This window comes from Ctenocephalides felis, unplaced genomic scaffold (genome assembly GCF_003426905.1).
Source record: "Ctenocephalides felis isolate EL2017-DRISC unplaced genomic scaffold, ASM342690v1 CF-g0.4_SCAFFOLD_00845, whole genome shotgun sequence".
In the NCBI taxonomy this organism is placed as follows: Eukaryota; Metazoa; Arthropoda; class Insecta; order Siphonaptera; family Pulicidae; genus Ctenocephalides; species Ctenocephalides felis.
The window spans coordinates 49,623,495-49,767,673 of record NW_020536999.1 but is presented as its reverse complement, the minus strand read 5'-3'; the positions used below and the strand labels follow the sequence as shown (position 1 = coordinate 49,767,673).

General features: G+C 28.8%; 16 protein-coding genes and 1 pseudogene across 17 annotated transcripts; 5 read left to right on the top strand and 12 right to left on the bottom strand.

Moving 5' to 3' along the window:
• Positions 1 to 23,205: 23,205 nt before the first annotated feature.
• On the bottom strand, positions 23,206 to 24,554 carry LOC113363383 (ATP synthase subunit delta, mitochondrial-like). Its single transcript, XM_026605881.1, has 6 exons — positions 24,477 to 24,554; positions 24,190 to 24,314; positions 24,031 to 24,121; positions 23,638 to 23,744; positions 23,454 to 23,558; positions 23,206 to 23,388 (listed from the first exon to the last, which is right to left on the bottom strand). Exons 2-6 carry the CDS (start codon positions 24,304 to 24,306, stop codon positions 23,326 to 23,328), a joined length of 483 nt encoding a protein of 160 aa, XP_026461666.1. The 5' UTR covers positions 24,307 to 24,314; positions 24,477 to 24,554; the 3' UTR covers positions 23,206 to 23,325.
• Positions 24,555 to 25,691: 1,137 nt separating this feature from the next.
• LOC113385003 (myosin-14-like) lies at positions 25,692 to 35,761 on the bottom strand. Its single transcript, XM_026622803.1, has 15 exons — positions 35,690 to 35,761; positions 35,063 to 35,289; positions 34,306 to 34,897; positions 34,002 to 34,146; positions 33,715 to 33,932; positions 33,406 to 33,606; positions 33,195 to 33,333; positions 31,528 to 31,677; positions 31,038 to 31,161; positions 29,177 to 29,528; positions 28,992 to 29,081; positions 28,739 to 28,873; positions 28,420 to 28,595; positions 28,164 to 28,345; positions 25,692 to 26,435 (listed from the first exon to the last, which is right to left on the bottom strand). The coding sequence occupies exons 2-15, from the start codon at positions 35,253 to 35,255 to the stop codon at positions 25,692 to 25,694; spliced, it is 3,441 nt and encodes a 1,146-aa protein (XP_026478588.1). The 5' UTR covers positions 35,256 to 35,289; positions 35,690 to 35,761.
• Positions 35,762 to 37,873: 2,112 nt separating this feature from the next.
• LOC113375063 lies at positions 37,874 to 56,105 on the top strand. Its single transcript, XM_026615018.1, has 7 exons — positions 37,874 to 38,010; positions 41,394 to 41,588; positions 43,152 to 43,314; positions 46,657 to 46,709; positions 53,550 to 53,729; positions 55,471 to 55,633; positions 55,839 to 56,105. Exons 1-7 carry the CDS (start codon positions 37,923 to 37,925, stop codon positions 55,894 to 55,896), a joined length of 900 nt encoding a protein of 299 aa, XP_026470803.1. The 5' UTR covers positions 37,874 to 37,922; the 3' UTR covers positions 55,897 to 56,105.
• Positions 56,106 to 56,347: 242 nt separating this feature from the next.
• On the bottom strand, positions 56,348 to 60,952 carry LOC113363276 (NKAP family protein CG6066-like). Of its 2 annotated transcripts, none has more exons than XM_026605765.1 (6): positions 60,912 to 60,952; positions 59,344 to 59,845; positions 59,135 to 59,258; positions 58,569 to 58,756; positions 58,225 to 58,501; positions 56,348 to 56,594 (listed from the first exon to the last, which is right to left on the bottom strand). In XM_026605765.1, the coding sequence occupies exons 2-6, from the start codon at positions 59,789 to 59,791 to the stop codon at positions 56,420 to 56,422; spliced, it is 1,212 nt and encodes a 403-aa protein (XP_026461550.1). In that variant the 5' UTR covers positions 59,792 to 59,845; positions 60,912 to 60,952; the 3' UTR covers positions 56,348 to 56,419. The 2 variants fall into 2 exon arrangements, with proteins under 2 accessions (XP_026461550.1, XP_026461549.1); XM_026605764.1 differs by lacking the exon at positions 60,912 to 60,952 and adding an exon at positions 60,630 to 60,875.
• A 7,370-nt stretch (positions 60,953 to 68,322) lies between these two features.
• On the bottom strand, positions 68,323 to 74,279 carry LOC113363224 (ribosome-releasing factor 2, mitochondrial-like). Its single transcript, XM_026605708.1, has 14 exons — positions 74,042 to 74,279; positions 73,795 to 73,957; positions 73,632 to 73,735; positions 73,280 to 73,468; positions 72,946 to 73,190; positions 71,679 to 71,800; positions 70,546 to 70,774; positions 70,293 to 70,384; positions 69,580 to 69,767; positions 69,279 to 69,495; positions 69,092 to 69,209; positions 68,932 to 69,027; positions 68,693 to 68,839; positions 68,323 to 68,515 (listed from the first exon to the last, which is right to left on the bottom strand). Exons 1-14 carry the CDS (start codon positions 74,178 to 74,180, stop codon positions 68,354 to 68,356), a joined length of 2,211 nt encoding a protein of 736 aa, XP_026461493.1. The 5' UTR covers positions 74,181 to 74,279; the 3' UTR covers positions 68,323 to 68,353.
• A 575-nt stretch (positions 74,280 to 74,854) lies between these two features.
• Positions 74,855 to 82,388, bottom strand: LOC113384994 (NF-X1-type zinc finger protein NFXL1-like). The gene is made up of 12 exons (XM_026622793.1): positions 81,969 to 82,388; positions 81,690 to 81,829; positions 81,442 to 81,615; positions 81,237 to 81,381; positions 80,883 to 81,145; positions 80,557 to 80,787; positions 80,314 to 80,445; positions 79,572 to 79,783; positions 79,261 to 79,453; positions 75,673 to 75,879; positions 75,370 to 75,603; positions 74,855 to 75,277 (listed from the first exon to the last, which is right to left on the bottom strand). The coding sequence occupies exons 1-12, from the start codon at positions 82,156 to 82,158 to the stop codon at positions 74,855 to 74,857; spliced, it is 2,544 nt and encodes an 847-aa protein (XP_026478578.1). The 5' UTR covers positions 82,159 to 82,388.
• Positions 82,389 to 83,477: 1,089 nt separating this feature from the next.
• On the bottom strand, positions 83,478 to 87,111 carry LOC113363406. The gene is made up of 8 exons (XM_026605906.1): positions 86,928 to 87,111; positions 86,762 to 86,856; positions 85,560 to 85,730; positions 85,304 to 85,486; positions 84,349 to 85,076; positions 83,992 to 84,203; positions 83,689 to 83,905; positions 83,478 to 83,623 (listed from the first exon to the last, which is right to left on the bottom strand). The coding sequence occupies exons 1-8, from the start codon at positions 86,965 to 86,967 to the stop codon at positions 83,563 to 83,565; spliced, it is 1,707 nt and encodes a 568-aa protein (XP_026461691.1). The 5' UTR covers positions 86,968 to 87,111; the 3' UTR covers positions 83,478 to 83,562.
• A 126-nt stretch (positions 87,112 to 87,237) lies between these two features.
• Positions 87,238 to 89,809, top strand: LOC113363405 (RNA exonuclease 5-like). The gene is made up of 2 exons (XM_026605905.1): positions 87,238 to 87,376; positions 87,766 to 89,809. The coding sequence occupies exon 2, from the start codon at positions 87,785 to 87,787 to the stop codon at positions 89,708 to 89,710; it is 1,926 nt and encodes a 641-aa protein (XP_026461690.1). The 5' UTR covers positions 87,238 to 87,376; positions 87,766 to 87,784; the 3' UTR covers positions 89,711 to 89,809.
• A 511-nt stretch (positions 89,810 to 90,320) lies between these two features.
• On the top strand, positions 90,321 to 91,822 carry LOC113384987 (peptide chain release factor 1-like, mitochondrial). The gene is made up of 5 exons (XM_026622780.1): positions 90,321 to 90,671; positions 90,740 to 90,919; positions 91,002 to 91,208; positions 91,273 to 91,527; positions 91,598 to 91,822. The coding sequence occupies exons 1-5, from the start codon at positions 90,321 to 90,323 to the stop codon at positions 91,820 to 91,822; spliced, it is 1,218 nt and encodes a 405-aa protein (XP_026478565.1).
• Positions 91,823 to 92,200: 378 nt separating this feature from the next.
• Positions 92,201 to 94,384, bottom strand: LOC113364298 (protein lethal(2)essential for life-like). The gene is made up of 3 exons (XM_026606786.1): positions 94,310 to 94,384; positions 92,773 to 93,009; positions 92,201 to 92,647 (listed from the first exon to the last, which is right to left on the bottom strand). Exons 2-3 carry the CDS (start codon positions 92,995 to 92,997, stop codon positions 92,336 to 92,338), a joined length of 537 nt encoding a protein of 178 aa, XP_026462571.1. The 5' UTR covers positions 92,998 to 93,009; positions 94,310 to 94,384; the 3' UTR covers positions 92,201 to 92,335.
• Positions 94,385 to 97,974: 3,590 nt separating this feature from the next.
• LOC113364292 (protein lethal(2)essential for life-like) lies at positions 97,975 to 98,947 on the bottom strand. The gene is made up of 3 exons (XM_026606780.1): positions 98,794 to 98,947; positions 98,357 to 98,597; positions 97,975 to 98,284 (listed from the first exon to the last, which is right to left on the bottom strand). The coding sequence occupies exons 2-3, from the start codon at positions 98,579 to 98,581 to the stop codon at positions 97,985 to 97,987; spliced, it is 525 nt and encodes a 174-aa protein (XP_026462565.1). The 5' UTR covers positions 98,582 to 98,597; positions 98,794 to 98,947; the 3' UTR covers positions 97,975 to 97,984.
• A 3,044-nt stretch (positions 98,948 to 101,991) lies between these two features.
• LOC113364293 (protein lethal(2)essential for life-like) lies at positions 101,992 to 102,753 on the top strand. Its single transcript, XM_026606781.1, has 2 exons — positions 101,992 to 102,261; positions 102,334 to 102,753. The coding sequence occupies exons 1-2, from the start codon at positions 102,037 to 102,039 to the stop codon at positions 102,625 to 102,627; spliced, it is 519 nt and encodes a 172-aa protein (XP_026462566.1). The 5' UTR covers positions 101,992 to 102,036; the 3' UTR covers positions 102,628 to 102,753.
• Positions 102,754 to 105,105: 2,352 nt separating this feature from the next.
• LOC113364294 (protein lethal(2)essential for life-like) lies at positions 105,106 to 106,061 on the bottom strand. Its single transcript, XM_026606782.1, has 3 exons — positions 105,938 to 106,061; positions 105,487 to 105,704; positions 105,106 to 105,406 (listed from the first exon to the last, which is right to left on the bottom strand). The coding sequence occupies exons 2-3, from the start codon at positions 105,679 to 105,681 to the stop codon at positions 105,110 to 105,112; spliced, it is 492 nt and encodes a 163-aa protein (XP_026462567.1). The 5' UTR covers positions 105,682 to 105,704; positions 105,938 to 106,061; the 3' UTR covers positions 105,106 to 105,109.
• A 9,819-nt stretch (positions 106,062 to 115,880) lies between these two features.
• On the top strand, positions 115,881 to 117,112 carry LOC113384978. The gene is made up of 3 exons (XM_026622769.1): positions 115,881 to 115,994; positions 116,050 to 116,318; positions 116,929 to 117,112. Exons 1-3 carry the CDS (start codon positions 115,881 to 115,883, stop codon positions 117,110 to 117,112), a joined length of 567 nt encoding a protein of 188 aa, XP_026478554.1.
• Positions 117,113 to 119,092: 1,980 nt separating this feature from the next.
• Positions 119,093 to 135,459, bottom strand: LOC113384972 (voltage-dependent calcium channel subunit alpha-2/delta-3-like). Its single transcript, XM_026622756.1, has 29 exons — positions 135,269 to 135,459; positions 133,320 to 133,401; positions 133,128 to 133,232; positions 132,792 to 133,071; positions 132,594 to 132,725; positions 130,359 to 130,618; positions 130,162 to 130,298; positions 129,900 to 130,075; positions 129,445 to 129,581; positions 129,001 to 129,141; positions 127,873 to 127,953; positions 127,639 to 127,695; positions 126,792 to 126,872; positions 126,378 to 126,452; positions 126,205 to 126,309; positions 125,927 to 125,998; positions 125,657 to 125,859; positions 125,442 to 125,584; positions 124,515 to 124,602; positions 123,820 to 123,888; positions 122,501 to 122,605; positions 122,312 to 122,427; positions 122,098 to 122,244; positions 121,773 to 122,011; positions 121,533 to 121,641; positions 121,186 to 121,253; positions 121,042 to 121,118; positions 120,661 to 120,865; positions 119,093 to 119,330 (listed from the first exon to the last, which is right to left on the bottom strand). Exons 1-29 carry the CDS (start codon positions 135,373 to 135,375, stop codon positions 119,226 to 119,228), a joined length of 3,702 nt encoding a protein of 1,233 aa, XP_026478541.1. The 5' UTR covers positions 135,376 to 135,459; the 3' UTR covers positions 119,093 to 119,225.
• Positions 135,460 to 138,026: 2,567 nt separating this feature from the next.
• LOC113384961 lies at positions 138,027 to 140,496 on the bottom strand (annotated as a pseudogene).
• An 848-nt stretch (positions 140,497 to 141,344) lies between these two features.
• LOC113364288 (chymotrypsin-1-like) lies at positions 141,345 to 143,145 on the bottom strand. Its single transcript, XM_026606778.1, has 4 exons — positions 143,078 to 143,145; positions 142,801 to 142,960; positions 141,688 to 142,075; positions 141,345 to 141,570 (listed from the first exon to the last, which is right to left on the bottom strand). Exons 1-4 carry the CDS (start codon positions 143,127 to 143,129, stop codon positions 141,418 to 141,420), a joined length of 753 nt encoding a protein of 250 aa, XP_026462563.1. The 5' UTR covers positions 143,130 to 143,145; the 3' UTR covers positions 141,345 to 141,417.
• Between the last annotated feature and the right edge of the window lie 1,034 nt (positions 143,146 to 144,179).

Here is a 144,179-nt window from a genome sequence, read left to right as displayed (position 1 = left end):
TGATTATCATGGATTTATTAGAAATCACAATAATAACGTAAACACTAATGACACAGGTCCACAAAAAAAGTTGTCTGTATTGGGTGTGTAGCCTATGTTTTCTAATGAAGTTTTACAGCTGAACACAAAATCAAAATTGGGGGCCAATTTTTTTTTAATTACAAAATCTCCGATCTAGTAACGCTTCTCCATTATAACTGAAATATTATAAGTTCTGTCGTTTTCTGACCCTTTTTATCTTAAATGATTATTGAGTTTCAATTAAATAATAATAATGTAATTTGTTTTCTTTTAATTCAGCAGTAATTTCCAACATATATTAACTTCTCATTGCCTTTGGGTAATCTGCAAACATAATTGCACTTGAATATCTGAAAATATGTTTGCAAGTCACTCTGCTGTAATCTTATAACTTATTTTGGCTCAAGGAGTTATCTTATCCTTAGATAATTAAATAATAATTTTTTTCGTATATTTTTCAGAAATAAATGCTTCCTCTTTAATGGGTATTTCCGCTTTAAATATTCACCCAGCGATATAATAGGTGCTGGTTTAATATAAAAACATTTTTTTCATGTTACTGCCTAAATTTGTTAGTTTGAATTTTTTAAGAAGCCTATTTTGTAGAAGAAATATTTAACCAGGATTCAGGTTTTTGACCCATTATCACAAGGTCTTGAAAAGATTCTTATCGAATATTTCAGTATTTGATTAATTCAAAAATATTTGATTGCTATTGATGAGGGGCTGGCTATATTGGTAAAGGCAGGCCCAGAAGATTCAAGGATATGGGACAAAAAATGGTAATTCAGTTTTTGAGTCCGATTTGACTGATTCAAAAAACATTTTGCTTGTATTGACAAATGAAGAATTGATATGATTTTTGAGAATGCAGGTCTACCGGTTTGGGAAATCCAAAAAAGTTAGTAATGATCATTAGGTATATGCATATCGAATTATCAGATATTTTATAGAGATTTGTAAAATAAGCACAATATATGCATGGCTTGTTATATATTCGTACCAAGATTTATAATATTTAAAGTTCTCTTATATAGTTCAAACAAATGTCCTCGACACTTTCGACAGTACCAATCAATAGATTTGAATGGATTTCAACATATTCAAAAAAATAAATAAAAATTTTCAAAAAATCTATTGTTTAACAAAATTTTTGAAACAATACAAAGCTTCTACAGTATGGATATTTTCAGCAAGCTTTTATAAAGCACGATGCCATGCACCACTAGTAACTTCCCGAAGGAGAAGTTTATGTTTTCATCAAAAAATCCGATTCGCTAATTTTATGTTTTCTCGACGTTTCAAGCCATTCTAAATCGAATGAGACCAAATTTGAAAAAGTGTATATGTGTGTGTGTGCGTGTATGTGAACAGATTTTTTGCCGTAAATTGACGTTTTCTCAAAAACGGTTCGACCGATTTCAAAAATTTAAAAGCAATTCGATGTATCTCGATGAGGACTAGCGTTTCTGAGTTTTGTGCGTCGATCGTCAAAGCCGTTTCTTTATAAATAACAGAAAAGTGAAAAAAATTTCGTACACGTTTTAGCCCGCAATTCTGAATCGATTCTGAAAATTCAAAAACCGTTCGAAAGAACCGTTTGGTTGAGAATCGGGCTGATTAGTTTTTGGTACAGATCGGCCGGGCCGTTTTCTTGTAATAGAGTTTTTTTTAAAAAAAAATCGACGATTTTTATGATTTTTTTTCTGGCGGTAGATATCATAGTCTTCTAGATCATACCAAAATATTACCGCCCTACGACAACTCGTTTAACTTTGAAAATTCATCAAAGTTTACAAAAATTGGTATCGTTTTTTTGGCATTTGTCAAAATTAGACCTTTCATCGACGTTTGCTCAAAAACGCCTGAACCGATTTCAGAAATTTAAAAGCCATTCGATGTATTTCAACGAGCACTATAGTTTGTCAGTTTTGTGAGACGATCTGCCGAGCCGTTTCTTTGTAATTTAAGAAAAAAGTGTTAAACTTTTGGTCCACATTTAAGCTCAAACTACCGAATCGATTTTGAAAAATCAAGAACTGTTCGAAAGATATTAGCTGGGAATGATACTGATTAGTTTTAGATGAAAATCTACCGAGCCAGTTTCTTGTAATTAACTGTTGAAAAAAAAATTTGAGTCGATTTTTATGAAACTTTTTTTGGCGATATATATCATGGTCTTATAGAACTTACTGAAATATTACGGCCTTACGACAAGTAGTTTAATTTTAAAAATTCATCAAAGTTTGAGAAAATGAGTAGTTTTTTTGACGTTTGTTAAAATTAAAATTAGATGATTTACTTGGTATAACGATAGATTACTTGGTTAAACCCTAAAGTCCTATGAAAATTGGTTCAATTATAAAAATTATTGATTTGTGAAAATTTGCTTTTAGAAAACACTCCGAGTTAACGTGTTCGTTCGTTTTCAATTATGTGTATTAAATCAACTCGGAATACTTCTAATCACTCATAAATTAATTTACTTTTTATTGATTAAGTCGATTATTCACACATATCGCGAAGTTCATGTAACTTGCCTCAAGGCTAAATACCAATACCAACTAGTTTTAAATATATTTTAACTTAGAAATGAATTCCAAAAGCGATTTGAAACAGTTACTGATGTTAATAATCTTTTAATATTTCTTCAATCAATAGCTCTTACAATAGACAAAACTTGAATTGAAATAGACACATAATTGATAAAGCGATATTTGGTATTAAAGTTACTTATGAAAAAAAATATAAAAAATCACTCAGTAATTCTGCTATAAAAACTTAAATTCATTTAAAAAATGCTGGAATATGGTCACCTTACATTTACACAATATTTATACGTAACAGGTAACATTTATAAGAGCACGCGATAAAATTAAGAATTCTCCGACCGAATCATTACGAAGTGTTTTGAGACGCATTGTCTTCTCGATTAGCTAATAACTGTGTCACAAAATCGAACTCATCAGGTATCCGACAAGGTCTATTGAATAACAAATGGATATTTTTTCGAGATTTAAATATTTTATTAAGAAACAGAGCAAAAGATGATATAAGAATGAACCTTGGCAAAGTTTCCCATAGCTTGTGAAAGATATTCAGACGCATCTTTCTCATAAATATGTAATGAATGAGGTCCCGTCCATCCTAACTGACCTTTCCTTATCCTAGATCGAAAGTTGTCAATAACACTGTACTTTATCAGAGTGGGGATTCTTTTTCGAAATTAAACATATATAAAGAAGATGGATTCATTGACCATTTATCAGTTATCTAATTTTAGAGTATTTTAACATACATTCAGTGTTAGTGATATTTTATCAACCTAACTTCACAATGAAGGTAATAAATTTACTTGCCTAAAAAATAAAAAAAACTACTTATAATTAGCTTATTATTTGTGTGCTACGATAATTAAGTTTTATAAAAATATGATATTTATAATCAACTCTAAAAAAAATTCAAAAATTTAAGGTGGTGCGTTACTTAAGTAATAACTGTTTTGAATGAGAACACTTAGAGTTTTATTTTTTTATCATACTTAACGTTGTGTGTTACATCTTTTCCACAATAATAATAAATTTTAATAAAAATACAGTTTTGATAATCAACTCGAAAAATGTATGATAATCAGCTTTATAATCAAAGTTTTTTAATCAGCTCTAAATATAAGAAAGTGCGAAAAACAATTCTTAATCGTTAAGAACAATAACACATTTTTGATCATGGATTACTTGGCTATATTTGTGTGATATATTTTCAATTATAAATATTAATTTCATTAAAAAGTATAGTACTTATAATATCTATAAATGTTCTAAGATAGTGCGAAACAACTAATAATTGTTAAAAATAAGAACAGTTTAGATTTTATTATTTTATCATAAATTGCTTAGCTTTATTTCTGTGCTTAATTTTCGATCACAATAATTAATTTTAATTTAAAAAAATACAGTATTAGCACATATAATCAGCTCTAAAAATGTATTTAAATATTTAAGGTAGTGCGAAATAATTGTTATTTATTTATTACGGTTAATTTTATATAGTGTATGAATAAGAACACTTTGGAACTTTTTTTATCATGAATTACTTCAAGTAATTTGTGTTTTGATAACGATAGTTAATTTAAATTAAAAATGCAGTGTTTTTAATTAGCTTTGAAACATATTAACAGGTTTATGATAGTGCTAAATGACTAATAATTGTTATGAATGAGAACTATTTGGATAAAAATACAATTTTTATAATTAGCTCTAAGTATATGTATGGTAGTCAGAAACAAATAATTATTAATAGAACCCTTTGGTTACTATTTCTATCTTAGATTACTTTGCTTTATTTCTGAGTTATATTTTCAATAACGGTAATTAATTTTGATAAAAAATTAATACTTAAATTCAGCTTTACAGATGCATACAAGAGCTAAGATAGTGCGAAACAACTAATATAAGCTTCATGAACAAAAATCTTTGGTCTCTATTTTTTCATAGTTAAAAATTTATCAGTTAAAGTATATTTCAGTTAAAATTTAATTTTTGGCTTATTTAATTGTTATAGGTATTCGTGTTCTTATTCGCTATCATTGCTGCAGTCAGCGCCGGTTATCTTGGCGGTAAGTAATAATTTTAAATGACCAAATATGTGCATTTAATAGGCTCATAATAATAACAAAAATAATAATATTTTAAATTGTTACATTATAACAATGTAAATTTAGTTTTCTGCACAAATTTATCAACATAAACGCAGAAAGTTATCTTTTCAATAATGCCAAATGCATCACATTTATCAATGCAATTTGATTAGGCAACCAAATAAAAGGTGGTGCAATTAAAATAAACTGAATATTGCGTTTTAAATGTGATTTGAGGCTTTAACTAATATTAGTCCAAGACTTTTTTCAATATATTATATTATAGAATTACTTATTTACTTTACTTAAAAAATAATAGATGTAAACTTGCTAAATAAATCGGTCATTTTCAAAGTTACTGCAGAACATCTGCAGAGTGGACTATACTACCATCATAAGCAGTTTTTTTTAACAATATAGAGAAATATTTTATAATTGCTATTTAATCGATTTAAAAGTATTGCAGATAATATGAAAGACTAAAATAAATGTCTGCTAAACTATAACGCATGTGGATTATATTTGACTATATTATTAGGCTCATTTGGAGAATACCCATTTGCTCTTTTTTTATTAAATAATACTGTATAATATAATAGTTAATTTTCTACAAACTTGTCTTATTAGCCTTATTAATCGATTGAACATTTTATATTCGATCTAAAACTTTGAAATATGTATAATATTTACAACTAGAAAGGATAATTGATTTGTCTTCTGATATGCATTTGTGAAAACTAACAATTATTAAATATGACTCCAATAGATATATTTTACATGGGCATATTAAAAAAACGATGTAAAAATAAATAAACAAATTTTATCATTCCTGCAAAATTTTATCTTTTTGTAGAATTTTCATTGCATTTGTTATTTTAAACCTTTTTAATTTAAAACGTTCTAATGTTATAACATTATATAGACTTTAAATTTTGAACAAATTTTAGAATTTTTAATATTCTGTGCAAATTAAACCATTTGCTAAAATATCAGTAGTAACATCAATAACTAAAATAGTTACAAGTGGTATATCTGAATAATAGAAATATTTAAGTGCAGATTTGTAAATAACGTTGATTTTCTTAAAGGCTATGGAGGATATTACGGAGGTGGACACTACGGTGGAGGACACGTTGTGAGATATGTAAGCCATGGTGGTTTCGGACATGGATACCACGGACACTACCATCATGTTGGTAAGTTATCGTGAAAATGAGAATAATCATAAAAATACTTTAGCAATATCTCGAATATCTATTACCAATATCTCATTTATATTTGATTATTAAACTTTTGATTCTTGCACAGTATTTTGCACAATTGTCTATTCAATTACGCCCGATTAAATTCTCTACTGTTCTAAATAGCTAAACGAAAATTAAATTTTTTTTTTTCAAAAATATTTTATATTTAAATTAATTAACTTTGTCCCATTTTCTACAGCCCCCGTCCATGTACACCGTGTAGTCCACCATCACGTTCCAACCGTCAGAGTATACAAATCTTATGGATACAAAAGTAAGTATTGCGCAAAGATTATTTATTGCTATTATCCATATATAATAAATCATTATTTCTAATAAATAAATCTTCAATTTACAGGCTTATGGGGCTGAGCCAACTTTATGTTAAATCATAAACCTATGCCGATAGTTTCTCAACCATACTTTAAATAAATTATTTAAGAATCCAGCTATTGTATATACAAGTTTCCTACTTTTTATTTAGAAGAATTATATAAATAAACAGTATAAAAGAAAAAATGTATTTTATTTAATATGAAGTATGATATTTAATTTGGCTTTCAGTAATTATACTGTCTAAAGTTTAGACTCTCTAAACTAAATAAGCTATTTGACAACACATGTATCAAACAACTATCGTACTATGTTGAGTAAAATTCCCAGTCAACAATTTTAGAAATATGTTTTTGTACTATTTTTCTAAAATTTGTCATCTGTCATTCTTCTCAAGTTGGTTCTTTTTACCTCAAACACAGCTTTTAAAGAGATTATATAAAATATTGTTGAATCTAACTTAAAAACACAACGATGCATCTTACAAAACAATTTATTATGAATTTAAAATTTAGAGAATTATATCAGATATCAGAAATTAAATACAAGAGTTCAAAACCAAAAAAAACTACAACGAAAAAGTGGCTTCTGGTATGAATATTGATTCATTTAATTTATCTCCTGATAATGACGCCGTAAAAATTAAGATGATGGCTGGTTACACTCTTTTGCCTTCTACTTTAAAATTTTATCACTAAAAAATGCTATAATTTGCTTGTTTTTGAGAAAATAATGGTGGGCCGTTTTACCCGCGCACCTTTGAGCTCTATATACTACATGTTCAAATATTATATTTAGTTTTATAAACATCAATAAAAACTTGCTGAGAATCCAGGTGTTTGATAGTATTAAGAGTAAAATACATTTAATTGTGGCTTTTGAAATAATCGTTATAAAATAATAACTATAAAAGAACATTACTCTATTTCCATTATTAAAACAGCTAATAAGTTAGATATGCTAATTGGTAATCAATGATTCGATTATCTTTTTATCATCTCCCTATAAATCATGAAACAAGGACATCAAGCCTGTACGTTTTCACCTCGACTCACCAACTCAACAAGAGTCGTCTTCTCATAAATAAAACGATTTAAAAAAATCTTCAATCGCTAATAATCATTTATATTGAAGTATGTTCCCAACTTGTTTAATGCATATATTCGAGAAAATTTATTACTATTTCAGTTAATGAATAGATAAATGACAAACGTTATCTTGAGTTTTACGCAATAAACATATAAAAAATTAAAACCAGATGTAAGTGGCATTTCGCCTCGAAGCAAGTTGCACGAACTTCCACATATGTGCAAATAATAGCAATAATTTTATATTTAGAATCACCAAAATTGAGATTTAGACAATTGTTATAATAAATTTGAAATTTTGGCGCGGCCTACTATTCCAAATTTTTTAAAAAAAATCATGATTAAACCAATTTTCGTAGGCCTATAATATTTCAAGATGTTCCTTAATACCATGAACTATATAAAATGGTATCACTGTATATAAAGTTCCATCAAAATCGTCAAAAAAAGTTTCAACAAAAAATGACCCACTCGATCTTTACAGAAAATTATTGAGCACGATTTCTTTCAAATAATATTTGAATATGTTCAAAATCGGTTCAGGATTATTGGCAAAAACGTGGATAAAATATTTAGCACTTATCTGATAATTCTAAAGAAACGGTTCAGTGGATCGTCTCGAAAAACTAAATGTATGTAAACTCGAAAACCTTATCCAATTTACATACACACGCATATACTTTTATTAATTTTAGTGTAGAAAATTGGATTTTCTGGTGAAGACATAAACTTTATATTTGGAAAGTTAAACAAATGAATTATTTATATTGCATTGAACGCAAACAATAACATTATTTCAATTTAAAACATCATAAGACTAGTGGTGCATGGCATCGTGACTTAAGACAAATTGCTAAAACTACCCGTTCCGAAATTTTAAAATTTAAAAAAATCGTTAAACTTTATTGAAAATATTAAAAAAATAGATTTTTGGGAATTTTGAAATTTGTGAAAAACACAAAAACATACAAGTAGTTTTTTTAATATTTTAAAATTTTGAACTTTTTTCAAAGCAATTGCACTGCGTAATTGTTTCAGAGATAAAGTATCGAATTGGGTTATAGCGCCGTGTCGCAGTGGTACGGATAAATATTGGTACGGAACCCATAGAAATGTAAAAAAAGTTGTACTTATCATTAGAATCTCTATAAATTACTTGATAATTTAACGTGCATATGTCTAATGATCATTTTTGACCGATGATTAGTTTTTTCCATTGAATTTCTGAAACCGCTAGGCCTGCCTTTCAAAATTTAATCAGTTCTTGATTTGTCACTACAAGTAAAATGTTTTTTTAATTATTGAAATCGAACCATCCGTTTTCTTAAAAATTAAATTACCATTTTTGGCACTTCTTGCCTCGTGTATCCGAAATCGCTGGACCTGCCTTTGCCAAAAACTAACAATGTTGAATATAATAATTTTATATTCAACTAAACAATAGGTAGAGCTACCCCCATGTAATATTGATTTACATGGGTATTGATACACCCACGTAAAATTGTTATACCCCATTGCCAAATTTTTAATTACTCTACAAGAAATCTGTCAGACATCAAACAACCACACCGGTGTTGTATTTTATAAAATTTTAATTAAAACTTTCAGTCAGACATTAATTACTTTGTCATAAAAGCCTCGCGAAATCACTTAAGAGAGAAAGAAAAATGAATTGTTTTCGATCTGCAATAATTCATATGTTCAATAACTAAGAGCTGCAATAAATGAAGGCATTAAAAATGAATCGGACCCTATTATCTGGCGCTGAGTTCTGGAATTTAATACGCAATGCCAAAACAACTCCAATTAACCGAAATGACTTCACTTCATCGAATTAAACAACAAACTCGGATGCATTCACGATAAGAATCCGCATATGAACGTTTACTTTCTACAGGCACTGAGGTTGACGATAAGTCACAATGACGCGGCCACGCAACGTTTTCGACGGTTCATTCGACCCGCATGACAAGCGTTACAGGTTAAAAACACGATAGTAAAAAGTCATATATTGGAAATCTAATAAATAACACGAACGATAATATTATCATTACATTTAGCACAGTAAGTGCGCTAATTTAATTTTATCAAACATCTTTTTCCAAACGTCATAAAAAACCCAAATCTATGCGTTGTATACCTTATAATAAGATTATAATATATACCCCAATGCCCAATCAATGGATTGGCACCCAATTTAGACAAGTACTACTAAAAAAAATTACTGATTTAATAATTTTACTGAAATAGGTGCAAATATATATAAAAGAAGAGAAAGAAATCGCTTTCCAAATTTTATGACAAACAATCCAGATTGACTGAAGACGTCGAAAAATATTTAAAAAAACTAGTTGGTATTGGTATTTAGCCTTAAGGCAAGTTACATGAACTTCCCGATATGTTTGAATAATCGACTTAATCAATAATAAACAAATTAATTTATGAGTGATTAGAAGTATTCCGAGAGAATTTAATACACATAATTGAAAACGAACAAACACGGAGTATTTTCTAAAAGCAAATTTTCACAAATCAACAATTTTTATAATTGAACCAATTTTCGTAGGACGTTAATTGTTTAATATGTTCATTAAGACCAAGTAATCTATCGTTATACCAAGTAAATCATCTAATTTTAATTTTATCTTTCGAACAGTTTTTGATTTTTTTAAATCGATTCGGTAGTATGAGCTTAAATGTGGACGAAAAGTTCACCACTTTTTTCCAAATTACAAAGAAACGGTTGATCGTCTCACAAAACTGACAATCTATAGTGCTCATTGAGATACATCGAATGGCTTTTAAATTTCTGAAATCGGTTCAGGCGTTTTTGAGCAAACGTCGATGAAAGGTCTAATTTTGACAAATGCCAAAAAACGATACCAATTTTTGCAAACTTTGACAAATTTTCAAAACTAAACGAGTTGTCGTAGGGCGGTAATATTTTAGTATGATCTAGAAGACTATGGTATCTACCGTCAAAAAAAAATCAAAAAAATCGTCGATTTTTTTTTTAATTTTATTACAAGAAAATGGCCTGGCCGATCTCTACCAAAAACAAATCAGCACGATTCCCAACCAATATCTTTCGAACGGTTTTTGAATTTTCAAAATCGATTCAGAATTGCGGGCTAAAACGTAGACGAAAATTTTTTCACTTTTCTGCGATTTATAAAGAAACGGCTTGGCCGATCGTCGCACAAAACTGACAAATAGTAGTCCTCATCGAGATACATCGAATGGCTTTTAAATTATTGAAAATCGGTCCAGCCGTTTTTGAGAAAACGTCGATTTACGGCAAAAAATCTGTTCACACACACACACATACTTTTTCCAAATTTGGTCTCATTCGATCCAGAATGGCTTGAAACGTCTTGAAAACATAAAATTAGCAAATCGGATTTTTTGATGAAAACATAAACTTCTCCTTCGGGAAGTTAATAAACTTCATATCAATGGTTTTAATTGTTTCAATAATTTTCGAAACAATTTAAATGTACGTTTCTTAGATTAAAAGATATTGTTTCGATTCTGTTAAAATTAGCTAATTAAGGGTACCGGGATAAGAAAAAACTTGAATAGATGGGTGGGAATATACTTTAAGAATACATGAACAAATTGTAAATCATTATTTGAATTTATTCCTAGTCAATATTGTTTTCTTAATGTATCTTGATAGCACTCTCTTCTTATTGTTTTTGTATAAACATATCGCAGAATAAAGTTAAATAAGAAAAAAAAACAGATTTGAATCTAATTCGTGCCTTGCAAGTTTAAGAGTTTTGAACTTTGTATTGTTCAGAATTATATAAAATTTCCTGTTGATATTAACTTTAGGGACGAAATTTGGGCTCGCCCGTAGGTAAGCGGTTAAGAGCGACGGGACTTGTTTCAGGGGTCCCGGGTTCGATACCCACTTCGAGCAGCCTGTTGTCAGGCAACACTGACAACGATTTTCACTTGGAAATATAGCAATATGTTTCCAAGTAAAAATAGCCCTCATCCGGCATTGTAGCACCATACTTGCCCTATTATAGAAATTGTAATAAAAATTTATCATACAGAGATGTGACAACTGTTTGGGTTGCCATCTGTAATAAAACAAACGTAGTTTGTAGGATATTAATCACAACAGCTCATAGAACCCATAAGTTCTGATCGCTGTTCAAATAAAATTATTAAAAAAGAGGTACGAAATTTTATAAAACTGGATATGGTATCAATATAAAGAATGTCTTATTAAAAAAATAATCTTAAATAAAATTTTAACGAAGTAAGCTTAAAACGCTGGTCGTTTAATCCTGTTCTTAGCTCATGATATGGTGCAAGACGGCCGGCAGTTTCTGATGGCTTACCATAACAGAACTCGTCCTGTCAGATGAACAAGAATAAGAATAATTCACGGACTTAATAAACTTTGGCTTGCACAATCATAATATCCACCTTCGAAATGAAAATAAGTGTCGAGCGAGTTAAAAAAGAGATGATAAGCGTGCGTCATTCAACAATGAGAATGACGTCCTAGGAGGTAGGGCCAAAACGATCAAAGATACAGGTGCTCGAAACATTTAAAAAAAAATATGAGAAAAAAATTAATATATACATTTTTATATAAAAAATTCAATATAGTCAAGATTTTCCTAAGATTCGAGAGTTTAAATACTAGATTTTGCCATAGAAGAATACATTCTTCCGCTCTTTAAAACGTAACGAAAAACATTGAATTTTCAATCGTTTTGATAAAAGTCTATTATGATTTTTCATAAATGTTATTATATTTTCATAATATTTAATACCCAGACAAATACTTAATTATTTTTTTCCACTATATATGTAGCATTATTTATAGTTGAAACAAATGCTACTTTCTTTTATCTGATGCTAAATACCTAAATTTAATTATTGATAATGCGAAACACATTACCAATGTGTGAAAGTTAAGCATTAAATTTTTTTTTCTTACCTCACATCCTACAAGCTGTTGAGCTGAAACTAATTAATCCAATGGTTAATCCATCCATATTTGATGATTTATCTAATAGAACTGACTTTTTATTGGTGCGATGTTGACAATTGCAAAAGCCGCCTCGAGGATTATCCAAACCCACTTGCCAAAGAACTATGCCACAACACTACCAGGGTAAGATAAAAAAACTCATGTTAATATGATATATCAATTATCAAAATATCTGATAATGGTCAGATAATTTTGTATTTTTAAAGTAATTTTTCCTAATAGTTTTACTTGTCCACTTCAGGACAGGTATAAAAATTACTATATAATAAATAAAAAAATGTTTGAATCCTAATATTGAAACTTATAATCATAGATTATTAACTTTTCGTAGGGCGAATTATAGTAATCGCAATGAAAATTTTTATATATCTTTACGTTTGAAAACCTTCTGAACATTTTGGCATACCTTAGAAAAAATGGATTTATGTGTGTGTGTATGTGTGTGCGTGTATGTGTGTGCGTTCGGATGCAAATTTTCGTTGGCGATTTCGGGAACACGGATGAAGCTATTTTAATAATTCAAAAAACATTCGATTTGTATTGATAAGGAGACGTGCTGATTAGTTTTTTGGCGAAGGCAGGTCTAGCCGTTTCGTGGATATGAGGCAAAAAGTGCTAAAACGGTAACTCAGTTTTGAAGAGAACGGAGCTCCGATTTTAATAATCAAAAAAACATTTTACTTGTATTAACAAGATGAAGAACTGATCAAATTTTCATGAAGGCAGGTCTAGCGGTTTCGGAGATATAGTATAAAAAGTAAAAAAATGCCATCTGGCGGTCAAAAATGATCATTAGACATATGCACAATAAATTATCAGGTATTTTATAGAGATTTTAACAATAAGTATAAATTGTGTTTACATTCCTATGGGTTCCGTACCAATGTTTATCCGTTAGACGGCGACGCGGCGCTTACGCGCTTTGACATTTCGTCTCTGTGCAGTTAATGCAGTACGATTGTTTTAAAAAAAGTTCAGAATTTCCAAGATATGTCAAAATAAATTTTTCTTCAAAAAGTCTTCTTTTTTCAAAAAAAGTAAATTTTTGTCAAAAATTTATAGTTTCTCAAAAATTTAATTTTTTCAGAGTAAATTTTTTTCAAAAATGTTAATCTTTTTAAAAAAAAATAATTTTTGGTACGGGAAGTACCAGCAATTTGCCTTAAAGCACGATGCCATGTGCCCTACTAGTTTCATCTATTGTTAAACTCTTCGCAATACTTGTTAGCAATAAACCCTGATTTGAATGAAGTAATAAGGTAACTATCCTTTGCCTAGTATGATGACATTTGCAATGTAATATACATTAGTTTTAAGTGTGTCCTATGGCCTCGTGATAAATAAATTCTAGTCGCAGTAATGTATCAAATTAGGTACACATATATATTTTTTGAACAATTATTAATCATTAACTTGTTTCCTGCACATCACAAATAGTATGGTCATATGCGTTACAAAGAACGAACAGTAAATAATGTTGAGAATTGTAATCTACGCACGAATGAGATCTATTTCGAAATATAAGGAACAAATTGCATTGAAATTATGTTTTCAAAGTGAATACGACTAGTAAATATTATTATCTGAATAGACTTTATAATATTAGAATATATGTAATATTGCAAATCTGTTTATCGCAAAGTCTCATCATTAATGAAGACATTAAAAATAAAGATTTAAAATAAACAACTCCAGAATCGATCTTGAGTTATTTAAATTTGACAATATCATTGCATGATGATAACAAGAAATAACTAGTGGTATATGGTATCGTGCCTTAAGGCAAATTTCTAGAACTTTCCGTACCGTAACAAAATGATCGAAGAATATTAAATATTTTTAAATAGATTATTATAAATACTGTAACATTTTCTAAAATTTATAAGAATCATGTAAACTGAATAAAGTAAATTATTTATTTAAAGTATATAAGTGAGCTTCAGAACTTTAGCCAGAGTTAAAATTAAAATAAAAAAAATTCAGAAATGAAAAAAAAATTCCAAAAATTATTGTTTTGTCAATACAAGCAGAATGTTTTTTGGTATCATTCAAATCGGATACTCCGTTCTCTCAAAAACTCTATTTTCTGCACTCTTTTCTCCGTATCTCTGTAACGGCTGGGCTTGCCTTCGCCAAAATCTAATCAGCACATCTCCCTATCAATAAGAATAGATTGCTTTTTGAATTTTTCAAATCGTTCCATCCATACGCCCGAAAGAGTCGTCAAAAAATGTCTCCACACATACACATACACACACACATCCATTTGTTCTGAGGTATGCCAAAATGTTCAGAAACCCTTGAATTTTCATTTTTGATTTTTGTACCATTACCATAACTTAATAAAAGTTAATAATAGAAGTTAATAATTTAAGTAGTAAATACTATTTTCTTTTATGATCTGTTGTTTTATTAGAAAAAAAAGTACAGAAGAATAAGAAATCTTTCTCCTCAACTATCTCCTTTAACAACGTTGCAGTTTAGAAAGCAACCCTATTGTTGACCTATCTATGTATATTTGATATATTTTTATTATTGGAATGTCTTTAACACCGATGATTAATTTCTAATTTGATGCAGCAATCACGGAAAAAGGCTATTTTTACTAAAACATATTTTGATCTATATCATCTAGTAAAATATGATAAAGGTACTGCTTGACGTCAAGCTGGTGAATGTAGTTATCGATCCAGAAATCTTAAAGTTGCAAGTACAAAGCTCTTACCAGTGAGACACGAAAAACACTGAAATCATTGTGTTGCCATAATAATCTTCTTTTCACCCATTTTTAATGAGTTTGATATGTCCATCTCTATAATAAATATAAAATTGAATACCAAACACATTACTAGTAATTTATAATTACACTTTTTCAAAAATATGTAATATTACGAATTATTTAAAAAAGTTGAAATTAATACTGTGAATGATATTTGTATTAGTATTGGTTGTCTTACTATTGGTTTTCTGGCTGCCAGAAGATCTCTGAAGAGTTTTAACAACACATTTTGTTCATCTCTCTTCTCTCAATTTTATAGTCCACTTTTTACTTCTCGAAATTTTGCATCCATGATTCTGTGTCATGTCCTTCGGATTTCAATTCATGGCATCTATTCTTAACTTTTGTCATCTGCACCCTTTTTCATTTTAAACCTTTCAGCCCTTCTAGTCCTTTCAGCGCAGATAACATTATGCAGAAGACATATATTTTCCAGTATGGGTCAGTATGGTATCTATTTTCTTTTTATTTTCACGATCATATCCAGTGCAGTATTTTCCTTTGTCACTCTTTGCAAGCACATATTCATTTGTAATCTTGTAAATTTTCAATACATCTCAAGTCCATATCTCTTATCCGTCCAGAATCAGACTTCAATTCTTGAAGGTAGATAGGAGGACACTTTGTCTACGCATTTGACAAGTTCTCTCTATTGTATTATTTCCTAATATGCTGTCGGTAATAGAATCATTTGACAAAATGTACATTGTTTTCAGCGCAATAATTGAGTTAGATGCGGTTAATTCACAGACGTTAACACTTCATTATTTTCTGTAATCCTCGGACTTCTGCATATTATCACAAGACAAGGGTGTGTCAAGGACAAACATGTCAACATTTATTTAAAAATTAGCGCATGGCCCAAGTAATATGAAATGATTGTAAATATTAGATCTAAACTACTATATGAAATGTCTGTAGTAAATGCGTCGTTCAAAAATTCCAATGAAATTAACGCCTTTGTGTCTATTTTTTATTGTAGTGCATGTAGTCATTGCATTATATTCTATTCGTGACACCGTTTCCATAACAAACTTTTATAGCATCAAGAGACAATGAATTAAAAATTTGAAATATAACTGACATGTTTACATTTATTTTCAACTCATTAAAATAACTGTTCGCTATAATAATTATTTTCTTAAGCAACAGAAACAGGGAACTTTGATTTACTCACAAAGTATATACTGCAAGACGTACAAATTTAAAAGTATGATATGTAATTCTTGTATTAAAAATTCAATTTATTGCCAATTCGTTTTTAAAATTCTATCAGAAGATGTTATAAGACATACAACTAATAGAAATTTATTTACATCAAATACATCGTCTCATGGTGATTTAGTGAAAGATGCATTTTTCTTTGTATTTGAATAGAATAGATTAGAACTTAATAGTACAATATGTTGTTTTGATGATATTTCTTAACTACGCAGATTTTTCAGATGGAAATCCAACGGTTAGCTTATCTCTATTTGATGAAATTTTATGTAATGCCTCGGGCAGTCTGGTGTCATGCAGTGGTTTTTGCTAGGAAATGTGGATAGAAATACGTTCGCAAGTGAAAATGGCCCTTACCCGGTATTGCTTCCAATAAAAAATAGAGATAAAACAACTATTTCAAATAGTTAAATCCAATCAACTTAACAGCTTATAGGACTCTTAGGTTCATAAATTCTGATCGTGTTCAGCAAATACTGCTAAAAAAAGTTGTGAATCAGAAAACAGTATACCTGATTCAATATAAATATCGATGATACCATCAAATTTACTTTCGTGTCGAGACTTAAACAATTATGATAACCTCATGGCAGTAACATATCAAGGTTAGAAACCACCAACAATTCTCAATCCTTTTTATTATATTTTATTAAATATGTTTTTATTTATTATTTTGATTAAAATATCCTCAATAAATTCAAAACTAGTGGCGTATGGCATCGTGCCTAAAGCCAAATTGCTGGAACTTCCTGTACCGTAACGAAATGTTCGAGGAATACTGAATATTTTCAAATAGATTATTATAAATATTGTAACATTGTCTAATATTTATAAGAATTATATAAACTGAATTGCAAAGTTGAAATTATTTGTAAAGTATATTAGAACTTTAGTCAGAATTAAAAATAAAATCTGAATTATTTTCAGCATAAAAAATAAATGAAAAAAAAAATGAAAAGCAATTGAAACAAATTTTTTTTTTCCAAAATCAATTATTTTGTTAAAACAAGCAGAAAGTTCTTTGAATTATTTAAATCAGACTTTTAGTACTCTCAAAAACTGCCTTTTTTGCACTATTAGCTCTGTATCTTTAAAATGGCTGGGCCTGCCTTTACCAAAAACTAATAACCACTTCTCCCAATCATTACTAATTGAATGTACTTTAGATCATTCAAGTCAGATGCTCCGTTCTGTCAAAAACTCGATTTCTATTTTCTGCTCTCATTGCTTTTTATCTCCGCAACGGTTGGGCCTGCCTTTGCCAAAAATTAATCAGCACATCTCCCTATCAACAGGAATCGATTGTTTTCTGAACCATTCAAATCGGTTGATCCGTGCGCCCGAAAACGTGGACGAAAAATTATATCCATGCATACATGAACACACACACACATCCATTTTTTCTGAGGTATGCCAAAATGTTCAGAAACCTTCAAAACGTTGAGAAATGCAAAAATTTTCAATTTCGATTTTTGGACGATACAATAACTTACCCTACGGCAAGTTAAAAAGACGATTTTCTTATCTATATTTGATAGATCACAATCTTTTTATTTCTAATTCAAATATAAACTAATGGTGGATGGCATCGTGCCTTAAGGCAAATTGCCGGAACATCCCACACCTTAATCAAATATTCGATTATTATTATTATTATTATTATTATTATTAAGAAAGGTTATTGTAATAGTTGATATCTAAATATATGATGAAATAATCATCTATTGATCAATTATTTTTCAAGTGATTAGTAAAATTAACAGCTCAAAATATATAAGAAGCTAGCATATATTGCTAATCTTCAATTAAAATAACCGAAAATGTAAAATTTAACTTTTTATTGAAAGTGAAATATAGTTCTTGTAAATGCTTTTCAAGAATATTTAATATGTCCTTATTCCAAGTGAAGTTAATAAAGTAACCTTAATTCATAAACTTTTTAATATTTTTTGAATGGAATGAATGGTATGATTACACAAATTCATTTATGCAACTTGACCAAAAGCTCGTTCAAAAGCATTCTCCGTGTACATACATAAATTTAATTAGCTGCGTTATATTTCATAACAAAAATCATATCATAAATTTGAAACATTACTTAGATTTGTGACACAAATCACTTTATAAATCCATTTTCAAGATTCAATTATACATATCTAACACTTACAAAATAATATCATGTTTTGCAACTTTTACGCATTATACAGTTTGTTATCAACCATATCTTTAACGTTAACAATAAACATAATTTAAACAATGCAATATTTCCAACTCGGACTTGATATAATAATATTGCATATGATCATTGAAATCCTGGTAATTTAAGCTCAAAAGCAAAAAGCATTTTACGTAATTTGTAAAAGTGCTCCAGATGCCGGATGCCCCTCACCCTTGACATATTATTACTTTTTTATTGGTTTTGTTCAATTTAAACTTGTTTTAAGAAATATAAATTGTAGACATCGTTACATGACCGAGGCATCTCATAATGTGCCCCCTTCCAGACCGATATTGTTTACTTAAAACGTATATAAGCCGCGAATAATCAATTGTTGATATAGTGCAAAATTTACCATAGTGGAGAAATCGTTTTTAACAAAAATTCAAAATGAAGGTAGGAATTTTATATGATTTATATGATTGTTTTTATTGAGTCGTTATAAGTGTATATCAAACCGTGCGATTCGTGATTTTAAACGATTAAAAATGACTATTCTTTTTTGTCTGTGAAATTATAATAGTGCATATTCCCAATTTGGACCGAATTCTTGCACATCCACATGCTCTGGATTTGGATAAAACAAAATAAAATACATTTCATATGAAATTTAGTAAAATGCTAATTGTGCAAAGCAATAAATAAACTAGGTGTATGTGGTATTTTGCCTTGAGGCAAGTTGAATAAACTTTCCGATACATGTGAATAATTTACTTTATCAGTAACAATCAGTAACAAATTTAGCAACCTTTTAAATTGTAACGATAAACTGTTAATTTTGAAAATAAAGCTTTCACTTTTCATTTGTATTAAATAAAGTTTTCACTTCACTATAATCAATGAAATTTAATTTATTTAACACTTTACATTCTACTTCATCTTTTAAAAATGTATTTTGATCAACGTTGATCAGTATCAAACACATAGAAGTCATAGAACGCAATGTACACTGTCCAAGCTTAAATGATTTTTTTAATTAAATTAATTTTCGCTTGCCTATTATATTTTAGGATGTTCCTTTAGTTAGACAATAAACTCTATCATCACAAAATGTTTCATCAAAATCGTCAAAAAATTCGAGAACTGATTGCAAGAAACTGCCCAGGTGATCTTTTTAATCAGCAACTATTTCCAAAACATATCAATTTTAAATTTTCAAAATCGTTTCAGGATTTTTTGTAAAGACGTTGATTAAAAATTGTACACTTTTCTGATGACTCTAAAAGAACTAATTCTGAATTCAAATTGGTTCAGCCGTTTTAGAAAAAACGACGACGTAAGGTCAAATATTGGCAAATACAAATATTTTTTCAAATTTCAAAATTGGTGTGAAACGATTCAACGACTTGAAATGTCGATTGTTAATCTTAAAATTAACAAATATAGTGGAAATATAATAATTTCCTTCGTGAAGTTAAAAACAAACTGCTGACCGAAACCTCCAATAATCCGACACCCTGACGACTGAAGCACTTGACTAATTTTTTGAAAATTTCCAAACTTATATTAAAAATTATGACTTTTTCCGAACTTTGCAGTAATCCGGTACCCTCTTTTCTTTTTAATAGTATGTACCACATTATTAAGATTTACTCCTCCTAAAAAGCATACATATATGCTTTCCCTATTTATAGATTTATATAGTCAATAGATCTACATTACGTCCTTTCTGCATAGATGTAATAATTATTTTGTAAATAAAAAGAATTGCTCCGAACCAAAACTCAGATTTCAAATAATATTAATTCAATTATCAACATTCCCAGGTGATCATCTGTTTGCTGGGTTTGATTGCTTTGGCGAGTGCTGGATATATAAGCAACGGCTGGTACGGCGGTAGTGGTTATGGAGGTATATTGACATTAAAATATATACATAATATAGCAAGTATGATAAATCATTTAATTTTTCATAATATATTCTCTAAATATTAATCTTTCTTTTTCGATTCAGGATATGGCGGATATGGTAGTTATGGTGGATACGGTGGATATGGGGGATATGGAAGTGGATATGGCGGCTATGGAGGCTGGAGTTCCGGTAATTCAAATAAATAATTATATTTTTTTGGGCAAAAACTTAATGACAATTGGTTACTAATATTAATTATTATATATACAGGACCAGTAATTAGGTACAGCAGTTACCCAAGTTATGGTGGATATGGTTATTATGGAAAAGGATATGGTTACAGAAATGGTGGTAAGTTAAAAACTTGTAAGGTACTTTACTTTGTAGAAAGTCAACTAACTTATATATATATATATATATATATATATATATATATATAGATATACCTTTTTCTTGATTGCATTCGAAAACTGCGGGCGCAAGCCTTAGGGGGCACCAACACTAGATTCGTATATAAAATTTATAATATAGTTTTTTTTTCAATACCTTTCAAGAAATATATAATTTCTTTGCATCTTCTACAAATCTTTGGACAACTTTTAAAACACATTTAACTTTAGAACAACAATCTCCTACACTAAGGGAATGTAAAGATGAATACATACAATTCGGCCCTTACGATATAAATTAGGAGAAGTTTACGATGCAATTTTAGATATTTTAAATAATAAAAAAATAAACTAGTGGGATGCATGGCATCGTGCCTTAAGGCAAATTGCTGAAACTTCCCGTACCGTAATTAAAATTCTTAGTACGGAACTCAAAAAGATTTACACAAAACGTGTACACATTATTAAAATCTCTATAAAATATCTGATAATTTGATGCACATACGTCCAATAAACATTTTTGACCGCCAAATGACATTTTTTACCTTATTTTTATTGAGAGTCCACAACCGCTGGACCTGCCTTCCCAAAATTTAATCAGTCAATACAAGTAAAATGCTTTTTGAATTATTAAAATCATGCGTTCTCTTAAAAACTGAGTTACCGTTTTTGACACTTCTTGCCCTGTATCTTCGGAACGGCTAGACCTGCCTTCGATAAAAACTAATCAGCACGTCTCCTTATCAATACGAATCGAATGTTTTTTGAATTATTCAAATAGGTTGATCGGTGTTCCCAAAATCGTCGACTAAAATATGTATATACGCATACGCATACATACATTTTTCCTAAGGTATGCCAAAATGTTCAAAAACCTTTGAAACGTAAGAATGTATAAAAAATTTCATTTTTTATTTTTTGCGATTACTATAACTTCTTACTCTACGAGAAGTTAATTAAAATAATGAAAAACTAGTGTTATGTTTAATAATGAAAGGCTAGATTTTTTTTATTCTCCTGACGTGATTTGCTGAATAGTATAAATCGCATAAAATTTCCAAAATAAATAAGTAAAATGTTTCAAAACCCTAATATTAATATTACACATATTACACATAAGTGATTGAACATTTAAAAATATCCTTGCAAGCAATAATGAACATACTCAAATTTTGGATGAAAGTTTGGATTGAAAATATGAACTTAAAAATAGTTTGGCAGCGGGATTGTAGGCAACCTGCGAATTGCATTGGTCTTCTAAATAAATTTAAAATCAATGTGCTTTAAGATTATTATAATTTTCATCTGTACTGGTAAAACAGTTAAAATAATAGGGCGCTAGAAAAAAAATGGCTGGCGGGCGCTGTGAACCCCAGGACCGGTTCTATACCGATTGTTTTTTAATAAAATGAAATTGTGAGACATAACATAAAGAATGAGAGTTATTTTGGAATAGTTCTTTGAGTCAATTTTCAAATAAAACATTAATTTCCTTAATATTCCAAAAATAATTGTAATATTGTTGAATTAAATTAACTTTTCGCTACATGCGTGAACAAGACTATACACTTCAAATTTTCAACGAATAAGGTCTTATATATTAATAATCATTTAAAAAACATACACTACTGATTATTCATCATTGATCTACATAAATATTAAGACAATCTGAACATGCAACAAAACAATATTCAGAATTTTAGTAGAAATGATGGCAAAATTTGTTCGTCGTACGAAAGATTAAATAAATGTAAAATAACATACCCAATTTTAGTTGTCATCCAATGTCACTGATTAATTATACTTTATAGCACAGAAATTAATAAATTATATCTGACAAATTTACAAACAACATTTCCAAAACAGATTAAAAGAGAAAAATAAAAATAAATCTGACATTTGCAACTGAACTGACTGTCAAGCAGTTCAACTGAAGAAATAAATGGTTCAACTTCGTGGTGGTGTGGTAACCATTACATGTTGTACAACTGCAAAATAAATAAAAATTATTTTGGCGCATAATTTAAAAAAAAAATAGTTTTTGACACCAAATTTACGCCAATATAAAATTGAAAAAATCAAATTGTTCGAAATATTTAATTTAAAAACAATGTATGTCTTAAATAAAATGATAAATTTATAATTATGAATAATTTTATCTATAAATATGTCAGTATATATTAAAAAAAATTAAATTATTCATATAAATATCTTACAAATTTATAGGTTGGTGGTAATTAGAAGTAGCACAAAAGCATTTGTCATGTAGCAGACCTCATCCGCAACACATACTCAATACTTCATAAGACAATACTCCTTTAGTATCTTCATTTAAATATCTGTATTGTACCAAATTTCATGAAATAAATGTATGTTAAATTTACTTCAATTTATTAAAACGCCTTATACATATAAGATTTTATTTTTCTAATATCTGACTTATTTTTTGTTATTTTATCAAGCACAAGATGATACATGGCAGTTCTTATTACTTTCTTCAATTAGATTCAATTAATCGTGTATTAATTTTAATGAACTGCAGCATTCAAAGCCTCTGCTACTTCAACAGCAATTGCAGCCTCTGCTTTGGCCTAAAAATGAAACAATAGATTGAATATTAACGAAGCAGATTATATTAAGCATATTTATTACTTACTTGATCTCCACTAGCTTGTGCGAGCTGGCTTTGGGATGTGGTAAGTAATTCCCTGATGGATGATGGGTCTAAGTCTTCAACTGGATGAGCTTCTTCTGCTAAAACCTGAGAAGAATAATAAAATATGTATGTTTTTATGTATATTGCATTATTACACAGTTGATCTTGGTTCTGATTTGTGTACCTGAACAGTAGAGTCTTCATTAATTGTTACGGTACCACTTGAAACAAATATTTTCTTTGTGTTACCATCTTTTTCGTAAACAGTTACAACACCAGGTTTGAGAACAGCTAAAAATAATATTGTTTTAAATTATTAACTGAACTAAAGTAGTAAATGAGACTGACTGAGTGAGATAATAAATTACATGAAAAAAAAAATCAACTAAAAAATAAGCTCAGCAAAATATATTACTATGTGTGTTAAAGATGTTTGGATTGGAATTACTATGTAGAGAAAGAATATAACTTGTCCAAACCAAAACAATTATTGTGAATATGTGAACAAAAACTTCACATGTTTATTGGATTTAATTATACTGAAATAATCTTTAACAAAGATAAAAATTTAATTTACCCAAGGTAGGTACGTGTTTAGCTAAGATACCAAAAGCACCACTGAAAGATGGAACATCCACCTGCTTTACATCTACTGAGTCATAGAATACCTACAATTACAAATTTATTCATTATCACATAAAGATAAATATTTCAATTTTCCATCAATGAAGTTTACCTTATTGGCAGCAGCAAATGTCAAAGATAATTCATCAGAATAATTTCTTCTTTGGAATGCAGTTAATACATTCTTGTTAGCTGCCAAAAGTCTCAAGGTACGTCCTGCGAGTGCCATTGCTATATCTTAAAAAAAGTAATTAATATAAATGTTAAATTTTAGGGTTATTTTAGGTTACGTAAGATAGTGATATAATAAATAATAAATGAAGTTAAATGTATTAATATATAAATTTGAATAAATAATTAGAAATTTCATTTAGAATAATTAATTTAAAAAATACTTACAGTGATTTACTATATGAATTTAAATAAATCCAGCTATAACACAATTTCCAAAGAAGCAGATGTCAGTGTCAGTGTATCTTAATCTCGGAGTGTCAGTCTCAACTTCAACTGTCAAATACTAAAATGTCAAATGCAAGGTTGCAACAGAGAAAAATCAAAATACAGTATGCCAAATATAAAAAACACAGTAGCGCACTCAGCACATTATTATTATTTTTAATTAAATCTTTTGAAAAGCAGTTTTAGCATTATACACAATATATAATTACTAAACGATAATAAGCACTAGTCATATTATCATATATAATGGTAAATGAGTATATTTATTTAAATCTTCATTATGTTTAGTCATTAATCATGATAAACTTAAAATAAGACTGGTTAACAAAAGGACCTAGATAAAAACAATTTATATCATAACATGTTTTATTTATAATAGAATTCATCATTGGCACAAATGATACTTTTACATATAATAATATTACTGTAAGCTTCCCAATTTGATATAAAATTTTTGTTGTTTAATAATTAGTTCAAACAAAGGTATAAATGACTGGGAGAAGATATTTATTATTAAACATATTGAATTACATATATAAAAATTTCGCAATTTAAAGTAAAACTTTAATAACAATATTAATAAAAAATATTTTCTAAGAATCTAAAATATGAAAATATTAACAAATATTATGATATATAAAACATATAAGTCTTCACCACACATTGGTATATACATTCACAGAAAGCACATTTAATATTTGATCAATACCAAAAATATGGATTTAAAAGATATTTTTTGCTTGTTTTGTGCATGCGCGGCTTATGATCGTTTATTTTGTAATAAAGACATCAAAAGCCAATCTATGATGATCTAAAAGAAACACTAGTCAAAAAACATTCTATAAGATCAATATCTATACACTCTTATGTAAATTCGAGCCTCTTGTTCTATTTATCATCAAATGAAAACATATATTTTTGCGAATATGAATTTTTAACTGATTTCATAGAATATATTGCACTAAAATTATTAATTAAATTTAAGTAAACAATGCAACTGTAAGATTATGCGGATCATCGCATGCCGAATTCTTAGTCTACATTAATCTTGGAAATGCAATAAAGGAATCAGACAGCGACCATACGTATATAAATTTATCTTTTTATTTATACAAGTGAATAAAATGCCAATTAGATGATTTTGCGACATCAATATTAAAATTGCAAACGAAACTTTGAAGTTATCCCAGGTTCGCGAGTTAAAGAACCGCTTCTACGAGGCGGCGATTGCTTGAGCGTGCCGGAACGCGAAGACGAGGGCGGCAGTGACGAAGCAGAGTGATCGCTTATAGTAGAACCAGAATCCCGAGGAGTCTTGCATCTATAAGGTTCAGTTTGTCCACCATTGCCGCCTACACAAAACCTTTGCAGCCCCCGGCGCAAACGAGGAGTTTCCTGAGGAGGAGGAGTGGTAGATGCATCAGGCAGACGTCCATACAAACATCGTCTGGGGGGTGATGCAAGCGAGCGCTGCTGCCTGTGTTCTGTTTGGTTATTTTGCTCTTTGTCCCCGAATCTTCCGTACTCTCCTGTCCGCCTCGGTGGTGTTTGTTGCTGCTGCCTGGTTATTCTAGGCGGACGCGGCAAAGAACTGGGCGGCAAACTGCCAGACCTCGAACGATCACAATTCTCTATCGAATTTTCAGAGCTGGTCTCATCTGCGGTCATCCGTTGTTGTTGCGAACTCCTCCCTTGTTTTTCAAGTAGCATTATCTCTTCTGGCCTTTCACTGTCGTACCTCGCTGCCTCATAAGCGGCTATCAGCGTCGTAGACCCGTACCGCCCCGAATCTGAAACCGAGCCAGTAGTTCTCACGACAGGTAATAATGGTTTGGATATTTTTCCCTTTCTCGGCGTAGTGCTTGAATTAGAGAATCCTGGAAAACAGCAAAGGCCCCGCTGAAATGAAAGAAACAAAGCCCTTTTGTTCTTTGTGCGATGTGTACTTTAAAACGCGCAAGCTATGTTGTTTAACGCACTTGGTGAAAAAAAATCACAAAGGACCGTGCTTCAAATCATTTTATTAAACACACAGAGAAGTAAAAATATTTCTAATTCTACAAAAAAGGTTACTAAAACCAAAAGTGATTGATTATTCAGAATATTTAGAAATGTGAAGCAAAAAAACAAGTTCTTATATTAATGAAAAAATCCAAATATTGTATTTTATTTATTAATACATATTTGGATAATAAAGCATTTATGTAATAAATCAACCAGTTTCATTTTATTATATTTATATAAAAGAATTTAATCAATTTAGTAAAATTAAAACAGATCAATTAGGCACTCAAATTTATGTTTAGGGTTTATTTTGGATTAGATTGTTTTCACACATTTATATTAATATAGGATACTTAAGAACATATTTAAGCAAAAAGCAACAATCTTAAAAAAAAACATTTTTTATTCAACAATGAATGCACATGCCATTTAGAAATAACATTCTCAATTTCAATTATGTCATTTATTGACTGTAATATATAATACAAACAAAAATGTATTAAAAACATAAACAAAAGCAAATCAAGTAAAAAATGATTTAATACAAATTTAGTATTGAAACAATCAGGCATAAATAATAAAATATGTGATTAAATAAAATTAACAACTTTATATAAATATAAAGCAAAATATTATATATTTCGACTGTTTGGTTTCTAGTTTATTTTTCATAATGGCGGTAAATAGTACATATATCTATCACAAATAATTTAATAAACCCAAAAAAAATATTAACTTATATACATAAAATATTTACAATTTACTTTCACGCATCTGCAATTATATTTCTAAATAGTAAATTATAATTGCGCCAATCAAAATTTTTGTATTATATTTGTGATAAATAAAAAAAAAATCACATAAAGTAATATATAGAGGACATAATTCATTGTACTAAAGCCATATTTCCCACGATTACATTATAAAAATATAGCACAAATTATTGATTATTAAAACTAAATTTTATAACATATTATACTATATTTATTTTTTATAGAACTAACCAAAATCTTTATATTATAGCTTACAAAAATATAACTCTGTTTTGAAAGGCATAATACTCAACACTAGAATTATTTAAATTTTCTGTTATCATGAGCATTATGCTCTTTCGTATTCAAATCACTGAGATTAGTATTTGTGTCACATCATAAAACATCAAGAACTATCAAAGTTCTTAAATAGGAGCTTTGAAAAATTATTCTATGTATATGCATATATAAATGAATATGTACATAAATATATATTAATGCAAAAAATATACAAATGAAATCTATTGACGTCATCAAAAGCAACTGTTATGGAGTATGTAGCAACAGTTTACAGCAAAAACTTTCAGCATTGGGAGTTCAAATAAATATACACTAATATAACACAAAGTCATGTTTTAGCCTTTTTAACATAATTCAAAATTAAGAAAGTTCAATACCAATTATGCAGAAAAATTATTTGCTGCCTCAATACAAATGCATTAATACAAAAGTAAAAATTTATGAGTTAATAGATTAAATAAACTAAAAAATATAACCAAACTGATGTCAAACCCATTCACAATTTGTGTTTTTTATTAATCAATCAATATCAATAAAAAGTTTCAGAATTTTCACGCATGCTATTTCCTACCTTGCTTAGTAGTTGATTATCTAATTCTTTAAGCTGATCATCTAGACTTCTTCTAGATGCATCATATGTTGAATATCCACCCAGATTTGCGTGATGATAGGGTGATGGCACTCTGTATGAGTCTGATGAATATGAATTTGTAGAACCATAATTTGAAGAATGTGTTGTCAAAACACTGGATACTGCAATAAAAACAGAATGTTAATTAAATGAAAAAAAAGTAAACCCTATTATTATTGTTCTGTTCAACATTTACCAATTTCGTCGTTATGTAAACTAGCGTGCGGAGTATGGTGAGGTGATAAGTAGTTGGCCTTATCTTGTTCATAGGAAGTCATATGCTGTACTAAATTTGGTCCGGCTTGCACGTGTTTTTGCAATACTCGTATCATTGCATCTCTTTCAGCTAACTTTGATTCTAAATCTTTTGTCCTGAACATAAAAATGTAAATAAATATATAATCATATATATTATTAACACAAAAAATACCAATGAAGTGTTAGTAAACCTTTGTAAATGATTTGTTAATGATTTCTATGTTTGCCAATTTTACATATTGTTTAAAAATACTGACCTGGTTTCCAAATCATGCACCCTTTTCTGAGCTGCATGTACTTGATCCATTTGTTTTATATTTTCACTTCTTGCCTCTGCAATAATTTTTTCAGTTTCTTGGGATGTTTTTTCTAAAGCTGCTATTTTAGCATCCCTGCATAGGTCAATAATAATTAGATAATTGTTCCAAATAAATAATAATATGATCTTTAAAAATGCCATCTCTAAAACTGAATGAATATTTTTCAAAGTGTAGTGTATAGAAAACTCACTTAGGTATACTTGCAGCATCAATAGCACTTTGCCTCAAAGCACTCTCTTCCAAATAACGCTGTTCCCATTTTGAACACTCAGCTTCCAACCTAAAACATAAATTAATTCATTTTAACACATTTATAACACTATTTAGACATTGTGTAATTCAATAACGATCTATCAAATACTACTATATCTATACCTCATAATTTTCTCATCACGTTCCCTTATTTGTCGTTTTAATTCATGTTCTCCTGCTGCCGTAGCACCATCTTTACGTAGTTCACTTTCTAACTGCGATCTAAGTTTTCGTTCAGTCTGCTCTCTTCTATCGCTTGCTAACTGAAGGCTTGATAATGCCCTTTGCAATTGGGCAACTCTATCAACATACATCTGTTTCTTCCTGCATTCTTCTTCTAGTCTTACAACATTGCCTTGCGCATTTGTCAATGCTGTATCTAAGATATCAATGTGGGTTCTTTGTTCCTGCAAAGTGGCACGTTGGGCAGCTAACTCAATTTCTTGCCGCTCTTTGGCAGCAACCAATTCTTTATCTGGAATAAAACAAATTTAGAACATCCATTAGCAAAACCTGAAAGTACTTTTAAAAATTAGTTGTAAGTAGAATTTTCCTGAAGGCAAATTGCATGTTCATTGTGTGAACTTAATCAACAAGATTTGAGATTCAGCTATTTGGGTAAAATGTTCAACTGTTATTTCGAAAATAAAACTTTCGCTTTCAACCAATAGCATTTCCAATTGATGTCTTCTAAACATACTTATAATATATTTAGTTTATGAAATTTAATTAATTTGTTTAACACATTTTATTTATTCCAATTTGGGTTCTAAAAACGTGTTTTTAACTTCCCGTAGGGTAAGTTATTGTAATGGGCCGAAAATCGGAACTGAAAGTTTTTACATTTCTCGACGTTTTGAAGGTTTCTGAACATTTTGGCATACTTCAGAAAAAATGGATGAGTGTGTGTGTGTATGTATGTATGGATACAAATTTTCGCCCACGTTTTCGGGCGCACGGATCAACCGATTTGAATGGTTTAAAAAACATTCAATTCCTATTGATAAGGAGATGTCCTGATTAGTTTTTGGCAAAGGCAGGTCCAGCAGTTACGGAGATAAGGAGCAAGGAGTGCAGAAAATAGAAATCGAGTTTTTGAGAGAACGGAGCATCCGATTTGAATGACCTAAAAAACATTCAATTAGTAAAGATTGGGAGAAGGGGTTATTAGTTTTTTGCAAAGGCAGGCCCAGCCATTTCGGAGATACAGAGCTACATGTACAAAAAAAGGCAGTTTTTGAGAGAACTAAGCGTCCGATTCAATTGATTCAAAGAACTTTCTGCTTGTCTTAACATAATAATTGATTTTGGAAAAAAAAATTGTTTCATTTTTTTTTGTTTTTTAATTTTTTGTATATCGAAAATAATTCAGATTTTATTTTTAATTCTGACTATAGTTCTAATATACTTTAAACAAATAATTTCAACTCTGCAATTCAGTTTATATAATTCTTATAAATATTAGACAATGTTACAAGATTTATAATAATCTATTTGAAAACATTCAATATTTCTCGAACATTTCGTTACGGTACGGGAAGTTCCAGCAATTTGCCTTAAGGCACGATGCCACCCACCCCACTAGTTTTTTTTTAATTTAGAACTTATTATACATACGCTCGCCATAGATTCTAACTAGAATCGCTTAAGCCCCGCGCAATTCTAAACTTGGATCAATTTTTGCGTAGGCCTATAACAATTCACTATGTTATTTTAGACTAAGAAATCTGCAACACACGCAACCAACGCTGATCCTGATCGAGTTACATTGAATGGCTTTTAAATTTTTGAAATCATTCCAGCTGTTTTTCAGCAAAGTCGACGAAATATCGAAAATCAATTCACACACACTCACATACTCTTTTTCCAAATTTAGTCTTATTTGATTCAGAATGACTTGTAACGCCGAGGTACATAAAATTAGCATATCAGATTTCGCAATAACAAACTTCTCCTTCAGGGAGTTATAATCAGTAAAACTTACTTTGTGTAATCAATTGAGCTATAAGAACTTCCCGTTGATTTATTTCATTTCTCAATGGTTGCGTTTGCATTGAAGAAGCTCCAGAATCACTTGGTGTTAAAAGTTGAGCAGTCAAAAGTTCCACCTAAAAACATAATTTAACTGTCTCATAAAGGAGAAAATATAAAGTAAGTAAGCAACATTGTAAGTGCAAGTGTAGAAGATAAGTGTAGTTTAGTTTATAATACCGATAATTGTAAAATTAGAGTATAAATTCAAGTAAATTATGTAAATAGCTTGTAACAAAACTTGTAAACAGAAGGCTACTTAAATTTATATTAAAAAAAGTGCAGGATAAAAATAATTTCTTAACAATATCTTACAATAGTGTCCTTCCATATAGTGAAAGTCCTGTATGCTTATTAGAAATATCATAATTAATTTCATATAATTCTATAAATGTATCTACAACATTATTAAATATTTAAAATAATTGATACATGTTATTTACTTGATCTCTTAATGCTCGATTTAATTCATTGAGCCTCCTGCAATCTCCTTGCAATCTTGTCCTTGCTGCTCTTTCAAGTCGTTCTCTCCTCTCACACGACTGAACTAATTCTTCATGAGCTTGATGAATATTCAGCACTTCTTGCTCAAGCTTTAAAATAACATGCATATTTAGAATGTTTGATAATAATAAATATGGGCTGTTTACAATAACATTGAAATATTTATGATTTGTTTATAACTATTAAATATTCTGATACAATAAATATCACAATCATGAGTCATTTGAGAACCAGTTGGAAGTATTAGGTAGAAAGTGAGAGAAGTAACAAGTTATAATTCAAGCTTGCAATTTGCTTTTAATTTTATTAATATAAATATATATTTATTAATATATTAATTGATTAATTAACTTCGCAAAGCTTATGTTTTCGCAAGAAAATCCGATGTTTACTCGACGTTTCAAGTGGTTCTGAATCGATAGTGTGTTTTAGTGTTTGTGTATGTGAGCCGATTTTTGATCTTTTGTCTACGGTTACTCAAAAACGGCTGAACCGATTTTAAAAATTTAAGAGCCATTCGATGGAATTCGGTAAGGACTAGCATCGATTAGTTTTGCGCGACGATCGGCCACGGCATTTCTTTGTAATTAGCAGAGAAGTATAAAATTTTTCGTCCACGTTTTTGCCCACAGTCTTGAATCGATTTTAAAAATTCAAAAAATATATGATAATTTGATGTTCCATTTGATTTGATGATCCAATAAACACTTTTGAACGCAAAATGACATTTTTTTTAACTTATTTTATTTTTATTAACCGCTGGACCTGCCTTCCCAAAAATTTAATCAGTTCTTCATCTTGTCAATACAAGTAAAATGTTTTTCGAATTATTAAAATCGGACGCTGCGTTCTCTTAAAAACTAAGTTACCATTTTAGGCACTTTTTGTCCCGTATCTTTGGAACGGCTAGACCTGCCTTCGCCAAAAACTAATCAGCACGTCTCCTTATCAATACGAATCGAATGTTTTTTTTTTTAATTATTCAAATCGGTTGATCGGTATTCCCGAAATCGTCGACGATAATTTGTATCCGCACACACACACACATATATAAACACACATGCACACACACATACATCATTTTTTTCTAATTGTAAGGTATGTCAAAATGTTCAAAAACTTTTGAAACGTAAAGATTTATAAAAAAAATTTTAGATAATTATAAAAGATTTTAGATTACTATAAAGTTTGGAAATTTACTGTGCGTTTAAGCGATTCTAATCAGAATCTATGTAAGAAATATATGCACATTCTGTGTTTCATAGGTATTACTGATCACAGTTGACATCTATACTTATTTAAAATACATTTTTAGAACCCAAAATGAATAAAATAAAATGTAGTAAATAAAATAATAATTTAATTTGTACTATTACAGATATTATAAGCAAAGGCATCAATTGGAAATTGCATTGATTAACTTTTAGTAAAACCGAGATCTTTATTTTTGAAATAAATAGTTTAACACTTTACCTAAATAATTGAATCTCATTTCTAATTGAGTTGATTATATTTACATATCAGTAAATTAAAGCAACTTGCCTTAGGCCAAAATGCTACTTACATAGTAGTTTAAAAATAATTTACTAATTGAATTATATATTACCTTTTGACTTTTAGCCACCTTTTGATAGCAAGATGTTAATTCTGCTTTTAATTGTGAGTTCTCATTAAGTAGTGCTTCAATAGCTTCAATGTCGCATTCTTCCACCTCACAACCTTTTGTTTTTGGCCTACTTTCCAGACTAAGTCAATATTTACAAATAAATATTTACATATGAAATTTGATAATAAAAAGTATTAGAATGTGTATTTACTTGTTATCAAAATCATTTTTGTCTTCCAATTTTGATAATTCAGGCTGTGATCTTGATAAAGAAACTTTTTCAAGAATATTTGTTGACTTGAATTTAGAATTTGTAGGTGATTCTTCCCTCCATCGTGGATATTCTGGTGGACGCATTGAATCTCCATATTCCGAGGTAAGTGTTTTTTCCATACCAAAACCACTGTCCATTCTACAATAGAAAATTTGACTTATGAATTTAAAAAAAAATAGCATGATTTAATACTGAAAGTGTGAATAGTTATATTCAGTGTATGATTAGACTAAAATATTTTCATACCGAACTCGTTCATCCATAAGATCATTTCTATCACCACAATCTGTAAATTGGTCATCAGATAGTTTTCTAGATCGGAGACTATCACTGTTTTCAGAAACACCACTGTCACGTGTATGGCTATTTGACCGAGAGTTAGTAGTTGGGGTTTTCACTTCTTTTGCCAAATGCTTCAAAACATGAGATTGATTTAAATAGTCATCTGGGATATCAGTAATTTCCTATGGTAGAATTACAAAAATTATATAGTTATAATAAAGATCAAAACGAAATTGATCATTTATACATACTTGCATGCCTTGTTCATCATAACCCCTTGTTTCAAAACTATGTCTATTTGGCATGGTCGGATGTTCACTATTATGAGAATATACTATTTTTGAGTTATTAATTTTATTATAAGGCGGTGCTTCTGCATTGTGATGATTTGGCAGTCTAAATTTAAAAAAAGTGGATTAATTAATTAATTTGTTATGTAATATTTACTGAATATCAGTATTATACAAAAGATGTGAAAATTCACTCTAAGCATTTCACTCAAAGTCAATATTGTTTTTTAAAAAAAATTAGTACATATCTATAAATCATTTATACCTTGTATTCCAGCCTTCATCCTGATTGTGAATAATCAAAGTATTATATGAAGAAGCTGATACATCAACAGAACTACGATTTGAACCAACACTTTCTTTTAACGAATTCCTATTAGATATGGAATCATTTTTCAAACTATTCCTATTAGAGCACACTATTTCTGATATAGAATTCCTGTTTTCTATTGAATTCCTGTTTTGCAAATCTTTTCTATTCAATGAATTTGTTTGTTCTTTGGTATTTCTCGAATTCTGATTATTGTCAATGATTCTTGGCATTGTAGTCTCTTTTATTTTCGATATATTTGAATCATGTTTTATTCGTACTGGTAAATTACTTTCCATTTTTCTACTCATATCAAATGGTCTCGGTATGTTGGATTCCAATTTTCTTTGTACATTTTGATTTGGTGATTTCAATCGATTAATCACTGGGCTTTGAGTGGGACTTGGCGATGGGTTTTGCAAGGTCTCTTGACCTTGTGGTTCAACACGTGCAGTGTGACGGATAACATATCGCTCTTCATGTGATAAATTCTCATTGGATGTGGACACATCAGTCTCACTTCCAGATAAGCTTTGTGGAAAACCACCTGGAGTAAAAGAAATGATAGAAATTTGAGTATAAAATAAATAAACATATTTAAAATTTTAGTATATATAAAAAGTTTAACAATGCCTTAATTTAATATAGATAATAGAAAAAATACCTAATGACTTTGAAGTTATAAAAATATTTAATTTTTTTTTTAATTTACCTTGAGCTTTTGTTGTCCTCTGTGCATTTTGTTGTGTATTCATAAACCTGCCAGGTTGTTTAATGGACCCCATGATTTCTAAATTATTTTCTCGTGACACTAATTTTGATAAGTTCACTTTATGGCAAATATAAATAGTCAAAATTAATATCAATAAAAAAATAATAAAACCCAATATATTTGGATTATTCATACATATTCATGCTCCTAGTCCATTATGAAAACATCTGTAATTACAAATAAGAAATACTGATTTAATGGATGTTTTATATCGCATTCCATCTTCATTTGGTAACATAAACATTCCTGAGTTCATTGGTGTGAAAGTGAAACAAATAGGCATACACATGAGAAACAAAATGGGCTATTTTTAATACACAATTATAATTATTAATTAAGATGATCGATAACAAAACACAACATATTTTGCACAACTAAACTTAATAGGAACAATTTAATCTATGTTATAATAAAAATAAAGTTGCTTTAGGTCTGATTTTTTCTTTACATGCCTTTCATAAACACAGTATGTTAAGTGTTAGGGTGAATTATAATTCATCCAAATTATGTCAGCAAATACTTTATTCTTATTATAATCGAATAGTAATCATACAAATCGAAACTTACAATGGGTGGGAACACAATTTATTAATTAATCGACCACAAATCGTTTTCATCTGCCCATTGGAAATAGTTGTAATACTTAAATACCTCACTGGCGTCGCTGCAGTCGCGTTCCTTCAGAGTACTATTCAAATAGTAAGGGAGCTATCCGAGACAATCTGAGCTATCATATAAATTATCATAACAAAGTTTTTTTTAAATAGTAAATATATTTGTTAAGTTATATGCTTACATTGATAAGTATTTTTAGTATTATTACTGCTATTTTGCTCGCACACATAACACGCGACCCATTCAAATTTTTTTATAGAGCTGTATCAATAATTTCGTAAAAAGTATATAGATAAATTATGCTTTTACAATAAAATGTACAAATATTAGTGATAAAAAAATCGAAAATAAAAAGTTTTATATATATTTTTACGTTTCAACATTTTCTGAACCTTATTTTTTATCACTATTATTATATTACTTATATTTTTATTTGGAATACCTCAGAAAAAATAGATGTATGTGTGTGTGTGTTCGGATACAAATTTTTGTCGACGATTTCGTTAACACGGATCAACCGATTTGAATATTTTAAAGAGCATTCGCCTAGGCCCTTGTCGCCCTAGATCCCATCTGATCAGGCGATCTTTTTAGTAGGCAAAATTTTACATCATATTTTCTATACAATTCTTACATATATATTACATCACATATATACTACCTCTTCTTATATCCTAATCTTCCATTCAATTTTCTTATTTCAATTCTATTCAATTTTCTTGTATCTTCTTGTCTTCCTTCTTGTATCTCAATATGTTCTTCTGATCTTCTAAACTTCTTTTTTCCTTCTTACTTCTAATACAATTTTTTCTCGTAGCCTACAAATTAACAATTCTTAATCAACTTTAATTACAAATGAAATTATTATAACATTCTGATATTTTACATTTTTCCATTACATTTGCAATATGTTCTACTAAACTTCTTTTTTCCTTCTTACCTCTAATACAATTTTTTCACGTATTCTACAAATTAACAATTATTAATCTACTTTAATTACAAATGAAATTACTGTACATTCTGATATTTTACATTTTTCCATTACATTTGGAAGCGCCCGGAGTCGAACCAACGATCTTCGGCATGTGAGTCGGACATGCTACCTCTGAGCTACGTCCGCGTACTTTAAAATGTTTTTATGTTATTATGTTTATTCGACGTTTCAAGCCATTCTGAAACGAATGAGACCAAATTTTAAAAAATTATGTGTGTGTGAGCCGATTATTTGACTTTTCGTCGACGTTGTCTCAAAAACGGATGGACCGATTTTAAAAGTTTAGAAGCCATTCTATCTACCGTTTCTTCGAAATTAGCAGAAGAGCGAAATTATTTTAGTCCACAAACTTAGGCCATAACTTTGTTTTTTGTTAAAATTTTTTTTCGCAAAGCAAAGTTAACAATGTTTGTACTTATTATTAAAATTTCTATAAAGTATTTGGTAATTTGATGTGCATATGTCCAATAATCATTTCTCACCACCAAATGGCATATTTTATAACTTATTCTGGATCTTCAAAACCGGTGAACCTGCCTTCCCAAAAATTTCCATTTCTGGCACCCTTTGCCCCGTATCTTCAAAACGGCTGGACCTGCCTTTTTCAAAAATTAATCAGCACGTCTCCCTCAGTAGGAATCGAATACTTCTTGAATCATGCAAATCGGTTTATCCATAGATAAGTAAACATAGGTTTATCCGTGTTCTCAAAATCGTGGACGAAAATTAGTATTCGCCCTAATTAATACATACATCCAAACACACGCACATACAAACATTTATTTTTCGTAAAGCATAAATGTTTAGAAAACGTAAAGTTATGTAAAAAAATAATTTTCGATTTTTTCGATTACTATAACTTATCCCACCCAAAGTTAAAAATGAAAACAATAAAACGAGTGAAAACGATAAAAGGCAAAAGAGAAACTTTTTGAGAAACGGTATTTCCAGCTCTCTTCTTAACTCACAGGCGCACAATTTAAAACCCGTTTCAAGCGGTAAACTATTATTATCTTTGAAGATTCATTGAAGGTCAGTTCATTTGGTCCTATATTTTGACATTTGTTTTTTAAACACATGATATGGTAAACATACGTCAAACCCTATGGTTTACGTAATCCTTATTAGTTAAATTTCACCAATCTTTAAGTCTGCAAAGTGCACTTGTGTCTAAATTTTTGTTGTGTCACGATGTTTCTGAAAAGTTGTTTTAGGTTATACATGACCAAAGTTAATATCAAACAAATATGTGCTAGTAGAAATCAAATTGTAAATAATCGTAAGTTAATAAATTGATACATACATGGGTTGTAATATTGACAGGTCATGTTGTCTATTTAGTTCAAATTTTAATAATTTAATACAGCACATTTTCGAAGTAATGCAAAAATTGCATGTTTATGAAGTCATTTAATTTGATACAATTAGCAATATTGTAATTAGTAGATTTATCGAATTCATTTTAATTATTACTATTATTATATTAAGCTCTATATTTGTGCCCGTGCTGTGCTGGCATTATTCAAGGTACATTGAACACCAGGGCTCTGTAACTCTTGGTAATTTTTCATGGATCAATAGCAAAAAACTTCCTAATTTCCTCAGAACCAGTATTCAAATGAATAATTAATTTACAGCGAGTGTGTGTATTCAGATAAATTCATTATATATAAGATATAGATATCAAATATTAAATCAGTTGGATTATAACATTTAGGGGACCATGAAACTTCATGAAGTGCATTTATTGTAAATCCCTAAAAGAGTTATAATTATTTATATAGAGCCCATGAGACTTTATAAAGTGCAATTGTTGTAAATCCCTAAAATTATTGATCTCTAATAGTCCAGTCATTTAAGCTTAAATTAGGTAAGAATCTCGGAATTCGAGATACCCAGCTGTAAGTCTGTAAATACTTGTATTTTGCACCCTAAAAGTTGTCTTAAAACTACATATGATAGGGTGTACACAACATATGTAGGTTTTGAGACAGCTTTTAGGGTGCAAAAACAAGTATTTACAGACTTACAGCTGGATATCTCAAATTCTGAGGTGAACTTATTATAATGACTGAACTATAAGGTTCATGAGACTTTATTAAGTGCATTTATTGTAAATCCCTAAAGGAGTTGAAATTATTGATCTAGGGTCCATGTGACTTTATAAAGTGCAATTATTGTAAATCCCTGATAGAGTTGAAATTATTGATCTAGGGTCCATGAGACTTTATAAAGTGCAATTATTGTAAATCCCTGATAGAGAGGAATTATTAATCTATTATTGATCAATTATTGTCAATTCCTAAAAGAGTTAAAATTATTGATCTAGGGTCCATGAGATTTCATAAAGTGCAATTATTGTAAATCCCTGATAGAGTTGAAATTATTGATCTAGGGTCCATGAGATTTCATAAAGTGCAATTATTGTCAATTCCTAAAAGAGTTAAAATTATTGATCTAGGATCCATGAGACTTTATAAAGTGCAATTATTGTAAATCCCTAAAAGAGTTCAATTTATTCGCCTAGAGTGTATGAGACTATAAAGTGCAATTATTGTAAATTCCTAAAAGGGTTGAAATTATTGATCTAGAGTCCATGAGACTTTATAAAGTGCAATGATTGTAATTCCCTAAAAGCAGTTGAAATTATTGATCTAGGGTCCATGAGACTTTATAAAGTGTAATTACTATAAATCCCTATAAGAGTTCATCTAGGGTCCATGAGACTTTATAAAGTGCAATTATTGTAAATCTCTGAAAGAGTTGAAATTATTGATCTAGAGTCCATGAGACTATAAAGTGCAATGATTGTAAATCCCTAAATGTGTTGAAATTATTGATCCAGGGTTCATGAGATTTTATAAAGTGCAATTACTGTAAATCTCTAAAAGAATTAAAATTATTGATCTAGGGTCCATAAAACTTTATAAAGTGCAATTATTGTAAATCCTGAATGAGTTGAAATTATTGATCTATGGTCCATGAGACTTTATAAAATGCAATTATGGTAAATCTTTACAAAAGTTAAAATTGTTGATCTAGGGTCCATGAGACTTTATAAAGTAATTATTGTAAATCCCTGATAGAGTTGAAATTATTGATCTAGGGTCCATGAAACTTTATAAAATGCAATTATGGTAAATCTTTAAAAAAGTTTAGAATTGTTGATCTAGGGTCTCTCAGACTTTATAAAGTGCAATTATTGTATATTCCTAAAAGAGTTGAAATTATCGATCTAGGATCCATGAGACTTTATGAAGCGCAATTATTGTAAATCCCTACAAGAGATAAAATTATTATGGTCTAGGGTCCATAAGACTTTATAAAGTGTAATTACTGTAAATCTCTAAAAGAGTTCAAATTATTCATCTAGGGTCCATGAGTCTTTATAAAGTCCAATTATTGTAAGTTTCTAATAGAGTTAAAATTATTGATGTAGGGTCCATGAGACTTTATGAAGTGCAATTATTGAAAATCTTTAAAAAAAATTAAAATTGATCTAGGGTTCATGAGACTTTATAAAGCGCAATTATTGTAAATCCCTACAAGAGATAAAATTATTATGGTGTGGGGTCCATGAGACTTTATAAAGTGTAATTACTGTAAATCCATAAAACAGTTGAAATTATTGATCTAGGGTCCATGGGACTTCATAAAATTCAAATATGGTAAATCTTTAAAAAAGTTAAAATTGTTGATCTCGGGTCCGTGAGACTTTATAAAGTGCAATTATTGTAAATCCCTGATAGAGTTGAATATATTGATCTAGGGTCCATGAGATTTCATAAAATGCAATTATTGAAAATTCCTAAAAGTGTTAAAATTATTGATTTACAGCACATTTATTGTAATTATTGTAAATCCATAAAATAATTAAAATTAGATCCAAGTTCTGAAAATCTAAATTAACCCTTTCTCTGGCGGCATCCAAGTGGAAATTTGCTTATATAAATTCTTACTCTTCAATCATTATTGTATTTTCAAGTAATTGTTACCTACATTATGTATATCTTTAAATTATTGCAAAATATTTAACTGTCTGAAATACAAGTTGATGTTTTTTCCAGAAAATCGGATTTGCTAATTTTATATTTATTATGGACCCTTCAATTCCTTCAAAATCTTATGACTCCAAATTTGGAAAAAAGTATGTGAGCCAAAATTAGACATAGCTTCATCGGCTTTTTATCAAAAACAGTTGCACCGATTTCGAAAATCTAAACGTCTTTTGATAAAGCTCGACTTGGGGCAACTACAACTACCCTACAACTAGTTTCAATTTATCAGAAGCAGAATATTTTTGCTTTTTTCTCCGACTGTGACAAGGCCGGTACATCAACATTCGTTCATCGATATCTGACCTATAAATATTAAATGAACCTTTAAATAGAATTGTCAATAATTAGAATAAATACCATTCATTAATATTAAATACTCTTCTTTTATCTATGATTAAATAATCAAACAAAGTAAGTTTGTATAATCATTCTTGTGTTCGTCAGTAGTCCAAGCAATATCTGATCTTGCGTACTTGTTATCGAAATTAAGAACCATTTATCGGTGATATATTAAACGAATCATTTGATAAAAGGAATTAATTACGATTAGAATATTGATTATTCTAATCAAAAATAAAAGTATATTTGTTAAAATATATTGCAGTCACCGTCATATCAAAAAGCGGAAGTTTATTTTCGAGATCAGTACACGTATCCTCAATAATGTCCGTCGATAGAATAGCAACTTATGAAGAAGTGAAGTCTTTGACAGAGAAACCAACTGTTTTGCTAATCGATGTGCGAGAGCCGGATGAACTAAAACAATTTGGCAAGATTCCTACCAGTATCAATATTCCGTGTAAGTATAATAAATTATAGAGTATTATTAGAAGATATATATATATATATATATATATATATATCCCAGTCAGTGCTGGATTTACAGTAGGGGCAGTCGGGGCTAGGGGCTCAGGGCGGCAAATTTTCAGGGCAAAATTTGGAAATTAAGGAAAAAATTATATATATACATAGAACAAATATGTAATGCGTGATAAATTTTCTGCAATAAAATAGATTTTAGTTTTACAAAAATGAGATATAAAAATGGGGCGGAATTTTTGTCAGTGCTCCAGGGCGCCAAATTTCTGAATCCGGCCCTGTTATCTTCATTTTTTAGTAATTAGAAATTATATATACTATATAATCATATTTTAGTTATTAGAAATTATATTATCTAGTCGCGAAACGTCCTTAAAATTAAGATTATTTAATATATAAATGCAACAAGAGTACTATATACAGGGTGCCCAAGATTTGACATCAAGCCGAAATGGGGTGATAGTATTGACTATAGATAAATAAGCATAATTGACCTTAACTGTCCTGAAAAAATATGAAAAAAATATCTCACGTTATTTGGAAATTATTGAGTGCAACCTAGAGCTTTGGTAAAATTTATGATCATTTTTTTTGGTTATAGTGGTTAACTTTTATTAATTTTTATCATTTAAACTTTGGAACCGTAACTGTGAATAACATTAGGACCGCAGAAAAAAAATACCACAACTGCTCTAAATTTTCAAGAAATAAATTTTTAAAATCGGTTGACTTTGAGAAGCCGCCCTCGAAGATCATCCAATCTTTTTCACCACTTCGAAGATCAGCCCAACTGTTTCGAATAGTGAATTTAATGACAAGTTTTCAAGTATTCAAACAAAATCCAAAGTTAGGTAATTTGAAACAGTAATTATTCTTATTTTTCGAACCTTGATTTGGAATTATTTATTGTTTTTTGTATTTGTATTTTTTTAATTATTTATAAGTATCGCACTGAAGGTGAGCCAAATCAAGACTCGTAACGTATATTAGATTATCAAAATTTTTGAATTACCTAACATAAGCTTTTATTTAATTGAATGAGTGCCGAAAAAACTTTTTATTGAAAAGAATTTTATTATTTGAACATATAATTATATATTTGTGTAATTAAATAAGTTTTTTGTGTAATCGTGAGAATATATTTCTATTTTGCCTACTTTATTTAAAAACTAAACTTTTATAATTACTGAAAACTCTAAAAAAGGAGACAGTTAACGCAAATTTGGTTTATTTATGATTATTATATTATTTGATGAAATTTACTATTCTGGTCGATGAAGATTTGCAAAAATTGACCACCCTCATGGATTATTTATACTAATTCATTTTAATATTTTATTGTCTTATATGAAATTGAAATATATTAATTTATTATTATATACAAAATCAAAATTTCATGTTTCAATGTTTATATTAAAATGTTTATATTAAATTATTTAATGGTTATAATGTTTTAATTTGGATTTGTTTTATTAAGTTTTAGTTTATTTATGTAAACTTTATTTATAAATAATTAAGTTTATATATTATTTATTTATTTCAGTGAGTACAGTAAGCGATGTTTTACAAAACATGCCAAAAGAAGAATTTCAAGAAAAATTCGGCAGACCAAAACCAGAACCTGATACAGAAATCATCTTTCATTGTAAACTAGGCGGAAGATCGGCTAAAGCTCTGGATCAAGCTCTTCAGCTAGGTTACAAAAAGTAAGTTTATATACTTAATTTAAATTCATAAACATATATTTGAGAAATTCAAAACATATTTTATGTTTATATAATGGATTTCTAAATGAAAACATATAACAAGCTGCTATTAATTAATAATCTCAAGCTGGTGGATTGGCATGTTTTTCGACAGGCAACCACTTTTGTCCTCCCAAAAGCTTGTTATAGTAAATTTAAATTTAAGTTTCTGTTATCTGCCGATTTTTATATTACCAGTAGTTATTCAATTATCTGAATAAACTAAATGTTAGATGTTTGTTACTTCGTTAATAAATAAACTTTTCGGGTCCAAAAACTCAAAGTAAAATCAACCCTTTACCCTCGAATTAAATTCGGAGATAGGTATCATACTCGGAAATAATTTCTATCGATAGAGCTGCAGGAATACATAAAACGGAAGTTTTGGATGTATAAACAAGATTTAGCAATTGTTTCGTGAACTTTAAATATATTTTAATTTATACTTATCTAGTAATATGTTTATATATAAAAGTTATGTTTTATAATTACTGTGGGCTGTATGAACGCATGTATGCTATGGTGGCCAAGAGCAGGCATATGAGAGCAAAGGGTTAAATCTTACAACGTGGTAACATTACTTATTTGTTACAAATTGCTTAAGTTTCTCAAATTTTTTCTGGGATTCAAGCTTCTTAACAGCACATCTATTTGTTTTTAGTATAACAAAAGCATAACTTCAGAATGTATGGTTTTAAGATCTTGAAGAACTCTATAAACATACTCATTTTATTTTTTTATTTCTAAAAATAATAATCTGAATTTATTATAGAATAGTATAGTCAGAAATTTTATGGGATGCCTCAATCAATTATACCAGGTCTTCATAGTTATCTGTATCAAATTTTGAAAATATTCAAAATTAACATTGTGATCACATTTATCCCTCGGTTCTTTATTAAAAGACGTAATCATTTACTATGCGGTTGGAAAGGGCAAAAAAAAAATTATATTATTTTTTCATAATGTTTTTCCATTCCCATTCTGATCATTTCACAATACTAAATTTATGATAAACAAACCGTAGTAAAATCATTCCGAATAACCTTGACCGCATCTAATTCAATTTTAGATCGAAATTACTATCGTTTAGTACTTTATTACCTATTTTTATATAAAAATATCATTCAACCTTCATAATGAATGCCTCTTATGCACGCATATGTGTATTTCCATTAATTTATTTTGCTTGTTTTCTTCACATGGGTGCATCCAATAATTGTGATAATAATCTGAGCAAATGAATCCGATTGTATTGCATCGTGATCCTCATTAGCAAGAACGTTATTGATAACTCTTGGTGCATTTTAATTTGTTGACATAAAGCATTATATGCGATTTATATTATATAATTATGCATGAATTTGTAATTAATACTGCGTGATTCCGCAATAAAAAATTATATAAGTCATTCGCAATATTTATCTAAAACAAACCATGGATTAAAGTTCATTGATTTAAATATGAATCACACCAAATAAAATAACACGCAAATACACACATACACACACACACTTATATATATATATATATATATATATATATAATTATAATAAATGGTAGTCTGCCCGAAGGCAGGTCCATGGTGTGAGAGCTGCCACAAATAAATGATTCCCTTACCCTTCGTCTATCATTCCTATTCCTATCACATTTTTCATATTTTTACCTTTTCGAACTTGTCTTCATGCTTCTTGATCCTGTACTTCGGCTTTTAGTTCCCTGCATTTTCTCTTGTCGTGTAAGTCGTAAATCGTCTGCATTCTTCTTTCTTTCACTCCTTCTATATTTTATCCTCGATGACGTCGTGCAGGAGGCACTCTTTTTGCAGAAGGGGTCCGACCCACTTTTCATTTCCTCTCAGGATTGTGCTCAGTAGAGTCCTTTCTTCGCCTACTCTTCTCAGGACTTCTTCATTTGTTATTTTGTCTGTCCACTTTATCTTCTCCATTCGCCTCCAGTACCACATTTCAAAACTCTCTAGATAGTTCTTGTCGGCCTTTCTTAGAGTCCACGCCTCCGATTCGTACAGAGCTATGGTCCATACGTAGCACTTTATTAGTCTCTTTCGCAAGTCTAGACTCAGTTTGCTCGTCAGTAGCGTTCTCTTCTTCGTGAACGCCGCCTTGGTGCTTGCGATCCATGTCCTGATCTCTCTCGGGCAGTATCCGTTTCTGGTCAGGATGCTTCTTGGTATATATATATATATATATATATATATATATATATATATAAATAAGTCGGGTCTTCCTTCCTGGCGATATAACTCCAGAACGCACGAGCCGATTTCGACAATTTTGAATTCGTTGCAAAAGGTCTCGGGCTCCGCGAGGTTCATAGCTAAGAAAATTAGTGCATGGCATCGTGCCTTAATGCAAATTGCTGGAACTTCACAGACCGTAATTCAAAATTCGAGTAATGGCATTAGTGAGAATTATCAGAATTATGCTTAGTTAAGTCAACGAGCAATTCTTGCTGCAAAGAATAATAATGTACACGCACTGAATTTCACCATTCAATCAAAAATTGCTGGCGATTTGGTGACATACCAATGATTCCGACTGGTCTTCCGTTTGACTTCAAACGATTGCAATTTCCAGTCCGCCTTGCGTTCGCAATGACAATTAACAAGTCGCAAGGCCAATCGCTTAGAGTTTGCGGGATAAATTTCAAATAGATTATTTAGAAAATCATTGTTTTTCACATGGGCAGTTATACGTGGACTATTCACGAGTCGGGAAACCATCCGCTTTGTTTGTGTTAACGTCAGACCAAAAAACAAAAAATGTGGTTTGCCAAAGAGCACTTCAATGAAACAGATAATTTGCGGATTCACTTTCATTTACTTAGAAAAGTTCAACTAAAAAACACTTCATTTTTGTGGTCGTGTAATTCATTACTGTTGTGTAATAAAATCAAAATTTTTCTTTTCAAATATAACACAAAATTTATTTATCTGTGTGTGTGTTTATAAATGTTTCATTTTTTAATATAAAGCAATTAAATTTTAATTCATGATCTATTTTAACTCATAGGTAATTATACATGCATAATTACCCCAAATGCATAAATACCCTTAAGGGTACTACTATAATAAGGGCCAACTAGTTCAATGATGTTACATTAATTCCATCATCATTTTTGTAGTAAACAATATTAGACAATAAATCATATAAATTCCTGGCATAATAAAATAATTTGGAAACATTGTGTATAATAAATACATAAATGCTGAAATAGATACATAAATATAAATAGTTATTCGTAAATAGATGTACTATTAAAGTCGAATTATTTTTTATATAGCGCCAGGAACTACAAAGGAAGCTTTGAAGACTGGTCCAAAAGGAATGCCGGAGGTAATACTCAATAAATAGAAAAGAATCTGCAAAATTTATGAATTTTTTCGGAAACTATTATGAAAAAGTTGTGTGAAGGGTTGCACATAATTTAGTATAAATACAAGGCGTGTTCAAACAGTAAGAAAAATTTTCAAGTTCAGTACGATCCAAGAACAAATTTTGTGTTTGTGCTTTGTTTTTAGCAAATGTAAAGGGCAGAATACTTTTACCCTTTTGGTAGAAGTATCTTGTTTGGATCGTCTGATTTCTATTATTATGAATTATTGGTTCCGATGTCAAAGCCATATACCTCATCGTCACAGATTGAGCAAATCTGTGAGATTAAAATCATTCAAACGCTTTTGGGGGACTTTTACGCGATGAAATTCCGAATCAGAATTTAGAGCTTTAATGCCTAAAAAATTAAAAAAATACGTGCTACGAACTATTTTTTAACGTATCAACAATTTATCTTAAGGCAATATAAAAAAAAAGTTTATAAGTGGCGTTCAGCTTAAGGTTCTTCGTCCTTATCTTTTCGACCGTCTTGGAAAAGGTTGCTTCTCAGAGCAGATTCATTACGGATCCATTTATTTTTGAATGTTTTTTTTTATCTTTTTCGAAATCACTACTATTATTATTTTTGTCTTTTTACCCAGTTAATTGTTACAGATCTTTATTAGAAAAACTAGCTGCTGTTTCAAAAACTATATTTTCAACATCTTCCACATTTCCTTATTTTTTCAACAATTTTACTCATATTTGAAAGCTTCATATATTTATTTCGATATCAACTTAATATTTTTAATTTGTCCAAAAGAAACTGTATGATATATGTATTTCAAACTGTAGGAATATGATTAAATAAAAACAAAGTTTGATAAAATCAAATTGCACGCAAAACTTCAGAACCTTACTTTTTGAATACGCTTTGTAAAATAATTTTATTATGGGAATTTGTATTTTTTTATGGAATAATAAACTTTTTGTGAAAAGAAGTTAATAATTTGTGTAGTTAGTTAGATGCACTATAAACTTTTGACGATTCCAAAACTGCAGTATATTATTAACCACATAATAAAATGAAATTTTATATTCAAAAATTTATATCTGATCTGTTTCACTCATATAAATGCGATTGATTTTGCGATTAGCTATGTTGTAATACATATATGATTATGATTATAATAATAACAATTATAATTAATTGGTTCTCGGCTCGAAGGCAGGACCATGTTGTGAGAGAATCACAATGAATTTAAAAATAAAATTTAATACTATATCTAATGAAAAGAATTTGTTTTAGAATATTATCTGCCGAAAATAATTTTGAATTAAATTATTGGAAAATAATAGCGAAATGCGATAGTTTTTTTCAAATCTACTTACGAGAATATTTCTATTTTTTGCATACTAAGATATGTTAAAAAATAAAAATCCCACACAAATACAGATACATACTGATTAAAATGCAGAAGTCAAATTAAATATATCAATATTTTCAAAGTCATTTGTATGATGAGTCATATTCATCAGCATAAATTAGCATCATTGTTGACATGTTCTTGTAGAAAATTGCAACCTTGAATAGGTCACAAGGTACGATAGAAATCTTTCCCAATGTTTATTGTTACTGTAACAACTTTGTAATTAGCAAAGATTTGAATAATAAAACTATTGCTAATTTTCTGTTTGATCTTTCTGTTTTTTTATATAAAAAAATTCTTATAAAATAATAAAATTTTAATAAATATTAAAATTAGATCATTCTCATTTTTAATATTATTACTGTTCTTATTTAAATTGAATTGTTTGTTAGTTGAGAAATAAATCGTAGGAGCCATTGTTTGAAGGGGCACGAATTTTAGGTCATTTTTAAATCAGAAAGGCAATTAATTTTATACTATCATTTTTTTAGAATTTCTTTATCAACGCTACAAGAGTACAGAAAAAAATGAAACAAAAACATTTAATAATTTTAAAAATTATCAGTGGCTAAAGTGAGAGGTTCCAAAAAGATGACATGTGACCATGCCCACTTTTGCAACTGTTCTAGTAATAAATGAAAAATAAATTTTTGACAAAATGGTGACTGTTTGAAAAAAAACTGATCAACTTTCTACCACTTTTTTGTTTGTTTTCTTGATTTTTTTTAAATAGTAAAATTAAAATTAGGAGATGTGGCTAGTATATGCCTGAGAAGTCTATAAAAAAGAATTATAATTCTTCAAAAGTTTCAAGTAAAACGGTTCAGTAGAATTCGAGAAATCGTGGGTATCATATTGAAGAAGATAGTTTTACGTTTAAAGTTTCGCAAAAGGAAAGAAACAATAGAGGATTGTCATGGTCAAACAGATGTATCTCCGAAAATAATTTGAATTTTTAAAAATCCTTTAGTACAAATATTATTAGTGAAACTTTTAAAATAAGAAACAAAAGAAAAATATATTTTTTTGAATTTCTATACTAGAATACCCCCTTTTGTTGAAATTGTTTAAATAAATAATGCAAAATGTAATATATTATATATAAATATGCGTATTTACATATATATTTTTCTATATATTGATCCCAATTCCATTTTTACACCTTTTTTATCTCACAAAATGAATGTTTTATTAATTAAATACTGATGTTCTTTTTTGACATGTTTTGTGATTGTGACTATTATACTTCGGAATATTTGTGTGATTCAAAATTATATTTATAATGTTAATACTTTTGATCATACCAGCATAAATATATAAATAATTCTCAATTCCATACGAGATCATAAATACAGCGTGCAATCCAAAACATAATATATATTATATCGTATAATAAATTTTGAATTAATAGTCAAGACCATAACGAAACTTCAAATTTATCGTACATCGTTTAATAAAACAACTTCCATTAGACAAAAGTATGCTGTTAATATCCGAAGATATCGCAAAAACCTGTTTCTGACCATAAATTATTTCATGTAGTTTTTTATGATCTAAAAACAATATATTCTGAGCAGCAAAACATGTATAAAAACTAATGATTCTCAATATAGCAAAAAAAAGTAATTTTGATTGCGCTATTATACATTGAGAATTTAAGCAAAAAGTTGATAGAGGAAATATGATTTATATTTATTTTCTTAAATCAATATAACTATTGTTATCAATTTTATTCGATATCGAATACACCGAATTAGTGTGTAACTTGTTAAATGTTGAAGATCTCATAAAAATTATGTGATAATTTTTTTAGAGAAAATTTGTGAACGTTCAAATAAAATACTTCATTGCTATTGGTTATTTATACAAACCGAAATATAAATAGCACTTTAAAATATCTCTGAAATAGTTCGATATATATTTTATAAAATTGTAGTATATGTATATATATATATCTTATATATAAAATACTTCTGTAACAATGTAAGTTTCATTTTTTCTCCTAAACTATAATTCGGATTTTCATGAATCTTCCTGAAGTTTGTTCGGGAAATTTTCTAGAATGTTTTGATTCATAGAAATATAGTTAGATTGTAGAAATAAATGAAAAAAATTACAAAAAACCGCTTATCATTGTTTGACCTTTAAAATATTTAAGGCATGGTTTGACATTAAAAACAAATGACAACTGTCATTTGCCAAACATTTCTATTCACTTATAGGCTAAGGCAATAATAAAATATAATAAATTCATGATTATAAATAAGGAAAATGTAATGTATACATTATTATTGCCGAAAAGCAGCTGAGATGTGCCAAAAATTAAATTAATATAAGATGCAAATAATATAACATGCGTTTGACAGCCTGCGCATGCGTCTGACGCGCACGGCGAATCATTTTGTTTGCGCACTTTGCGAACAGATTCGCCGTACGAATTCGTGCAATGGGGCGAGCCATAAGTGATTGCGCTCAAAAATATTTAATTTGCAGTCGTTTTTCCTTGCTATACTAAGTTACAATACAAAAAAAATTACTTATTCAAAAAATTATTTAGAAGTTTCATTGTGTCAAAAATTCAAATGGTTGGCATTTTGTACGGAATATTTACTCAATGGAGCGCTTTGGGTCTTAACTTTTTTTTACTGTTTTCCAATTCGTTTGGAATTTTGGAATTAGGCTCATCTTACTCTCAAGTTCAAAAGTGAAAACAATTTAGACTCCTTTGCACTACCCGGGGGGATGCCATTTCTTTTCAGTGGTGTAATAACACTGGGTGTGGATAAAAGAACTAATTATAAGAGAAAAATGTTTAATAATGTTTTTCAAAAAAGCAAATACTTTTCAAGTTACTGGCTACTGAAAATTTGTTTCTTTTTTGCGTTTTTCATCGTTTTTTGCTAATATCTTCAAAAATATACATTTTAACGAAAATTATGTAATGAACAAAATTATATCAATAAAAATCCTAATAAATCGCTATTTTACAGTGTTCTAGGAACAATATTAAGTTAATTATCAAAATGGGTTTTTATAGTTCTCCAAATAAGCTTTAAAAGAAGTGCTTCTGCGTGTAAAATGAGTGAGCTATCATGCAATTAAAAGACGCATACAATGTTTTTTTTCATTTAAATCAAATAGTTTATGAGTGCCATTTCCACCAAAATTAAAAATAATCGTTTTCCATCTAGAATTAACTTGGTTTGAGAGATCTTGATGGATTCTAGAAAATACCATAACATTAGTACAAACGATTTTCAACAAACTCATGATTTCATAAAAAAATCCATTTAAAAAAAAAATCTCATTATAATATCTCTGAAAGAATACGTATAAAAGTATATATATGAAAATTCAAGGTATTTTTCAGACTAATTATTGCTTTTTATTATTTTTTTGTTACACAAATATTGATAGAGTTCTAATTGTTTAAAGAGTGCGCGGCTGTCCAACCGGAGTGTCTTTCGAGCCCTTCAACCCTTCGCCGTTTCAAAATAAGAGAAGTTACGGTAAAATTTATGATAGAGAAAGTTGTAGCTCAATTAATCACCTTTAAAATAGTATATTACAAGTTATGATAAAATCAGAATTAAAAGAGTTATAATCCAATTAATGCGGGGGGTGGTGACGCAATGCAAATTGTTTGCACTTCTGAACTTTAGATTAAGATTAGCTGGGCATACGCTTTTTTCATCTCCATTTACTGCAATAAGTTTGTTGATAGTAGGTTGAATAGAGCACATGTGAACAAAATTTGACAAATTAATTCACTTCAAATATGAACTTGAGTAATAATGTATATTGAATTATTAGTGTGAAAAATGCAATTTAGATATTAAAATACTAAAAGCCAGTTAAAATATGGTTCGAAATTGTAAAAATTGTAGGCAACATTATTTAAGCAATTATTTTGGGTAGGAAAATCCAAGGTGATATTGTACCTTGACCGCATGCTATATATTAATTCTTTCTGAATTTGTTATACTTTTTAAAAGATTTCAATTTTCAACATGCGTATCTATGCTATGACAATAAATACATGGTGATAAATTTGGAAAATCAATGTTTTAGCCGTGAATAAACAAAAAATCATTCATTTAAACATCCACATCTACAGGTATGTCTAAAAATATTGTAGTATTAAAAATAGTACCCTTAAATTCAATAAAATAAATTGAGCTATTGGAAATAAATTTGTTCTATAAATCGCAGTGTATAATTTTTAATATATAATTTTATTGAACATATTTTAATATTTGTTAAAGGGATAATTAAAGTGTTAACTGTGAGAATTGAGAATAATCATTTTATTTGAAACAGTACTGCATTTAACATCACTCATATATTGGTGTAAATAGTAACTCGAAAAACAATAATGAATATTTTTAACTGAACGGTATAAATATTAGTATAGGATATTAAAAAACGTAGAGGTGGGTACAGGACAACGTCTGTCGGGTCATCTAGTATATATATATATATATATATTATGAGTATGATAATAATTTCGGCAAATAAAAAAAATCAAAAATTTAAATTCTAGAGAAAGTGATTTTTTGTCAAAACATATCACATGTAACAGTTCATTTGTCATCTATTTCGCACATGTCATCAGTATTTTTCAAATTTTAAGTAAAAAAAAATGCAACAGTCAAAAAGCTGTTGTATTAACGTTTATAATTAATTTCCAAATTTTTATAAATTATGCGTCAAGGTATGACTAAAAATCACAAAAAATCGTAACTTAGACGTAACATAATTATATCGTAACTCGAACGTAACAATAGGCCAATAGACCAGTGGTCGGAAAGCCGGGGTAAATTACCCCAAATGGGGAAAAATGGAATTTTTGGGAATAAAATTTAGTATTTTTAATCGATGTTTACTGCATTTGCAAAGTTGTCCTTATGAGGGTAATAAATATCCGCCATGAGCATAATATCAACTAGTACAAGAATAATTTGGGGGTAAAAATAATAATGATTTGTAAAAGTTCCCCGACCGCTGCATTAAACGTATATCGTCGGTTTTTTATCAGGACTAAAACTAACAATATTCCATTGATTTGAGACATTCATTTTATAAAAATTTCGTGAAAATTCTTTAATCGTTAAATAATTTTATGACATATATAAAATCGATCTTAATATATTTTATCTAATAAATTTTTAAATACATTTTACGGGCATTTTTTTTGTCAAATTGCTATTGTCAAAATTTGTTTCAGAAAAGATTTGAACCTACTATAAATTGTTTTCGCAATCAATCCGTGCCTGCGTTTGATACGCTTGAGTATATAAACCACACCGGCGACTCCGGAGTGCTCAGTATTTTTCTGACAACAGACTTTAAAATAACATTTAAACTGTCCGATTCAATTATTTGATAAAAATGAAGACAATTATAGTTTTCGCACTAATTACCATTGCAGCTTGCAAAGGGCAATCTACTTGCCCTAACTTTAACGATACACAACATGACACTGGCAGAATCGCTACTTATGAAGAAATAGTTGATTTGCCACAGAAACCAGAAGTTTTACTTATTGATGTTCGTCAACCGGAGGAATTGGAGCAGGAAGGAAAAATTCCGACGGCTATAAACATTCCATGTGAGTATTAAATATTCTGTTTAAAATCTGCCAAAATGGATTTTCAAAGTTCGTTTTTATCCATGTTTTTTATGAATAATAATAAGTCCCTAGCATATCATAGAGTGGTTCAAATTAGGGAATGCAACACTGATATACCGCCCGAATTTTCGGCGGTTTTGATACTGGTATTTATCTTAAAAAATACCGGTATTTGGATATTTTTACATAAAGCGCTATTTGATACATATTACACTCGAGCTTAAATTTCTCATCTTTAAATTCCATAATCGCATAAACAGATGCAGCTTTAAGTAGTTCTATAGTATAAACAAATGTCATAATATTATCTCAACTCGTCATTAAACTGAATATTTAATGCTTATCAAAGGGCTTCATATCATTTTAAAATAAATGGAATCGGACTGATAGATAATCATGTTGTAATAATTATCTTATATAAAAATGTAACGGTTTTTTTTTAAAGTGATATTTGCGCCAAAATATTTTAAATCATAAATACCACTGCCTTTTTCCTCACTTCGTACATATTAATCATATTAATTACTAAATATTTTTGCTTTTTATTACAATTGTAAAATATTATTTTACATAAAACGTATCGCAGTTTGAAAATAATGTAGGGCCAATTTATTATTTCAAATAAGTATACTCCATAATTAGAGTATATTATTATTTATCTTGATAAAGTTTCGGAAATTAGTATAAAATAAATTTTATAAATTAGTATATCGGTATTGCATTTCCTAGTTCAAACCATCGCCAACACGCTCTTAATATGAAAAGAATCGATACCTACAATAACATATAATTAATAATTATATATACATTTATTATATATATATATATATATATATATATATATATATTATTTTCTGACGCTTTGGGCTCTTCATTTCAATTTTAATAAGTTACTTGATTCGCTTAGGTTTTTCGTCATACAAGGCTATTTATTTACAAATTAAAAATGTACTACAATTTTGTACCAATTATTTCATAATTTTATAATAACGCCATTTATATATCATTTTGTTATTATAGTATTCATTCACTAGTTCGTTTAACTTTAGCTGGATGAGATGAGACAACTCGAAACGAGTATATAAATAATTGCCTTTTTTTTTCAATTTTTTACATATTGACGCTATGGAGAGATTTTCCATAAATTTTCATTCTTTTATTTCACAATTGTGGTTTTAAACTCTTGTAATAATATTTCCATTTATTTAAGTTTGATAATTAAGTGTATTTAATTAAAATTCAATACTTTTTGATTCAGCTATGATTTTATCAGACTTAATTTAAATTGGAGCTAATTTGCTCCACTTTATATATGGAAGTAATTTAAACAGAACTATAATAAACCCGTCATTTCATTATGAGTTAAAAATACAATTGTTTTAAAGATGCAATTAAAAGTTGTTTTATTAATAAAACAAATATACAATCGTTTGATAAAATTTATATAAAAAATCACTTGAAAAACGCTGTATAATTTCTCGGTGGTGTTAAAAATTACGGTTATCAGTATTTTACATAAAATACTGATGCAATAATATATAAAGAAGAACGAAGTAATTATTGAATTTAAATTAATACATAAAGTTTGCTCGCTTTGAAAACAAATTCTGATTTAAGAACGGGATGAGTATTGTGGCGTTATAAGTTTACTTGTAATTGGTTATACAATTCTTAGAGATTATATGATTTTCTTTTTATAAATTTGATTATTTTGTTTCAGTACGTGAATTGGAAAATGCTCTCAAGAACATGTCTCCTGAAGAATTCAAAACCAAATTCGGAAGAGATAAACCAACATTCGATACTGAAATCATTTTTAGTTGCCGTTCCGGAAAACGAGCAAAGGAAGCTATGGAAACAGCATTGGGATTGTGTTACAAGAAGTAAGAAGATATTCTTTTTATACATAACATTAATTTCACAGATTTATTAAAAACTAAATTCGGAATAGATTTCTTATTAAATCTCATCATATGTTCATGATTTGAAATAAACAAAAAAAAATATCATAATTATAATCATGACAAAATAACTGAAACTCATTCTGTTTTAAGAAAAAAATTAATTCAAATTACTGTAAACTTTCAGATCAAGATACTACGAAGGTAGCTTTTTAGAATGGAGCAGCAAGCAGAAGAAACAGTGAAATTGCAGGGTTAATCAAATATTTTATATGATACACATATTATTTACAGATATGATCAAACTAAGTATTACTTGCGTGTGTTATATTAGCATATTAATATTTTCTTATGAAATGTTCTTAAGATGATTTTAAATATTGTTAAATAAAATTTGTATACTTTTTAGATATGCACCAAATAAATTAAAATAAAAATCTTTACATTCCTAAAATAATCGCCTGATTCATTCATATGCTTGATTAAAATTGAGCTTTCACAGAATAATAGATTTACATAATAGATTTGGAATGGTAAAACTAATGCAAATGAACTAAACATTATTTATTGAGTTGCTTCAAAACTTATATACATTAGATTATAAATTAATAGCATTACATGATATCGCGTAATAATTAATCGCATAATAAAAATAATATATCAAATTCATTTTAAAATACAAATTGTGATTGTGGTCACATAGCCAAAGACGTCATAAATTATTCAAGATATTCAGTCTTATTTAACAAATTATATACTTAACTGATACTATTGTTTCTGTTTTTCGGATAACTTTGAATTAATTATCTCTTTAAACTGTCCTAAGATCCTATGCTCACGTTTTTGTCTTTCTTCTTTACTGAACATAGCAAGAGCACGTTTTTCATCCGCGGAATAAATTTGATTTTCTTTACGGATACGTACAGCTTCCATACGACGATGCCTGAAAACAAAGTTTTAAGTGATATTGTGGCTTCTTTTCTTCTATAATAACGTTAGTTCTAAAATATGTTCGTTGAAAAAAAAAGAACAAACAAAAAAATCCTTATAATAATTTAACAATATCACAATAAAGCCCCGACCATGCTACCTGTTAGAAATGCTCTTTATGTGAAATACACTCATATGAGTAATAATAAATCTCACAAAACTTAAGTCAATACATTCTTGAATATTCCCATAACAGTTGTAGGTATATATAGGCAACCCCCCGCATAACACGGTTAAAGAATTGAGACCATCCCTCTCATAACAAGTACTTTAGCTGCATGGGTTCGCTATAACACGATTTGAGAATTGAGCAAAACCCTAATAAAATAAAATATATAGTAAAACCTATTAAATTTAAAATTCATATAATCTAAAATTAGAAAAGTCTCCATACAATAGCTCTATAAATTTGATAAACTAGTGCAAAATATAAGTAGTTTGATTTTTGAAAAACAATTCTAGGCTTATCTGAACAACATATTTCACATTTTTTAAACAAAGATTCTTTAAATAAAATGAGCATAAAAGTTTAATAACTATAACTTGGCATGTGTCAAATATAAAAATATCATCTTGCTTAAAGCAAATAATCGCAAATATAATTTTTTTTTGCAAAAAATAATGCACGGATCTGGAGGTAGTACAGAAAACTGTTCAGAGGATGAAAAAAAATTAATAAATATACCAATATTTATTATAAAGTCATGATATGTGGCATGTTTTTTTGTATTCTTGGAACGTAACCCCTCTTTTTTACTAGTTCTTTGTCCCATATAACACGGATTTGCATAAAACACTACTTCTTTGTAACATAACTACCGTGTAATACGAAGGTGATTATTATACAATTTCAAACACAATTATATCAAATCAGCTATTTAAATGAAATGTTCAAATATAATATATTAATTGATTCATACAATCTCATGTTTAAATGAATTTACATTACTATTTAATCCTTCATGCATTTTCTAAAATGCATATCACATTTGACAAAAAAACTACCTTTGTGTGAACATAAAGATAACGAAACAGTCTAAGTACTGTACTTAGACAGTAAAAAAAATTAGGCATAAAGGCATAAATTTTATGCATTTAAAAAAGGGCATGACTGGAGGATTATTGTGGTCAACAGCTTATCTCCAAAAATAATTTAATTTTTAAACAAACTTTTATACACTTATTCTTGACTAGTTGATCTTCAAAAAATAAAAAAAAACAAAATCAATTTTTAAAAAACTCTAGACCAGAATGGCTTCTTCATTTAGTTTCAAAAATTAAACATGTTATAATCACACTAATGAGAATACTCTTATGCAATTTTAAACATAATTAGAGCCTTCCAAGAATACATTGTAATTTAGATAATTAATTACATATGTATGTATTGATTTTATTTTGTAGAGAACGCCCAAGATAATCATTTTTACTAGTTTTTTAACATCAATTTTCATTGTTTTTATAAATTTATTCTATCAATTGTTATGTTTTAAGCACCAATAAAAATAAGACGCAAAAGAAAAAAGCCTATCTCAACCCATGTTGCCCAATATTGTGCTTCAACAAAGATTCCATGAACTAACCTGCTTCCACTCATAACATAACCGACGCTTTCATACTGCGCGATTTCATCAGACGTGAGACCAATTTCACCACGTCTAGGTATACGTTTTCCCTCAGCAACAAATGCAGCCATAGCAGCTCCTTCACCAGGTAACAATGCATGTCCAAAGTCCTTATGACTAAGACCAGCACTTTGTTTTTGCACTGGACCGATACATGATTTCTCATCATCTGAATCAGAGCTTTCCGAAGATGATGAAGAGGATGAGGATACCACATTTTTGAGACTTTTCGTATCTATGGAAAAAAGGCAAGTATTAATTGATTCCTTTTTTGTAGCTAACATTAATTTTAAAATTTATACCTTTATTCTTTTTGTCTGAATCTTCTGTTTTCTTATTCTTGAGTTTTTCTTTCTTCAATTTTTTCTTTAATTTTTTCAATTTCTTCTCTTTCTTCTCCTTTTTCCTTTTCTTTTTATCCTTATCTTTCTTACGTTTTTTCTTTGTAGAGTTTTCTGACTTAATCTTGTTTTTCCCATCTTCATCAGAACTATAAAAAGAATTCAATTGCAGGAATGTTTAAAGGCAATGCAGTTTTATCTCTCACCTTCATAAAAATTATAAAAAAAAAATTGATGTAAGTAATATGTAAAGTCATATAAAAAACAGTTTTTTTCACTGTTTCAGTAGTTTTGTTATTTCATATCTACTAAATTAATCTTTAACATTTGTATTGTAACATTTAGTGAGATCTGTTTATCTGTTTGTTCCACAAATTTTTAAATATATATAAAAAAAAACAATCTCAACATGGTGAATTTTTTTTTTTCAATTTATGTTAATTCCATTTTATTTTATTCTCAACATTTAGAAAATCTATAGAATAAATTTTGATTTATACTATTGCTACTTTGCTAAAATATCGAACCTTTCTCTTGCTGGAGATTTTCCCCAGAGAGCTGCTACACCCATAACACCTATATTTTCCCTTTCAATACGCCGAGCTTCCATGAATTTTTCAAATTGGTTTTGGTGTTTGTATGATGAAGAATCTACCATATATAAAAAACATAAGGTTGTTTTAATTATTTAAAACTCTATTTACAATTTATATTTATATATACAAATATGACCCACCATGCTTCCTATGACTTCTATGATCCTTTTGATACATGTCATGGGGCCATCTCTCATTATCTTCATTTAATCGAGTAGAATTTTTTGCATGACTATCATAAGAATCTCGATTGCCATTTACTGAGTTCTTGTGCTTAGAGGCAACTGATATTTCATTTATTCTTTCTCTCTGAAACCTGCTTTTTGATGTGGATCTACTTCTTTGCTTTCTTTCCCTATGTCTTCTTTCAGAACTATCTCGCAATTTGTCTTTTCTGTCCCTACTTGAATGATCATTTTTTGAATCTTTTCTTCTTCTATCATATCTCTCTGAAGATCGATCTCTTACATATCTATTTTTGTTTTGATCTCTAGATCTATCAAAAGATTTTTGCAATCTTGTTGGACTGCGTGATCGAGATCTATTTCTAATTTTGGATCTTGACCTGGATCTACTTTTCGATCTCATTTTGTAGGATTAAATTATTGGAAACTTAACCTAGGTGTTGCTGTATCTTTGAACCTGTTGAATATTTTTTTAAAAAGTATAAGATTATATAAAATAATAATTATAGATTCTTTTAAATAAATAAAAGTTATACAAAATATATGAACATGATTTCTTTCCATAAATTGCTTAAATGTAAATAACAATTGAAAATCAAATGACAAGCATTATAAATTATGATATTTCTTTTATTGTTTGTGTTAAGTATACTAATAAGAGATGTCAAAAATATTAACACCCCCCTGGAAGATGAAACAGATATGAATGTCTCGATAACCAATTATGAGGTATCACAATTATTATAGATGTACTAAAAAAAATATTTAAAATAAAATTATAACATGAATGTGCTAATCTTACTATTTATATAAATTTAAAATTGTTGAACATTATATAGCAAATGGAAAAAAATACGGATATTAAATCAGAAAAAAATGATGAATTCTCGACAACATCAAATTCAATAGCTAATGGTGGATATAAATTAAGAAAAGCAAAAGATAATGAAACAACAGATGTTATACGCCTAGGTAACACAAAAAAGAGAATGTACTTGGTATAAGGCTTTTATGATTAATTTCAATTTTTACAGCATATTTGATTCCGTTGTGTATAATCAAATTTGTGATGGTAATGTTAACTCATACAAAACCATAACTTATATTATGTATATTATGAAAATGTAAACTCAGCAAAATGACAAAGTAGTTCTAAATTATCTTTAATTATTAAATAGTAAATCTATTTCTATCAATAGGTATTTGGTTGAATGGCGTATGCAGGTGCGATAAACACTTACGTTCTACCAAAAAGAAGAAAGTCCCCATCAGAGACATTAAGCCTAAATTATTAGAAATAATAAACAAAGCCCTTCAAGCTCACGCAAACAATAAAATGAACCAAGAATTAGAAACAGATCAGCAAACATATTATTACAATGGGGATGTTTGTGTATGTGCTTGCTCCATAGCTGGGCGTATAACAAAATCGTTTTGGATGTATTGTTTTACAATAATGTTTTATTATTTTATTGTATAGAATAAATCATTTTAAGCAATTAATAAAGTATTAACTGACGTACCCATAACCTCAACTGTTTGACGTTTTTGAACATGTTCAGCATAGATAATCAAGTATAATAGATCGCTATGTCTGGCGATTTGACGTTACCTCGATTGAAATACAAATTTTTAAAAATAGATGGCAGCACATGTAAAATATTTAAATTAACCCCTGGTATTACTTCTAAATTTGTACGTATCGTATACAGCCCAAAAAACATGAATTATTTTTAATATTGGAAATAAGAATAAATTATAGGAAATACAAAATATATATTTTCAAATATATTACATATGTTTAAAGAACAATTAAAATTATGTTTATATTAACAATTATAATTACAACTATGGAATGTTTGAAAATATAATTATTATACATATTTATAAGTATCTTAATAATATCTCAAAAACTAAAGATCTAAGTGGAGAAAACCACAGAGGTATTTAACTAACTAACCAGAAATAACTGACTAATATTAATATCTCAAGGACTAATATTATTATATTAAAAACTTAAAAACTAAGAAGAAACTAAAAGCACAGAAGCACACGATGAAATATCAAACTTATTGTTAGAAGGAATGACAAATAATACAAAAATTTAGAAGGTTAAAAAAAACAGATAATTTGTTAAAAAGTACAAATACTTCACAAGCAAACAAGTCCTAAAGACATAAAATATATATTGATATCAAAATTGAGAGAAATCCAAATTCCTAGAATTAAAACTCATTTACGAGACATTGTTCTTTATTAATTCTGCATGTAATAGTTATTTTGCTACCTAATGAATTAATAGTAAAGTTGCATTTAACAAAACCTTTGAATAGTTTCTGTATCGGTGTTTTATAACATTACATTTAATCATGTTTCATTATGAAATCATTATCATTGAAATTACCATAAAATATCAACAAAATGTTTTATGCACATACAATTGTTCATGAATTGAAAGATAAAAGCAATATTTTTGACTCACAAGGTCAGTAACAAATATATTTTGAATTTAAACATTATATTGGGATGTTGCTCAAGTTTTATTTGAAGATTATTATAACACAAAATATTATGTATGGTATAGACTCGCTTTATAAGTGTTTACATTTGCTAATATAATAGATAATATCTTATTAAATATAACAATGAACTTATGTTCATGAACATTTAAACCAATACTAAATAACTGTTTTGCAACATCAACAATATGAGATTCAATCCAATCATATAACAATTCCGAAGATAATGGTATTTCATCAAACATCAAAACACAGAATTTGCTACTAATACTTTTTAAGAGAAATAGCTGAACCTAATGTTTTAAATAGACACTCATTAATACCGCTAGACTATTGTATCTCTGAATGCAACTTTCTCAATGTTTGAGGACATGGCAAAAAATTTGTCTTCAAAAATAGAACGCCTTTGGAGATTATTTGTATGACTTAATTTTTAAATTATTGCATTGTTAATGAATCCTTCTTGTCATTACATCTTGCATTCCTTAGTTGTCAAAAGTGCTCCTAGGCTTTGTTCGTAAGTATATTTTGCAGCAATTTGCAGGTACCCCCAATACACCTATTCAATATAATAACATGTTGAAATATCATATTTGATTATATATAATTAGTGTTGCAATTATTATAAAAAAATAACTTTCCGGGAACTGGTATTGGAATAGCTGAATATTTTAACTTGCACTTGGCACTTTTTTGGGTACTATAAAAACACTTTGCCATATTAAATTTCACTTAAATGTTCACTTAAACACAATTAATTCATTAGAAACAATTTTAGGTTATTCGTACGATTCGTACAGGGATCAAATGCTTGACAGCGCTTGACAGCCTCGCGTGTCAAATTGCACGAAGCTGAACGATTTGTACTTGAAATTGGCACACATGAGCCATCTGTTTTTAAAAATTGACACTACTCAAGACCAAAACAGTGCAACGCGCATTTGTTCGAAGATAACTCCCCATGATGTTCAGTATCAAGATACAAGGAAGCCAACGTAACAAAGTAAAATTTCACAAAACCAGTGGCGGTTTTTTTAAATATGTTTTGAAATTTTTGTCATACAATTTGTAAAAAAATATATCACACAATAAAATACACTACTGCATAAATTATTTTTAATTAATTACATTGAATACAATTATTTAATAATGTAAGAAAATGTTGAACATTTACAAAGAACAGATATATGTAAATATTATATACTAACGCATCGGTTTACTAAATAGAGCTTGCATTTTGAAAATTCAACTAGTGGTGTATGGCATCGTGCCTTAAGACAAATTGCTGGAACTTTCCGTACCGTAACGAAATGTTCGAGGAATATTAAATGTTTTCACATAGAAGTATCTACGTCATATCTACGTTGAGCCCGGTCAAAGGCTACATTTTTACGTAACATTTACGTTTTATTAACGTAACCAACAAATACATAACGGCGTTTCCTCTGTGCTACGATATTATAACTTAATTGAACGTTTGTGGTTTACTGGGACTCTAACATTGTTAATATATATGTATATAAGAATTATATAATCTGAATAGCAAAGTTAAAATTATTTATTTCAAGTAAGCTTTAAAACTTCAGCCATAATCAAAATTAAAATCTGAATTATTTTCGATACACAAACATTTTTATGAAAAAAAAAATTAATACAATTTTTTTCTTCCAAAAGCAATTGTTTTGTGAACACAAGATTTTTTTTGAATCATTCAAATCGGATGCTTAGTTCTCTCAAAAACTGCCATTTTTGTGTATTTAGTCTGTACATCTCTGTATCTTCGGAATGCCTGGACCTGCCTCTCCCAAAACCTAATCAATGTTTTTCGCACCATTCAAATCAGATAATCCGTTCTCTCGAAAACTCGAATTCCATTTTCTGCACTCTTTTCTTCGTATCTCCGTAATGGCTGAACCTGCCTCTGTCAAAAACTAATCAGCACATCTCCCTATCAATAGAAATACAATCATAATCAAATGTTTTTTGAACCATTTCAATCGGTTGATCCATGCGCCCGAAAACGTGAACGAAAAAATGCGGACACAAAACACTCACATCCATTTTTTCTGAGGTATGCCAAAATGTTCAGAAAATTTCAAAACGTAAAAATATGCAAAAAAATTTATTTTTTATTTTTGCCCATTAAATACTTTACGGGAAGCTAATTAAGCCGATATAAATAACTGAACTATAATTAGATGAAAAATAAATCTTTTTTATGGATAGTAAAACATATTTGTAAATATGATAATTTTTCGCAATCATTTGTCAATTATGTTCAAGCATATCTATGTTTTAAAACAAGTGCACATCAATTTTTTTGCTTTATAAAAATTCAATAATATTTTTAACTAATGATTTATATAATATTTTAATATCAGTATTAATATTTTAGTTTTAACGCTTATGAGCCAAAATGAAGAGCATATTGCTAATATTTATATTATTTTTTACATTGCATTGTGTTATGGGAATGAATTTAATGAAATTGGAAAAAAGATTGGCAAGTGATGCTGAAACATCTAATTTGTTCGAATCGGATGATCAAAATCTCGAACATGGTAATTTATTTTTTATTAGTTTAAACAAATTAACATATCCATACACTTATTAATTAATAACACGTTTTTGGGGCTTCCTTTTTTTTAATAATATAGTGTATTATGGCACGTATAACATTTTTAATTTCCCGAAGAGTAACTTCGCAAATGTAAATTTTTATACATCTTTATAATTTTTTATATATCTTTTAAAACGTATACATTTCAAATGTTTCTGAATATTTTGGCAAACATTAGAAGAAATGGATGTGTGTGTGCGTGTGTATGTGTGTTTTTGCGTATACAAATTTTCGTCGACGATTTCGGGAACACCGATCAACCGATTTGAATAATTCAAGAAACATTCGATTCGCATTGATAATGAGACGTGCTTATTAGTTTTTGCGAAAGCGGGTCTAGCCGTTCCGAAGAGAACGGAGCGTCCGATTTTAATAATTCATAAGACATTTTACTTGTGTTGACAAGATTAAAAACTGATTAATTTTTTGGGATGGCAGGTCCAGCTGTTATGGACTCTCAAAAAAATGTCATTTGGCGGTCAAAAATGTTTATCACACCAAATTATCAGATATTTTATAGAGATTTTAATAATGTGTACACATTTTGTGTAATTTTTTTTTGGGTTTCGTACCAAGATTTTTAATTACGGTACGTGAAGTTTCAGCAATTTGCCTTAAGGCACGATGCCATGCACCCCACTAGTTAAAATATAATTATTTCTCATTAATTATAGGAGGTTCAAAATCAGTACCTTTAGTATGGAATCCTTCAGTTGGCACAATGCAGGATGAAAAGCGTGAATTAAAACAACTTGAACAGTTCAATGCGGAAATGGAAGCAGATTTAAAAAAAGGCAACGAAGCTGCATCGAGTCCGTTGGGTGATGGTCTGATTGCAAGTAAGAAATAATCATATATACAAATATAATGATGAATTATTTTCTTCAAAAAATATAATGTCCAAATTTCAAATAATTTTATTATGTTTTTCTGTAATAAACGACTTTTTTGTCTAGTTTACGTTTTGTACTTTAACATGCGGTGACTTTGTGTATATAACGTATTATTTTGACAATTAATTTTCATACATAGTCAAGATATTTATTGTCTGTAGCTGTAGCCACATCTATGGTTCCGAAAGAAATAAATGTTCTGCCTTTCTTAGTCGATGAAGGCGATGCGCGCTTTCAAAAGCAGGTGGATGAACGAATTCAATCGAAAATTGCCGCTATAAAAGATGAGAGTAAGAGAAATTCTGTAGATGATGATAACTCTCAAATTGCGGCAATTACAAATGAAAGCCGGTATAATCATGATGACACTGCAGTTGTTGAACAAAATAATGATTGTGAGTGTGGTGATGAGATTAAGCATGATGCTAAATCTAAAGGTAAATCTTTTAAGAACACACAATTTACTTTTCAGAGATGAAATTGACTATTACTTTAGCAACTAAATAAATGCGGCTTTTCCTCTTATTTGGTTTAATTGATCATTTGGGTTTGCTGACGTAGTCCAAATGTAAAATACGTTCATTGAAAGATGGAAAATCAAGCCGAAAACTTTTATCATATTTTGCTTTTTTATTTCTGCAAAGGCAAAATGCGATATTTTGGCCACTCGGCAAAAATTATTAGTGCTTGATTAGGATGTTTTGCCACATCCAACATATCCTTTTCCTTATCTATGCAACACATAGTTCTGACTAGGGTTCCAATACCGTATTAAAATCTAAATACCGGTATTCAATATTTGAAATTTGTAATACCGGGATTCCGGTATTAATACCGGTATTATCAATGAAAAATTTACTAGTCATATTTTTATTTACCGCAGTTGTTATATTGACATATTAATTATTAAATAATGACATATTATTATTGTTCTAAAATGAGTACATATTAATTATTTTATTACGTAAGAGTAGATAGACACCAAAAAACGTGCAATAAGTAAACAATTATATATCAATTTCTATGTTACATTTTATATATAATAGGCTCGTATAGAATTATACATTTAAGGAAAAAAACAAATTTAATTAATAACTTATATTTTATCTATTAATATATCCTTTTAAAAAAGATAAACAATCAATTGTTTAATCTTTAAGCGAGGAGCCAATTTTAGTACAAATATAACAAGCCGAAAACCTTTTCCTCAGTGCACAACTGTCGTAAAGAAATAATACAAGTATATTATTAGTCGATATGAATTAGTGCTTGCAATTGTTAGAATAGTGTATTTAGGTTATAATAAAATTATCATTTGATATCAACACATCACAAAGACTTATAGCAAATTATTGTATTTTTTGATTGTCTAACAAATAAATAAAATAATTCTACATGATCGATTTACAAGAATCTGCAACGTACGCATAAGAAAGAGGTCATCCACCACTAAGATTTGATTATCAAACTATTTATCGCTCGATGATTTGACTTGTAAATTTTCTCTATATTGTATATCTTCCTATCAATCATTCGTATTTATTTATTATTTCATTATAACGTGTCGATTGTATATTTTGTTTAAAAATCATTAATAACGAATTAGATATGAGGACAATGCACGTGGACAACTAATAATTTTTATAAATTGGTTCCATTCATTAGGTCGTATATAATATATATCTGAAAGTTTCAGAAATAATAATCAATCATCAATTTTATAAAATATATATTTATAATATAATATATTTATTTTAGGTGATGATCAGAATCAAGGCGATATTAGTGATAAAGGTGAAGAAGAAAATCCTGAAAGTAATGAAAACGAAAAAGTAAATGGTGAAAACAAAAAGGAAGTTGCATCCGATGGCGGATCGACCAAATGCCATAAAAATTCTCATAAATCTAAAAAATCATCAAATCCGAAAGCTGATCACAAATTTGAAGCTGGTAGAATAGAAGAGAATGAAGATTTAGGGAAAGATTCTAGTACAACTTCGGAAATTGATGAAAAACATAAAAATCAATTAAAAGATGGTGATAAGGAAACAGGTTTCTACAATCATCATTTATTAAAATCTATGAGCATATGCAAATAATTAAATATTTTATATAAAAATAATGTCTATTACAGAATTAGATGAAGAAAGTAAAGCAAAATTGGATTCCGACAATGTCAAGGATATAGAAGCTGCTAAGAACAATGATCAACAAGAAGAAAATGTACGTGAAGATAGAGTAGAAAAAGCTATTGCTACTGACGCAAAAACCGTAGGTGATGAAAATGAAGAAAAACCAGCACAAGAAGGTATATCTTAATATTTAATTATTTCATTTCATGATTATAATTTGTCTATACTTTTGTGTCTTGTAAAAATACTTAATACAATTAATAACTAATAATATCAAATTAAATATGATTTATATTATTTAATCCAGGTCAGCCAGAAGATGAAAGTGATGACATAGATTTGGGACTTCTAGATATAGTTCAGACCATTCATGCATTGAGAAAACGAGATGCACTTTATGATAAATTTTTTGGTGCATCAAATGTACGTGGTAAAAGAAGTTCGATCGCTGATATGAATACACGACGTGAAAATTATATCAAAGATTTAGAGGATTCATTTCCGAATCCAAATACTGGAAGCGATTCTCTTGAACCACATGTCCGTGTTAAGAGACTGCATTTACCCAAACCAAACCTTAATACCAAAGTATGATAATTTATTTTATCATGCATTGAAATGGAATACATTCATATTGTTCAGCAAAAAATCGATTTACGAATTTACAAATTACGACAAATTGTTATGTTAAATAAAAAGGTTTAATAATTTACATTATAAATATACATATATTCTACATAATTTATTTGTATAATTAAAATAATTGGCCCTAAATTTACCTATTGTAAGTGAATTATAATTTCACAAACCATTTGCTTTTCTTATAGCAATCTCTTGATCTCTGGGATTCATTGGGCTGTATCCATGCGGTTGCATTGTGAAAAACGCTTGGCCAGAACTCATTGTTCTCAAAATTTTAGCATATCCTAGCATCTCACTTAATGGCACAATAGCATCTAAACTCTATAAAATAAATAGACAGAATCACCAAAATTTAAAAAAAAAGTCTTTGTTTTAATGGTACTTTAAGGATAGATTTAAAAGAGTTCACGCACTGCTGTGATAAATTACTATATTATTCAGAATTACAATAATAAATAATGAAAGTAAAAAAAAAGGGGTAAAAAAATTACTACATACCTTTTGTTGACCTCTATTGACGACATTGCGTATTGTGGCCCTCCTATTAGATAAATCAGCCATAACTGAAGAAAGTTTTTCCTCAGGTAATGTTATTTCTACAAACATAAGTGGCTCTAAAAGTTCACACCCACCTTGATTCAATAGCTATAATTAATGCAAATTTATATAAACTGTTTTGGACTTTGTACATTTTAAAATATTAAGAAACTATACATATTCAACAAATTATTATTTACCTTTTGTACACATTGCGATGCAGCTGCTATGACAAAAGTATCAGTTGTGCCCCTTGCAATTTCTAACCCATGTAAAATTATTGCGGTTTCAACAACCTATTACAAAAATATGTTTAAGTAAAAGGACATATTGTCATGATTACAAATTATTCGCTCATACTTTTGAATTCAGCAGTGGTCCTCTCATCAAAGAGCTTTCAGCGCCTCGTTTCGCAGCGTCCTTAAATTTTTGGTGAATCGCCGCCAATAATTCTGCATTATCAGGATCTCTATCTAATCTAAAAATTAATTAGCAATAAGTTTCTAAACAAAAATTATTAAGTCTTTTAAATTAAAATAAATTCTACCGAAAACCAAAACATTTTTCAGTTGCTGGACCAAGGCTCATGTCAATTTTTACAGATTGCTTTGAATTTCCAATCACTTTATTAGTTTCATATAAATATCTGGTCATCTTGATAGGTTTTTCATGATAGGCAATGTGCATAGTACCGAGCTCTACATCAACTTTGTACTCTGTACGTATCCTTTCACCAATAACTTCTAAATGTAGTTCGCCCATACCTTAAAAAAGTTTAAGTAAGAAAAAGTAAAATCCAATAACCATTACAAATTATATTGGATTACAATATCTGTTTGCAAAAGTACCTCCCAAAATAGTTTGACCAGTTTCTTCATCAATCCTTACATGAAGGCTAGGATCCTCTCTTTGTAGTTCTAATATTGCAGTTTCCAGTTGTGCCGCCTTTGCTAAACTAGGTGGTTCTGCAGAACAGAAAAATACAGGATCAGGAATAGGTACTTCAAATTTGAAATCTGTTTCCGCATTTTCGAATCTGAAAGTTAAAAATAACATATTAAGCACTCTAAAAAAAGTGCTACTATTAGGATTATATTTTTTTACTCGTTTTTTCATTAAACTATCAAGTATTTGACCATTTTACAACACTGATAAAATAGGCGAAGTTTTGATACGCCAAAATACTTATAGTACACTTTTTCTAAAGGAGGACTTATCAAAGTCAACCTGTTATGAAAAATTTGAATTCATGGTCAAAAAAAACTTTGGATCTTGAAAACTCGAAATCGGAAAACTTTAAAAAATTGTTCATTAATACAAAAATTCATTTTTGACTGTGGTCCTAAGAATTTACAATTTTTAGAACCAAAAATTTACAATTTTTAGGAGTTTATAATTTCAAGGTTCAAATGAACAAAAGTAATGAAAATTAATCACAATAACCAAAAAATGGTCTCAATTTCAACAAAGCTCTAATAGCACTTAAAAGCTCATAATTTTCAACCAATTTGAGATATTTTTTTCTGATTTTTGCATAATAGAAATTAATAAAAATACTTACTTTTTTCCATCTTTCAACATAGTTTCAAAATTTTTCTTAGCTTTGTTCAAGCTATTATTAGATGAAACAAGTAAATCCCCAGTTTTAAATGTCTAAAACCATAAATATCGATTATAATACACAATATTTAAGAAACTATTGAATTAAAATAAAGCAAAATAGATTTATATCATTATCTTCTTAAAACTTTCATATTATTTCTTTAATATTTTAATATAATATTAAACTTTTGTAATATTTTCATAACATATACCTTCAACCCCGCAATCACAGCGATATCTCCAGCCCCCACTTCTGTAATTTCCACTAAATCATCAGCAAGAGGTTCATATAGCCTGGTTACTGTCTCTGAGCCACTAACTCTTGCAGTGACGAGCCTGGTACCCCGTCGTAGAGTTCCGCGAAATACTCGAACTAAGCACAAGGCACCTCCGCGCTGAGAATCATGAATTACTTTGAAAACGCGACCACAGAAATCTTGCCTGAGAAAATAATATCATTATTAGTATTTATAGCAAACTGTAGGTATTTAAGCTAGTATAGTAATATAATTTAGATATTCATGCCAGGCTAAGAATGGCTAATGAGAGCAATGGCTAAAAAGAATGCATATGGTATTTAATAATTACAGGCATTACAAGTATTTAATAATCACAGGCATTACAAGTACTACACAACCACAAAAAAATTAATTAATAAAAAAGTAAAAGCTCATTATTCGCCGGTGATATGTGATAAATAAAGAAGCCATACAATTGAAGTTTTTGAACATTTTAATTAACTATTTCAAGGTTTAGACCATGGTTTTAAGAACTTTGCTTGGGGTTTTATTGAATTTATTTTAAACTTGAAAAAATTACATGTTATTTAAAAAATAAACTATTCATTAAGTAATAAGGTTGTTTTCGCTATATTTGTTTATATGTCTTCTGAAAAAAAAAAAAACGCATTCAAGGTGGCTCATGTTAGAGCTACCGTCAATATCATCTCACATTTTTCAAATACAATGTTAAATTATGAGATTAAATTATAAAGTTGAATTATAAATATTTCTCATTACTTTGGCAAGTACTTTGTTCACTTTCTGCTTTAATAATGGGTTACTTTATATACATTTCAATATATATGTATTTAATTACCATTAATATTTTATTTATTACCGTAGCAAATATAAAAGATATTTTTATAATTAAGACACAAAAATATTTTAGGCAAAGTTGCATTAAAAATTATTAGTTCTATTAGTTCATTTGACAACATAAAGTTAAAAAGCTGTATTGGAATCCTTTTATTACTAGAAGCGTACTTATTAGACCCGATCAAAATGAAACTTTTAGCGGCAGTTAGAAGAAATAAAAAATACAATTATATATATTAAAATATTACCCAAAACAGTCATACTGCAAATTTCTTTCATCTGGTTGAGGTAAATATTTTACAACTGCATCCATTAGTAATTGGATGCCCACATTTTTATATGCACTGCCACATAGCACAGGAACTGCCAGCTTTAGAATTTTTGTCATAAATTATTTCTTTCTTGTCTAAAATTATGTCTTTTAAATGCATATATATATATATATATATATATATATATATATATATATATTAGGGTGGTCCTTAAAATGGTCATTTTCAAATTTCCTTGCTGGTCCTTAAAATGGTCATTTTCGAATGTCCTTGCTCCCAGGGGCTCAAATAGTTCCAAATAGATAAAAAACAATTCTCTGAAAGTTTTAGCTCTTAATATTAACATTTAGATAGGGCGCAATTCAATCAAAGTTTTGTACCTAAATAGCATGGAAAAATTTTCAAAATCTTAAAAATGTTTTTTAGATGTAATTTAGCAAACAAATAAATGAATAAAACTCATTTATTTGTCACTAAGTTATACCTAAAACATTTTTTTAAAATTTTCAAAATTTTTTCCATGCTATTTCCATACGAAGTTTGATTGAATTGCGCTCTATCTAAACGTTAATATTAAGAGCTAAAACTTTCAGAGAATTGTTTTTTATCAATTTGGAACTATTTGAGCCCCTGGGAGCAAGGACATTCGAAAATGACCATTTTAAGCTCCACCCTAATATATATATATATATATATATATATATATATGTGTGTGTATATTACATATATATATATATATATATATATATATATATACACACCGTAGAAACTCAATTAACCAGACTAATTATATAATAAGATAAGATAAGCATTCGAATAATCGAAAGCTCGGATAATCGTATGTATCAATAATAATGTTGTGATCATTAAAAACAATAAATACATAAATATCAACAAAAATCAATGTTGATTTAGAAATTAACATTTACTGATGTATATACATATATATTTTTCTAGATTACATTTTAAGGATGGTACGGCTATATTATACTAAACTGAAGCATTAATAAAATATTTAGGTACTTATGTATGAATAATTTGTTTATATGTATTTGATAATTTGCATTTGGCAATCATGAAATAAGTAGGTAATAAGTTCAATTTGGTTAAACATATTTGATAATTGATATATATATATATATATATATATATATATATATATATATATATTACAATTATCTTAATAATAATCACAATATTTAAAATTCCTATACAAAGTACTTGTATACATTTTCATTTATACCTGTTTACGTGTGGCATTTCTTATAGCTTTATGAATAGAGACATTATCAATGTTTTCCATGGTGCCATTACAAATAACATGTTCAGCTAACTCATCGTCATATTCAGTCAATTTATCAACTAATTCCATTCTATGTGCTTTGGTTTGATCTAATAAATCTTTTGATAATTCTAAACGTTCATATGTTTGACCATACTTGGAACTATCCCAGACAATTTTTTGTAATGTTATAACATCTATTATTCCTGTAATAAGTACAATTATTAATTAATTATACACAAACATATATATATATATATATATATATATATATATATACTAATTTTGATTTCACCTATTAGTTGGCCCTTGTCAACATATGGTAGATATAATGGCAATGGAGTCACATCTAATTTGTTAATTAACGATTTGCAACTGGCTACAAAATCCGCATCGCTTCTATCCATTTTATTTACAAACACAATTCTTGGTAATTTATTACGATCAGCTTGATTCCAAACAGTGAGTGTTTGTGCCTCAACACCTAAGTAAAACACCAGGTCGAAACATTATTATAAAAAAATGATTCAAATCCTTATAAGTACTAAAGTTATTTCTATTGTATTAATGTAATGCAATTAAATTATGTATAGTACTTATGTTAATGTAAATCAATCCATTTATGTTTATATTTAATTGTAAACTACCTGCAGATCCATCCATGATAACAATTGCACCATCCAATGCATTTAATACTTGTTCCACTTCCATTGTAAAATCTATATGTCCAGGCGTGTCTACCAAATTTATTCTAAAATGTGTATTTGTAAATAATATGAGAAATCAGCTACCTTATGCAAATTAGCATACCTATAATCCCCCCATTGGAATGTTACGGCAGCACTACTAATTGTGATTCCTCTCTTTCGTTCCTGATCCATATGATCTGTTACAGTATTTCCATGATGAACTTCACCCAATGTATTTGTTCTTCCGGAGTAAAATAACATTCTTTCAGTTGTTGTGGTTTTGCCTGAGTAATATAAAATCAAGTTAAATTCAAATGAATACAATACAAATTTATATTTATATTTATTCGATTCGAAATTATACATACCAGCATCAATATGAGCCAAAATACCTATATTTCTAATATAGGCTTGGTGGTTTTTAATTTCATTTTTTGTGGAGTATTTGGACTTAATGATATAAAATAAATTATGAGGTTTTAGCTTAAATATTCGTGAAAAGATCATCTTGATGCAATAAAATTCGGGCGTTATTACATTATTTATTTTATCATGTTTTTAATATTATATTACACTTATTTTTACATAATTTTAACAAGCAGAAAAATTATGATTTTTACAGGTTAGAATCAAATTTATTTAAGGTTAGAAAACTTCATTATTTTTATTGAAGTTTGCGCACGCTGTTAAGGGGGCGTCCATTAATCACGAGAGGTTTTTAGGGGGAGGGGGGGTTTGACAAAAAATCACGAAATATCACGTGGGGGAGGGAGGGGTATAGCAAGATATCACGTGCATTTATTATTTTTACTATTTTTTATAAAAAAGTTCAAACATTTTTTAAAAAAATTAAAAATTATACAGTTTTTTCACGTAACTAAAAATACACGTGATGTTTGGTGGGATTTTGAATATCACCAAATATCACCAAGGGGGAGGGGGGGTCTAAAAATCCTTAAAAACTCGCTCACGTGATTAATGGACGCCCCCTAAAACGTTTTATTTATTGCCAACATAAAACTACTGTTGAAGTTTATTTCATATTTTATTTATTCAATATTTATTTATAAGTATAAATAATTATTATTACATTATATATTATTAGAAGTGCTAAAAATACGTTCTCTATCTTTGATATGAGTTTGGTATCGAATTCTATACTGGAACATAAAGATTTTTCTTCATATATTTTGGACATATAGAATAGCAGCAATAACACCTGAGATAATAGCAAATGAGATTGCCATCAATTTCAACCAATTTGAATTAGCTGAATCTTCATCTGCATAAATTGCTTTTTGTCGATACTTTCTTTTACCTGAAAACTTCTTTTCAAACAATTCTACTTCAGTTTTATTTTTCATTTCTTCTAAAAGTTTTCTTTGAACTTCTTGTTCATGCAGTAACTTTTCTTCATTTTGCTTCTTTTCCTGACAGGTATCATCGCAATCAACTTGTGCAATTTTCATTCTCACTTTATCACAAGTAAATTCCCGCTTAATTCTTTTACACGGGCAGTATAATTTTACTTTTTTATGACATTTGTCTGCTCCTTGACACTCACCAGAATGACAATTATTTTGACAACGATGTCCGCAAGCATACTGAAAAAATAATGGTATTTTGATTTTATAATTTTTATCAAGATAATAAATAAACCAATCATTCAAAGTATAGAAGTTTTATCTGGATTTACAGTTTTTGTGCATTGATTTCCACAAGACAACAATTTGTCTCTTTCCGCTTCTGTAACTTTACGGCCAAACAATTCTCCGCATCTTAAATAAAGTTGGGTAAGTCCACAATGACAAGTACGCTTTACATGAACAGAGCATAATCTGCATGGTCCAACATGACAAGGACGAGGACACTGATGAACACAGCCTTCTGGTTGGGGTAATAAACAAGGTTTGTCACATGGAATACAAACCTAAATAAATAAATATACATATAATATTTTATATAAGATATCAAATGTTAAACAGAATTCAGCTGTTACCTCAATACCATCTTTATCATACAATGTATGACATTCTATTTGACAATTGTGGTTACCACAGGCCAGGGCTTTTCCACAAACTCTGCCACAACTCTTTCGACCACCTTGTGTTAAATGGCATGGCCAATCAGGACTTTCATGCTCTCCTAGGCAAGAATATGGAACTGGAAAAGTGCATGGTGGGCAAGGCAAAGCTTTTAAAACAGCCTGATAATGACAAAAACTATTTTATAACAAATAATTATATAAATATAAAATTATTATACCATTCTAAAATAAAGTTCTACCTATATAATTGCATAAGACTATTGATGTGACCAAATTTCGAATGTGTACCAATTTTTTACATTTTATCAATGTATTCTCAAAAAGGACTGGAACGATTTCGAAAATAAGGATATCAAATGGATTTAAAAGCGTCGGCCACTTTTTTGCGACACCGTAAAGATCGGCCGAGCCGTTTCTTCGTATTTAAGCATTGAATAATGTATCTGACGTTTTTGATGAAATTTACATTTTTATTTAAATGTACTAAAATATTATAAATCTACGATAACCGTTTAATATGTAAAACATCTACAAAGTTTAGAATTTCGCTGCGTATTTAAGGGATTCCAATCAGAATCTATGCCGAAGCATATGAACGTTGAGTGTTTCGTATATAGGGTAGTATTGATTACAGTCAGTTAAATAATATACATTTTTAGAACTAGAAATGCATTATATAAAATGTGATAGATAAATTAATTTAATTTATACAATTACTAGCAAACCCGACGAACTCCGTTTCGCCACCAGATGGTTTCGTGAGAAAGATGAAGAATTTTTTTGTTTGTTTTATATTTGAAAAGAAAAAAATTGATTTTATTATACAACAGTAATGAATTTATTTCGATTACAAAAATCGTAGTGTTTTTTAGTTGAACTTCTCCAAGTAAATGAAAGTGAATCCGCAAATTATCCATTTCATTGAAATGCTCTTTGGTAAACCACATTTTTTGTTTTTTGGTCTGTTAACGTTAACACAAACAAAGCGGATGGTTTTCCAACTCATGAACAGGCAACGTATAACTGCCCATGTGAAAAACAATGATATTCTAAATAATCTATTTGAAATTTATCCCGCAAACACTAAGCGATTTGCCTTGCGACTTGTTATTGCGAACGCAAGGCGAACTGGAAATTGTAATCGTTTGAAGTCAAACGGAAGACCAGTCGGAATCATTGGTATGTCACCAAATCGCCAGCAATTTTTGATTGAATGGTGAAATTCAGTGCGTGTACATCACTATTCTTTGCGGCAAGAATTGCTCGTTGACTTAACCAAGCATAATTCTGATAATTCTCACTAATGTCATTACTCGAATTTTTAATTACGATGCGTGAAGATTCAGCAGCTTGCATTAAGGCATGATGCCATTAAGGCACGACCTTTCCAACAAATGCAAAATTGTCGAAATCGGTTTGTGCGTTCTGGAGTTATATCGTCAGGAAGGAAAACCCGACTTATTTTTATTTATAGATAGATAGATAGATAGATACTTTATTTAAATTCAATATTTACAATTTACGTCAATACAATTATTATTTTTATCACAATATTATAATATAACTATAGTAATATCAGTGATATTTATGAACAACTCAAGATTAACCTAATGACAATTAATAATTAACTTAGATTAAAGAATTAATTTATTGTATAAATAGGTTGATCTATAGGATGTTTTTTGACAGTCGCATTGAAACAATTCCTGCTTTTCAATTTCCATTCATTGGGAAGCTTGTTGTAAATTTCGACGCCACATTCTATCGCTTTCCGACAGTAAATAGCAACACCTCCGTGCATATGTATACTACTGCAGAATGAGCTGACTAGCCGAAAATCACGTATATAGGTCGATTTTGCTCGTTGCCAAGCCAATGTTCACATAAACAAAAAATGTTTATTTTATTGTCATGGACAACTTTTGTTAATGCCTCCGTTTTATTGGATAAACATTGAATGTTCAAGGACATTATATATTAAACCAGTTTAACAATTTTTCTTCGTTTTTTCTCCCAGATGAAATAAAAAACGGTCCACACAGACTCCTTTTGGCCAAACATCCGGAGATTTTATTCTTTCCAATTCACTCTCTGCAACGGATACCTTGAAAGAGGCATATGTTTTCGGATGTTTAGAAGCCATTTTCTCACATTCAATATTTTTGAAGTTTTTCTCATTTAAATAATTTTTTAGAGTTTCCGTCGATGTTTCCGGTGCCAGGCGAAACACATGCAAGTGAGCCTTCCTCACAACTCCCGCGAGTGTAGTGCTCACATTTGTTCCTTCTATGGCTTTGTTTTTTCGTTTCGGCGACTTCTTTTTCTGGACCAAAGTCCAGTTTCCATCGTCACTTGCTTTAATTGATTGTTGTTCAGTTTGGGTCGATTGATTAGGCAGCTCCGTGTTGGCAACCGCATCTCGGAATGTTTCGCTTCTACGCTTGTCTAATTCCTTTAAAGCAGTTGCTACTGCAACACTCACCTGTTCTTTTGAGACCTTATTAGCATTGGCACTATTTTTATTGGTAGATTTATGTTTAGGCTTCTTAGATGCTGCTTTCTCAGTATTACTATCAATATTGGGTGCAGCTGACGAAACTTCTTTATTCTTTTCATTTGGCTTTAATAATTGCAGCATCTTAATTTTTTCTTCAAGATTCTGAATTATGTATTCCTTATCCTTCATTATTGTCATTTTATCGTCTATTATGGTATTTTTGTCGGTAATTGTTTGTTTTAAGTTGTTAATAGTATCCATATGTTTGTCACTCGACACTTCACTGCTCACCTCACAGCACTGTATCAAATTTCCAACAATGAATTTAAAACCTTTTCTTGTGGCACAACTCACATGGTAAATTTTGCCACAGTTCTTACAAACACCCACACTTGCAGAAGGTTTTGTTTCACAGCAGTTGTAGGTTTTTTTGGAATCCGATTCCAAAATATTTAATTGTGTCAGAGACATTACGACACTTCAAAAAACACGTCCGCACGGTTCAACGGTTCAACACACATGTGTATATATATGTATATACATGTATATATGTATATATGTGTATACATGTATATATATATATATATATATATATATGTAGATAATCTATTTGAAATTATTTTAAACAATTGTTGATTATTTTCATTACTCAAATTTTTAATTACGGTGCGTGAAGTTCCAGCAATTTGCATTAGGGCACAATGCCATGCACCACTAATTTTCTTAGCTATAAACCTTGCGGATTCCGAGACCTTTCCAACGAATGCAAAATTGTCGAAATCGGTTCGTTTCGTCAGGAAGGAAAACCCAACTTATTTTTATATATATAGAAGATAGATATTATAAGTATCCCTGAATAACATTAATTGGAAATCGTTTTTATTTTGAAAATTAACAATTGAAAATTTGATCTGAATATCTGAATCTCAATTCTGATTGATAAAGTTCATTATGTACACAAATCGAAAAATTAATGCGACTTACATTAAGACAAAATGCTACTTATAACTATGTTAGTTGTCTATTCATTTTAAAACACCTACTATTTGTTTAGCTTCCCAAGGACCTATAGGATTCTCAACTTGATTTTCTGTAACGGTTACAGCTGTATGACATGGAACCTCACAAACATGACCACAATTTAAAACATTTCCACAAGGCAATTTGCATTTTGGACAAGGGCCCATGTGACATCGATGCGGTACAAGAGACCTATGATTACAGACAGGATCTAATCTAGAAAAACAAATATATATTAAGCACTATTTTATATTAAAAATATTTGAAAACGTATTAAAATATAATTTTATTTTATATAGAAAAATTATATTTATTTATATATATTTGAACTTACTTGCATAAGTGAGTACAACGAGGAGGACGAGTTTTTTTTTCTCGACCACAAGGGACTTTCACTTTTGTTTTTCCACATTTACAAGAAACCGTAGCCTCTATTGTGCATGGAAAACAAGGCCCTTTATGGCACCGTGATTCACATTTATGTTGCCCGCATCGTAAAGTACGTCCGCAAGGTTTATTGCAAGGTGGACAAATACCTTCGCAGCACTAAAACAAAAGCAGAAACAAATGAATATATATATATATATATATATATATATATATTAGGGTGGTCCTTAAAATGGTCATTTTCAAATTTTCTTGCTCCCAGGGGCTCAAATGGTTCCAAATTGATAAAAAACAATTCTCTGAAAGTTTTAGCTCTTAACATTAACGTTTAGATAGAGCGTAATTTAATCAAAGTTTGTATAGAAAAAGCATAGAAAAAATTTTGAAAATTAAAAAAAAATGTTACAGATATAACTTAGCGACAAATGAATGAGTTTTATTCATTTATTTGTTCGCTAAATTACATCTAAAAAACATTTTTATAATTTTTGAAAAATTTTTCATGCTTTCCGTACAATAAATTAATATTAAGAGCTAAAACTTTCAGAGAATTGTTTTTTTATCTATTTGGAACCATTTGAGCCCCTGGGAGCAAGGAAATTCGAAAATGACCATTTTAAGGACCACCGTAATATATATATATATATATATATATATATATATATATATTTCAAAATATTGAAACTTACTTTTCTGTTGCAAACATGATTTCCGCAATCACGCATTTTTCTGCACTTTGTATTGCAAAGGTGTTCTTTCTGACAAGGCAATTCTTTGCTATTGGAGCCACATCGGCATAATTTTTCTATAACCACCAAACACTGAAAACATATATTAATAAAAAATGAAGAAAAGGAACAAGTCAGAATGGTCAACCAAAATCAGATCAACATAATATACACCAAAAATTTAACCTCATTTCAAAATATTACCGTACTGCAATCTCCTCTATGACATCTTTGATTACAATAATGCTGTCCACATAAAAGGAGTTTTCCGCAGGTATCACCACAAGGTAATACTTCTTCTGAACATGCCAAAGTTACTAACTGTTTTCCACATGGACATTCTCTAGGTAATGTTCCTGGACAAGCATCACAGTCACCACTATGACATTTTTGTGCACATTTATGCAAACCACAAGATAAATTTTTATTACAAGCCTAGAAGTATTAGTTATATATTATGTGATAATGATTATATAAATATATGCATATTTGTGCATAACTGGATATTTTTTTCGTGAGATTTACATTACATTTTCACACTGCCAAAATTCTTCACTGCAACGCCTGACAACTTCTTGAAGACCGCACAAGCATTTTTGTAAACTTTCTTTAGGACAAGGTGGACATTTTCCTTCATGACATGGTTTTTCACATTTATGTGTTTTGCAAGATAATAATCTTTGGCATTTTGATGTACAATTCCAACGACCAACAGAACATCGAATTGGGATTGGATTAGATTGTTCACAATAGCAGGTAACTTTTATAGTTTTAGGACATGGTGGACATGGTCCTAAAATTCAAATGTGGAATATTAGTTATACATTTCAATACTTAAGTAAATATTTCAAAAGGAATATATCATATATGAATTATTTTACAACCTGGATGGCAGAGTAACAAACAACTATGCCCACAATTTGGTTCAAATGGTTTGTTGCATGTTTCTCCACAAGAATGTGGTACCAACCAAGGATGTGGTGGTGGATTTGCTACAGCACCACAAAAGCATGTGTATTTATTAGGAACCTAAAATAAACATACAATTTGAATTAATCAAGATACTATTTTTATAATCTAAGGACGTACCTCATTTGAAGAGTAATCTAATCTACATTTAGGGCAACTCCATTGAATGGTAGCTTTTTCCTGGTTATAGATTCCTTCTTCTTGTAAATTTCTTTGTTGAAATAAATTGTCATTTGCCCATCGTTGTATACAAGTCAAATGGAAAACTGAATAACATCCATGACAACTCCAAATCTATAAATTTTATTTATGTTAACTAAATTTAGCACACAGTATGATATGCTATAAATAAATGCTAAAATATTTACTTTATCAGTACGTTTAGCAGAGCATATACAAATAAGACAAATAGCTGCATTGGATAAAAATGCCTCTTTCAAAAACACTTCAGTTCTTCCCAGATCTTTTGATGAACCACCGATATTTGCATAACTTTTCAAAACTTGATCTGAAAGATAATATATATATATATATATATATATTAATGCAAAAATAAAAGTTGTATTCATGATAAAAGGGCACAAAGTAAAATAACATATGCTAATACTCCAAAATACTAATTATATACATTTATTAAAAAACCAAACCTAATATTTTATCTGATTCTAATTCCTCCTCTTCAGAAGATTCATCATAAGATACATGTTTTTCGATAGCTGCTGATAATTTCTGATGGGACTCCAAAAATTTTTTTTCGGCATTTTTTGCCAACGAAAGATTCGCTGGTTTTTTATTCGTATTAGTACCCCAAGGATTTCGACGTTCTTGACGACGCATGTTGACTAAATATAAATAAATTAATTTCTCGTCATTTGCAAATTGTCAATCTATTGATAAAAAATTATTGAATATTAAAAATAAAGATAAAGTTCCTTATTTTACTTTGTTATTTCTTGATTTTATTATTTTCATTTCTTTCCCATTGTTTTTGTTTTCTTTTGAAAATCATTTACTTGATTTTCTTTACTCGATCTTTATTTAGAGATAATATTTTAGGTTAGATTACACAAATTCAACCCTAGTGATGAGTGCAGAAATGTCCGTTACGTGTTGCCACGTAGGAATTTGTAAACAAACTAGTTAAGTGGCATTTGTATCCGCACACACACACACACATCCATCCATTTTTTTCTACAATGTTCAAAAACCTTTGAAATGTAGATATATAAAAATTTTCATTTTCGATTTTTTTGAGATTACTATATAACTTACTCTACGGTAATTTATCTAGTCCTCTAGTCCTAATCCAGTTACTTCGAATGGCTTTAAAATTACTGATTTCGGCAAAACCGTTTTTGAGTCAAAAATCAGCTTTTCACTTTTTCAAACTGTGCCTCATTCAAATAACAATGACTTAAAACGTAGAGAAAACGTTTTTTGATAAGAATAACTTGAAACGGATTTTCTGGCGAAAACATAAACCTTTCCGGAAAGTTAAAAATAATTTTCAGCTCATCATACCAACATTTTTTTTTTAAATATAACTAACTCTCTTAGTAGAAATATGTCTAGACTAATATATAAATAAATTATTTAATTAAAATAAAAGACTAAAAACTTTAATTTTAATTAAAAACAAAAAAACTTTAATTAAAATATAAGACTATTATTTGCCTTACATTTACTAAATCAACTGTGTCTTACTTTCTATAACAAAACATTTCACAATACTTAAAGTAATTTTATATTTTCATAGAATTATAATTTAAGATTATTTTATATATTAGATTTCATTTAATGAAAGTTATAAATGAAATTAATGAAAAATGTTTTATTAAAAATTCAAATTTACAATTTTTATCCTGAATTATATTAATCTTAAACAATATATCAAAATTGTTATTGATTTGTTTATTTTATTGTCAATGTGTGATTATATAAAAGTGTTTAAAATTTATAATGTATATTAGTATAAAAAACAAAATAGAATGTCAATACAATACAATAGAATTCAGAAAGAATGACTAATATAATTAGAAGTAAACATACTTTATAACATATGAGTATTAAGGATATTATCAAATAATTTACAAATATCAAAAATTCATTTGAAAATGTATATAAAAATATGATAATAAAGATGAGATTATGCTCTTTGTGCACGTGAAAATCTAATATGTGGTTTTAGTAGAAAAATGAATATATTTTTATAGATATTTTTACAAATATTGCAACAAATATTTATAATCGAACTTTTAGAGTTTCCATACGTTGCAATATCCTTCTACTTAATTCTTTGTACCTAAAATATCAAAAATATTTAATATATATTTTTTGATAAAAGTAATTTTATTTTTATTATTTTACCTTTCTTGTATACGTGCAATTTCTCGCTGTTCTTCAGCATCATACTGTTGTAAGATTGCTTTACATTCTGCAATACTCAAATTCAAAAATTGGGCGACTTGTGGTGTGATATCACGAGCAACACTATCCATTAAAAATACTCTAGCAACATCTTCATGAGGCCCCAACAAAATTCTTCTAACCAATGGTGATTCATTGGCAGCCAAACGTTTTTGCTCTGATATTGAAAATTCAATACAAGTTAACTATATATCTAACTTTAAAAAAAGGAAATATTTTTTTTTAATTTAAAACTGAAATTACCTCCATTATCTCTCACTACAAATAATGCAAAATTATCTGGTTTAGAATCCACTTTATACTTATCCAATAGTAATGATATCACAGCCCGAGTATCAAGCAAAGAGCTAACCCAAACATTCATTTGTGAACCATGAGGTGGTGTAAAAAAGCTTGTTTCTCTGTTATAAAAATGTCCATTTATAGAACATCTTCTTTGCAATTTTGTTCTCGATCTAAAAGATGATTAATAAGATTAAATTATATGAAATTCTATAATATAAAACCAAATTATTTTAACAGTATTTAAATACATACATAAATATCTATTATATTTAAGTATGTATTGAAAAGTTTTTTGTCTGTGCAATGATTACCTACCTTCTTTTACCCGATCGTCTCTTGATAGCTGTGCTTCTATTCTTTCTGATATATTCTTCTGAGGATTTATCGCTATTATTAGATTCATTTTTCATATAATATTTATCGTCATCATCTGAATCATACAATGCTGCTGCAGCTAATTTTTCATTTGCTACATTTTCATTCAAAACCTCTTGTTGTATATCTCTTTTCACATACACATCTGATAAATTATTATTTTTATTAACACTTTCTGTATATAACTTGAGAGAATCATTAATACGAGACGGGTCTATAGGTCTTGGACTTTTATCACAACTTTTACTGAATTGTACTACAATATCATCGCTGTCATTTTTATCAGTAGTTTCAATCATACTTCTACTTAAATTAAACATAGAATCCATTGGATCTGTTTGCTGAACTTTGCTTGGCTTCTCTATGTCAGATGTATGCATTGGCTTATTTGGCATAGTTTGATATATCTTGTCAGAATCATCCACAACTCTCTCAACTTGTAAAAGTTCGTCCAACTCATCCCAATCTATTTGCTTTATATCTAATTTTGGCGGTAATGTAAGGCACTTTTGTGAAGGCGACAAGGAACTTTCTGATGATTGACTTGATTGTTCACTTGATGCATCAGAATTGTCCTCGGAAGAGGTATTTTCTGTAGAGCTCATTGATGAAATACCAGAATCGAGATTCTTATCCAAATTTGAATTTTCGGCAGCATCTAATTTATTCTAAAGATGTAAATATTTAGAATAAGTATTGCATTAGAAATTATGTTATACAGTTTTTGTTTGTACATATAATTAAGTGATAAGCTATATATAATATTAATTAATAAGCTATATCAGAGGACTGCAAAAAGTATATGCCAACATATCATTTTCTGTCCCAATAAATTTTAAAATAATTATTATTTTATGAAATAAGCAAATTTTATAATCTAAGAAAGAAATACTACCTCTACTTCTATTGCACGACCCCTTGTGACTAGAGTACGTTGATCAACATCTTCCTTCAAATGAATCACAGCTTGAACACCCCAATAAACTCTTAATGATCCTTCTAGAACTAATCGACCATTAACTTCTCTACTTCGAACTTCACCACTCTTCCCAATATTTTCATGGAATTGATTGAAAACCTACAATAAATCAATTTAAATTGAAATTTCTCAAAGTTTGATGCAAATAACCCCAAACATTAATAATATTCACCTTTAACTTTGATTCTAAATGTGTTCTCGGAAGTAGGGCAGTGCTATTAGAACGAATGGGTCCTTTCTGACCAAAACTTTTGTGAGATTCAACTCTTGTACCATGTCCAAACAATTGAGGGCCGAATAATGCAGCATAACATGGTACATGGCAATAGGGTACTCCTTTGTGCTAATGATATTTAGAGACAAATGAAATTAGATAATGAAATAATCAACACTAATATAAATAAAAAGAATTATTCTGCAATTTTCATCTCATATTTGAAGTACAGATATTGCAAAGGATTTTCATAATATATATATTTATTTATTTTTTAAATGCATAGCCCACAGATTTCTTCCAAGAGGACTTAAAAATACAATTATTTTACATTATGGATTATTTACAAAATAATTAATATATATATATATACAAAATTACAGTATATAGTAAAATTAATAATGCACTTAACACAAAATTACATAATACAGAATGTAACAATATTATTTATTTAAAATATTGAAAAGATAAGATAAAATATTGAAAATTATTTGAAAAGAAATAAAAAGGTTAACTTGAGCAAATGGAGATTACTTGATTAGGTGAAGTGTTATGAATATCTATTTCATTATTAATTATGTTAAAGTTAGCGGACATAAGTAGAATATGCGAATTTAAGAGGGAATTAAATTTAGGAGTAGAATAATTGAAAAATAATTGTGAACGCAAAGATAGCCTAGGAACATTAAAGGATAGTTGGTTAAGAATAAGAGGACAGTCTATAGCATTATTGCAAAGTTTAAATAAGAACATAATTGTACAGATAAATCGATATGTGGTAAGAGAAGGTATTCCGAATTCTTTTATTGAAGTGTTGTGGTCAAAGCCACAAAGCCGTAAAGATATCTTTTATAATATATATTATTATATATGCATATAAATTTCTAGAAAACCTCTTATAATTAGTTACTGTTAAATTTCAAATGTTAATTACTGCACAATGAACTTCAACTACAGATCCTACAAATATTTATTTAAAAGTTTTTGGTTTGAATAAGATTATATTTAAATTGTTTTATTTTATTTACGATATCAAATAAAATTCTGCGAAGCATCAAACATGAGCAGATCTTTAAATGCTACTTAAAATATGAATTTCATGATTTAAATGTGCAAAATTTATATATGAATAATTAATACATAAATCTAATAAAACATACCTCTGCATGTTGACCTGGATCTAGTCTCCTTCCACATTCCTGGCACCTCAGGCATTCAGGATGCCAATCATATCCTATAGATTGTCTACGTTCGGCTAAAATAAATAGAATTCTTATGATTATTATTATTATTCCACGTTATGATTATCTCATAATATTTGTGTACCAAAATAAACTGGCTTTTCACATTTGTGGCATTTCTTCATTCTGTGTTTTTTGAATTGGTTATATTGTAATTACTATTTTTTTAAGTCAAATGAAGAATGAGACATACTAAAATAATACAATTACTAAATAATTAGTGTAATCTTATTTTTTTCTTAATATTTCATTAAAATGCAAAAGTATCAAAAGCCAAGCAAAAAGAACAACGAACACATTAATTGACAGTTCACATGACATGTCTTTGACAACTGTTAAGTTTACTTTAATGGCATAAGAAATAATTTTTTTAATAATAACATTCAGTTCTTAACGATAATAATTAGTATTATTAAAAAAATCTATTGGATGTTAGTACTATTAAAAATTTATTGACTAACTAAAAGTAAAATAATAATAATAGTAAAAGTGAAATATAAATCGACATGAATTGGAGGACTTCTAGGGAAAGCAGTGAGTATTTAATATTTATACTATGATTAATTCATCAATATGATATATACAAAAATATCAGTTTTTATTTAACAAATTCTCTTCTTTATATTTTTGAGCTTTACGTTTTTTAGCGGTTATGCTATTTCTATGGATACTTTTGATTAGGTATGATTAACTTTTATTTATAAATCACAGTTGCTTCGTTTCTGAGTAACTAGTGTTTTAAAAATTTTCAGTTTCATCTTTTACATTAATAAAAAAATGATAGAACAGTGTTTTATGCAAACTTTTCCCTTAAAATATTTAGGTTTATCATTTAATAGTTTAAATTCTCCCAGGTTGACTTTTGAATATCATGACAATATAAATCTTATTTTGTTTTATATAATAAATGTATTTTTTTGCAGATTATTCAAGAAACCACCAATGTTATCAATATCTTTAAGTTTAAATATGAACCACCTTACTCCAAAACAGAAGACTAGACATGAGAAGAAAAAGAAAAAAATGGCAGCTTTAGTTGAAATTTCACGCTTAAATGACATTGATAGCCAACCAAAATTTGCAGTTGAAATACAAAAACAAGAATCAATGAACTGTGATACATCTAGTGATCAACCATTATGCAAGAAAAAGCGACCAAATTTATTGGATTCAGATGAAGGATTAGCACAAACTACATTTGACTTTCAACATTTAACAAGTGAATGTGAATTGAAAGTTATTGATACAGAATCTAATAAAGTGGAGTGTAGCTACTCAGAGTTAAAATCAGAATACAGAAATATAAAACAGAGATCTAAATCAGCAATCAGATTTCGTTTAAAAGCCACAGGTGAAAAAGCATCCTTAATCACTCAATATGACAAAAGAGTTCCATTATTTATGACAGATATTCAACAATTAATATTATTTTCTATTATGGGACGGCATACTTATCTGCCATCACGATGGTGTCAACTGGAGAAATATAGTGATGTTTCACATACAGTGGTACTGGCCATAGAAGGTATTTCTTTATATCATTTTACATCATATGAATCTGTGCTGAAAGGACTTTCAGTGCTTTTTGAAAACAAAATTGAAGTTATAACCCCCAATCATAACAATTTAATAGAAGATTTAGCTGCTTTGCCCCACATAAACCTTCATAAAGATAAATTGATCAACGATCACGGTAGTCTAGAAGAGACTTTTCAAAATGTCATTGATAATATGACAATGATTAAAGCAATTTTCCCTATAAGGATATCTAACATGAACACTGTTCATAATTCTATACCAGCAACTGATAAATATTCTAGAAAACTGTTACTTATGTCTATTTGGCAGATGGTAGAGGATAATTATCCTCTTCCTTTGAAAGGAGAACTTTGCAGAAAGTATAAAAATTATGTCTTGACCAAAGAATTGTATTCTGAGATAAGTTCATCATCCCCTATGTTTGGATTAGATTGTGAAATGTGTCGAACACAAAATGAATTATCGGAGTTGACCAGAATAACAATTGTTAACGAAAAACATGAAATTATTTATGATAAATTAGTTAAGCCATATAGTAGAATTACAGATTACTTAACTAAATATTCTGGCATAACAGAAGCAATGTTGAGAAATGTTACAACTAGACTTGAAGATGTACAAAGAGATCTAAGAAGAATTTTACCTGATGATGCTATACTCATTGGCCATTCTTTGAACTGTGATTTAAAAGCATTAAAAATGATGCATCCTTATTGCATAGATACTAGTGTTATATTTAATATAACTGGAGATAGGTCAAGAAAATCAAAGCTGCGAACTATTACAAAGAAATTTTTGGGTGAAGTTATTCAGCAAGATTCGAGTGGACATAATTCTGCTGAAGATAGTTTAGCCTCTCTAAAACTAGCTCAACTCAAACTTGATAAATCTTTAGATTTTGGAGACTCTGTTCTTTACGGTTTGAGAAGATCTGAAACAAATTATGCTCGCAGTAATTCTAAAAGTGGTAACAACAAGGATCATATTTTGAAAGATACCATAGTTGTTAGTTCAAGAGATACTGCATTTGACTATAATCAGTATTTGAATAAGTTTAAGGTTCAAAATGCAAGATTTGAGATCTGTAACACCAATAAAGATATTGTAAAAGAATTATGCAATAACTGCACCAAATATAAATTTAGCCTTGCACATTTGCATATACCTAATGACGATTTACAGTATCCGGCAGCAGAAAAAACTTTAGGTGAATTGGATCAATGGATTATTGATGTGTGGACAAATATGGCTGCAAATGGTCTATGCGTTATTATTTTTAATGGACAGTCTCAAGGAAGTGGCTTATGTTTCCTAGGAATAAAGAAATGAAATCCTAGATAATGTTCTCGCTTTAGTCTATACAGACAATTTGTTTGTAATTATAAACAAGAACAAAATGATAAGTTAGAAAAATAAAATTAAATGGAAAAGATGACAAATTAAAAGTAAGATGAATAATTTTTGACATGTTTATTTTTTATATTCTTGTGCATAGAATATCTATGGATGTTTTTTATATCCTTTCAATAAAGGTTTATATTATTTTTATGCTTTATGCATTTAAAGTTTTATATCCAATTTAAAATCTATGTTAAAGATATAGATAAATTTTATATATTGTTATAAAAACTATTTGTATAAGATGACTTTTGAAGATATTTATAAGATTTTGAAATGAAATAATATAAAACACTTGAACTTAAAATGAGTTTTATCTGCATATTTACATATGGTTTATTTATGTACAATATTTTAGGAAATTCAAATTTTGAAGCGATTTGGAATTAAGTGTAAATGTACCAGGATCACATGTTCAGTCAGTGACAGATGGATAGCCCAATTTGTGCACATAACCTCTTTTAAAGATAATGCGTTTGAAACCTATTTTAAATACATTTATGAACATTATCATAAGCAAATATAATAAAAACAAATAATTATGTATAAAAATATATGTAGAAATGTATCCAAATCGTTAATAACATTTGTTTCAAAAAGAGTTGTGAATAAAACTTATATTCGAAACTCTAGTTTTAAGTCATACAATTTTACAATAAAAAGTGCTCCTGTAGTTAAATATCTAGAATTTATAAAGCACGAATACTGGAATTTATATACCTCAGAAAATGTAGATAATAAAGCGAGAATAAGATTAGATGAGTTATTGCCAGTTATGAAAATATTGGAGGAAAAAGAATGTGTCGAAGGAAATCTAAAAAATTTAGATGATATTAATTCTAAAGATGAAGAAGATAAAGATATGAAAGAATTGATAGCCGAAGAAAGACAGGTACTCTAATTAACACTAAAAATGAAATAAAATATACTATGTCAACATGTTTTAGTATCTTTATTTAGGTGTATGAGAATATATTAAAACAAATTGAGAGCAAATTATTATTAGCTATTTTGCCAAAACCTTTCGGAAGTGATGTTAATAAAATAATGATAGAGATAACTGCAGGCGTAGGAGGAAAAGAAGCTATGTTATTTGCACGAGAATTATTTGATATGTATTGCGGATATATAAATTATAAGGTATATTAAAAATAATTATTTCCAAATTACCATAGCTTCTATTCATATTTTTTATATTTAATGTTTTATAATAATGATTTAGGGTTGGGACTATCGTCTGGCAGAGTTTGATGAATCTGAACTGGGTGGTATCAGACATGCTGGTTTACTCGTAGAAGGCGATGGGGCCTATAGAAATATGAATTTTGAGGGAGGTGTTCATCGTGTACAAAGAAATCCAGCCACTGAAAAATCAGGACGAATTCATACAAGTACAGCAACAGTTGCTGTTTTGCCCCAACCAAACCCTGTAAGACATTTTCAGATTTTAAATAATGCATAATTTAACTATGTTGAAAATAAGTTTATTTTAGATTGATATCCAAATAAAAAATCAAGATCTCAAAATTGAGACTAAAAGAGCCAGTGGAGCTGGTGGTCAGCATGTGAATACAACTGATAGTGCTGTTAGAATTGTTCATATTCCGTCAGGTATAGCTGTTGAATGCCAAACAGATCGATCTCAAATTAAGAATCGAGAGATAGCCATGGATAAACTTAGAACAAAACTATATGAACAACAAATTACATCACAGGAGACTACCACCAAAAACATGAGAAAATCACAAGTAAGATATTTTTATTTTTAAATAAGTTTGCTTTTCATCATATTAGAAATTAAAATAATATGAATTACAGGTAGGGGCTAGTAATCGAAATGAAAAAATTCGTACGTACAATTATAACCAAGATCGTATTACAGATCATAGACTTTCATATAATATTCATAATATTAAAGTTTTTATGGAAGGAGGAGAACCTCTTCAGAAACTTATTGATAATTTAGACGAAATATCAAGGTTTGAATTATTAGATAAACTTATTCACTCTATACCTGAAAGTTACCCAAAAATGCAAACGTAAAACAATGTGAAATATGGTAGTACATTTTATAAGTTATATTTAATTGAATAATGTTGAAATGCTTTAATAAGGTTCAAACAATTTATTTTGTGAAATATACGTAATTAAAATAGCATTAAGTTACATTATATTTATACACAATTTGAAGACTAAAGCAATGAATAATTAAAATACATAGTACATTTGAATTTAAAAATTAATATATGATAAATAATTAATAATAAATTAATTAATTTAGAACAACAAATCAATTCTTATTGAAATAATCTTTTAACCACGATTTTTTGATAATATTCTGTAACATAATTTCTCTAGTTTAAAATATATTCATGAATAACGTTCTGTTAAATAAAATAATACTGTTGGGGCACATTTATGTTTAGTATTTCCTGTTAAATGTGTATTCATTTATGTCAAGAGAGTTTTGTAGAGGGTGGTGATACTATATTTATCTCGGGAAGGAAATATCTAACATTTATTCTTTTCCTGCATTATCCATATTGTAAAATAGACTTAGTTTGCCTCAGCTTCTGCTTTTGTTTCATTATCTGTTTCTGATTGTGTTATTGGAACAACACGTTCATTATCCACCGGCGGGATATTTTTTGTTGGGGCAGTTATAGTTAGTACTCCATCTGAAGACAAACTGGACACTACATCAGCCGATTCATGACCTTTTGGCAACATGTAACGCCTCACAAAATGACGAGAAATGAATCCATGCTCGTCTTGTTTTTCCTCATGCTTTCCTTCTACAATTACGTAGTTATCCTTAGTTTTGACCATTATTTCATTGGGCTTGAATTGCTGCACATCTAAGGTAATCTGTCGGATGGATTATGATTAGTATGTCTTGAATTACTTCATAGAGAAAAAAAATTAAAACAATGTAATCAGCTTATACTGATGATATTTCTTATGTTTGATAAAATAGTTAATTTTTTACACACCTGAAATTTGTCGCTATCTTTTTTTATGGTGGAAGAGGACCCACGTTCGGAAATTTCACTTCTCCAGGGTCTGTAGTAACCCCCTCGAAATAATGATGGTGTAGCATGTAAGGAAGTTAATAGATCATTTCGATTCAGACCCATTCCGAAATGTTGATCCAAAAGTCGCATTGGGTGGTCATAATCCTCCCACCAATCGTGAAATAACAAGGGTACCAAAGACATTTCTAAATTGAACTGTGTCAGAAACAATTAATAACAATTAATATTGTGCGTTAATAAATGTTAATAATTAGTTATAATGATTATTATAAATATTTTTCTGCTATTTATAAATATAAATGAAAAACGTTTAGAAATCGAGCATATTTTACCTTCATCAATAAAACTAATATTTGCATTATTGACTAATATAAGATTTAAGATTTAATTTCTATATAATTAATAATATTCAATTTATTTTTGTGGTTTGATATTATGCTATAATTCAGCAATTCTAAAATAATTACAAAATATTTGTAATGTTGTTTAATTTGTATATTTTTTAAACTTCCCGTTATAGTAATGGGCCGAAAATCGAAAATGATTTTTTTTTATATATCTTCACGTTTCAGAGGTTTCTGAACATTTTGGCATACCTCAGAAAATATGGATGTATATCTATGCTTTGTTCGCATTTTTTCTGAACATTTTTTTTGCATATCGAAAATAATTCAGATTTTAATTTTAATGGCTATTTTTAATGGCTTTTTATCTAGCTAAAGTTCTAAAGCTCACTTATATTCTTTAAATAAATAATTTTAACTTTATAATTAAGTTTATTTAATTGTTATAAATATTAGACAATATTACAGTATTTATAATAATCAATTTGAAAACATTTAATATTTCTCGAACATTTCGTTACGGTACGGGAAGTTACATCAGCAATTTGCCTTAAGGTACGATTTTATAAAAGATTTACTAGGAAGAACAAAATATAAAATTGAAACATTTTTATACAAATCACTATAGAAAAATTGTGATATCATAATATCATTAATGTATGAGTGTACAGCACATACTTATAGTACATGTAAAAAAAATAATGGAAGTACAATAGTAGAAGACGTAATATATTGAAGGAAAAATGAAAGAGAATATTTTCAGAGAATTTGTATAGTTATAATAATTTTAATTTTAATAAATTTAGTACAATATTATGAGACAACTGCCTACGTTATATTTATTAATAATAATGGAGTTTATAATGCTTATTTTCCAATTTGTTTCTATTTACTATAAGGATGATATCGAATTCATGTGTCGAAACGTATAAAAATAAATAATCTCCACAATTATTTTACCTTTTGGTTTGATGTTAAGTCTCCTAAGATTTTATACATATATCTTTAACTTCAAAATTAATATCCGAATATATATACAAACCTATGCGTGTATATACGTATATTCGTTGGAACGCGTCTCCTCTAAAAGAACGACTAAACCGTTAAATGAAATGTAGCAATACAATATATTAAAATATTAGATTTCTTACCTATAACTTCTACTTCTCAGAAATAATATATTTTTAACTTTTTAATGAAATGTTCTGTAACAAGTTGCAACCGTTTGCAAGGAATGCGCGATGCAACTGCATTTTCACTTTATATATGCGCACAGCGTGTTCCTATACCCAAGTTGTTCAAACCAAAGGGCGGATAATTAAACTTTAGAAATTAATCTTAACTTAATCGAAATTAACTTAAAATTAAACTTTCGAATGAATTGTCTAGAAATAAATATGGTTGGAAAATGATAATCGAAACATCCGAAATAGCTTGGATATATCTAAGTTTTCTGGTTGCAATATGAATCTGGATTTAAATTGACTTACTTCAAAATGTTTATTATAGTGATTTTTATTATTAAATTTTTGTTTCACTTTCTATAATTTAATTGAACTGGGTAAGTTATTTGATTTATTTCAAAATTAGTAGCGTTACTGGATGTTTTAAAGACACTGGAAAATCGAATCATATGCGCAGGACAAGGGTTGACCTTCTTTTCCGAATCCATAAATTGTTATATTTACTTTTTGCGATGCATTTTATTACTTTACAGTATAAAGATGTTTTAATTTACATACTTATAAATTATAAGTCTACCCCTTCTGAAAATAACATCATTTTAAAAATATATTCCAATGTTTTTGTAAAATATAAATTTAAAATATTGTAAAATATAGAATTATTTGTTACAATATTATTATTGAATTCAAATACTAAAATATTAGTATTAATAAATACTATAATATGTTATAGTATATATAATTAATTGGCTCCATCCATATTTATATATTTCTTATCTAAGGTACAAATTATATTTCTTGATCTCTTGAAATTATTAGGCAGTTACTAACACAAAGAATTTTTGAGAGAGTTTTGAATTGTATTTTTGAACATAATTTAAGTTTTAACAACTATTAGACGTTTTCCAAGTCAATACAGCACGGCGTGTGTAATAGACCTTTATAGATTTTACACAATTTTCGGTTAGTGCTTTCTTAATTATAGTGAAAAATAAGCATAATATTAAAATTTTTAATATCAAAAATGTACCACGTTCTGAAAAACGGGTAGGACTCATAAAATCCGTTCGAACCCTTGGATAATTATTTTTAACTCTAGTGGTAAAAGAAATTTTGTGAAAAACGAAGTCATTTTAGAGGAATCCAACATAAACATATTCTACATATAAAAATTAATATACTTAATTTTTATAAATCATGGTAATTTAATTATGGTAATAATGTAATTAACAGTAAATCAATTTGGTAAAAAAATATTTATATTTTCTATAATAGATCTTATTTTTTCCGATTTTGTTTATTACTACAAATCCAATTAGCACTTAGGCGCATTGTAAAATTTTATAATATATTTTTTAAATGTTCCTTTTTAATTATTTGAAGTGCAAGCGTTGTAATTTGACACAGATGCTCTAGAAGTGCATAAAATTACATGGTCATGTTGTAAATTATTTTATATGTTATTTTAGTTGAATTATAAAATGATTTATTCAAATGCTGCTGTGCTCTTGTTGTACGCCAAACAATCACAGTCAGAGGAGTCCGATGCAGAATGCCAAAACAAAGTCAACTTAATAAGTTGACTTATGCCAACTTTATGAAGTAAAATCCGAAACCAAATCACTCATACAAAATTTCGTATATACAGTAATTGTTTTTGAACTAAAATTAAGGAGCAATGTATATATTAAAAAACAATGAATAGCTTACTGTACTTGGTATTATCATATTGTCTCAATATTAATACAAAAACAAGACTTGCACTCAAAATATTTATTTGATACTGCTTAATAAAAAATCATCATAATTATACAAAGTTTTTTTTTTCAAATATATAAAATTGATTACCAGCATATATACCCATACTTTTATGTTGCGTTTTTTACTAATTGTAAGTTGCGCGGCAGCTTTATTAATACTAAATTTTTACTGGGCTTCGTTACATTTTGGAACTTGCGTTGTTTTGGTCTCCAGTTATTCATTTTTTTTTACCAAGTTTTTGAAATTGTGAATTGGAGACTGACAAATTAATTGCTTGTTAATGAAGAATTTAAATCTTTGAAGAACAAAATTGAACCATCCATATCAATATTAAGCAGTGGTGTTTAATTGAGGAAGGTATGGACATTTTTTTTAAAACTATCGTGACTGCGGAAATAGGTTTTACCCAAGAAAACCCATTTCGACAAGAAACTTTATTTACGTTAAAAAATTAGCTCAGTTGCACGTCTACAAAGCCGACCTAGGACAACTATAACTGCCAGCAAAGTTTATTCCAAATTTATTACATATATTTTTAGTTAGCTAGTCTTTTTCGTAAATATTGCGAATTGTTACTTCATTTTTATTTCTTATAAAATTATTTTGTTCTTTTTTTTTAAATCAGTAATCCTAACTTTCGATTTTTACATGCTGTGCTATAGAAAATTTTAATTAAATTTGTTGTGTTTTTTACACGACGCCACATGGGTGGGTAGGGTGGTGTATATAATATAAATTGAATTTAATTAAATTATATCATATTTTGTTCTGTTATTTGCAAATTATAACAATGCAACTGTTCTCATTATTTACCCATTTTGAATAGTAATAGTAACTTTGCAAAATAGACTGAAATGGTATGTTCAGGGCCGGATTTAAAAATTTGACGCCCTGGAGCTCTGATAAAAATGAAGCCCCATTTTTGAAATCTCATTTTTCTCATTAAAATAACTATTGATTGCAAAAAAATATCACGCATTAGATACTCATTCTACGCATAGATATAATTTTTTTTTATAAATTCCCAAGTTTTGCCGCTCAGGGTACTAGCCCTGACTACCGTTACTGTAAATCCAGCACCTGGGAATGTTGCAAATGTTGCCTATGGTATAATGATATATACACCAGACCTAAAAAATAAGTATTTTTGACTTACAAAATAAAACAATAAAACTTGAGGAGATGCTACAATAGGTTATATTTTACAAATGATAGTTTTGATGCTCGACTCCTATCACCGGCTATCACGAATGTTCATTCGAAAATTGATAAAATACATTCTGAATTTTGCACGTACCACGTTATGTAACCACCGGCTTATTGATCAATTGAACAGTTTACTAGTACTTGTATTATGATCGTTGTGGCCTTCATGCAAATGATGCTATTAATAGTTCGGAGCTCTATTATTTGATAACATTGCATATGCAATGTAAACATTATCTACGTGCAACTTTGAACGCGATGCACTACTAGCTTGTTGCAAATAAAACGCATTATTTTAATAGAAAAATAGAAATTAATTCAAAAAAAAAATAATAAGTACGTTGTAGGTATTGACCAAATTTGATTGTGTAATGTAATTAAATTTTAGTTTTAAAGGTACAATGATTTAGAATTTTTGGGTGCGGCTGGTGCATGATTCATTTCAATGTACAATTGTAAATCAAAATTTTATTTATCTGAAATTAGTAATATACATATATATTTAAATTGCATATGCCCATGTAGAATTAAAAAAAAACACATATTACAAAACACTTGTTTATTGAATATATATAATATATGAACACGTACACTAATAAAGTGTATTAAATAAAAAATAATACTTCATTAATGAATCATCGGAATGAAATACTCAGTCTTCTGTATCAAACAGACTTATTTCTTAATAGCCTGTTCTTTGGCTGGGCCGGCTTGGGTAATGGGGACCACTCGTTCTGCTGCAGCTGGAAGGGCCTTCTTGGGCGCTGTTATGGTCAATACTCCATCCGAGGACAAACTAGATACTACATCGGCAGCATCGTGATTTCTGGGCAAGACATATCGTCGAACAAAATGACGGGAAATATATCCATGTTCATCTTGTTTTTCTTCGTGTTTGCCTTCTACGATTACGCAATTGTCCTTTGTTTTTACGGTGATTTCTTTTGGTTTGAATTGTTGAACGTCTAAAGTCACCTGAGGAAAGAATTCTCAATTAGTTCACAGTTTATTTAGGTAAACTGTTAGAACGTGATATTGTCAACTTACTTGGAATTTATCTTTGTCAGCAACGATGGTCGACGAGGAATCGTCGGCAGTAATTTCATTCCTCCAAGGTCTGTAATAACCGCCACGGAAGAGGGAAGGAGTGGCCCGTAGATTAGTAATAAGATCATTTCGATTTAGGCCCATTCCGAAATGTTGGTCCATAAGACGCATTGGGTGGTCGTAATCCTCCCACCAGTCGTGAAACAACAATGGTACGAGAGACATGGTTCAAATGAGTAATCTGTAACGAAAATCGAAAATAAAATTAATTAAACAACTTACATTTTGAAAAGTTCTGGTATGATAATCCTTGTTCAATTAACACCAAAAATGCAACTGGAATTTTAAACACGAGAGACGAAAAAACATGAAAACATTAACAACCGCAAAAAAACGTTTCGTACACTTCACTAATAGTAAATGTATTTAAAACTCACCTGATATAGTGGAAATAATCCAAATTATGCAAATACTTTTTCTCACAAACAAACTTTATTTGGTATATATCAGCAGCTGCTTTCCTTTAGCTCGTCTAGTTGTAAACTGATGTTATGACGCAGTTCGGCCGGCTTTATATACGCCGCCGGCTGAATGCCCTCTAGAGTACTCTGGAAACAACTAGAACATTCCATATATTTGATATTTGTTTTGAAAACTTTACTACAATTGCAAATTATGCATCATAGAAATATACATTGTAATTATAGAACTTATTAAAATTTTAATTATATATACATAAAAATATTTAAAAAATAGATTGTTATTTTTGCTTCAAGGCGATTGAAATAGATTTATCGTGAAAATAATTAGAAATAGAATTATAAAATTTTAATTTTAATTTTTCATGACACATACATAATTTATAACATGTATAATATTTGCACACTCACACACATATAAATAAATAAATAAATAATAATTATATATATATATAATAATAAAAATAATTATAAATAATATTATTATCAGAAATAGTATTATAAAATTTTAATTTCAATTCTTCATGACACATACCTAATTTATAACATGTATAATATAAATAATTTTTACACACTCACACACTTATAAATAAATAAATAATAATAAAAATAATTGTAATTGATCCATAAAGTTTCGAGTACCAATTTGACTCTTTTTTAGTGGTCAGAACTACTAGAAATAACATAAGATTTAATATAAAAATATATTAACCCTTTATTAAAATTATATTATAATATATATTACAATATCTGTCCAGATATGCATTATAAAATAATGCTATAGCATTATAAATGATAATTATCTGGACCATATCTGTTTCATAGTCTGTTTAAGAAGTTTGTGTTATTATTATTTCCATTAATAGCATAACATTCTCATTTTATTAATCATTTATAAACACATAGCAAAAATAGTTATATATATATAATGGTTATAGTATGTGTGCAATTTAAATCAAATAATTCATTAGTAATCGACCTTGTCTAGATTTAGAACATAATTATTGTTTGTTGCATTTTTGCATTATGTAATTGATGTGTGCAGTGCGTTTGCGCTTGCATAGATTAATAATAATATTATTATTATCAGAAACTTATCAATACGGAGAAATACGTGCTATATAAATATTATTATAATTCAAATACATTATCTACACTGGTGACAAATGCAAATGCAATTTTTTTTCAAATCAATATTTGAAATTAAATCAATACTTACAGAATTTTATTGAAATGACAAAGCATATTTTATATGATTATTTTATATTAACTTTATTTTACATGATTATTTTATAATGCATTAAAGTTTTGTTTTAATTAGTACTTCTGCTGTAGAACTAAAAAAAATATGGTATTGACAAAAGGTTTTTTTATTTATTTATTTGGCTCCATAAACATTACAGTATAATAGTCAAAATCAAAATTCATTAACAATTCATCTATTGTTTGAATTAAGATGTGTTGATAACATAAATGAATAAAAAATAATTAGGCATATAGTAGCATATATTTTATATCATGTGAATTATTTAATATTTCTTTCATCTTTTTATCCACGATTCCTCTTATTAAATTTAAATATTTTTACTATTTCTCCAATTCCAATTTTGATTAATTTGGTTAATTGAATGCTATTTCATAAATCATTATATATTTTTAAAAGTTTTGATTGTCAAAAAAAATTTGCAGTCTAATATGCGGTTCAGTCTATCGCTTAAAAACAATTTAGGCAGTAATCTAACAAAGTTATTTATTATATGCAAGAATTTATAAAATGTTCGAATACTCTTGTACCTTTGTCAAAGGGCAGGATCGGGCCAAAATATCTACTAATAATATTCAAATACTAGATTTTTACCTAGATGAGATTTGTAATATGACTATGTGTAAGTGGCATTTTGCATTTAGTAAAACTGCATAGACTTCCTAAATGCAAAATTTTCTCAGATATGTGATAATAATCGACTTAATCAATAATAAATTATTATATTATTTTAAGTAATTTATAAATTTACCAAGATATTTATAAGTAGATCAAACGATTGCAAATGACTTTGAACGGCGAGAAAGTATAAAATTAGAAAGTCGGATTTTCTGCATCTCTTTCGAGAACTTAAAATTAGAAGTTAATATATTTAATGCAATAAACGTAATATAAAAATAGTAACTAATCTGAGTTTTTATTGTATTATGTGTAATCACATAAAAATCTATGCAGTATTATTATTATTCTATAATTCTGGATTATTTAACCTAACCCTTTGGGATTTTTTTATACTGTTTATTTGTATATAATACATCAAATTAAAATTTTTCGTATTAAATGGGGCATGCATGCTTTAGAAATTTTGTCCGGATTTATTCCGATTTTTTTAAAAGATGCTTATTTTAGGAATTTATTGTAATTTTTTTTAAATATAAATTAAAAAATTATATATAAGATTAAGATTTTTTTGTTTGACGTTGAGACATATTCTTGAGTGTTAATTTGCAGCCAATCGTCGAAGTAAAAAATAAATAAATAATAAACTATTTATTCATACTTTTTGACATGGTTGTGCCAATTTAAGTTTATTTAAATTTTTACAGTATCTAAATGATTTTTTTTTTGATGAAATATGAGATTGAGGACAAGAGATCAGCAAAGTATCCATAATTCAACTTAGTTTATATTTGCATCGCAATTTAATTGTTTATTTGGTAAATAATTTTTTTTTAAATCAATTAATTAGACAACATCATCATAGGAGATTATAATAATAGAAAAATGTGTATGATTTTACAAATATTCTTTGAATTGTAATTACTGTATTACAATTTATTCTCAAAAGATGCGTTATTATATTTAAACTTATTTCGTTAAAGAACGAAATTTCTATGATATTTTTTCTAGAACTTTGCAATACAATAGGAATGTTCTAGGACTTTCTGGCACCCTTCATACTTACTAACCTATGCTAGCACCTGTATCAGTTTCGATCGCTGAATCGTCGGGAAAGTTCTAGTAAGGGAACACTCCACATGGTTCGAGCATATTCTATACGCTATATATATAACGGTTCGATTCAAGAGAGAATCAGTTCAAATAAAACATTGAGACCATACGTGAAAACAGTAACAGCCAAACAAATTGTGACTATTAAGTGCTGAAGTGCTAGTTAAAGTGTATTAATTTTAAAAGAAACAAAAATCGAAGGAAACATGTCTCTCGTGCCACTGTTTTTCCGCGACTGGTGGGATGACTTCGATCATCCAATGAGGCTCATGGATCAACATTTTGGAATGGGCCTAAATCGAAATGATCTTTTAACCTCCTTACATGCTACACCATCATTATTCCGAGGAGGATACTACAGACCATGGAGAAACGAAATTTCTGCTCAAGATTCTGCATCAACAATCACTGCAGACGAAAACAAGTTTCAAGTAAGTATTAGATAAATATTTATTCTTATTTAAAATTTCACTTCTATTTCACTAATAATTTTTCCCTTACAGGTGACTTTAGATGTTCAACAGTTCAAGCCTAAAGAAATAACTGTGAAAACTAAGAATAATTTTGTAATCGTGGAAGGCAAACATGAAGAACAGCAAGATGAACATGGTTACATCTCACGACATTTTGTGAGGCGATATATGCTGCCTGAAAATCACGAACCAGCCGATGTCGTGTCCAGCTTGTCTTCAGATGGTGTTTTGACCATAACAGCCCCAAAAAGAGCTTTGCCACCAGCAGAATCAGAGAAAGTTGTCCCTATTACGCAAGGGGGGCCAAAAGAAGCCATTAAGTGAAATCTTCGTTCATAAGTTTTTATATTTGTTGAGATAGATTATAAGATTTTCACTACATTTCCATCCTATTTTACTACACCATGAAATTTTATATTGTGTGTAAATCATTATTTTTAAGTTAAATGTACTGATAGATGTATTGCAATAAGTTATTTTTTTATGAAAGATAATGTTCAACACTAATTGAAATAGATTATAAGATTTTCACTACATTTTCATCCCATTTTTTCTACATCATGAAATTCTGTATTGTATGTAATTCATTATTTTTAAGTTAAATGTACTGATAGATGTATTACAATAAAATTATTTTTCTATGATACATATTGTTTTTTTATTTAGTGAATGTTTCTTATCAAAATACTATGTATTATTTAAAAACAGTTTCTGCCTAATACGGTCCTTTTTCCCCCACCGCAGGGTCAGGTGTACTTGGAATTCTGACTGGACATTGTCTGGACAGTTTACTTATGTTTTGTATTGTCAAATGATAAATGTTATATTATAATTTTGATCAAAATAATTTAATTTTATAATTTTAGTTGTTGTGGTTTTGTATTGTTTGTTAGCGAAAACTCTATACAAATGTTTCATCTTTTTTGTTGTGTTCTTGTTAAGGTATGATTTTTTCCTATATAATTTTTTTTTAGGTTTTTCCTATATAATTTTCTTATAAATTGCAATCTGTCTAAATCGAAAGACATTGAGTCTGAGAAGGTCCCTATTATTTTGACAAATAACATAAAATTTTAAAAGGAAAACCCAGTGGTTACCCTTTTATTAATGTACTAAATTACATACTAATTAAATTTTGGTATTATATAATTAAATATATTTTTAAAATGTCTAAAATGAAATTTTTTCTTAAGTTCAATTTATTTAATTTAGTACTGCTGAACAACAACAAATAAATGTCGAATCGTACGGAATAAATAATTTTATATTATCTATATTATTTTATTTTTTTGCTGCAAATTTATAAATTTAGAATAATTATAAAACATGATGAAGGAAAAATATGAATATAATAATTATAGTTTCATTATTATATGAGTATATATAACTTTAGCATTGTGAAATTTTTACAAAATTTGAGAACTCTGTATAAATTATAAAATATAATTAATATTTGATTCATTTTTGATGAACTTTTGGTATGTACTCGTACAATTTATTAATAGTGGGACGATTGTACTAAAATGATTGTTGCGTTTCAAATTTAATTTTATTTTAATTAAACTAGATTAGGTTATTATTTTTATATTAGAGATTGAAATTTAAATTTATATATATTTTATATTAGAGTTCCGTGTGCAAATGATGGTATCAAGCAGTAATGGTATCAATTTTCACTTGAATGTAGATCATATATTAGCTATTAAAAATAGACCATGATGCAATAAGTTAAAATATATCATCACTATTAGAAAGAATTATTGTGAGACTGTTTTCTAGTAAAAATTACGAGTCCCGAGTTTAAATCCGCATTTCGGACAACTCGATATCAAGAAGTAGTGGTAACAATTTTTACTGATTCACTTTGTATATCATAATATATTTGCAAATGAAAATAGATCATGATGCAACAAATTAAAATATATCATCGCTATCAGAAAGAATTATTATGGGACGTCTTCTAGTAATAATCACAATTCCCGAGATCAAATCCGCGTTTCGGACAAATTGATATCAAGAAGTAGTGAGAACAATTTTTACTATATTGTAGATCATAATTTATTTTAAATGAAAATAGATCATGATGCAATAGGTTAAAATATATCATCACTATTAGAAAGAATTATCATGAGACGTCTTCTAGTAACAATCACAAGTCTCGAGTTCAATTCCGCGTTTCGGACAACTCGATATCAAGGAGTAGTGGGAACAATTTTTACTAGATCGTAGATCATAATATATTTGCAAATAGAAATAGATCATGATGCAATAAGTTGAAATATATCATCACTATTAGAAAGAATTATCTTGAGACGTCTTCTAGTAATAATCACAAGTCCCGAGTTCAAGTTTGCGTTTCGGACAACTCGATATCAAGAAGTAGTGGGAACAATTTTTAGTTGATTTGCTTTGTAAATGCAATGAGTTAAAATATATATCATCACTATTAGAAAGAACTTTCAATATAAAATATCCAGTATAAAATACGAAAATATTGCATAAAAACATATTTTATGATAACAAAAACAGTTCAAAATGATATAAATTAAGAGAACTGCATTTGAGACCTTGGTTCTAACTGAAAGAATTATAGATTTTTTTTAAATTCAAAGAAATGCGACAATTAAAAAAATGTGTATATTTATTATTTAAACATACATCATAATTATATCAAATATCACAAAGTTTAATAAACATCAATAAATATATACAGTTACAACTACATAAATATATTTTTTATATTACAAATCAGTATTTATACTACATGTGTATTATATTACTATTTTTAATAGGTATGGGTATTATATTAATTCTTAATAGCCTCTTTGTTCTCCATTTGTGTTATAGGGACAACCCTTTCATTTTCATCTTCTGGTAAAACGCGTTTTGGTGCCGTGATGGTCAAGACACCATCTGATGATAAATTGGAGACAACATCAGATGCTTCGTGGTTTTGGGGCAACATAAATCGTCTTACAAAATGACGGGTGACAAAACCATGTTCATCTTGTTTTTCTTCATGTTTGCCTTCAACAATGACACAATTGTTCTTCGTTTTAACCGTTATTTCTTTTGGCTTAAATTGTTGCACATCCAAAGTAATCTGTGGAATAAGGAAACTCAATTAGCGCTTGATATGAAATAAAAACTAAAACTAATAAAACTTTTTTCACTAATACTTACTTGAAATTTATCTTTGTCTGTTGTTACGGATGATGCAACATCTTTGACAGAAATTTCATTGTCCCAGGATTTGAAAAAGTTATCACGAAATACAGATGTTGCACTTAGAGGTGTGAAAAAATCATGACGAAGGGCCATCGAGTTGAAATGATGGTCCATCATCCGCATCATGCGCCAAAATGGTACAAGAGACATGATTTCTAATTTTTTATGAAATTCTGAAAAAAAACAAATAAAATTTATAGTGTTAATTTTAAAAATTGGAATATAAATTTATTTTAAAGTATTTGAATTATAATAAGGGCTGTTAGGTATGGGTTGATCCCAGAGAATTTATTCAATTGAATAAATGTACTTACAACGGAATATGTACTTATTACAAATTGCGCATTTGCACTAATCCATATTTATAATTCAATTGAAATTAATATTATATATAAATTATTCTTACCTTATTGTTTGATAAATTGTTGAAGTAGTTTCGAAGGTTTTTTTTAATAAAATCGCCTCGTTCGGTTCTAAAAAAAATCGCAAAAATTTTCTTTCACTATCGTATGATCTGATGCAACTCTCTTTATAAACTGATGCAATTTTAGAAGAGACTCCAACTATATATACGCCTAGCGAATATACCTGAATATACTAGAATATTCTATTCTAGATATTTCTCGTTTGTTCTCTATGAAGCTGATGCAACTACTGTGGTACATTCTAGTATTGAATGTTCGAATTGGTTTGAGAAATGCATAATACGCCTTTGAATCGATCCAAAGATAATTCTTTAAATTTTATTTTATAATTTTTTTAATATGCACAATTTATATACATGCTCAAATCAAATTTTATTTTCTGAAAATTTTTATATCTCTAATAAATTCAGCGGTTTTGTTAATAGTGCTCCTAAATACAAAAGGTTATGAATTATATATCTGATAGTTAATGGTACATGTATAATTTGCCTAATAATCAATTCAAACACAATTTGCCTTAATTTGATAGAGGAGATAGTATCATGTAAACGTAATTTAATAAAACCGTATGTATGTATGTACATATATATATATATATATATATATATATAATATTGGACATCCATCCAAAAAATGTCTTTATTGTCAAACTTTTCGGATACTGTTTTGACTCATCTGCAGTGCATACAAATAATTTAAAGAAAAACACAGAAAAAACAAAAACAATATATCGATTTATATAACAATAAGTTATATGAAAACAATTTTTTAATAAAAATTAAATTAATAAAAACGAAAATTAAATAAATGAAAAGATTTAAAAATCTCTTCTTATCAAAATATGTTATTCCTTTGGAATGTGTTTAACAAGTCAAGTAATCTGACAATAAATACATTCTTCTTTCTTTAGAACTTTAGCCAGAATCAAAATTAATATCTGAACTTTTTAGGATATACAAAAAAAAAATTAAAAATAAAGTTTGGAAAAAAATTTGAAATATTTTTTTTCTCAAAAGCAATTATTTTGCCAAAACAAGCAGAAAGTTTTTTGAATCATTCAAATCGGATGCTTAGTTTTCGCAAAAACGCCCGGACCTGCTTTTGCCAAAAACTAATCAGCACATCTCCCTATCAATAGAAAGCGAATGTGTTTTGAACCATTCAAATCGGTTGATCGGTGCGCTCGAAAACGTGAACGAAAAAATGCGGACCCACAAAACACACACACACACACACATCCATTTTTTCTGAGGTATGCCAAAATGCAGAAATTTTTATTTTCGAATTTCGGCCCATTACTATAACTACCCTAAGGGAGGTTAATAATATTTAATTTTATTGTTATTTTTCTTGGTATTATCTGCTGAATAAAAACACATATTTAGTATCGAAATGCAATAAAGAAAAATTTTCTAATATTTATAGCTATTTATGCAGGAATGTAGGCTAAGGGACCGATTCTGCCGCATAACAGACAAATGTTATGGCAAGGCCTTATTACGCTCCAACTTTCTCACATTATGCTACTGAATCATACTGAATACTGTAAAAATGTCATGTATTTGCTGTGCATTCAGGCATTTTACACATGAACTGCAACGTCATTCGTATGTTATAAACCTGAGTCAGAAAGACCCTGTTATCTAACATCGTTTTTTGACATTTGTACGGTTTCTAGATTGGTTTCTAGGTTGAGTTGTTACTCTGGAAACCTGAAAACAGAGTGCCTGACTACACAAAAACCCCATGACTTTTGTCAATATTTAGAACAAAATTGTATGAAAAGTTTTTCATAACATAGCCTTGTCATAACATTGGTCTGTTATGCGGCAGAAGAGGTCCCTAAGTAATAAATGAAAATGAAAAAAATCTTGGGTGAATTTACGTTTCAAAACCTCCTGAATATTTTGGCGTACCTTAGAAAAAAATGAATGTTATGTGTGTATGTGTTTTGTGTGGATACAATTTTCATATAAAAAACATTTACTAGTAGAATTTTACTTTAATATGTTTCTTAATTTCTAATATGTTTTAAGGTCAATAATCAATCACTACTTGAATTTGAAAACCTCTTACACGTACAATATATTAAATATTAGAAAACTTCTAATGTTAGTTACTTATTTAGATATGATGCCAAAGAATGAGTGTAATTACTTTATTTGATTTATACTAAAAAATATTTTTTGATTGCAGATTAGTATCCTAACATGATTGAGTTCCATTGCCCATACTTTCGTAGTGCCTTAAGACGAAGATAAGGTAAGAATTAGCAAAGCAACTTATAAATATAGATATATATATATATATATATATATATATACATATATATACAGAGGCGTCGGAAGCTAATTTTTGATGGGTGGGCTCGCGGGCCTGTGTGGTCTTGTTTTTTTTTTTTGAACCAGCCCACTCGGTTCCGACGCCACTGTATATATATATATATATATATATATATATATTATATATAATAATTAGGTTTTTTTATTCGACGTTGAGGACATGTCTTGATATCAGTAGCGGATTAAGCTTTCTGCCGCCCTAGGCCCTATCCGTTCAAGCGCCCTTTTTAATAAACAAAATTTACTTTTTCAATTAAACAATTTATTTTAAATTATTTAGATATAAGTTTTAACTTTGCATTGGGTAAGTTATAGTAATTTTAAATAGTAATTTCGGAGTTACGGAGCAAAGAGTGCAGAAAATAGAAATCGAGTTTTTGAGAGAACGGAGCATCCAATTGAATGATCTAAAAAACATTCAATTTGTAATGATGGGGAGAAGTGGTAATTAGCTTTTGGCAAAGGCAGGTCCAGCCGTTTTGGAGATACCCAGCTAAATGTGCAAAAAATGGCAGTTTTGAGAGAACTAAGCGTTCGATTGAATGATTCAAAGAACTTTCTATTCATTTTAACAACCTCTAACCTATAACCTAATAGTTATTGATTTTGAATTAGAGGTTGAAAAAATACTATAAACATACTACAATGCGAAGAGATAAAATATATTTATCAAAAACCATATAACTCTTCGCATTGTAGTATTTATAGTATTCTTTCAACTAATTCAAAATTAATAATTATCGACAATATTCTTTCTGAAAGCATCTAATAATTCTTTATGAAGTTCTGAAAAAAAAATTTAAAAATAACAAGTTCTGAAAAAAAAATTTAAAAATAACATTAACCACATATTAAAAAGCAAAGATTATTTTGCAAAAGTTTTATTTTAAGATATTTCGATATTAGTTAATTATCAGTGATGCGCACAACTATTTTTATGTTTATTTATTAACATAATTATTTAAATATTTTAATTCTGATAATTATATGTACTTAATTAGGATGCAACTTTTTTCCTCACCACCCATGGGGTAAAGTTGCCAGGCGCGTTTTTTTAATGTGGTGTCGCCACAGAAATAGATACTTCTATTCATATTTACGTTTCAACATTTCAGATGGAAATGGATATAGTGTAAATACTACTAAGTATCGATTTGTGCAGCCCTAATCCACTTAAACTAACTTACAAACTAATATACCTATCTGACCCGAATATATCGCGAAGAGAAGAACCCCCGCGAAATGACCTAATGTACCAAAAAATTTCGGTTTTAAAATGAAAAAGAACCTCTCGTGGTAGAGAAAAAAATCAATATAAAATGCGTACTTAGTATTTTAGCGGTGGTGATTGTAAATTTATAAAAAAGAGCATTTACATGATGTACCCCCCAGATCCACCATGTAACACTTGGAAAAAAAAACTTCATAGGTTCCCAGCCTATAAAGTTTAAGGACAAGTGATAATTAATTGATTAATGTAAAGAAGAGCGCGAAAAATATAAGAAAGGTTCTTTCATGACGCCACCCTTTTGAGCTCTGAATAAAAGTACACGAACAACCCCAAAAAAGGTACGAGCGAAGATTTCAATGTCAAAACGTCCCCTACCTGATATTAACTAAATACTACTATAATACAATAATATAATATAACTAACTATACAATAATAATAGAAAGTCTTATCTCATAGTTAATCTTCCTTTCGATTATGTCAAATCTTCCAATTCAGTTGTAGGCAGTAGGTTCAGGTGTAGTGGTGCTAGTTGGTTTTGAGTATATCATTTTCTGGCAAATTTCGCGTAAGACCTAAAAAGAGGTAAACATAGAATTTCATTACATTTATTTGTATGGGTTGTAGAAGTAATTCTTGGTACCCACTTGCACATATCCTTTAATTAGTGGTCTTTTAGTGGTCCGTGTATATCTTGGAAAAACATAAAATACAACGTCTTCTTTGAAAGATATCTGAAATGAGAAAAAAAAAAACACAAATGCCCCTAATAGGGACGAACTTACAAACGGGGCCCCGGTTATATTAATGAAAGAATATATGATTATAACTAAGGTCTAATTAACAATAGTACGATAAAAACCTCCTGGTGTATAGGCATATCCTCCTGGCAGTTATTTGGAAGTCCTGGTGCTTTGTGGTGCGAAAAGAAATTAATTCTGTAATCCTGAAATAAAAAAAAAGATTTATACATATTACTTAGCAGTATGCCAATATTTTTTATGTCTTGATAAATCAATTAGTCTGACCAATTTCTCCTATGGTTGTGGAAGTAGTTCTTGATACTCACTTGATAAGCAATTTTCTTGGAAAGACATCTGAAATGACATAAAAAAACACGAGTGTCCCTAAAAATATGGGCAAACATACAAACGGGGCCGCGGTAACAAAAAATAAAAATATTATATACTTTATCTAACCAAGGTCTAATTACTTAATATTATTCTTATGAATACGAGAAAAACCTGTAGGTATCCATATTGAGGTGAACTAAAAGGGTTAAGGGTACTCTTGTTAGAGTGTAAAGATTGCTATTTGGTATGTTTAGCATCTCACTCCCCAATATGAGGGTTTACCTTAGCGCCCTAATTCGACTCAACAAAACCCGCAGTTACCAGTGGAAATTTTAACTAACTACACAATTAAAACAGATCTACTTACCCAACTTATTGATTGGTACCGAGTTATGTTTACAGATCCGAGAGCTTGACCGCACTTATGTATAGCGATGCATTAAGCCTAAATTCGAATGTACTAACGATGGGGTAATGATAAAGCTAGAAATTATTAATAATGTATAGAACGGCGTAATTACGCAGGGGAAAGCTTAAAATCGGAAAACTCGATCGGATTTTTCTAGATCGTGTTCTTTTTCCCTGGCACAACATCACAACCATCACTAATGCACTAACTTGTGTCCTCCGTATTGGATTGACCACCTGAGAGGACTGATACTAAAAAACCATCGCGACTCCGGACCTCATACGATAGGAGCCTTATAGGCAGGTGGGGATTTAGTTTAGGAACTCCTTGGAAATGATGTATGTAGTCTTTATCGCGACTCTGGACCACATACGACAGGAACCATATAGGCGGGCGGCGGATGTAGTTTGCACTAAAGGTTGTGCAACTCTTTGGAAACATTGTATGCTGTCGTTACAAAGACGCAATCACTTTTTAAGTATCAGTCCTCTGAGGTAGTCAATCGAGTCGGAAGTACACAAGCCCTCGAGGCAGTTAGTGCATAGTGGTGCGTGCGTTGTTCCATGGGCGAAGAACACACAATCCAGAAAAAGTGAAAGTTCTCCGATTGTAAGCGATTCCCTTTGTGATCACGCCGTATCATACACATCTATAATTTTAAGCTTTATGATCAACCAAAACAATAGCATATCAGAATTTAGACTTAAGACATGACTACAAAAATACAGTCATATCTTGGCACCTACGACGAACACAACTAGGTAACATTAAATAAATTAATAAGTATAGATTCTCGGACCGATTCTGCGCATAACAGAGAAATGTTACGGAATGGCTATGTTACGCTCCGACTCCCCATACATTATGCGAATGAATCATACTGAATGCTGTCAAAATATCAGGTATTTGCTGTTCATTCCGGCGTTTTAAGCATAAACTGCAACGTCACTCGTATGTTACCTAAGAGGAATGAGAAACACACACTTATCTAACATCGTTTTTTTGACATTTGTGCGGCTTTAGGTTATGTTTTGTATGAGAAGACCTGAGAAATTCGCCTGACTGAACACCAACCGCATAACTTTTGTCTATATTACTATGGAAAATTCTTCATAACATGAACTTATCATAACATTGCGGCAGCGCAGAATCGGTCCCTATGTTTCATTCGTGTAGTTAGTTACGCACTCTACAGATAATTACCGGTTCTTATTAAAAGTCAGATTGGAGCGCCAAGGTAAACCCTGTATATTGGTAAACGCAATGCTAAGATGTACCAAGTAGCAGTCATTGCACCCAAAAAGGGTACCTTCAACCTTTTTAATCCACTACAATCTCCTAGCAGTCCTGGTGCTTGCCGTCGCGGTGAGAAATTAATTCTGCAACCCTGAAATGAAAAGTGACTTGAAAGAAATGAAATAGACAATAACTTATAAATACTATGTGGTAGCCTACTAGTATTTATTCCAGTTCTGTGGTATATCATATCAACCCCCTGGTATCTTTAGTCGAGGCCCATTTACACTAAAATAAATGTCAATTTTGTTATTTTTTTACATAATTTAGGGTTTTGTATCATCTAACCTTTTTTTTATTAAACAAAACAGTTTTTTTTAAACAAAACGTCTTCAACATTTCTCCGTTTAGGAGACTTATTGTGCAAACACAAAAAAATTAAATTATTTAATTAAAATATGTTCATTGATCACAGTAGAAAAATCAGTCAAAATAAAAACAAGTAATTTATTTAACAAAGTTTTTAAATTTTTAGACGAGTTATTTACATCCATGCTACTAATAAAATAATTCCAAAAAATTAAACATTGTACATATAATTCTAATTAGAAATTAAAGTGTATGGGGTTGCGTTGCTTCTGGGAAAAACATCGCAAGGACCCATACACCGAATGAAAAAAAAAAATTAACGAAACGCGAATTACTAGAACCTGCCGTGGGGGGTAGGCGACAGGAACACATTTAAACGCGGAAATTGTTTTAAACGATATTAAAATTACGAATAAGTCTCGCACGAACAAAAAAAAAAATTAAAATGTGGACGCAAATAACTCAAAATTATAATTTAACAAAATTATAAAAAATAATTAAAAATTGTCAATGTGATTGAATAAAAAAAAATCATGCACAATAAATCCTTAAAGCAATCCGCCACTGCGCAAAACGCTGTATGAAGTCTGAAACAAAACAAATGTAGTCAATCGTAAATATTTGAAACATAAGATTTATATTAAAATTTAAAATTATTTAATTATATTTAAATTTAATAATCTAAAGATTGCATTAAATTATTTATGTTAATTCAAAGGCTAAAATTAAATATTTTCACAACAATAAACACTAAGGCGACACTTCAGCACAAATATATTAGATTAGAAAATGTAACGCAAATCGTTTAATATTAAAGAGACGAATTTTTACTTCAATTTATTTATATTCTTATAATTATAATTCAACAGAAAATCAAGTCAAATCGAATCCAAAACACAAGTTCTATGACACATATTTGAAACTGAATGCACGAAATGATTACATAATACATAAATATTTTTGAAAGACTTACCACTGACTGTAGTATCCACCGAAAGGTCCAAATACAGAGTGATTTTAGTTGTTAGTACGCACTTCTTTTATTGGGGTCAGAAAGGGACAAAACTATGAATTGTTACCAGATGATACTAAATTCAAAAATTGTTATCTAATTGAATAGTTTCGGGTTCGGAACCATAGAGGGTGCAATACGAAAAGTTTATTGTACCTCACAATCAGTCATAATTCAACCTTCGTGCGAGATGGTCGAAGTTATTACTGCTAATATTTGCATCTAGTTCTGTTTGATTCATATGTTTGATTTGATTGTGAAGTATTATTTGTATTAAATACGTTTTTATTTGTATTTGCGTCTTATTAATTTGTGCGTTTTTATATATAATTGTAAAAAGGCACAATGCCATACACCCCAATAGTTTTATTTTATTTTATTTCTCACAAAAAGGCTTAATAATTTGATAATTTTTATTTTAAATATGATACATCACTAAAAATATTAATGAGATAAGAAAATAATTGAATAAGTTTGATTAGAAAACGAATAACATTCTATTTCATAGAGAATTATCTAGATCAAGATCAATCCTTAAAATAAATTGCCGTGACAAAAAAAAATCGAAAAAATTTGCCGCCCCCCAAATTGTGCCGCCCTAGGCCCGGGCCTCACGGAAAAAAACAAAATATAATATATATATATATATATATATATATATATATATATATATATTTACTATCTTCCTCATAATTTGCGACCATTTATTATTCTATATTAAATCTACAAAGTTTGCAATCTACGACATCTAATCATTATATAAATATTTTATATGACGAATATAACACGTGTTTGACATGTGGATATTATTTTATATAATGTCCCTTGAATATGATTGGCACCTGGCAAAATATTTTTTCTAATAATACATTCCAAGAATTCGATTTGTTTTCGTATGACTTATTTATGATTTTCACATATAAGGGCAATTAGGAAACACTAAACGAGAAAATTAGTTCAATAAGTCATGTGTAAAAGAAAATCATGTATTTTAATCACTCAAAACTTCTTGTTTTCATGGTTTTATATTTTTGATAAAATGTGATTTAATAATAAATGAGATCTTAAGCAATATTTTCAACAATTGCGATTGCGATATTCTGAAAAATACTTTATTTTGGGAGGTTTATAAAAATAATTTTGGCAAGTATAAAGAAGTTATAATTGTGAAATTATCAAATGAGAATTCATCGTATTTTGAAATTTACAATGAAGTCGTAAGTCATATAATGCACTTAAATATACACCCTGTTAGATTTGAAATTTTAAATTATAAGAAAGTGACCGATATTCGTTATTTGACACTTTTTATTGGAATGGCGAAAAAATCCCTTTGGAACCAAATGTTACTATAGATTATAACGACATACCTGTACAAAACGTTGTAAAAAATCTTCTGATTATTGTGGAAAATGAAGACTTGTTACAATTATATACTGAAGGAGTCCGACGGTATCCATTTTTTGCACCGATGTCTCAATTTATCGTTATCATAACCAAAAATGCAACAAATGATTCAGATGTAACAGTGAAGTCCATGCTGGTAAAATTATGGAATCATTATGGAATAAAAAATGTTTTAATTTTCACCTGCTTTGGTGGTCTAAACGATTTTTATTGGTATGATCCTTTTGGTAAAGAAAATGGAACCTATGGTCTTGTACAAAAAGGTATAGATCATAATCATCATCTAATAACAAGAAAAGTTACTGATTACAATGGTTATCCATTGAGATTAAGTGCTTTTCACAGATATCCTACAGCGTTAGTAAATAAAATCAACGACACTAAAATCAATAACAAAACTGAAGCTGCATATGAAATGAAGGGATTGGATGCAGTTGTTTTAAAATTTGGCCAGTGATCTGAATTTAACAGCAAGAGTCATTATATCATCAAAAGAACGATATGGTTTCAAGGATGATACTACCCAAATTTTCTCGGATCAGCCGGAGATATTCTTTATCACCAAGCCGACATAAACATAAACAGCCGTTTTGTAAAATATTATGATTCTCATGAAATTGGATTTGTACATCCTATATTAACTGATCAAATGTGTGTAGTGGTTCCAAAATCTCAAGAGATTCCTCAATGGAGAGCGTTATTTCATTGTTTCAAGAACACTGTCTGGATGATCTTTGCTTTGTTGAATATTTTGTGTGGTTGCATTTGGTATGGAATCAAATTGTTATGCAAATATTTTATAACGAAAGATAAAAAGTTAAGAGGTTTTGAAAAAATACAATATAATATGTTTATACTGATGACATCTGGACCAGTAACATATTTGGGTAACAATGCTGCTGAACAAGTGTTCATTGCTGGATGTTTGGTATTTAATATAGTTGTTTCTGGAACATTCCAGGTAGGAACTTTAATTACAAATTGCCAATTTATTGTACTGATAAAACATATTCTAGGGTTCTTTAACCAAAGCATACACCGCAACTATATATTATCCTGACATAAATACTTTAGAAGATTTGGATGAATCAGGCCTTTATATTTACACTAGTTCTCCTGGTATGATGGATTTATTCGGAAGTGGTAGCGATGATGAGGTGATAAACGCCCTTGGTCGAAAACTTTGTCTTACAGAAAAAAGGAAGAGTATAAAACTTGTCGCAAAAAATAGAAATATTGCATCAGTGGAACGTTATGATGATGCCAAGTTATTGGAAACAGTCACGTAAGTAGATAAAAATATAAATTGGAAATACAATGTTGAACAATTAAAATAGAATTAGCGTTCAGGCTACAATGAATGAAGTTCATAAATTTTGGGTTTTGTTTAATTGTACATTTTTAGAGACCCGTGGATGCATATCATGTTTTTATAATTTTTACTATATATTTTCATGACTTCTTGTTCACTTTGCATATAAATTGAACAACTAACCTCAAATATAATTTCGTTGATTACTAAAGTACTACTAACTTATATTGACTGAACTATATTGATGTGAACTTATTGAAAACTTGATGACAACTGACTTGCAAATGCGTCATTGCTTGGTATTTATGTGCCTGCTTCTATGTGACATTGTAATCCTTGTTCAATGTCACTGCCTAGTGCAAATCTACGCTTTACTGAATTGTTAAGGCATATTTTCTGGTTTGTTAAGAAATTTTATCAACGCTTGCATGGTTACTGCAATGTATGAAGAATACTGCGTAGTTTGTATTTCGATTTATAATTATTAAAATGGGTGAATACCACTACCATATATCATGTGTCTATCACCTGACATTTAATTACATAAATAATGTATTAATGTAATATTTTTTATTTATGTTAGTATGTATGGTCAAGTCCACGTAATCCCTGAATGTCCAAGGGATTATCATATATCATACATTGTTAGAGTTGGATGGCCAATGCTTCCTGATTTTGATAAAATGATTCAAGATATATTGAAGCTGGACTTACATTTTTGTGGTTTGATCGTTCTGTATACGAAATTGCTCTTCCTTTCAGGTTAAATTTGAATTGAATACTTCAAGTGTCATTTTAACTATATTTTTGTGGAAATGTGATATGTGATCAAATTAAATAATAACTACAGAGATAGATGATATAAAAAAATATACTTTAGAGTAAAAATCTGCTGTAAATAATTTGAACGTTCATATATCGTATATCATCAAAATATTGATACAGGTATTACAAGTAAAAATAGAATAATTCTCTGTAAATAACATTGTAATAATAGCTCTAAATATAATAATCTATTATAAATAATTTGAACGTTCATATATCGTATATCATCAAAATATTGATACAGGTATTACAAGTAAAAATAGAATAATTCTCTGTAAATAACATTGTAATAATAGCTCTAAATATAATAATCTATTTCTGTACAATTGGAAAAACAATAAGAAAATAACATAAATGCGTGAACCAAATATAAACGAAAAATAATTGTAGTTGAAGAATTATCCTAATTCTAATTTTAGGTACAATATGACTTATGAAGATCCTATTTTCGCTTTTGATTTGGAAGATATGCAAACGGCATTTTACGTATACACAGCCGGATTACTAATTTCTATAAATGTATTTTTATTGGAAATACTATTGGGAAAGGTTCTAATGAAATCAGCCGAAAATGAAAATAATACATGTGGAACTTTCTGTATCGAGATTAAAAAAATAAGATCAACCGTTTGTGAAAATAGTTTGTCGAATATTTCTAATAGCGTTAGAAATCTTTGGCAAGTGGATGATTGAAATAATATTACAGTTCTATGTATATTTTTTAATAAATGGTTTTATTGATGTGTGTAAATGTAGTTGTTAATAAATTAAAGATCTGCCAAGAAAATGAAAGATCAACAAAACATGAATGTGTTTATGAACAAGTTTTTGTTAAATTATTGACTTCCCGAAGGAGAATGTTAATGAATTATGTTTTTATCAAAAAATTCGATTCGCTAATTTTGTGTTTTCTCGACGTTTCAAGCCATTCTGAATCGAATGAGACTAAAGGAAAAAGTATGTGTGTATGAGTAAATCTTTCTCAAAAACGGTTAGACCAATTTCAAAAATTTAAAAGCCATTCGATATATCTCAATGAGGACTATTGTTTGTCAGTTTTGTGCAACGATCGGCTAAGCCTTTTCTTTATAAATAGTAGAAAAGTAAAAAAAGATTCATCCACATTTTAGCCCGTTATTCTGAATCGAAAAGATACTGGTTGGGAATCGTGTTGATTAGTTTTTGGCAGTTAAAATTTTTTTCGACTATTATTATTATTATTGTTATTATTACGACAACTCGTTTAACTTTAAAAAATTGTCAAAGTTTGTAAAAATTAGTATCGTTTTTTTGGTACTTGTCAAAATTAGACCTTTCATCGACGTTTGCTCAAAACCGCCTAAACCGATTTCAGAAATTTAAAAACCATCTGTATCTGTATCTCGATGAGGATTATCGTTTCTCAGTTTTGTGCTTGAAGGAATATTTTAAATTTTTATATAATGAAATAAAACTTCGTTTCAATTTAAATAACTTTGCTTATATTTTTACAATAATAGCTTAAAAATCTTTTAAATGTGTTATATATATTTTTAAATTTTAAATAATGACTATCTAGAAGTATTACATTGTTTTGGCATTTAATTCGAAATTATTTCATTACAAAAATAATTTATCCTCAAAATATCAAATTTGAAGATACTTTTAATTCACTGTTTTGCCTAAAAACATACAAATTTTACTTAAATTTACATCTCAAATCGATCATAAACATTGCATTAATAAATGTATATACTATATACGTATATCTAATAATTTAATATATAATTCAAAATTATTCATAACAATATTAAAGAATGCACAAAGGAAAAAACAAAGTCTTATTTTAAATGTTTTTTAAAATATTATAAAAATGATCTAATATGAGATTCAAAACAACAAGATGACTATGCATTATGATTATCGACAAAAATCGCCTGTATTGATGTACATTAATATTATCTAAATATTAGCGAAAAAGCGTTTTATCTTTTTAGTTTTGTACAAAAGTTAATTATCAAATAGATGTTTATGAAAACCCGTAATTTATTTTTACCTAATTCACTTTTTATAAGGTTACGTGGAAAAAATCATTGATAGTATATTTAGAAATAGTAAGCTTAGGATGAGTTTTGATGGAGACATTGATGATCCGTCACCGCATAATTCTATCGAGCTTTCCTGAAATAGTAATGAAAAATTAGTGAAAAATAAGAAATTTGAATATGGTTTGGAACAAGTTTTTATCTAGTTTTTTATCTAACTGTTTTAAGGCGGTTTATATACAGTGGTACCTCGACATACTAGTTTAATTTATTCCATACTCACGCTCGTATGTCAAATCGCTCATATCTCTTTTTTTTTCATATAAATACATAGAAATGTCGTTAATTCGTTCCAGCAAAGTGGTTTGTAAGTGTTTTGAATATAAAAACAAATTTACTATATAATTATTGTTTTTCCCTGCCCATTTATGATATTGTGGAAATGAGTTAGATATGTTTTTTTTGAAAAAACAAAACGTTTTTTGGGCGGCTCGTATCTTAAAACTTTCGTATATTGAGTCACTCATAAGTCGAGGTATCACTGTATATTAAAAATGAATTGATGACCAAAAATAGTCGAAAATATGTGGTAATATATGCCCTATCAAATTTGCTGACCCAAAGCTCGTTTCTCAAATTTTACTCCTACGTCGAGGCAACAAAACGTTTTTTGGGCGGCTTGTATCTCAAAACAATTGTATAATAAGTTACTCGTAAGTCGAGGTACCACTGTATATTAAAACTAAATTCATGACCAAAAATAGTCAAAAAGATGTGGTATTATATGCCCTATTAAATTTCCTGACCCAAAGCTCGTATCTGAAATTTTGCTCCTATGTTGAGGCAATAAAACGTTTTTTGGGCGCCTTGTATTTCAAAACACTCGTATATCGAGTCACTCGTAAGTCGAGGTACCATTGTATATTACAAATAAATTAATAACCAAAAATGGTCGAAAAGATGTGGTAATAGATGTCCAATTAAATTTCCTGACCTTTCTAAAAAAAGATAATTTTATTGAGATAATTATGATTATTATGATAAAAAATAGAGATTAGTTTATTATTAACGTAAGGCTATTATTTTTAAGTGACAACTGACGTCACTAGTGCTTGACATCAAGCTGTCCAACGAAAATAGAGCCATTGACTAAAGCTATTACCGCTGGAGCCGCAAATAAGTTTATATTTATTATAAATAAGTCCAAATTTTACTGACAAAAATAGTTAAAAAGATGAAATGTCAATTTATTAGAAGTCCAATGAATTTTCCTGATTCTCGATTAAGAAAATATTGAAACGGCTTCAAAAGATTAGTTTATCATTATTAACATAAGGCCATTATTTTTAAGTGACAACTGATGTCACCACTGCTTGATATTCAAACTGTGCAACAAAAATGGAGCCATGGAAGACCAAAGCAATTATCGCTGGAGCCACAAACAAGTTTATATTTAATATTCTTACATTATGATGCCTGCTAATACAGCTAGTAGGTCGTTTTCTTGGTAGCTCATTGTTGTGTTTTGCTTTATGACAGGCCAAAGTGGCATTATAATCTACAGGAAAAGGTATGGTGACCAAATATGGTACTGTGTCGCGCTGGAGACACAGGGCATCAGCTACTAGTAGAATCAAATTACTGTATGGAATCATCTGCACTACATATGGTCTGAAAAAGTAAATGATTATTTCTAATTACTCCATTTATTATCTAATTATTTATAGTTTAAAAATACTGGCATTTAACATTTTAACATTTTACCCGAAAGGCATTTGGGTGCAATTGCTGTTGTTCGGGCAAATTTGATTTTAACAATTTTGTTAGATGTCTGATTCCTTACTTACCGATCGCAACCTTTTGCAGGTAAATTGTAAGGAGTTCTTTCTCCTTCTCGAAATTGTTGAAGTTGATACAAAAGCACCTAAAAATTACCAACTAATTAATAAATTGCATCATATAATTTTTCAATGGTATAGTTTGATCTATACCTGTTGATCACATGGCTGAGGACGTGTTCTGTTAATCAGTACTCGCACATCATATTCCATTTTCTTGGCTGATTTGACACTGGTTGAGATGTTGTGGATTCTGGTATATTATCAGTTGTGAAGAAGTCAGGTCCTGATGATCCACTTTCATAGTTCATGTCGTACATTGCTTAAAATTAATTCAGCATATTGAAAAATTACTATAAATTAGGGTAAAGTATGTTGTCGTTTCATAAATGTTGGTTAGTCGATGTTTGACAAAATCTTCAGATAATTAGTATTTAAAATTCAGACAGATTAAAAAATTACAATATCTATTAACAGTTTAAGATATATTCCATACCCACCTTCATCATTTGAATAACTGAACGCATATCCATGAACATTTACAAGCAAAGAAAGAATCCAAATCAATCGACTAATTGTCCAATCCAAAATATTCATCAGTTGAAGCGTCTATAACCAAAGATTTATTTCGGAATTTAATATAATAAAGTATGAAAATATAATTATACAGTTTTACGATATTAGAATTATACTTAGAGAATAAAACAATAGAGATGTCTATCAATTTTCATTTATCTTACCGCAGACAATTTAGAAGCTGGATTGCTAGTTTCAGTTGGTTTGAAGCACACAGCTTGATAATCAACTATTTCTATTTGTCTATAAACTCGGTCCTGGATCAAATGCAACATCAAATGTGGTCGTACTTCTCCAAAGAATTTACCAGTATCCTCAGCAGAACTGCCAACAACTACGTAACCATTGTTGTCCAAAGCATAACAATCCAAATCACCACTCTGGCATGTTTTGGCACAGTTGACTGATTCTCCGCACTAATAGATATAAAAAATTAAAAATGGGTTGAAATTAATGAATCTGATTTTGATTTAGTTTTATTTACCGAACTGGTGATGTTTCTGAAAAGTTGTGCCAAAGCAGAGTGACGAAATTGCATTCCTACCACAGCGGCTGGTGCGCTAGATTTTTGCCCTTGACGTTCTTCGGAATGGTAAATGGCGTGACTTGCAGTTACTAAAGTGTCATTACGATCTCCTACAATATATATAAAATGTTATATATTGGTTCATAACACATTTATTTAATTTTAATGATCACTTACCAACATCAAATGGTACCGAATATACAAAACTTTGTTTCTCGATAATATACTGTTCAACAGCTCTTCTATACCACACTTCGTCAATTGATTTAGCATGTTTTTCACTAAAATCGTGTCTAAAACAAAAATATTATACATTAAAAACATGGACATAAAAATCATAATTTCAATTTAAAACTATCTACTTACACGTCAGGGTTCATATCATCACCATAAAAATCTTTCCACCTGGTTAGACCACTGTGGGTAGCTACAAATACTACGGTTAAACCAAATCTTCTAATAAATTCCTTCCTAAGAAAGCATGAAAATTAAAATAAAGTATTAATTATAACGAATATGATTAAAATAAATTAAATATATTTGTTCAGCACCCTGAAAAGTATAAAGATTTGATGAAAACAATTTACCTTGTCCAAAGTTTGCTAAAAAGATCTATTTTATGTTAACTTGAAAAACAATATAAAATAGCCAAAATATATATATTAATTAAAAATTATAAAATATGTTTGGAGATGTTGTGAAATAATACTCGAATAAAGAATGTTACCAATAGTATTCTGTTGGAGAAAAACTACAAATGATTATCAAAATGGCTTACAAATGATTATCAAAGGGGGGGTCTGCTTTAGAGGCTTTTTTGATGAATTTTTAGGGAAGGAACTAAATATTTAATTCAAACGAAACTTTCAGGTTTTATTGTTATATATGTCAACATTCTTCTCAATTTTTTTTTCAAGATATATGTCATAATATGCCGGGTAAAAGCATTTTAAGAATGCGCCTCGAGCGCGTAGGTGTCATTTGGCGAGAAAGATGCAGGTCACAATTTCCATCCGAAACAAAAAAATCAAAACAAATATATATTTTCAATAGTACAAATTCTAGTTAAACCTAAAAAATCCAGATACAATTGAGAAATACACAAATTGTTTACAACTTGAAAAAATATCATGCTTTTTTATGAAAAAAAAATCACTTTAGATTGTTCAAAAAGTAGTTCAATTATGACTTTTTTATGTTTTTTTTTAGACATTTGCTTGCTCACTATTTCTTCTATAACTCCAAAAATAATTTGAATTTGGTTCGGAAATAATGGCTTGGCTATTATTGGAAGACATTTTTGCAAAAAAAATCGATTTTTTTTCAAGCCTCTAAATCAGGTTCCCCCCTTAAGGTACAATATGGTATCACTGACTAAGATTTTTTATGATAAAAGGAATGATGGCCATCAGCATCACCGGAACTTATTCCTAGACCATGTCATAAAATTTTATAAGAATGTAGTGACATCAAGCTAACGGAGTATAGTAAGTTACTTTTGAAAATTGTAATATGTTTCATTTTATTTTGTGCATAATAATAGTAGAATTGATCAAAATCCTTCAGCAAATCTAGATATTTGTCAAGTCTTTCATTTATCATTTCTTCAAATTAAATTCAAATTCTACCACAATTTTTAATACAAATAAAGTCAGTTTTGTGTAATACCACATGATTTACATTACCTGGGCAACAATACCATCAGCAAAGCGATGGGGTTAGGGCTATCCAATGGTGCAATTTTAATGAATGTGCTTTTATTTTATAAGAACTTAACAACAATGATTAAACCTCTAGAAGTTAAATTCTTATATACCATTTTGGGATTAGGAAATGACAATTGAGTTAACGCTAATTCTATATATTTATAAATCTAAACCAGTGATTCCCAAAGTGGTCTATATGGACCCCTGATGGAGATCCATGATAGTGGATCACAACACACCTTATTAATATCTATTTTATTATTATTATGAAGTCAATTATTGAATGTCTTAACTTGGATTAGTTTACATTAAATGTTTAATACTAAACGTTAGTACAAATACAAATTTATCAAAAAATCGATATCGGATAACTAGGGGGTCCATGGCAGAGTCTATGAGGGGTCCTCGACACAAACAACTTTGGGAACCTATGATTTAAATTATACTATTTTTTACTAATCCAAATCAGCATTGTTGCAAATGAGTTTTGAAAGAGATATTATGCAATTATTGACATTCTCCATTATTTTGAAATACAGATTCATTTAATTTTAATTTTATAAATATAGTTAATTTATTATACAGGCAATGCTGCTGTTTCTTATTTAATGTTTGTGATATTTATCTACCTAAAGCTCTCAAGAAGTATCAAATAAAATTCTATAAATATTCACCTTGGGTCTTTCACGCTGTTAATGTCTTGAGAAAACCATTGGGTGACCCGAGCATCGAACACAAGGTTTTGCATTAAAGTTCTGTCACCTGAAATTGATGAAAAATGATTAATTTTGATAATTAATTTATTTTTTTATGTATTATTATTTTTTATATATTATAGGGTCCTAATTATACATAGTGACTACTACTTAGGTGATTGTTACTGGTGCTTATTGTGCTCAATACTTTTAGTTACATGTGCATTTGCAAAACGATTCATTAGGCATGATCCAACTAAAAAAATATAAATAATAAAATATTATATACAGGGCAATTAAAATATAACTTTTTGTAATTAACCTATACAACTAAAGTATAAGTAAGAACCATTGTTAATTAGTCCGAATATTTAATTTTTCATGATTGAAATAATTATTTTATTGTCAATCTGAGATGATTTTTTTCTGATATGTATTCAAGTAGTGCAAATAATTTGTCTCCAATTTTCATGATGCACAAATATTCATACTAAGTTTATAACATAATTTTCTAAAATTAAAGCGTGAGAAATTTACTTTTAAACTGGAAACAATAATTATTCTCTATTTTGTTTGAAAGGATCAGAAATGAATCGTTTTGATACATGCTTGTACTCCTCTCAAATAAGTGCTTTTAAAATACTTCTGTGGGATATAACTTTGTGCAATTTGTGCTGTATTTTCACGCAGACTTTACTCACAGAAATATGGTTCCTTGTCAGGTTTAAACTTTTTGTTAGTTGACGACATGTTTGCTGCGAATTATTAAAACCATACATCACCACTTTAAATAATATTTTTGATATTAAGAAATATATGGAAAATTTATGCAAGTAAGAAATGTTTCAACAGATAATAACTAGACATTGTTTAAAGGACTTTACTTTTGTAACTGATTTTACTTACAATATAGTGCAGCATGATGTTCTGGTGGAGGATAAGGTGTCCTGGATGGCCATTTCCAACCAGGTCTATCCATTCGCTCCAAGAAGTACATCAATTCATCTTCTGGAGTGGCGAATGACTTATCGCTTTGTTTGCAATAAAGCCTGTAAAATCATATTTATATTGAAAAACTAATTCTTCAAACAAATTCAATATGAAATATTATCTTTTATTACCAATCAGGGTGAATTCGCCAATTTCTTTCAACAAAATAACTTGACGTATTTGCACCATTCACATGCATTCTGTGAATTTCTTGCAAAGGCCCGACCTGCAGGCGATGTAAACCATATGGTTCAGGAATGGTTAACACCAACGTGAATGGTGTACCTTTGATTTGCGTCCAATAATATTGGCGACGTATTCTGGATACACGTCTCTGTGGGAGATAATCGTGATTTATATAGTTCATTGCCATTTCGATATATTTTCACAAAAATATTTACCATGCTATCGAGGTGGTATTTCACTTGCATCCATCTGCTACCAGAGGATTGATTGATTACAGCATCTCTTATCTGAAAAAAAGAGACTGGTTATGAAGTTAATATTGCCATAGTCCAATTTTTTTCTGCTTCAATTAACTTTCCAAAGGGAATCAGAACAATTTACAATTCTATAAGGTAATGTGATTATATGAAACTCTATGAAAGCAGTGAGAGTAGTCCAAAAACTTGGATTTGTCAAAAGTATTTAAATTTTTTTTATCAATTATCCAACTTACCGCCAGCAAGGATACATTAAAATCTCGTGGACCACCATTGTCATCTACTAATTCTACTTCTACCATATCCACACTGTTGTAAGCAGGTTTAAGAATACCTTGAAACTAAATAATAAATATGTTAATAAATTTAATTTTATAATTTTATCATATTACTATAAAAAATTACGTACCACTGGACGCAAATCAGGATGAATTAGTATATAGCCGTTGTTTGTGACTATAAAAGCATAAGCATTTACACCAACCTGGAATGGAAAGTTGATTTAAATTTAGAAGATTAATAATTGACAATATTTTTAACTCATTGTAGGGTAATTTATTGTAATCGTCCAAAAATCGAAATTGAAATTATTTACATTTCTTTACGTTTTGAAGGTTTCTGAACATTTTGGCATACCTCACAAAAAATGGATGTGTGAGTATGTGTGTGTGTATGAGTGTGTGTATGTATGTATGGATACAATTTTTTGTCCACGCTTTCGGGCGCACAGATCAACCGATTTAAACTAAATGTACACTTTTCTACATTTGACAAATTACATTTACAGTAAGGACCTAAAAAATTTAAATTTCTTTCAACATACCACATGAGGCATCATAAGTCTCTTAATGTCCTGTATAGGCACGTCTGTTCCAGCAACTCCGAGCAAATTTGCAACTCGTGTCTAGAAATAACCAAAAGTATTAAAAATCAAAATATTTACCATTTATTATTAAATTTAGCTACATTTTGCAATTATTCAATTTACTACATATTTTACCAACAATTTGTATTAGTTTGTATTTAACACACCATGAAAGTTAGATTGAAATTTCATGATGAGCTAATATCTATGCACACTAAAATACTATATAAAATTATATTGCTTGTATATATTTTGTATGTCTGTTATAGCAGTTGTAGTAATTGATATCTAATCTAAACTTCATACTACTTATTTTTATTTATTGTCTAATTTTCTATCTATATGTTCGCACATTGCATTTGTAGGTTATCTGTAATGGGATTAATAAAAATACTTGGCATTTTTTAAAATAATATCGCTGTCTTTGTTTAATTACTTAGAGATCCTTATAAGAATAATTTAGGCGAATGTGTTATTTCACACTAGAAAAACGCCATGTACTTTTGGTTCTATTAATGATTTAAAACTATATTTTCTAATTTATTTATAACGGCACACAATAAGTTAGTTTCTAATTTATGTACATGTAAGTCTAAATATAATCTAAATAAATGATCCATACTTTATGAAAATCAACCTAAAAATTAAAATTTTATTAATCCTGGGCCAATAACGTTGAGGACTATTTCCCAATGGTTCAACCTAGACTAGTCTAGATCTAAAACATCCTTTAATTTTTCGTCTAGACGCTAATGAAAATTTTGGGATAAATATAAATAATGATACTATACAATTATCTCGATACCTCCCGGGTAACCGTCACCCAATATGCCTCGTTGATCAAAACATTCTCGGTGATATTCTGCAGAAAGAGATTAGTAACAATAATAATTGGAAGTTCTGATTGTAGTTGACTGATTTAGATATACATCCGATTTGCGTTTCGATTAATTTATGACCAATTGTAAATAAATACTTAAATAGATAGTGTAAGTAAAATTTTTCAAGATTTATTAAAATCTAATAATAAGTTTCGTACCGCATTTTCTCTTCGGTCGTACACTGGCATGGATACTGATGTCATCAGCTGGTACTTGTGCATATCGCTTTCGCCTTGATCCTAAAATATAATGAATTAATATAAGTTGGGAGAAGCTGCGCTTAGTTTTTGGCAAAGGCAGATCCAGCCATTTTGAAGACACCGAGCTAAATGTACAAAAATAGTCGTTTTTGAGAGAACTAAACATCCAATTTGAATGATTCAAAAAAATTTCTGATTGTGTTGACAAAACAATAGCTTTTGAAAAAAAATTTTTTTTTTATTTCAATTTTTTTCTGTATATCGAAAATAATTCAGATTTTAATTTTAATTCTGGCTAAAGTTCTTTTAGTATATTTACTTACTTACTTTATCTATACTTATATACTTTAAATAAATAAATTGAACTTTGTAATTCAGTTTATATATTTCTTATAAATATTAGATAATGTTACAGTATTTATAATAATCTACTTGAAAACATTTAATATTCCTCGCACATTTCGTTACGGTACGGAAAGTTCCAGCGATTTGCCTTAAGGCACGATGCCATTTACCACTTGTTTCCCATTTGTAATAATTACAAAGACCAACAGATAAATAACACTTATAATATCATTATAAGGTTAGTGAACATTTTTATCGAATGTATTCTAGAATTTTCAAATCACCTAAAATTTGATTTGAAAAAATTTGGGTAATTTTTATGTTATATCGTGGCGCATAGTAGAATGGTTGACTGATGGGTTGTCTTTCATGATAAACATTAGGTCAAGTCTTATATTAGCATCTCATATGATAATATAATTCTAAATAGAAACAGAAACAATAAATAGATAAAAATTATATCATATTTTTTATTATCATGAATATAAACAAAGCCAAACTTTTATTTAAGGTATTGAGAAATTTTTAAAAATATTAACAACTATTAACAGATTTTAATTGATATAAAATGTATATCAAATACGAATATAGATTTTTATGAATAATTGATTCAATGACTTATATGATGATTCAACTAATATAAAAACATAGAATCTTTTAAAATAAATTGTTCTGTTATTTGATTTTTTTTATCTTCAACCATATAGATCCCTAGATTATTAAAAATGCTCTTCTACTTACCCCTCTATATTTTAGAAGATACCTCCTATCTTGTTCTTCTTGTGAAAAGAACTTTTTTCTATTATGCCTCATGCTCAAAAATCTTTCTTTTTGTTCTTCACTTTCCTTGGCCTCCCATTCCCAATCAGTCATTTTGGGATCCTTAAAAATAAAAAAAAATTTTGATCATTTTTTGCTTATACATTAATTTAGTTTAATCACTTTCAGAAATCCGTGTCCAAATAGTTCTTAAAAAATAACTTTAAAAGTTAAAAAAAAAAAAACAAATTACTTTAAAAGGTTTGAATTCAAGTTTGTTTTCAATTTGCAGTTGCACAATGCATATTTTTTGTCAATCAAAACTTTATTAAAAAACATAAACAATAATTCTGATTTTTTTTGTCAAAATTTTTCAAAATATATAGTTAATGTTTCTAACCTTTCGGTAATAAATAACATACTTACCGTTATATCTGCATAAACAGGAGTCCATATAGTTGGATGATCACTTTTCCAAAGTACCATCGGCCTGGCCATCACTGGTATATATTGAAGGACTTGTTCTCGAACCTCAGCCAAGGTACTGAGATGCACATAATATCCTATAGAAAGTAATAGATGCTATAAATACTTTAAATATGCAAATAATTTTAATGGTAATTTTAGATTTTTTTGTTTTAACAGCTATCTAATTTAAATCTTTCGTGATTTAATCGACACGAACTTTTCCGAACTTCTATCTGAAATGAGTTACTCAGGCTTTGTCAGAAATTTAAAACAATTTTTTAGCAGTCAAGTAAGAAAATTGTTATATCAATTTCACAATAGAATAAATAAAATAAAAAAATATCCATGACTGATTTTAAGTAGATTATTTTTTCATATGATCAAAATCTTTTATAAAGAATATTATTTTTCACCTTGATTAGCACAAGCCATCCACTTAACATCTTGTACGTCGGTCACTTCTTTTCCTATTAAATAAGTAAACATTCGAACTGGCATATATGGAAGATCTTGCCAATTGTATTGTTCGAAAATTTCAGAATAACTATAAGGTACTCCATCAGTTATTAGCATAATAGCTTGGTTACAACTAAAAAACAATAAAAATTAATTATTATCATAGACTAAATGAATTAGAATATCATGATACTATGCAATATCATGATTACTACGTACTCTGCTCCTCGATGTTCTATACGATAAAACTCCAATATTTCGAAAGCTTTTGTCAAAGCCAAAGAAAAGTTGGCAATGTCTTCCGTTTTAAAATTTTCCATACCAAGTTTTAGTTCACGGATATTAGCAAGATTTGCCTAAAAATAAAATCACTTGATTGTAAATAATTTCAGCAAGTGATAGTTAACAGTACTTACCTGTACAAGCATATCATTGAAGCATGGAACTACTTCCTCGACTTCGTTGGAAAATGTGAAGACATTAACAAAATCGTTGTTTCCTAAAGTATCTAAAATATTACTGACGACATGTTTAGCTATATCCTTATTTTGTCCTGTCATAGATCCTGAATTATCAACTAGGATTATTACGTCCTTGGGACTTGTTGCAGCTTCGATGTACCAAGATCTTGTTCGACAATCGTACAGATCTACTGGGTCTTGGATCCATTTCATTGCTAAGGGGCAAAATAAATTGTTGTAGTATAATATATACAAAATATTATAGTAAATATCTATGCACCTATTACAATAAAATTTTATTTCTGAGTACATTACTGTATTAAATTTAAGCGATTTGATACGATGTTAGCCGATGATGATTATGGACAAAAGGTATTTGCACTAGTTTTATTATTCTTTTATTAATCCTTGCTGAAAGTCTAGTGATAGTGTTACATAATCATAAAAGTGTTATTTTTCAGTGAGTTTAAAAATATCATAGTTTCATATTTGCGACCAGTTGTACAGGTAGCATGAAAAGATCTAAGCATTTTGTATTCACACCGAGTATTTTCTTAATGATATTGTTAATGTTAATCTTATTATTATTACTGCAATTAAAATGACATATAATTTTATCAGCTACTACGCTATATTATTTAATATATAAATTTATATGTATGTATATATTTGTGTAGCAGAATAGCTGATAAAATTATATCATTAAAAAAATTATTAAAAAATACATATTATGTAAGATAGCAAATAATTTTCAATGGTTTACAATGTCACTAGAAGTAGTCCAATTATTTGTTTCAAGTTAAATGGATGTCTCAAATAAGATGCCATTAGTTACTAATTTTATTCACGAATGTAGTTTGAATATTTATGTATTATAATATTATTATATATTTATGCTTAAGTGATGCATGTCATCGTGCTTTAAGGCAAATTGCTGGAACTTCCCGTACCAAAAATTATTTTTATAAAAAAAGAATCAATTTTCTTTTAGAACTCTAAAAACAACGATTTTTGAATTTTTTTACAATTTTGAGAAAAAATTGACCTTTCTGAAAGATTTGATTCTTTATACTTTGAAATATTTTGAAAATTTTGAACTTTTTTTCAAAAGAAACAGCGTAGAAACGAAATATTGAAGCGCGTTAGCGCCGTATCGCAGTATGACGAATAAAGATTGGTACGGAACTCATGGAAAAGTAAAAAAAAAAATGTTCTTATTATTAAAATATCTATAAAATTTGTGATAATTTGATGTCTATATGTCTAATGATCAATTTTGTCCGCTAAATGGCATTTTTGTCACTTTTTTTTTATTGGATTTCCGAAACCGCCAGACCTACCTTTCTTCAAAATTTCATCAGTTGTTAATTTTGTCAATACCATTAAAATGTTTTTTGAATCATACAACGCTTCGTTCTCTCAAAAAATCAATTACTATTTTTGGCACTTTTTGTTCCATATCTATTGAAACGGCTCTATCTGCCTTTGTCAAAAACTAATCAGCACGTTTCCTTATCAATATGAATCGAATGTTTTTTTAATTATTCAAATCGGTTGAACGGTGTTTCCAAAATCGTTGACAGAAATTTGTATCCGCACAACACATACACAAACATACATATATGTAAGAATGATAACATTCTAGACCCTCCCCCCACGAACGGCGGTTTCCGTGTGGACCAGAGACGGTAATGAGTCTGACATACCCAGACAAAAGCCAGTCTGGAATGTAAAATGCATTTCCGTTGCTATACAAAATAACACACATAAATACAAAAACACACACACACATACATACATTTTTTCTAAGTTATGCCGAAATGTTCAAAAAACCTTAAAGCCATTTTAAACGTAAAGATGTGCAAAAAAATTTATTTTTGATTTTTCTGCGATTACTTTAACTTTACCAATTACTTTAATTGGGAAACATGAGGTCTGGTGATCTAAAAGGGTAGCCGTAATTACATTCTACTAGTCAATGCAATTGATTTTTAATTGCAAACTTTTTTTGCCATTTCCCTTAATTAAAAGCATTATATATTATGTTGAATTTATTAATTTTAAACAAATCTAAAAATTACGAAAAAATTGTTTTTTTCCTTTTATAAAATGAACATGTAATTACTAAGAAGAAGATGTTCATTCCTGATGGATTAGTCAACGATTATATTATATAAAATTATTATTTACCTGGATATTGTCGCATAAAACCTGTCGAACTTCCAAAATATTGCCATGACAGAGTCGGATCCATGTGATAATTATTAGTGAAAATTGAATCTAAATTATCAGACCATTTAATCGCTTTTATTACCTCAGGATCTATGGAATATATAATATGAAATTAAATTGATTTTATAAGTAATTTGATTTGAACATTTTTTTTACCTCTATCGAAAACATTTGTAGGTACATGGACGGCGCTGAACGTAGTGTTAATGGGCGTGCCTCCAAATCGCTGATCAGGAGTAAGGACCATCTCACGGGCCGCAGGCACTGCCAATTTTCTGGCTTCTTCGACTTCATCGATTTCAGACAGGTCTTTTTGTTCCGGTTCCGGTAACATACCAGGTGGGTACAATTCTTTACTATTGTAATAACGATATTCTTTGGTAACTGGTTCATCTTTAGCTGATACTGCTGTGTTTTCGGCAGCATCCATTATTCGCTAAAAATGTAAATGAATTAGTAAACTATAATTGGATGAAGGAAGTTTTATGTTACCTTAACTGCGCTGATTTTGAGATCCATCATATATTTAATTTCTCTTGCCATTTCTCCTACCAATACATTTCCATCTCGTACTACGACCTTAGCAGACTTATAACTCTGCAAAGGAAACACAAAAATTACAATAAATTAGTTATTTTAATTTATATATTATATATATATATATATATATATATATATACTAACCTCTTGGACTTGTTTTCTTCTTGTTATAAAATCTCCAGAAGTCCATAGTTCAGTTCCAAGTTTTTCAGCCCATGCATGAACCCTGAAATATTTTTTTTTAAATTTTATTTTCAATAGCGATCAGAATATATAAATAAAATTTGAATATAATTTACTTGGCATACATTTATAAATATTATTTAAAAATTAAAATATTAATTTAGCATCACATATTATAGTGATTTGTCTACTACAAAGTTCATATTTATAGAACTATTAATAATATTATTTGTTGGTAATTAATACATTCTAAACATAAAAAATACATTCTATATATATATATATATATATATATATATATATAAATAAATATTTATCCACTTAAAAAGTCAGCGATTTTTTTAAACAAACACGATAAATTAAACAAAGTTCGAAAAACTAATTGAAAACAATTATGTTTTGAAATTAAAAATAGAATCGATAGATATATTTATAAAATTTTGAGCAATTTTATACAATCTTCAAACCAAGTAATTTTATTAATTGGATATCTATAAATACAACAAAAATAATGTTTTCCAACATCAAATGGATCACCAATGGGTGACCTTTATTTAATAAATCATCAAAATTACTGAATGTTGTATAAGAACTACAGATTGTTATTCACAAATGTAAAAAAAAATGTTTATCCACTTCTAAAGACAGCTGTTTTTTTAGACAAAAAATAAATAATAATAAAATAAACAAAGGCATGATTAAAAAGCTTGAAAAACTGATTAAAACTGATAGATTTATAATATATTTTGTTAATTTTAATACATTTATAAGTTATTAAAGGAAAAATTCTTCTTTCACCAACATATAAATATATTCTTAAACAGATGGATTTTTTTTATTTACAAATTTAATAATAATAGCAATTAGAATCGAAACAGATGAATTTATTAATCTTCAACCATTTTTATACGTCAATACAGTCATTTGTAACAATATTTTTCTAATAAAAGCAAAAAATATTCTGTTGGATACGTAATAAATTAACAAATTATTTATATATTATTTTATAACATTATAAACCATAACAATTTGTGTTTATCTGTGTATGATTTCCATTTAAGAAAAATATTATCTTAATCAATTAAGATAATTATTTGATAAAGAGGATAACTTTTGCCTGTTTAATTAAAAACTATTCTATCAAAATATGAAAAAATGTTTAATTAAATTTAGAATTTAGAATTTATGGAATATTAGCTCCAACATAATTTGGTATCATAATAATACTTCAAGTAATAAATGCGTTTAAAAATTGCTAAAAATATTATCTAATAAAATAATATCAGAACGAAGAAATTTTATTAGTTGGTGCAAATATAATTTATTTATCCATTTTGAAAGCAGCATGTCTGCTTAGACTACTTCTACAAAATGATAGAATAAACAAAAACTGATAAAAATATATTGTTTTTGAACGTAAAAAAAACTGATGAAAATATATAAATTTAAAACATACACTGCTCATTTTGATAATTTACATTATAGATTTGTTTAGATTATGTTCTCTCTGTAGCTCATAGAATTACTTACTTTATTCTGATTAACATACAAATTTAATAAAAAAAAATATTTTTTTTTGTAATTAGAAATTTCATATTCAAGAACTTATAGATATATCTTGAAACATATGGATTTGTGAAATTTAGAAATATTTATACAATTTTTAAACAATTTATACATCAACACAATAACTAGTAATATTTTTTAAGCAATAAAAAAAATTCTGCTGAGTTAAATTACTCAAATTAAATTCGTCAAACTGGTCTTTTAAACATTATTAAATTTTATTGATTAAATCTTTATTTTATTTAAGAAAAAAATTCTTATCAATGAAGATATTTATTTAATGAAGAAGACAACTCCTCTTTCAGGTCTAATAAAAATTATTTCAAAATATATTATCTACTTACATGGCTGTTTTAATTGTTTCTTCTGGATAACAGTCAACTCCCACTAAAGTCAAACAAAACAGTTCTATACATAAACATATTCCAAACATAAACAATGATTGTTCCATATTAATTGATTAAGCAGGAACTAATTTATAAAATATATTAAAATCGATCAACGTTATTAATAATATCGTGAAATATTAAACACAAACCACAAGCCTTTAAACATATGGTAATATAACAAAATTCACTAAATTTACTAATTGATATTTATATTTGATTTAAATCACACATAGCACTAATGTATATTATAAAATTTTTTATAATACAATTTATATTCGGCTTATATTTCACCATTTTATTTAGATTTACTAATTTATGTTACACTGTTTTAAACATTATTTCATAATTAGCATTCATTGTATCACTCGAGATTAAATGTTTTTAAATTTTTATATAGATTTCTTGCGAGGTCACACATACTAAAGGCAGACCTGCACTGCACCAAAAATATGCAATTGCCGAAACATCACAAACTTCCTAACAAACCGTAAACTATTTAGTGAATTACTACACATTATTTTAACAGGCATCTCTCAGACAATTTAATATAGTTTTTTACACTCGAATTATTTTTAATTTTAGACATTTCTTCGAATTTTAGTTGTGTTTATGTAAATCCGAACAGCTGAAATGCAGAGGCGCATGCGTACGCATAATGCTATCAGAGGAAAATATCGATCGAATTTGCCGGGGAAAAACGTGTAGTGAAATTCAGTCAGTGTGTCAGGTCTGTCAAAATACAAAATAGGCAGTGGGTTGCCATAAACCCAATTTTACGCCACGGTTGTTTTCAAAAGGGAGCAATCAGTTTGGCGATTATCGCGAATGGGTTGGCATATGTGTTGAAACGTTGTTGTGAGGGTGGTGATCTATTTGTGGAATGAAAGTCTAGACTTGCTTTGATGATTTTATCCAAAATTTTGCTAATTGATATATGAATTTTAAATATATATATATATATATTTATATTTATATTTACTAGATGACAGACGTTGTCCATTACCCACGTCAACAATTTTTCAATATCTATACTGTTTACCTAAAAATAATAATTATTGTTTTAAATTACTCTTCACATCAAAGTGCATATACATCAATATGAGCGATGTTAAATGTGACTCGATGATAAGTCTCAATTCCCACACTATATGGGAAATTGAAGTTTTTTAAGCGGTATAACAAATTCAGAAAAAAATAATATGTAGTATCCGCGGCAAAGGTACAATATCACCTTGGATTTGGCACCCAAAATAATTGCTCGATTAATTTTGCCTGCAATTTTTGTAATCTCGTATCATATTTTAACTGGTTTTTAGTAATTATAATATCTAAATTACATTTATCTTAATAATAATTTAATATACATTATTATTAGGGACGCTCCTAGGGGTCCTCAGGCCCACATGCCATTTCTAGCTTTCCCCCCTATTATTTTACCTGTTTTAACAGTTTATTTTTAAAATTATTATTTTGGTTTGTGAAACATTTTACTTATTTATTTTGGGCATTTTATGCGATTTATTCTATCAAGCAAATCATAGAGAGCAAAAAAATTTTAGGCTTTCATTATTAAACATAACCGTAACATAAAACTGGTACTCCATGTTGGATTATTTTAATTTAATTTTTTATTAGTTAAGATATCCAAAATTGCATCTTAAACCTCTTCTAATTCACATTTTCTTTCCCATTTGTTGTTTTAAAGTGAAATTTTTAACGTATTTTAAAAATATTGTGAAAAGAATAGTAGAATATGCAAAGAAATTATGTATTTATTGGATGATATTAAAAAAACTATATTGAAAATTTCATATCCGAATCTTGTGTTGGCGCCCCCTAAGGCGTGCGCTCGTATTTTTCACATGCGTCGCATTCGAGGTAGGACCGGCCCTGATTATTACTTAATTTTATGTTTCAAGTGAATTATTTTGCCAAATCCTGTTCATATGTGTATCATTCAATCTACATATATTGTATCTTATTTAATTTTTGGCACATCTCAGCTGCTTTTCGACAATAATAATGTAGACATTTCATTTTTTATTCATAATCATAAATTTATTATACATATCGTCTAGGCTCAAAAGTAAATTGAATTTTTTGGCAGATGACAGTTTACATTCGTTTTCATTTCAATGCTAAACAATGTCTTTTTGCGATTTTTCCATTAATTTTTATTTATAATCACATTCTAAAAAATTCTTCTAACAAACTTCAGAAAGATATATCAAAATTCGAATAATCGTTTAGGAAGAGTAAATTTACATACATCATTACAGAAGATATGAATATGTAAATATATATTAGGGTGATCCTTAATATGGATATTTTCGAATTCCTTCGACCCCAGCTTCAATTTCCAGCTCAATGCTTCCAAATTTATAAAAAAATTCTGAAAGTTTTAGCTCTTAATATTAACTTTAATAAGATAGTCCGCACTTTTCAAATGCGGACCAAATTGAGTTAAAATTGAGTTATCTACAATTTTATAATTCCTATTTAAAAACATAACTTATAAAATAAATTTAATTTTGATGTCTACTTAAATAATATCTTAAATTCTATTACTGCATGTTTTGTTTATATGATTTTATAGAAAATTATTTCAATTTATTTTTTCGTACCCAAATCATTGCTATTTATTGTATAAGAGATCATATTGTTTGTAAAAATTTGAAGTATCTTGCTAATTAAGCATATTTATCTTTAACTATTAAGTTAAGTGATCATTTCTGAAACGATCATATATCCAATTAATATATAATGATGTCCTCGTGAAAAAATCTGGAAAGCCTTTGGCGCAGCCGCTCCATACAAAAGATGCTATACCTATTTGTTGCCCATTCTGCACTAAAGGACCACCTGAGTCTCCCTATAAATAATAACATAATAAAAAATGATTTAATTGATGATCTATTCCGACTAATCACTACATCAATAGAACTTTTTTTAAATCAATTTCCTCACCATGCACACTCCTCGATCTTTAGCCCTAAAAGTACAGATATGAGTTTTTTGAAACCAATTTTTTGCTCACATTGCTCATCTGATAATGATTTTAATTTGAGTTCTTTTAATTTTTCAGAAACTGTAAATACATTAGCTTTGGTAAATCCCCATCCTGTTATTTTAAGGTTTTCACCGCCTGGTGTTCGATCTTCTTTTAAATGTATTGGTTGCACATTTCTGGAGAACACAATGGTGCCCCTGATTTTGATCAAAGCTATGTCGTTACTGAAGCCATCGGTTTGACCAATGTAATTTTCATGAGAAATTATTTTATTAATCGGAAAGAATAATCCTCCTATCGAAAGATGTTTAGAGCCAACGTGAATTGTGTCCAGGCGATCGCTAATAACCAAAAGAAAGAGTTTTACATTGAACATACAGATACTTGATATTCTAATTTTCTAATTTTAATATGGTAACCTGTTGTGGACACAATGGGCAGCCGTCAGTACCCAGTATTCATTCAAAATAGATCCCCCACAAAAGTGGTTTCGGTTGATATCTCTCAATGATGCCATATAAGGTGCGGATCCTCTTCGTGCATTAGAACCTCCGACAATGCGATTCGTATATTCAGACTGTGCTTTGACTGGATAATTATATATTAATCATAATTATATCAATATTGATATTGGTTATACATACATATAAATTATATTAATATTTATATTGTTTACACACACACATCAAATATTTCAAAAATAGGTATATTCTCACTACATATGTTAGATATGTGGAAGTTAAGTAAGGTACTTCTGCATTTATAGAAATTTTAAAAAGAGTAGGAAATGAGAAACAAAAAATATGTACCTGAAATTTTTAACACTTTTATCACTTGTTTTTGTTAAAAGTACTTGCAATTTGTTTCAATATCTGAAAATTTTACCCCACTTTCCCATGCAAACCTTGTAATGATGTGTTCGTTGATGATAAGGAACTCGATTATTTTAAAAAATTATCTAAAGAAGAATTTATAGGATAGGGCTGGGAATAAAGGTCCAATTTGATTTTGAAAGGTTCATTTATATTGTGAACACCAAAAAAATTAGAACAAAACAAATACCTCAGATCGAACAAACAACTGTCTGACTATTTTCAGTAAAACTCCTAGCCCATTGTGAAAAATATGGTTTTATACTGTTTTACAAAAATTTGTAACCTTGTCCTTTTTACCCCATAGTCGGGGTGAACAAGTTTAATGTCATGTTTTAATTTTAGAGGGATTTTACAAAATAATAGCTACATTATTCAACTTCAACTTTCATAGGTGCATTTTTTACAGAGATATTACTGTAAATAACCTTGATCTGGTATTTCGTCAAAAATTTATCAGCAGAGTTCGAATAATTATTTATTTAATTTCTCTTGAAAAATTGCTTTTTTAACTTAATTTACTATTTTATTTGCTATTTTTTATTTTTTACGCCTTTGCTAAGATAAAGGTTTAGTTGGTTATTTTTACCCCATCCGCGTATAAGCTTTTACAGTAAACTTATATGAAAAACTGTTGAGTCTAATTTAAAATTAACAATAAATGTTATAAAATAATGAAATAAAACATACTTAAAAATATATTAAGATCTTGTAAACTAAACAACAGTGCTCACGACCAAAAAACTAACAACGAAAGAAAATACTTTTGTTATGGATTTTCAAACATTTTCGTTTATTTCCTAATAATAACATCGTAAGAATCAAGGTGATGGTTAGTTATACACCCTTTTCCCTCTACTTTCAAATATTGTGGTTAAAAATTCTTTACTTTACTGATTTTTGAGATATCGGTTATGGATCTTTTACCGGCGGACCTTTAAACCCCGCTCTATCCCATTCATTTTGGGCCCAATTTTATATTTGTTCTATTTGCATTAAAACTAGTTATTTTTTATTTAGCAATCAAAATTCACAAAAAATTCTTTATTCTTTTAATTCTTTATTCCTTATATTGAAACTTTATATTCACTGCAAGTGCAGGTACATCTAAGAAAAAAAACAATAGTTTTTCTCAGACATTAGGCTGAAAGCTTTAATTTATAAAAAAACTTATGCCATTTATACAAATTTATTAAATTTTACTTCAAGTCATCAAATTGTACTCATGTGAAATTACTCTTACCTGTCTTTGCTCGTATGAAGAAATACACTGCCAAGGAATACAGAACTTTTATGTTCATACCTAACACAATATATATTTAATTGTTATATATTAAATGTAATATAAATAAAATTTATTTTATTATTTATCAAGTAAATTTTGCAAATAATTCGGTATATAACAATAATTTTATAGTACTAGTAAAACATTTGATTATGTCGAATGCAATAATGCAGTAACTTTCATTTTTATTATGGAGTCGAAAGTATATGCAAAGAAATTGTAATACAAGTAAACCATAATATATAAAACACAGGTATGAAAGTGTATATAGTCACGACAGATCAATCAGTGTTTTAATGTAAAATGCATTGGTAATTCAACTCACTGTTGCATTTTCTCTAATACAAACTCATTTGCACATGTTTTTTTTTATATTTAAGCAGAGGCGCAATATATCTGCACATCAATATAGGTATATAATTTTGGAAGGTATAACATTTATAACGACTTTTAAAAAAATTTAGATAGACATTATTATAACCTTGTATCGAATGCGTAAAATCAGTCTGTCGTTTCAGAGAATGGTTAAAATTTATTACAGCTCTAATCACTAATTAATTTGAGCTATTTCTAGTTTCACCTGCTAGTATCAATTATGCAGGTACTAACTAAATATTACTATTAATGAATTTCATCATGCCTATCAAATGAGTTTTTATTCATTCTGCAACTTCAAATTGTACGTATTATTTACTGTGAAACAAATATTCTCTGTATAAAATACAAAAATCTCTTCCTAAATAATTAAATCTTTCTAACTCTTTGCTCTTATTAATAATATATATTAGTAGCTATTACAATTAATCACTTTCAATCATCTTTATATTTCAATTTTGATTACTTAGGTTCGATAATTAAAACAAATTTGATGCTAGAAATAAAATTATATTCACAACCAAATTATCCAAATCGATGCATTTTAGTGACAATCAACATATCAATTATATTCTTTTTGAATTTTTTTGATCCACTCTACATAAAGCGAAACTCTTGTAAAGAAATCAGGGTTGCCCAAAGCACAACCTTCCCAGACGAAAGACGTGACACCAACTTGCTTGCCTTTATAGACCAGAGGACCACCAGAGTCACCCTAGAAAATATAAAAATTATAATAATATTATTATTTAGGTGAAACTTCTACGACTAATATCATGTTTGATAGTTAAATTTAAAAGATATATAAAAATATACACATTATTTAACTTACCATGCATACACCCTTTTGAGGTGCTCTGAAGGTGCAGAGGTGAGCAGGAAGATGGACACCAGTAATTGCCTTGCATTTAGAGTTAGAAAGTGCTTCTACCTGTAACTCTTGAAGAGCATCAGGAACTTCACCATGAGTTTGATTGGTCAATCCCCATCCAGTAATTTTCAATTTTTCACCTCCGCGTATGAAATCTTTGTGCAATTTGATAGGACGAACAGTTTTGCTTAGTTTTATAGCACTAGAAACTTTGATGAGAGCAATATCGTTTTTAAAGCCAGTTGTTTGACCAAAATATTTATCATGGATGATTTCTTCTTCTACATTGTAGTACTCTCCGTCGCCAGAAAGATGATTTGAACCAACGTAAACTGTATCTAGATGACCGCTTAAGAGAAAATAAAAAATAAGAATATATTGTAGATAAATAAGTAGATGTTGGTATATTTGCTATATGCAATGTTTGTATATATGGCACAACATTTATGAAGCATATGAAAAAAAAACATATTTATGAACAGGGTTATTTAATTTCCCGTTGGGTAAGTTATAGTAATTGCAAAAAAATCGAAAATGAAAATTTTTATATATCTTTACAATTCAAAGCTTAGAAAAAATGGATGTGTGTGTGCGGATACAAATTTTTGTCCACGATTTCGGGAACACGGATCAACCGATTTGAATAATTCAAAAAGCATTAGATTCGTATTGATAAAAAGACGTGCTGATTAGTTTTTGACGAAGGCAGGTGTAAATGTGCCAAAAACGGTAACTCAGTTTTTAAGGGAACGGAGCGTCCGATTCAATAATTCAAAAAACATTTTATTTGTATTGACAAGATGAAGAACTGATTGTATTTTTGGGAAGGCAGGTCCAGCGGTTGTGGTATCTCAATAAAAATAAGTTAGAAAAATGTCATTTGTCGGTCAAAAATGTTTATTGGACATATGTACATCAAATTATCAGATATTTTATATAGATTTTAATAATGTGTACACATTTTGTGCAAATTTTTTTGGGTTCCGTACCAAATTTTAATTACGGTACGGAAAGTTCCAGCAATTTGCCTTAATGACTATTATTATCAATTTAAATCGATATATTAGTACTTACTCAGTAAGGCAATGGGCAGCAGTAAGAATCCAGCGTTCATCCAATATCGATGCTCCACAGAAATGGTTTCCATTAATATCTCTTAGGGAAGCCATATATGGAGCAGAACCATTTTTGGCATTAATTCCATTAACAATGCGATTTGAGTCAGTTGGAAGTCCTAAAAAATATATTACTATATGATACATATTCAATAATATATTTTAAAATAAAATAAATAACTAATTTATGGGACAGACAATATTTAACCAAACCAAGTTAAAATGCAACCACTAACCCACGCTGGCTCCAATCAGAGCCCCAATTACAAACAAAATCTTCATCTCCATTTGTTTATTTATTGCTCTGCAATAAAACCGAAAATAACCAAATTTATTATGTGGGTCTAATATTTATATGGTTTCAATAGAGATTTCGTGAAACACTTCACTTCAGATCGTCTATTATTTCAATTATAATTGTTAATTCAAGTGTGCTTGATAATGATTTCAATTATAGAAATTTCCAGTAAGTAAACGTCTTATGATATTGATAATCATATCAGTTGAGTTTTTATTTAGTTTCAATTTTCTTAGATTTCTTTTTATATAGCGTAATTAATGAGAACCATATTCAGAATGTAGTTTAGCATTATATCAATATAACAACATTTTTTTGTACATTTAGCTCTGTATCTTTGAAATGGCTGAACCTGCCTTTGCTAAAAACTTATCAGCACATCTCCCGATCAATAGGCATCGAATGTTTTTTAAACCATTCAAATCGGTTAATCCGTGCGCCCGAAAACGTAAACGAACAAATGTGGACACACAAAACATACACACACATATCCGTTTTTCTGATGTATGCCAAAATGTTCAGAAACGTTAATATCTGAAACGTGAAGATATGCACAAATTTTCATTTTTGATTTTCGGCCCATTACTTTAACTTACTCTACGGGAAGTTAAATATAGTACTACTGTAATATTCTTATTTGTTAATCAATATACGCAATTGATGTTTTTTTATATTATTTGAACATTTTTTAAAAATTAAAACACTACAATAAATTTCAAAGAGTTTTGTAAAGATTTATAAAGATTCGTAAAATCGTGTTGCAGAATAGTAAATTTAAATTTCCATTATATTATCATTTTTGAATTGTTGTTTATTTATGTACCACTTCTTAGTAATAAATAATTAAATATTAAAATTCAAGTTATTTTTCTAAAATCACCGTTATTGTTGAAGTTTTTGAAGTTCACTAATTCTGTGGTCAACATGAATTAATTTCATGAATATAGTAATTAATATTTTACAATATACATTGTGATTTCTTAAATTTTTTAATTATTGAATTTTACAAATGCTGTCGGTATATTTAATTTTATTTGAGT

Excerpts from the sequence above, each read along its gene's own strand:
- LOC113364298 (XM_026606786.1), bottom strand. The coding sequence starts at position 92,997 with ATGTCTTTGGTACCCTTGTTATTTCACGATTGGTGGGAGGATTATGAC. Across the intron at positions 92,648-92,772 it reads AAGATAGCGACAAATTTCAG|ATTACCTTAGATGTGCAGCA; the intron begins GTGTGTAAAAAA and ends TCCATCCGACAG.
- LOC113384978 (XM_026622769.1), top strand. The coding sequence starts at position 115,881 with ATGTTTATACTGATGACATCTGGACCAGTAACATATTTGGGTAACAAT. Across the intron at positions 115,995-116,049 it reads TTGTTTCTGGAACATTCCAG|GGTTCTTTAACCAAAGCATA; the intron begins GTAGGAACTTTA and ends AACATATTCTAG. Across the intron at positions 116,319-116,928 it reads AAGTTATTGGAAACAGTCAC|TATGTATGGTCAAGTCCACG; the intron begins GTAAGTAGATAA and ends TATTTATGTTAG.
- LOC113364294 (XM_026606782.1), bottom strand. The coding sequence starts at position 105,681 with ATGTCTCTTGTACCATTTTGGCGCATGATGCGGATGATGGACCATCAT. Across the intron at positions 105,407-105,486 it reads CAGACAAAGATAAATTTCAA|ATTACTTTGGATGTGCAACA; the intron begins GTAAGTATTAGT and ends CTTATTCCACAG.
- LOC113364292 (XM_026606780.1), bottom strand. The coding sequence starts at position 98,581 with ATGTCTCTCGTACCATTGTTGTTTCACGACTGGTGGGAGGATTACGAC. Across the intron at positions 98,285-98,356 it reads CTGACAAAGATAAATTCCAA|GTGACTTTAGACGTTCAACA; the intron begins GTAAGTTGACAA and ends TTCTTTCCTCAG.
- LOC113375063 (XM_026615018.1), top strand. The coding sequence starts at position 37,923 with ATGTTTCTGAAAAGTTGTTTTAGGTTATACATGACCAAAGTTAATATC. Across the intron at positions 38,011-41,393 it reads AAATCAAATTGTAAATAATC|TCACCGTCATATCAAAAAGC; the intron begins GTAAGTTAATAA and ends AATATATTGCAG. Across the intron at positions 41,589-43,151 it reads TACCAGTATCAATATTCCGT|TGAGTACAGTAAGCGATGTT; the intron begins GTAAGTATAATA and ends TATTTATTTCAG.
- LOC113363224 (XM_026605708.1), bottom strand. The coding sequence starts at position 74,180 with ATGATCTTTTCACGAATATTTAAGCTAAAACCTCATAATTTATTTTAT. Across the intron at positions 73,958-74,041 it reads TTTGGCTCATATTGATGCTG|GCAAAACCACAACAACTGAA; the intron begins GTATGTATAATT and ends TATATTACTCAG. Across the intron at positions 73,736-73,794 it reads TTCCAATGGGGGGATTATAG|AATAAATTTGGTAGACACGC; the intron begins GTATGCTAATTT and ends TACACATTTTAG.
- LOC113384972 (XM_026622756.1), bottom strand. The coding sequence starts at position 135,375 with ATGGAACAATCATTGTTTATGTTTGGAATATGTTTATGTATAGAACTG. Across the intron at positions 130,076-130,161 it reads ATAGAACATCGAGGAGCAGA|TTGTAACCAAGCTATTATGC; the intron begins GTACGTAGTAAT and ends ATTGTTTTTTAG. Across the intron at positions 122,012-122,097 it reads ACTTTTCAGAAACATCACCA|TCAACTGTGCCAAAACATGC; the intron begins GTTCGGTAAATA and ends GCGGAGAATCAG.
- LOC113363405 (XM_026605905.1), top strand. The coding sequence starts at position 87,785 with ATGTTATCAATATCTTTAAGTTTAAATATGAACCACCTTACTCCAAAA.
- LOC113363276 (XM_026605765.1), bottom strand. The coding sequence starts at position 59,791 with ATGAGATCGAAAAGTAGATCCAGGTCAAGATCCAAAATTAGAAATAGA. Across the intron at positions 58,502-58,568 it reads TTCAGACAAAAAGAATAAAG|ATACGAAAAGTCTCAAAAAT; the intron begins GTATAAATTTTA and ends TTTTTTCCATAG. Across the intron at positions 56,595-58,224 it reads TATGTTATGAGTGGAAGCAG|GCATCGTCGTATGGAAGCTG; the intron begins GTTAGTTCATGG and ends CTTTGTTTTCAG.
- LOC113364293 (XM_026606781.1), top strand. The coding sequence starts at position 102,037 with ATGTCTCTCGTGCCACTGTTTTTCCGCGACTGGTGGGATGACTTCGAT. Across the intron at positions 102,262-102,333 it reads CAGACGAAAACAAGTTTCAA|GTGACTTTAGATGTTCAACA; the intron begins GTAAGTATTAGA and ends TTTCCCTTACAG.
- LOC113364288 (XM_026606778.1), bottom strand. The coding sequence starts at position 143,129 with ATGGAGATGAAGATTTTGTTTGTAATTGGGGCTCTGATTGGAGCCAGC. Across the intron at positions 142,076-142,800 it reads GCTGCCCATTGCCTTACTGA|CGGTCATCTAGATACAGTTT; the intron begins GTAAGTACTAAT and ends TTTTCTCTTAAG. Across the intron at positions 141,571-141,687 it reads CTCAAAAGGGTGTATGCATG|GGTGACTCTGGTGGTCCTCT; the intron begins GTAAGTTAAATA and ends TATATTTTCTAG.
- LOC113384994 (XM_026622793.1), bottom strand. The coding sequence starts at position 82,158 with ATGCGTCGTCAAGAACGTCGAAATCCTTGGGGTACTAATACGAATAAA. Across the intron at positions 79,784-80,313 it reads ATCATGTTTGCAACAGAAAA|TGCTGCGAAGGTATTTGTCC; the intron begins GTAAGTTTCAAT and ends CTTTTGTTTTAG. Across the intron at positions 75,604-75,672 it reads ATGATAAAGATGGTATTGAG|GTTTGTATTCCATGTGACAA; the intron begins GTAACAGCTGAA and ends TTATTTATTTAG.
- LOC113363383 (XM_026605881.1), bottom strand. The coding sequence starts at position 24,306 with ATGGCACTCGCAGGACGTACCTTGAGACTTTTGGCAGCTAACAAGAAT. Across the intron at positions 24,122-24,189 it reads CATTTGCTGCTGCCAATAAG|GTATTCTATGACTCAGTAGA; the intron begins GTAAACTTCATT and ends TTGTAATTGTAG. Across the intron at positions 23,745-24,030 it reads TAAACACGTACCTACCTTGG|CTGTTCTCAAACCTGGTGTT; the intron begins GTAAATTAAATT and ends TATTATTTTTAG.
- LOC113363406 (XM_026605906.1), bottom strand. The coding sequence starts at position 86,967 with ATGAAGAAATGCCACAAATGTGAAAAGCCAGTTTATTTTG. Across the intron at positions 84,204-84,348 it reads AGACGATCGGGTAAAAGAAG|ATCGAGAACAAAATTGCAAA; the intron begins GTAGGTAATCAT and ends ATCATCTTTTAG. Across the intron at positions 83,906-83,991 it reads TGTAGTGAGAGATAATGGAG|AGCAAAAACGTTTGGCTGCC; the intron begins GTAATTTCAGTT and ends TTTCAATATCAG.
- LOC113384987 (XM_026622780.1), top strand. The coding sequence starts at position 90,321 with ATGTATAAAAATATATGTAGAAATGTATCCAAATCGTTAATAACATTT. Across the intron at positions 90,672-90,739 it reads TGATAGCCGAAGAAAGACAG|GTGTATGAGAATATATTAAA; the intron begins GTACTCTAATTA and ends ATCTTTATTTAG. Across the intron at positions 91,209-91,272 it reads TTTTGCCCCAACCAAACCCT|ATTGATATCCAAATAAAAAA; the intron begins GTAAGACATTTT and ends AGTTTATTTTAG.
- LOC113385003 (XM_026622803.1), bottom strand. The coding sequence starts at position 35,255 with ATGAATAATCCAAATATATTGGGTTTTATTATTTTTTTATTGATATTA. Across the intron at positions 31,678-33,194 it reads AGGTGGCTAAAAGTCAAAAG|CTTGAGCAAGAAGTGCTGAA; the intron begins GTAATATATAAT and ends GTTATTTTAAAG. Across the intron at positions 31,162-31,527 it reads ATCGAGCATTAAGAGATCAA|GTGGAACTTTTGACTGCTCA; the intron begins GTAAATAACATG and ends TTATGTTTTTAG.